This window comes from Corythoichthys intestinalis, chromosome 18, assembly GCF_030265065.1.
Source record: "Corythoichthys intestinalis isolate RoL2023-P3 chromosome 18, ASM3026506v1, whole genome shotgun sequence".
NCBI classification, from domain to species: Eukaryota; Metazoa; Chordata; class Actinopteri; order Syngnathiformes; family Syngnathidae; genus Corythoichthys; species Corythoichthys intestinalis.
Window position 1 is genome coordinate 14,405,600 of NC_080412.1, and position 144,179 is coordinate 14,549,778.

General features: G+C 39.6%; 3 protein-coding genes across 6 annotated transcripts in view; all 3 read left to right on the top strand.

Annotated features, from left to right (window-relative positions):
- Nucleotides 1–65,508: 65,508 nt before the first annotated feature.
- LOC130906959 (protocadherin beta-15-like) lies at nucleotides 65,509–83,165 on the top strand. Of its 2 annotated transcripts, none has more exons than XM_057821725.1 (4): nucleotides 65,509–68,236; nucleotides 76,041–76,102; nucleotides 76,177–76,289; nucleotides 78,210–83,165. In XM_057821725.1, the coding sequence occupies exons 1-4, from the start codon at nucleotides 65,720–65,722 to the stop codon at nucleotides 78,518–78,520; spliced, it is 3,003 nt and encodes a 1,000-aa protein (XP_057677708.1). In that variant the 5' UTR covers nucleotides 65,509–65,719; the 3' UTR covers nucleotides 78,521–83,165. The 2 variants fall into 2 exon arrangements, with proteins under 2 accessions (XP_057677708.1, XP_057677709.1); XM_057821726.1 differs by having other exon boundaries at nucleotides 76,183–76,289.
- Nucleotides 83,166–87,650: 4,485 nt separating this feature from the next.
- On the top strand, nucleotides 87,651–105,309 carry LOC130907069 (protocadherin alpha-C2-like). Of its 3 annotated transcripts, none has more exons than XM_057821926.1 (3): nucleotides 87,651–90,265; nucleotides 100,020–100,056; nucleotides 100,633–105,309. In XM_057821926.1, exons 1-2 carry the CDS (start codon nucleotides 87,845–87,847, stop codon nucleotides 100,029–100,031), a joined length of 2,433 nt encoding a protein of 810 aa, XP_057677909.1. In that variant the 5' UTR covers nucleotides 87,651–87,844; the 3' UTR covers nucleotides 100,032–100,056; nucleotides 100,633–105,309. The 3 variants fall into 3 exon arrangements, with proteins under 3 accessions (XP_057677909.1, XP_057677910.1, XP_057677908.1); XM_057821927.1 differs by having other exon boundaries at nucleotides 100,636–105,309; XM_057821925.1 differs by lacking the exon at nucleotides 100,020–100,056.
- Nucleotides 105,310–119,507: 14,198 nt separating this feature from the next.
- Nucleotides 119,508–144,179, top strand: part of LOC130906577 (protocadherin alpha-C2-like) — a 42,929-nt gene continuing 18,257 nt past the window's right edge. Inside the window, exons 1-3 of the mRNA XM_057821043.1 lie at nucleotides 119,508–122,313; nucleotides 127,486–127,544; nucleotides 139,902–139,987. Coding sequence (XP_057677026.1) covers nucleotides 119,764–122,313; nucleotides 127,486–127,544; nucleotides 139,902–139,987 — 2,695 coding nt within the window. The 5' untranslated portion in view covers nucleotides 119,508–119,763. The remainder of the gene's footprint in view (nucleotides 122,314–127,485; nucleotides 127,545–139,901; nucleotides 139,988–144,179) is intronic.

Here is a 144,179-nt window from a genome sequence, read left to right on the forward strand (position 1 = left end):
ATTTCCAGTCTGAGGGGACTGAGAGCTGCGGTATTGCGTCATTTCCTGTCTGCGGGATGGGTACTGAGAAGAGCGGCGCAGGGTACTGAGAGAGGCGGGCTGCGGCCAGACTCCTCTCCTTAATTGTAGGCACAATAATATTGGTTTTCCTGTTTGCGTTGTTATCCCAGTTGATGTGAAAACGCATAGAGCTGAAATCGTAAGAGCTACATTAACTCATTGTCTGTCATGATGGCGATAGAAGAAGGGCTGTCAGTGAATGAACATTTGTTCATTGGATGTCTGCTAGTGATAAACTCAGTTTAAATTCAGAGAAGGATGATTGGATGCCACATGATTGGACATCTGTTTTCAGACACCTTTGAATTACGTACCAACTCAACACATCCACCTTTTGATATCTCGGTGTCGCATATTTAGTCCTGCTGATCACACGTCGCAGCAGACAGCGTTCTGACATACTGAAGGAGGTGCACAAAAGCACACAGTCTTAACTTTGCTGCTGTTTTCCTCCTACGCAAAGACCCAGCCAGCAGTTACATCAAATACAAGACTCACTTGCTAAATGCAAGCCAAATATGGAAGATATTTGATCAAACTTTTAAAATGTATTGTATGTAATGAAGGGAAGCGGCCACGAATAAGATTACTACATTACAAATAAGTAAAGACAAAGGGGGGTGGGCACTTCCAAATTTGAAACAATATTTTCAAGCTGCACAGTTGAGACATTTGATTTGTTGGTGTAATGAGGGATATAAGGCAAAATGGAAGGATATAGAAGTTTTTTCACAGAAGTACCCATTACAATTTCAAATCGGACAAATCCAAAACCTAACTCAAAAAATCGAGGATGGAGCTGGCAATGTGGTAGTGTCTTTAACATTAGACGTATGGTACACCGTAGTAAAACTTTTAAAGATAAAGAAATAGGTCTACTAAAATGGATATCATACGATGATAAATTCATACCTGGAGTGGAAAGTTAGATGACGGGTTTAAGACATGGACAGATAAAGGAATTACAGCTATAAGTAAAGTGGTTAAAAGGGGAGAAATAAAAAGTTTCCAAGAACTGAAAAATGCATACAATCTTACTAACCAAGACTTTTTTAGATATCTGCAAATACACGATTACTAAAATAAGGATGTTAAGATAGGTGGGGACGAAGTATACCCTATAATACAAATATAAGTACGATCCTATGAGAATGTTATCCCTAAAACTGTATCAACTATATCTTGCATATTGAAAGACTCTGTAACTGAGTCAATACTATATGTGAAAATGAAATGGGAAAGAGAGCTGGACGAACTGATACCAGAGGAGAAATGGAACAACATGTGGCGGTAACACTTGTCAACATCACAATCACCTAAATGGAAGGAATTCAATTGGAAAAATTTAATTCGATACATCATCACACCTAAAATTAAAAGTAAACAAATAGTCAACAATCTTGCTGGAGACGATGCAACGACTTGAATCCAGACCATACACATATATTTTGGACATGCATTAATATTCAATCACTCTGGGAGAAGGTTCACTCAGCTCTCTGTGATATGTTGGGATACATGATTCCCAAATCCTGTCAGGTATTATATCTGGGACTTTTAGAGGATGTACAGTGGGGAGAACAAGTATTTGATACAATGAAAATGGGAAAACCCATTGGCAGTGTATCAAATAGTTGTTCTCCCCACTGTGCATAATACATAAAGTATACCAGTATATTGTGAAAATTCTCCTCGTGCTGCAAAAAAGGCCATAACAAAGAACTGGTTAAGAACTGAATCTCCAACATATGAACAATGGCAGCTAATAGTGGATGAAATACTCGACATGGAACAGCTAACATATAGGCTAAAGATAAAAGAATATTTGTTTTGGAAAAACTGCGTGAAGTGGCTGATTTACAGGGAAAAAGGGGTATAATATGGATCTCTGGCTCATCATGATAGAGGGGAACACAGGCCCGTTTGGTGCTCATTAGTTATATTTTTCTTTATGTTTGGTGTTGGTGTTATTCGGTGGTGGGGAATGTTGTGTTTGTGTTATTTGTGTGAAAATTATAAATACATAAAAAAAAAAAATTTTTTTTTAAATTTTTTTTTTTTCCACACCACTTCTATACCTCACACTTTTTTTTCCGAATAAAAACTAAAAGAATTTAAGTGTGTTATAGGAATCTGTGTGAGAGCAATTTACTAGAGTTTATCAGCGGCGAACCCATACCAGCCATTAATGTAAGCTGAATTTTTCGCCTTCTGTTCTTTTCTTTTTTTATTATTATTTATTTTTCTAAAAAGTGGAAAATGGAAAATATTGCATTTGTTTAAATTTATACTTTAAATTTTGCCTTTTTATACTAAAAATAGGAAACACCCAAATATTCTATTTCCATATATTTCTTTATTCATTTATCTTTGTCATCAACCAAAAAACGGGAAAATCGGTAAACATTCCCTTTCATTTTTGGATTTAATTTCAAACAGTGGAAAACACAGTAAAAATACTCTTTATTCTTAAATTTTGTTTCTAAACAGAAAAAATATTCTCAGATTTTGAGACCATACAAAATGATGTGATGGACCAGATCTGGCACCCGGACCGCAAGTTTGACATCCAGCGTTAGTTAATCTGAATGATGAGCTATTCCTCCTACATAAATGATGGACGTCTAGTCCTGTCTATGGCACCCAGACGAGTTAATTATTTAATATGGGTTGGCCAACATAATGGCCCTCTGATAGAAACCATAACTACAATGTGGCCAGTGACAAAGATGACTTTGAAACACCTGAACATAGACTTCATAATATATTGACATGACACTGGGCGCAGGGCTGATCCGTAGGGGGCCTATTTTCAAAAACTTCGAGTTCAAATATTTTCACAACCAAAGCTGCTACCGACCTAAAACCAAAATAGGCACCTACCTTAGCCATATATGAGTCTCCATGAGCGGCATCAAAAAATTCAAAGTCGTTCCCTTATAAAATCCCAAGTACCGTATTTTTCGGACTACAAGTCGCACTTGAGTATAAGTCGCACCAGCCATAAAATGCCCAACGAAGAGAAAAAAAAACATATATGAGTCGCATTTTGGGGGGATAAAATCCATCACGTAGAACAGATATGTCATCTTGAAAGGCAATTTAATATAAAAATACAATAGAGAACAACATGTTGAATAAATGTACAGTGTACAGTGCATGAACAACGAAATGCGAAAATACTGTCCTCACCAGGACGCTACGGCTCGGTCCTGGCTATACAGTGAACCCCCAAATGACGATGCTGGATGTCCGTATAATTTGCTGAATCAATTTGGTCCTCGATACCAAACAGGTTCGCATCAACGTAAATAAATAATAATTAGGTTGTTTTACAGCAATGACATAAACGGTTAGCATGCGTTCGCTAGCATAAGCACATCATTCAAACACCCACACAACTGGCTCTAAGTGGCCGATCGCGCGTGGAAAACACACAACAACAACAGAAAACATTATACACACAGACGTTGCCTCTGAAGAGATATTTTAAAAGCATAAACAATGAATGTAGGTTCGCAGCCGTCTTTCTTTCTCGCTAACTCACCCACTCACACAGAGCTACGTAGCTGTCCGTCTTCTTCTGGCGTGTGAATGTCTTCACGTAAAGAAGTGCGAGTGCGCCCCCACTCACGCCACAAACGAAAAGCATGCATTTCAATATAAAAAAAAAGTCAATAATACAATTGAACACACATTGCCGAAGGCAGAACGCGAACGTGGCCATAGCTATTGTCTATTATTAGCTCTATAGCTATTATAGCTATTGTAGTGGCCATGGCTATTAAGAGTTACTCAGATAACTATAGCATAAAGATCAAACTAACAAGTTTACCAAACCATCAGTGTCACTCCAAAACAACAAAATAACATGTGAAATGATATCATAATGTGTTAATAATTTCACACATAAGTCGCTCCTGAGTATAAGTCGCACCTCCAGCCAAAATATGAAAGAAAAAAAAAAATGCGACTTATAGTCCGAAAAATACGGTAATTATTTTTTTAAATAGGTATAACAAAACTTAAAATGGCAATGAAATTCTCAGATTTTACAAAAAATACACAAAAATCACCAAATGCAGAGATAATCACCTATATTTTCAGGATCAATAGCAATATTTAAAATATCATATAAGCTATAAGCTCAATAAGCTAATAAATCCCTCAATTTTCACACCAGAAACTTAATACTTGAGGAAAACATGCAGAATCAGTTATAAATAATTTATAAATAGATTCTTAATAAATTCTATATGCAATCCCAACTTATTATAGAATAGAATAGCCCTTTATCGTCATTATACAGTTGTATAGTTAGTTATATAGTTGTAGTGAATGAGGCTAGCGGCCACCTGACATGAAGAGAGCTTTTCTGGTGAAAATTCTTGTGAATAATTAATTAAATCCCTGAATTCTTCATAGATATGGACATAAAACAGTCTCGATTCTTGGTTAAAAAAAAAAAAAAACATGCCGTTAGCGTTTATTTTACGTAAACATGGCGAACTATAATGTCAATGCAGTAGTGGCTGATTTCTCCCATTGATTTTTTTCACAACGTTTTAAAATTGCATGCATGCTACGAAAATATAATAATTACCTTGAATTCTCGAACAAATCACCCCTGAGACAATCCTTCCTATTTGTATGCGGTACAGCTTTCTTCAAAAAAATCCAAGCTTAAATCCGGCTTGGACATGAGCGAACAGTATGCTGTCTTCGAATGACTATTACTAAATGAAGCTCAGCGCCCTATGGTAAGGCGTGACACAAAGAATGACGAAGTGTCAGATCAATAGAGTTTTGAAGCCTATGACCTGAACTATTGAATAAACTAGTTATGCTGTTGGAAATGAAATTCATAATAATAGTATGACAGTGTAGGTTACTAAGTTTATAAATAGTTTGAAACATTTATGCTCTCAAAACATCAACTCCATGGCGTCGGGTGGTGCATGTTTGCAGTCTGTACCTCGAGGGTAACGCATAAAACATTTATGGCAATTTCTCATTACAATTTTGCTTCCAGTTGCCTTTGCAATATTACATTTTACAAATTGAAAATATTCCCTATGCATAATTTTGTTAAATCACTTATCGTCATTATGATCCCTCAAGGGGGAAACCATTTAACGCGCTGCTTTTTATCCATGCTGTCACATACGTGCAAGCATGCAAAGGTGATAGATGTGCATAAAGATGATTCTAATTGAGATTGGTTCAGTGCTTTGCTCAAGGTTTCTTCAATAGTAGTAAGAATATCCCTTCCCTAATTGATAGTTACAATTTTTTCGCAAAGCCTCAAAAACATTATAGATGAGCCACTGTTGCGCATGTCATGCATTTTAAAGGTGAATTACAAAATGACTTCCTGCTGGTTGTTTTCCGTAGACTGTAGGGTGAAATCTAATTAATGCAGTCATTGCGAATCTTACTTAAGTGAAGTTGTTCAACTTATGTGGCTTCTTCTTTTTTTTTTTTTTTACATTCGCATCTCACACTGTTCTGTGACGGCGTGAGCGGTGTGATCCCCTCTGCTCGTGGCATAGATTCACTCGCAAAATGTAAACACCTGCAGTGCCACTGTGCTCGTTCTAATTAAAACTCTGTCTGTCTAATGAGAGATGTGCCTGTCGGGCCCCTCCACTACTCATTAAATCACTACTATTCAGGGCCGCTTTTACCCCAGTGCACGGTTGGATGTTTCCACCAATCTCCTGTGCAAGTATTTCTTTCAAGCATTCTCTCAGACTTCGTTGTATTAAGCTACATGTAGAGCAACATTTCAAAACTTTTTTTCTCAGTATGAGTGAATGCAATGTTTCTTTTCTTTAGTGGAAGGGGGGTGAGGTATACCATGGACTGATCAATGATCACTAATTGATGGAGTACTTTACCCAATCAGGTACAAATTAAGTTGAAGTTACACATTTTTCGATAAGAATCATAGAAGCATTGCTGATATAACGGACATTAACCCATTCACTGCCATTGACATTGGTATAGTGCATCAACTCGAATGGGTGGCATTGAGGGAATATGTTTCACTGCCGTTGACAGCACTAGCAACCAATCCATTTTGACCGAGGAGCAGGGTTTTTTTTTTTTTTTTTTGGCAGCCCTTTTAATTTTCATCTCAGTCTAAGGCTATGTCTACACTAGGTGTAGACAGATAATTTTCTCCAGGGTATTTTGCCGACTATTTTTATACCTGTCCACACTTCGTTTAAGATGCGTTCATGCCCTCCCCTGGTTCTGCAAGGTACGTACATTTGCGTATGCGTTGAAAGGAGAAGCCTCATGTGTTACGTCATCGTGCGGTTTACCTCTGAACCAGAAACTCATTACTTGCCCCTGGCAAATTTCGAAATTACTCCACCTTCTATCTAGACCAGTGCTTCTCAATTATTTTCTGTTACGCCCCCCCAAGGAAGACGTAAATGTTTCGCGCCCCCCCCCCCCCAACTCTCTGCCGCCACTGTAAATAGTATCATTCGTCTATATTACTATTATAAGTACGCCTCAGCCTAACATTGTGTCCTTTTTTTTCTATTAAAGAAAAAAAGTAACATAGATCAACTTATAATAAAGTATAACTTTTTTAACATTGTGTTGCTTGTAACAGAAAAGACTTAACGCGCATCAATTTGCCTGAAGTTAAAAAAAAAAAAAAAGTCACATCCAAACTGTAAAAATACACTCAAGGTACATTTTTGACTATTTGATACTGAAAAATAAAATGTAATAAAATCAGTAAATAATAACAAATTCAAATTGATTAGAAACATTTACTCTTCAGGACAGCATGCCAAAAAATTTGACCGAAAAAAAACAAAACTGAATAGAAGGGGGGGAAAAAAGTCTTTGGACAGAAGGAAAGTTTTTATTTTCGCTGATTCACCACAGTGCTCACTGGTTTACTGATATAACACTGACAAAGCGGGACGATTGTGACAATTGGCAATATTCGGCACATTTTCGCTGAAAAACAATCAAGCGGCTTATCAATGAGATTGAGGTCTAATGTCTTCAAGTGGCGTCTTAACTGATTTGGCTTCTCCGCTATAATCATTTTTAGACTCAGTAAACAGTGGTCTTTCCTCATTTCCCACTATATTAAAAGTCAAAGGCAAACGGCCCGAAAAAAGCGCATTCTCGGCGGCCGAGGGAGAACCGTAGGTGAGGGCGGTGGTCGTGACGATCCCAAGCCGAAAACGGCACTTCTCGGCCGGACACGTGAGAACCGAAGAAGACAGTGGGTCGCTGCGTGAGTCCAGCTCTGCATGAGTCTCTTCCGTGTGCTCTTGCTTACTTCAAAAATACTGCACGCACTTTGAAAATGAGAGCGCCACTGCCACCCACGGAGTGGATGTGCAAGTACACTTTATTCTAGTACGGCAAAAAAAAAAAAAAGCATGTTCCCCGAGGTCACTCGCGCCCCCCCGGCATCGCTCTGCGCCCCCCTGGGGGGGCGCGCCCCACCATTTGAGAAGTACTGATCTAGACTGTCATTTTTTTGTGATCACTGTTTCTTTCGTGATTGCAATTGAATGCATCACGCAGGAGCGAGAGTGAAGGGAGAGAACCCTTGGCTTTTACGAGCAGCGCTGAGTTGTGATTGAAATAAATCTTTATAAAACAGCGCAAGCCTGACATCATTACTGGGGATGTTACAATTGATGCTCAGTTGCGCTCTCACTACTTGGAAAATAACAAATAGAAGCATATGGTGTGGCGCTGCGTATATTTCCTGGAAGCCGCAACCAGGACTGCTTGTGCATAAAAGTGGCGATCCTGAAAATGGTGACAGTTTTGACAGGCAGAAAACGAAAAAAAACTGATCGCGCGCCTCTTTGACTGGGAGTACCACGCAGGTCACTTTTCGGGGTTTAATTTTCCTCTACGCATTTTTATTGCCACGTTTGTGTGCCTTCTCAGTTATTTTCCTTTCATTCCAGCACATGAATCAACTAGATGGGTGGGGCTGCACAACACACCTGCGACGCATCAGGAGCACTTATTATTTAAGGACTCCTGTCACCATACACAAGTGTCGGACTATTGCATATGCTTGTTACCAGCCTTGCTTACCGCTATGTGCTCATCGTCATCCTCGGTGCTTCCCGACATTCTTCGGTTGTGTTCTGGTTTGATTTTATTTACTTTTGTGCTCTTTTGGATTTTGTCGTTAGAATTCTGTACTCAGTTATATTCACGCCATCTTTTGTGCTCTCTTAGTTGTCCTTTGTTATACTCGCGTTTTCTAGCGTGCTCTCTCAGTTGTACTTTATTATACTCGCGTTTTCTAGCGTGCTCTCTCAGTTGTACTTTGTTATACTCGCGTTTCCTAGCGTGCTCCCTTTGTTGTACTCATTAAATACCAACATGCATTCTACTGATCTCCTGGTCTGTGTTTTGGATCCACATTAACGGCTTGCCGTTCCTAACAGAATAGTCCGACCATGGATCCCACGGACTCGGAGGGTATTCGCCATGCGCTTGCCGGTCATGGCCATATGATCAGCAAGCATGAACAATCATTAAATGAACTAGTGAACGTGATCACCGCGCTAACCACTAGAATAGAAAATATGGCCCCACCTGCACAGTCCGGTGGTGTAGGTAACGCTGCTGCGGCGCCCGATCACTCCGCCCCGTCTCCGGTTGTTCCACCGGCTTCTTTCCGGGAGCCGGTGTTGCCACACCCCCATCATTACGAGGGAGAACCCGGCGCTTGCCGACAATTTCTGCACCAGTGCTCCCTTGCTCCCTTTGACCAACAGCCGTATACGTTCGCGAGTGACAGGTCCCGTGTAGCGTATACTATGAGTCTCCTCGCCGGTAAAGCAGCGACTTGGGCAATGGCGGTAAGCAACGCTAAGCCCGCAATCCGTCAGTCATTCGAGACTTAAAACTGAGTTTGTGAGAGTTTTTGATCACCTGGTTAGAGGGAAGGAGGCAGGCAGCCGCCTGCTGGATTTTTTAAGGCGATCTCCATTCAATTTCGCATTTTGGCCGCGGAGTGCGGTTACGACGAAGCAGCGCTCTGTGGAATTTTTCGGCGGGGGCTGTCATCTGCCATCAAAGACGAGTTGGCGGACCGGGAGGATTCTTCGGGCTTGGAAGACCTGATTTCTTTGTCCGTAAAATTGGACAATCGACTGAAGGAGCGCGAGAGGGAACGAACCTTGGAGCAGCGGGGACGTCGTGGGTCGTCCTCGCGGGACGGTTTGGCAGCGATGCGTGCGGAGTTCCCTCTGTTACGCGCACTGCTTACGCTCGGCATGCCTACTTCCTGATCAAGCCCAAACGGTTGCCGAGCCTGTTAATTTGGTAAATGTTCCTGCCGAATACCATGATATCCAACAGGTTTTTAGTATAGACCAGGCTAAGACCCTGCCTCAGCACCATCCTTACGACTGCACCATTGACTTGCAGCCCAATGCCCCACTACCTAGCTCGAGATTATACCAAATCTCTAAACCTGAGCAGGAGGCTATGAGAGAATATATAACCTCTTCCTTAGCAACTGGCCTAATTCGCCCTTCGTCTTCACCATTGGGAGCAGGGTTTTTCTTCGTTGGCAAAAAAGATGGGGGTCTTTGGCCGTGCATTGACTACCAGGGCCTTAACGAGATTACTGTTAAAAACAAATATCCGCTGCCATTGTAGATTCGGCCTTCGCACCGTTAAAGTCAGCCACCATATATACTAAATTAGACTTACGCAGCGCTTACCACTTGGTTAGGATTCGGGATGGAAATGAGTGGAAAAACGCTTTCAAAACCCCGCTCGGACATTTTGAATACCTCGTCATGCCTTTTGGTCTGACTAATGCACCCGCTGTTTTCCAGAGCCTCATAAATGATGTGCTTCGTGACATGATAAAAGTCTTCTGTTTTGTTTATTTAGATGACATCTTAATATTTTCAAGAAGCTTGCAGGAACACCGCCAACATGTCCGCATGGTCCTGCAAAGACTTCTGGAAAATAGGTTGTTTGTCAAGGCCAAGAAGTGTGAGTTTCACCGCGGGTCAATGCAATTTCTTGTTTTTATCGTGGAAAAAGGGCAACTACGGCCTGACCCAGCCAAAATACAGGCAGTTGCAGAGTGGCCAACCCCCACTTCACGTAAGCAGTTACAAAGATTCCTCGGGTTTGACAATTTTTACAGGCGTTTTATCCGGAACTATAGTATGAGGGCCGAGCCCCTTACCAGGTTGACCTCTAATAAACACCCGTTTGTGTGGTCCTCAGTGGCAGAGGCCGCTTTTGTAAGTCTTAAAAGGGCATTCATTAGTTCTCCTGTCCTTGTTCACCCTGACTCAGATCTTCCTTTTGTGGTCGAGGTTGATGCGTCGAGTTCCGGAGTGGGGGCCATCCTATCCCAGAGGTCTGCAGTCGACCAGAGACTGCACCCCCGCGCCTTCTACTCCCGCCGCCTTACCCCCACGGAAGCAAATTATGATATCTGCAACAGGGAGCTGCTCGCTATAGTCCAGGCTTTGCAGGAATGGAGGCACTGGCTGGCGGGGATGGAGGCGCCGTTCCAGATACTCACCGACCACTTGGAGTACCTCTGGGCTGCCGAGCGCCTCAACACACGCCAGGCCCGTTGGGTGCTGTTCCTGACACGTTTTAACTACGTGATTACTTAACGTCCGGGATCACGCAACGGGAAACCCAATGCCTTGTCAAGGATTCATGAACCAGTGGAGGAGAAGTCTTCAGAGGAGCCTGTTGTTCCCGAGAACCTGATCATCAGCGCACTACGATGGGAGGTCAAGCGGCTTGTGGAAGACTCTCTACAAGGTGTTAGAGTGCCCGGAGGCTGCCCTGCTGGCAAGCTTTTTGTTCCAGACGCTCAGCGTGCAGGAGTGCTGAAGTGGGGGCACAATTCAAAGTTCGCCTGCCACCCGGGTGTGTCCCGCACGTTCTTCCTCATTTCCCAGAGGTTTTGGTGGCCAGGTATGCGAAAGGACATCACGGACTACATTTTTGCGTGTTCCATCTGCGCTCGGGGCAAATCAGTCCATCAAGCTCCAGCAGGACTTCTGCGTCCGTTGCCTGTTCCATCTCGTCCTTGGTCCCATGTTGCACTCGACTTTATCACTGGCCTTCCACGCTCAAGAAAATATTCCGTCATCTTGACAGTGATTGATCGGTTCTCCAAGATGGCGTACTTCGTCGCTCTCCCCAAGTTGCCTTCAGCTCTGGAGACCGCTGACCTGCTAGTAACACATGTGTTTCGAACCCATGGCATTCCGTCTGACCTCGTTTCTGACAGGGGACCCCAGTTTGTGTCTCGGGTTTGGAGAGCGTTCTGCAAAGCCTTGGGGGCCACGTCAAGTATGTCTTCCGGCTACCACCCACAGTCCAACGGGCAGACAGAACGGGTCAACCAGGAGCTGGAGGCTGCCCTCAGTTGCGTTTGCCAACTACATCCGGCTTCTTGGTCTTCACACTTGCCTTGGGTGGAATACGCCTACAACACTCTCGTTTGCTCAGCCACTAGGAGGTCACCTTTTATGACTGCATACGGGTTCCAACCACCACTGTTCCCTTCTCAGGAAGCCTACGTCGTCATGCCGTCTGTCCAAGTGCATCTGCGGAAGGCCCATAGAGTCTGGAGGGACGCAACGGCTGCACTGGTCCGCACTGCAGCCCACAACCGCCTGATTGGTGACCGCCACAGGAGGCCCGCTCCAGTCTATCGTCCGGGCCAGATGGTCTGGTTATCGATGCGGGATTTGCACCTTGCTGGGACTTGCAAGAAGTTGGGCCCTAGGTTCGTGGGCCCTTTTGCTGTGGACTCTGTGGTGAACCCCGTCGCGGTCAGGCTAAAGCTTCCCAGTTCAATGAAGACCCACCCAGTCTTCCACGTGTCTCTGCTCAAGCCGGTCTCCACCAGCTCCCTGAACCCTCCGCCAGTGCCTCCTCCTGCCTCTCGCGTGGTTGACGGTGGGCCGGTATATACGGTGCGTACTATTCTCGATTCTAGGAGGCGGGGAAGGGGGGTGCAGTACCTGGTCGACTGGGAAGGTTATGGTCCTGAGGAACGCCAATGGGTCCCCCGCTCCTGGATCCTCGACCTGTCTCTTCTGCGGGATTTCCACTCTCTCCATCCTTCGAAACCCGGTGGTCCGCCAGGGGGCGTCCGTTGAGGGGGGGGGGTTCTGCCACATTTGTGTGCCTTCTCAGTTATTTTCCTTTCATTCCAGCACATGAATCAACTAGATGGGCGGGGCTGCACAACACACCTGCGACGCATCAGCAGCACTTATTATTTAAGGACTCCTGTCACCATACACAAGTGTCGGACTATTGCATATGCTTGTTACCTGCCTTGCTTACCGCTGTGGGCTCATAGTCATCCTCGGTGCTTCCCGACATTCTTCGGTCGTGTTCTGGTTTGATCTTATTTACTTTTGTGCTCTTTTGGATTTTGTCGTTAGAATTCTGTACCCAGTTTTATTCACGCCATCTTGCGTGCTCTCTTAGTTGTACTTTGTTATACTCGCGTTTTCTAGCGTGCTCTCTCAGTTGTACTTTGTTATACTCGCGTTTCCTAGCGTGCTCCCTTTGTTGTACTCATTAAATACCAACATTCGTTCTACTGATCTCCTGGTCTGTGTTTTGGATCCACATTAACGGCTGCAGTTCCTAACATTTATATACAGTACTCATGTTCGGTCGGCATTGAGTTGGAAGGGGCACGCTGGCTGATCGGAGACAACTCGGGAGACGACCTCTGTAAAAAATGCTCATCTCCACCTCATCCGCTATGGGAGGACCCCAAATGGGCACTGAATTGAAGCATAGTATTGAGACGTGGTTTGAAGGTTCGAGAAAAATGTGTGGGAAAAAAAAGAGGAGCAGGAATGCCACGTCGTGATCATCCGCCTCCATTGTTTACGATGCTGTGATGCCGCACTAAAAACAGCGACGGCATTATGTCCCTCCCTTAGTATCCGAATGTTGTACGGAGACAGCAGTCCATATTAGGCGGAGCGTAGGCGGCGGATAACATTACCCGCCTACATTATCTGTCTAACAACTAATCCGGATAAGAGGCATACTAGTGTAGCCGTCATGCCGTATAGTCCAACTAATTACACGTCTAAGGCCATTATCCGTCCTAGTGTAGACGTAGCCTTAGTGTTTTGGATGAAAAAACTTATTAGTCTTAGTCATATTTTACTTATTTCAAAACGTGTTCGTCTTTGTCTAGTTTTAGTCAAAGAAAATTCAGACAAATTTTGTCTAATTTTAGTCGACAATTATCAAAAAATTTTCGTCTATAAACTAGAAAGGTTTTAGTCCATGAATAAATAAATACATTGATCCCTCGTTTTTCACAGTTAATGGGGACCACAACCCACCGCGATAAGTGAAAAACTGCGAAGGAGCGCAAAAAAAATAAAATTTGAGCACACACACGAACAAAAAAATTAATTTTTTTTTTTTTGGTGTGTGTGTTGGAAAGAAATACATAAAAGACATTTTTTCACTTTTTCTCCCACAAAGTATAATTAAAAAAATATATGTACACATATATTTTAATAAATGTTTTTTAAGCACTTCAAATGTAATAATTATGATAAGTTTAAACATGTTACTCTCCCACCAAATTATTTTTAAACAAGAATAAAGTAGAAAGTAGAAAAAAAAAATTATCAAATGCTTCACTGAGTGAGTCTACTCAAATCCCCTCGGAGCTGCTCACTTACACACAATGAGTTGCCACAGCAACTGTTTAACAAGTTAAACAATGACTGACGTATATATACGCTTCAGAAGTTCATGACTCTGGCAAGATCAACAACATTCATCTGTCAATCATCGTTACCTTTAATAAACAACTCCAGTGCACATGCACTGCCTGCCTGATGAACAAAGAGCATGGAGAGGGAGGGAGCAAGCGCTTGGGAGTTTTTTTTTTTTTTTTTTGAAAAGAAAAGTTGAAAGAAAAATCCATGATGGACTGAGGGCGCGAAGTTTAAAGCGCAAAGTAGCGAGGGACCACTGCAAATAAAAGGTTTCCAAAAAATTCAAATGAACATTGACAGAAGAGCACATAATTGTAAAATCTACAAGGACATCAACATCTTCATGATGATAATACACACTCAGCAGGAAAACAGCACATTATTTGCAATTAATAAAATGCACAAGGACGCCACAAATTGTATGTAAAAAGTTTTCCAAGAGTTTAAAAAGACACTCACCAAGTCACCGCGCTAAATGCTAATGCTAACCCTAACGTTTCAAGTTAGTTTAGTGTGTGATGATCACTCAGCACAGACCTGCAGCGGCAAACAAAGTCTAAATTTTAAGAATATGTAATAAAAAAATATTTATTTTTTTAAATTATAGAAACATTTTTAATCAAAAAAATATATAAATAAATAAATATATTTGAATTTTTTTTTTTCATTTGAAATTATTGCTGGATATTTTTTAAATCTTTTCATAAATTTTTATTACGGATTTTTCTATTTTTAGTTAAATTTTTAAGTTTAATTTTCTATATACTTTTTCCTATAAATAAATAATAATAAAATACATATAATTTTCTGTGTGATATAAATAAGCAACAGCAGGCATCTATAGTAAATTCCGTATTGAAGCTGCCTTGATCTGGAAAGGCACTCATTTTCGATAATAGGCATCAAGGGGTTCATATAACAACAGCAAAACAAATAATCACGCATTTCTTTTTTAATATGATATATACAAATATTATCAATTAACTTTCATATGTAATTTGTTTTTGTTTCAAATTCACATCTATTTAGCATAAAGACAGCACAACCATCTTTTTCAATATGCCTTGTAAGAACCCAACTGAGGTCAAATTTTCCAGCGCCCACAAAAGTGTTGTTTCAGAAAAATAAACATGCACTGACTGCAAACGGTGTGTGATGGGATTTCAAAGTGCAAGCGTAATACACAAGTACACAGAATACAATGACAAGCAGGGCAAGGCAACATGTGGCAAAATGGCTTGTCAAGTGTTTTTAGAATGTATTTGCGCTTTGGATTGTTTCAACTGTTTGTTTTTTTTTCTGTGTCCAACATACTTGCACAGCGTGTGTCAAGAGTGAATTTGCAGAGGTTGTCTGTCTTTAGAGCATAGTTAAAGATTGGCTATTGTGTCGGCGTGAGAGATTAAAGCCCAATTCTAAGTGCTACTTACCCTTTACCATTGCAGGGGTGTCAAAGTCATCTTTCTCGTAGGCCCATTGTTGTTATGGGCTCCATTGGAGAGCTGTTATATTGGCCACCGATATCAATATCGAACTCATTTAGCTACCATTGACTGCGCTAGACGTCCAATCCATTTTGACTAGGAAAGGGCGAGAGTATTGTTTCAGGGCATTTTCACATTAGACCAAGAGAACCAGGGTCCGGTTAGAGAGCTACCTTGCAACAACACTTGCAAATGACTTGAAAAGGTTTAATATTCACAATGCACCAACCAAACTTTTAGAGTAGCATCACATGGATAAAAGGCGCACTAATGATTGGACAAATAGAAGAGGAAATGCCTCCCTCCTGGGAAGGGAGGGAGCGTGGAGCGTCACAACATGGCTGCACACAATGTCGCATAAATTAAGTCGTCGCTCAGCGGCCGTCAGCGGCGGGGTCTGCCCCTCCCGACTCGATGCAGAGTGAACTGGAGTATATAAAAAAACGCATCGGGGTAAATTAAACCACAAAAGGGACCCACGTGGTACCCAAAGTCACACAGGCGCGTATTCGCTTTTACTTTCAGGACTTTTAGAACTGTCAAATTGTCGCCACTTATAGGAGAGCGAGACTCACGAAACGGCCGCCCCGAGATGCTCCACTTCAAGGGCGTAGGTTTGGTCTCAATGTTGGTAGGGAGAATATAACCTTAATCATAACCTGCATGTACACTTTTTCCTGGGGACGGGACATTAATAAAACTAAACAGATTGGGTGAACGGCGGTCACGGCTACATTTCTCTCCAAGAAGAACCTAATAAATTGATAGGCTTGATGATTGATGCAAAATTCATCTGTATTAACCGATACTAACTTTCACATTGCAAATTTACAGTATAACGTCTCAATCTGTTATTTTCTTGAATCTAGTTGAATAATTTTCATCTTGTTTTGAGTTTTAAAGGCTAGTTAACATATTGATGCATATAACATATTGATATTGATTCTTCCACTTTTAGTAAATATTACCATTTGTTCTTATTAAGCCTATACATATAAAAGTCGGTCATTTTTCACCTAAATAAAAAAAAAAATGCTTTCAAATGTTTTGAACAGTATCTATTCTTGAATTTAGGACATTTGTTTTTTTTTTTTTTTCTTTAACCTGTCCTGTTCAGCTGCTTGTCGAAGAAAATGAAGATCTGAGTGTCCGATTGGTCGAAACAGTTTTAATATATTACATGGGAGTATAATAATACATTTATTCAGAGCGCTTTTCAAGCCACATAAAGACACTTAAACGTATGACATACTCCCATTGTGATCATTCAACGTACCTTGTTTATTAGGAGAAAGCAGCGAACAGGAGGGGAACGGAAGAAAAGAAGGAGAGAGAGGGCGAGAGAGGGCGAGAGAGAGGGCCAGAGAGAGAGAGAGACAGAGGGAGAGAAGAATCCCAAACAACAACAACAAATACATTGAACGCCAAAACTAACTTATGAATATGTTGGCGCTATCATTAGCTAGTTTTATTATTGAATTAAGAACATTTCTGGCAAACAAAATTTTTATGACTAAATATACCAAAAAAAATTACTTAAAATAAGTCTGTTAATCTTATTTTTAGCTAGCTATTTTGTATTATTTTAGGAAATCTGAGTAAAATTCACTTAAGTACTAGCAGATATTTTCACTTAGTTCTGATAGATTTAACCTGAAAACAAGGGAATTTAATTTTTTTTCTTCAATTTTATGGAGGTGGGTTTTTGCAGTGCATATGTATTGGTTCAGGTGATACACTGTTTCATTCAAACCTTTGTTTTCAAAAACTGCTACAGAACATTTTAAAAACTTCCAGAAAAAAATGTCTGGATTTTATTAGGAAATTTAAATGGCATTATGTGAACACAAATTATGTTAACATACACAAGAAATACAAACTTGTTAATCATCTCTTAAGTATCCAAGAATGCAAAATAAATAAATAAATAAATAAATCAACATTTGTCTTAATACCACTCAAAATTGTCTAAATAAATTAAACACAACAACAACAAAAAACCTCTTAGTCAGGTAAGAACAAAAATAAATAAAAATTGAGCCTTCTTTCAGGAAAAACACTACTGCTTTTGTCCACAAGCACAGCAAAACGCAACAAAAAATGAAAGTTCGTTTGGGCTGCTTTAAGACCACTGAAGCAAAATAAAAATGAAAACTGGGGAGAAAGGGGTTAAGCCTTGGTACACTAAATTTCTTACAGCTGAGCAAAGTTTACTATATTTCTTACAGTTTCATTAACGTTACTGTAGAACATTTCGTTAAATGTTGTTTGACACTCATGAGCTGCCGTACCCTTGCTGTCATATGTACTAGTAAGTTGCCAATCACCGAAATAGCGGCAGTATTGATGAGACTAATACGGAAGTGTGAACGCGAGGCAATCGGTCGTTCAGTTTATTGTGTTATTCATAAACTAGTGGTTTGTTCATCTTAAGTGTGATCCTTGACTCACACGTAAACAATCAAGTTTCGACAGTTACCATCGTAGAATACACATACAGTAGGACACTTCTCCTAAACAGCTTCCTACTAGCAAGTCCCCACAGTTTAATGTAATGGTAATGCGAGACTGTGATGCAGGTCGGACTTTCAGTAGCAAAATTAGTGATGCATTTCACAACAATTACGTTTTACATTACTTACAGTGGGCTGCTGGCTGAAAAAAACCTCTAATATCCCTCCCATGTAACGTAATTCTGTACTGTGAGAGTTGCGTGTGTACTCCAAGACGCCACCACGCCGCCGACTCCAGGATAAGGCCCCATCCAGCACCAAATCCTCACACTCCAAGACGCCACCACTCCGCCGACTCAGTCAGGCTAAAGCCTCATCAAGGCCTAAATCCCCACAGTCCCGGAAGCCACCCCGCCGACGACTTAGTTTGGATGGAATAATGAGTCAACCTGATTGGGACTCCATGGGTCTAGATAGCAAGGTTAACCAGTCTCTTGATCTCCTCAAGTTCATGTCTTCGCTTCCACCCTGTACCTGCCACACCCGACAGGTGCCAGGGGAAGATGGCAACAAACCAACCAGCCTCCACTGGAATTCTCTCGGGGCAAAGCCAAAGCACTACAACTCTGGAACTACACGGTATTATCCTTCTATGGAGGAAGCCATGTTTGCGACACCAATATGATGTGCACCGGGTCCAGGCTGTGACAACATTACAAAGACTTTTCTGTCCCAGCAAAAGCCGGGGCCTTATGGAGTACAGTATGTATGCTCAACAATCCCAGTGGTGATAAACAACAAAAAAAGGGCTAGACTGGTGAGAAATAAAAAACGTTCAATAAATTCTGCCAACCTGTTAACCATAGTATGTCATTCCCAAAGCTCACCAGTGAATCCAGTCTGGCATCTCCAATTGGCTCTGCTAAATATTAGATCTTTAGCTGGCAAATCTTTCTTAATTAATGATTTTATCTGCAAACATAACCTTGACATGTTGTTCCTAACAGAAACTTGGTTAGATCAAGATAAGAGTTCGACAGTTCTGATCGAGGCAACCCCCGCAAACTTCAATTTCTTTAGTGCGCCAAGAACCCATAAGAAAGGAGGTGGGGTTGCCAGTCTGATCAGGGACAGTTTTCAATGCACGAATATTTCATGTGGTCAGTTTGATTCCTTTGAGTATATTGTCATTCAGCTAAAAAGCCCTTGCAGAGCTGCCTTGGTAACAATTTACAGACCACCGAAGTACAACACAATGTTTTTTGATGAGTTTACCAAAATACTGTCTTCTGTGTGCATGGACTTTGATTGTGTTGTTTTAGTGGGTGACTTTAACATTCATGTTGATAATCCTGAAGAAGGATGTGCTAGAGAGCTTTTAAATATTTTGGATACATTTGGTTTATCTCAGCATGTCACAGTTCCAACACATAACAGAGGGCACATACTGGACTTAATAATATCCAAAGGTCTTAACATCTCTGAGGTCACAGTGAATGATGTTGCTCTGTCTGATCACTACTGCATTATGTTTAAAATGACCACCCCTGTCCATCCTCTGAAAAGGGAAACAGAGTTTATTAGGAAGCGTTACATAAGTGATAACACATGTGCGTTATTCACACAGGCCTATGCCTCATTATTAACCCCTACAATAGCTCCAGTGGAAGAACTTGTAAATAGTTTCAGTTCCGGTGTGATGACTGTAATGGACACTATTGCCCCGATTAAGACAAAAACTTTGTCAAGAAAGAAGAGGTCACCCTGGAGAAATGCCATACTAGCTATAAAACAAAAGCAAGTTTGTAGACGAGCAGAACGCAGATGGCGAAAAAACAAACTCCTAGTTTTTTATGATATCTACAAAGAGAGTCTTCGCAAATACAACCAGGAACTGAAAAATGCTAGACAATCATATTTTTCAGAGATCATTAGTAGAAACACCAACAATACTCGCACACTATTTTCTGTTGTTGACAAACTGACAAACCCACAAGCATCAATACCTCAGGAATTGGCATCTGAGGTGTCCTGTAATAATTTCGCAGCATTTTTTACACACAAAGTACTAATGATTAGACAGACTGTGTGCAACTCCGGATTAACAAATGTTACACTAAATGCCTCCCAACATGTCCCCCACGTCAATCTTAGACAGTTTAGCCTCTTGGACTATGCCACTTTAACAGAAATTGTGTCGAAACTAAAGCCCACAACATGCTGCCTTGACATCCTTCCTTCAAACTTTTTCAAAACTGTTTTTCATTGCATAGCCCCAGACATACTTCAGATTATAAATACTTCCCTCCAAACAGGAGAGTTTCCTCAGACTTTAAAAACTTCAGTAATAAAACCTCTCCTAAAAAAACCTAATCTGGATGCCTCAACCATTAGTAATTACAGGCCAATATCAAATCTGACATTCCTGGGGAAAATTATCGAAAGGGTTGTGTTTGAACAGATCCAGACTTTTATGATCCAAAACAATCTTTTTGACTCATTTCAGTCTGGATTTCGGCCACAACACAGCACCGAGACCGTGCTTATCAAAGTCCTAAATGATATTCGTCAGAATACCGATGCAGGCAAATCATCTGTTCTGCTACTATTGGATCTCAGCGCCGCATTTGACACGGTTGATCACAACATACTACTCAGCAGATTGGAACAGTGGGTAGGGCTTACTGACACTATTCTTCAGTGGTTCACATCCTATTTACATGATAGGGATTTCTTTGTGTCAATCGGAAATTATCAGTCAGAACGAACCAAATTCACGTGTGGAGTCCCTCAAGGGTCAATTCTTGGACCACTCTTATTTAACATCTATATGCTTCCGTTAGCTCAGATAATGGAACAGTATGACATCTCCTATCACGCCTATGCAGATGACACACAACTGTACATTTCTGTGTCCCCACATGATTATAGTCCCTTAGTCTCCCTGAGTAAATGCATTCATCAAATCAATGAATGGATGTGCCAGAATTTTCTCCAGTTAAATGTGGAGAAAACAGAGGTGATCATTTTTGGGCCAAAAAAGGAAAGGTCAAAGATAAGCAGCCAACTTAGCACAATGTCACTTACAGCTACAAATCAAGTCAGAAACCTTGGCGTAATTATTGACTCAGACCTAAAATTTGATAGCCATCTAAAGTCCGTCACTAAATCCGCTTATTACCACCTAAAAAATATAACCAGAATTAAGGGGCTTCTGACTCAACAAGACATGGAAAAACTTATGCATGCATTCGTTTTCAGCAGATTGGACTACTGCAACGGTATATTTACAGGTCTTGATAAAAAATCAGTCAGGAAGCTGCAGCTAGTACAGAATGCTGCAGCCAGAGTCCTCACAAATACAAGGAAGCTGGACCACATTACACCGGTTTTGAAATCGCTACACTGGCTTCCAGTGAGTCAAAGGATAGACTATAAAATACTACTGCTCGTCTACAAAACACTTAATGGCCTTGGACCAAAATACATGCTTGACTTGTTAGATTCCTATGAGACATCTAGACCCCTAAGGTCGTCTGGAACGGGTCTTCTGCATGTTCCAAGAACCAGAACCAAGCAGGGTGAGGCAGCATTTAGTTATTATGCTCCTCACCTCTGGAACAAGTTACCCGAACGTCTGAAGTATGCTCAAACCGTTAGCTCCTTTAAATCAGGGCTAAAAACGCTTTTGTTTAGCACTGCATATCCATAACTGTCTATATATTTCAATCTACCTGCCTTCTATTCCTCTTGTGCATATCTCCATTGCTGATTTCAATGATTATTATTAGTAGTAGTTTTGGCTTTATTTCTATTTTTGTTTTATTTTCATTTATTTATTTTTATTCTGTGATTAAATGCGATCTTTTGTCTTGGTTTTTACGTTGTGTTGATTTAAATGTGATTTTTATGGTTTTCATGTGATGTAAAGCACTTTGAATTGCCTTGTGTTGAATTGTGCTATATAAATAAATTTGCCTTGCCTTGCCTTGCCTTGCCTTGCCTATGGGTGGAGAGGGAGCGGGGGGGGGGGGGGGGGGTAAAGTCATCAGCCAATCAAACGTGCTTTTGAGGAAAAACAACATGGAATGGCACATTCAGCAAGCGAAAAAGGGGTAAATGTAAGTCTAAAGGTAATTCACTTAATAATGGTAGGGTCAATTCTATCGTTACAACAAATGGGAAGACAATCTGAATGACCTTTATAATTGAACACATTATCTAATGCAAATAAGGTTGCTTAAAAGTTGGTGGGGACAATTTGAGCCTCCTGAAAAGTTGGTAGTGATTTGTCCCCACCGTCCCTATGCAAACCTAGGCCCTTGCTCCACGTGTCTCGTCCACTGTTATAAGCAGTGATGTCACAGGTTACTTAAAAAAGTAATTTAATTACTGAGAAGTAATTACAACTCAAAAAAGTAATCTAGTTACTTTACTAATTTCTTTATTATCAAAGTAACTAGTAACTGATAACTTACTTTTAAAGTAACTTAATTTTTCTCCTTTTGCTGCCTCAACATAAAATGACAACAGAAAAATGTCATCGCATGTAATTGAAGTTTTTCACATAAGGCTTAATCTTTGAGTTAGCGAGTGTTTAATTAGTCGATGGAGTTGATTTCAACCACTATTGATTCGCGCTAGCTTGGCCACTCCGGAGCCCTGAAACTAACAAATAACTGACAAACTGCACAGAATGTGTTCAAATTAGGGCTGTCAAACGATTAAAATTCTTCATCGAGCTAATCACTGCTTAAAAATTAATTATTCGTAATTAATAGCGATTTAAACATCCCTAAAATATGCCATATTTTTCGGTGAATTATTGTTGGAATGAAAGATAAGACACAAGACGGATATATGCATTCAACATACTGTATGTACTATAAGTACTGTATTTGTTTATTATAGCAATAAATCCACAAGATGGCATTAACATTATTAACATTCTTTCTGTTAAAGGGATCCACGGATAAAAAGACTTGTAGTTCTTAAAAGATGTGAATACAAGTTATAATTTTATTTTAAATCCCCTCTTAATGTTTTTGTTTTAATAAAATTTGTAAAAATTTCAATCAAAAATACAAACTAATAGCTGATTGAAATACACCACAAGGTAAATTTTGCCATTTGGAGTATTTGTTGAGCTAAACGAAATGTCTGAATAGAGTTTGACCAAAGTCTGAGTAAGTTTTATGTGTATTTTGCATAGCTATTTTGATTGGGAATGCCAGTTCTCTTTGCATTGAGCGCTTTTCTTTTTGTGAACATTTTTTTTCTTTTTTTGAGACATAGGAATATTATTTCTGTTGTGTTTTCACTAAATGACACTGTAGCAACTTAACTGTTCCGCCCAAATGCATGATGGGAAATTGGGCAAACATGACTGTCAGTGGTGGCTGCAAATGGTATATGTCCTGTGTTGTGTTTGTAACATGGGTTAAGATTCCCTGATTTTAGCCAGTACTTGTTTTTCCCACACTCCCTGAATGCACCACAGCACATGACAAGTCACATTACACCAATTATCCAATCACCAGTCACCTAGGCACTATATAAGCTTCCTTGACTCCTCTCCCTTCAGTCGTGTGGGAGAGAAGCCAAGGAGCAACAGCTGCAGGTCAGTCTCAAACACTTTTTGATGCATCCAACCAATTGTGTTTCAAACTTGTTAAAGGCTGTTTTATAACTTATAGAACCAGACCTTTTAGTTGTGTTGGGGATCTGTTAGTGTGAGTGCTCAACTATATCCAAGTGAACTGGTGAGTCTGAATTTTTTCTGTTTAGCGAATTAGCCACCATGCTAAATTAGGCTAGGTTATGTGATTTTCTGTGCCCGTTGGTGATTTTTTTGTATTTCTGTATGTTAGCATGCTAATGCTAAAATGCTAATGCTAACATGCTAATGCTAACAAGCTAGCATGTGAATACTTTTGCATTTTCATGGTTGTTGGTGCTTTATGATTGTATTCTGTTGTGTTAGCATTCTGGGGCTAATGCGCTAATGCTAACATATTATTGCATGTTTTTCAATTGTTTAATTGGGTTGGTTGGTCCATACAGGCCAGGTGGTCCTACCCTGCCTTGGGACCACTCCAACAAACGGATGGCGAGCTAGAACTTGAGCCAGGAGCCTGACGGTTCTCTTTTTTCCTTGTCTTCAAAACAAGTCAGGGTCTGGTAGGAGGCTTAGCAGCCTGTTTTTCCTCTCCCCACTACTCAGGTCAAGCATTTCCAATACCCATTCAACCTGTGACTAATCAAGCAGCGCTAATGGACAGTCACCTTGTATCACCATAAACTGAAGCCATTCATCTCTTGACTGTTCGTAACTTACGAACGGCGGGGTGGGGAAAGTTGGGGTTTTGTCTACCTGTTGATCAACTGTAAATTGTGTACACACTGGTATTTTGTAAATATTTATTTTTTGTGTCACTTTTTGTAAAATACATATTTCACTCAAACCAACTCTGTCTGTCTTTATTCATTGCCGCTGCCCTCTAGTAGCCGAACTAGATCTTCCTGATTTGCCCACTAATTTGTCACCTCAGTGGTGCCCTTAACACGGCTGTTAGCTGAAGCGTGTTAAGAAAAAATCATCTCCTATTATTCTTCCCCACGTCGCTCGCCACAATAGTTATGTTTGTTGTGAAAGAGTTGCCAAAGCTTATGCCAATGAATGCCACGGTCTAATGAAAGCCTGTGTGATGCCTGCGCCTGTTGAGACAATGCATGAGCGGGTCATTCCGCGCATGTGTTAAATGCGTCAAATACAGTATTTTAACGGGATTAATTAAAAAAATAATTACCGCCCATTAACGCGATAAATTTGAAAGCTCTAGTTCAAATCAACTCCAACGACTAATTAAACCCCCACTAAGTCAAAGATTAAACCTACTGTCAAAAATTCTGAACTTCCCCTTTAAAATAAAGATCTAGCCATTTAAATATTCTCTATAGAAGTTGTAAAGCAATAAAACATTCAACAAAAATGAATGAAATGAACAAGAATCCGACAAAGCATTTTATAATGGGTCAAAATCATTTTACGAACAGATCATGTGACTAGCACTTTAGAGACTGTCCTTTGCTTTGCTTAGCCAAAACTACACCAGAGGAGGCCAGATGGATATTTAAAATTTCTTTAAACCTAAGCTTTCAAACGCTATCAACAACAACAGTGCTTGAACCGAAGATTGAATACAAACAGTGTCAAGATGTATATGGCCGAAAACACTTAGGTGACATGAAGTTCCCCTCTGAGACCCCCAATTTGGCCAAATTTCAAAATTGTCCAATATACAAGTGTGATACATCATTGGAAAGCTTAAAATCTCAATTTTCTTGGGGAAGAAACATTTCGAACAGGAGGGGATTTAAAAAAAAAAAAAAAAAATTGTAATCAGCAAAACCCTAAGTGGAGGTGAGAGCACGAGAGAGCACAATTAAAGACGCCACGATATTAACGAGATATTATTGCGTGCTTACCTCTTTTCGATCCAAAAACTACATGTAACATGTATCACCGAGTGTCAAGACACAGCTGTGAATGGCCACAGCCGAATTTTATGAGTGAAACATAGTAATATAACAAGGGTCGCGACGCAGAAATCGCAGACAACAAGGACTGGTCGAGATTTTGATATACATTTACCCTTTTAAACGTTTTTTTTTTTTCTCAATTTTCTTTGTTTGGATTGATTATTTATCATCTAAAATTTTGGGAGGATGCGACAGTAATGATACAATTATACAATTAAGTAATAATACAAATAAGCAATAGTTATGAGGTACATCTCCGTGACTTTTTTACAGACGCTAATTTTTTCGCTGTGACGTAATTTTTTTTAAGTTTAACCCTTTAAGGTCTGGGCCTATTTTGTCTTATTTTGCATGCCTTTGAAGTTGCCTTTATATTTCAAAGAAAGAATTGTTTACGATGGCCTGGTTTGGTCCCTTTTTTGTGACACCTTGAACTTCATGTCCAAATTATTGTTTCCTTCACTGATCAATTATAAATCATCATTTTGGGCCCAAAAAGACCAAAAATTCCAAAATCGTTTTGTCAAAATTTTTAATATTGATGTCCAATTGACAACCAAACATGCGTAACGAACCGTTTTGAAACTTTGTAATATTTATTCAACATGTTAGGATGAACATTCAACCAAAAAAATGTAGAATAAATAGTCTTATATTTGACAATTCAACATAAACAACAGGTATAGCCATAGGCGTTTTTTGCCTTTATACATGCTCCAGTCAAAACAGGTTATATACAGCAGACCTAACAGTGAAGAACCGTGGAAAAAATATATACCATCTAACACAAAAAGTGTTCAGAGGCCATCTCTTTATGAGTTTAGGTATTGCGGCCCATCGCCTGATGAAAACTATGTACACACAATCAAGCTTCTTGAACACACATTTATATACACAAATTGAGAAGATTGATGTGGGGAAAAAATATATATATAACATTGGGGGAATAAAAGCATTTTCAAAAATATTTACAATAAACAAGTTAAATTTTTTTCAGTCATGCCACTCCGAAAAGCAGTTTCGTCCTGGAATTAGACACGGCTACATCACACAGCTCACACTTCCATGGGGTGTCGGTCCTCTTTCCACCCTTCCATTTTTATTTCACGTTACTTTCATTGTCACTATAAATGTACATGAAAATAAGTCAGTATTTATGAAAATAATAAAGTATAAAATAAAAATATATACAGCAATAAATAATAATGGAAATCTATATGTATGACAATAGAAAGAATACCATAGCTGAATATGTGCTACATCCCTAATCTTCATATAGAAAGAAGAACACAAATTATAAATTCCTGCCTGGGATACCCACAGTGCACGAACGACTTTGATCTGATATGCACATTTTATTATTATATACACAAACACACACTTATATTGCATCAAAATTAACTTTGTCTTGCAATATCAAAAGAAACTTTCAAAAGAAATGTTTTCAGCATGAAAAAAAAGAGTGAGTTGGTTTACCTCTGCTCGTCGATGGCGTCACCCACGTGTTCAAATCCGTCACTATCTTCACTCGAGGACTCTTCCGAAGAAGACGATGATGACGAATTTGGACCATCCTCTTCCTCAAGTTGATCAGAAGCACAATTGCTTGCGCTAAATTTAGTTTTCCGTTCATTGTCAAAGTCACACAAAGTCGCTGCTCGATCCAGCAGTATCCAACTGGCCGTCGCTCGCCACCTCGCTGCTTCAGAACACTCCTGCCTCTCGTTCGGTTGAACCTCGCACCGCAGTTATATTTATTAAAAAAAACAAAACGTATTTTGTGCTTCCACTGTGACTTCGAAAGGGTTCGTTTGATTTGTGTTTTTTTCATGGAGCTTCCGTTTTGAAAAAGGACTAGAAACGATGGAAATATAGACATAAACAAATGATCCATGCAGCGTTTTAATGTTTTTTTGAGAGGACAATAAAACTATAAAACTTAAATGACAATATCTCACGTTCTAGTTGGTCGATTGACTTCAAATAATAACGAGAGTAAACCGCAACTTCCGCACTTTAAAACGAGACCAACCAACGGCATGTGGGTGACGTAATTAAAACGTGAGGGCGCTTCAAAGACGACGTGCGCTGAGGACACGCCGGCGCGTCCTTCGACTCTCAAGGGTTAAAATATGCGAGTTAATAATTTTTTGTCTTAAGTCTTTTTTTTTTTAAGCTAAATATTAGACATCAATTAATGATTCTAAGCTAAAAATGACAGTCATTTCGAATAATGAATACGATTACTTACGTTCTTTTTATGGCTCGGTTGAAACAAAAGTGGTTGCGTGAAGTCTGTAAACACAAAAAAAACCTAAAAATAGTTCGGGGACTTAATGCGCCATGAATCTGCCATGGCAGCATATAGACATATTGTTCTATCAAACACAACAGTTCTTTTGGCTTAAAATACAGCAGTTTATTTTAAAGAGGGGTGCAAGAGCAGAAACTGCTTTTTCAGCCTTGTCTGTTTTCCACCATATACTGTATATATACTACAGTATAGGTCAAAGGTTTGGAGACACCTCAAGGGTGGATATTTTGAAGAATGTAGAATATAAAACTTGTTTTCAGTTATTTCACTTTTTTTGCCAAGTACGTTTCCACATGTTCGTTCATAGTGTGGATGTCTTCAGTGAGAATTTACAATAGTAGTGAAAATATATAAAACGCAAAAACGATGAGGTGTGTCGAAACTTTTGACTTTTGTTCCGCCCCCCCCCCCCAAAAAAAAAAACTCTGCCTATGGTTCCAAACTGTAACTATAAAATGTACATAAAGGCTAGTTACAAACTGTAGAAGTGCAGGCTGTCTCGTTACCTGTAGGCTTTGTTTCGAGTTTTGTCGCGTTGTGCTGTAATTCCAAGTTCTTCCTTAAATTGGATGTCAAGTTTTTAGCGGTCGACAGTCTTTTTGAGCCAGTGCAAAGTTTGCAACGCACGGAGATATTTTTGTCATCTTTACTGGACAGAAATTTAAAGTAATGGCTGTATTTCCAGTGAGCAAATGCAGCCGTTTGTGGTATCCCTCTCGCCTTTCACTGTTAGCATTCTGATAAGGTTGCCAGGCTATGTTGTTGACTGCCGCGGCAGACAGCACTCACACACAGCATATAATATAAAACCTGTACACGTAACCCGTTTTTTTTTTTGTTTTTTTTTTAATCGATGAGAAAACGTGAGATGTGATGTCACTCCCAAACTCAGGAGCAATATTTTCTATTCAAATGCTCTTCTATATGACTACTTCTACTGACCACACTGGTTATAAGCGCACCCTGCTCCGCTTACATTCACAAGTGAAGCAGGGTACGCTAAAAGCGGACCGAAATCCACAATTTGTGAGAGGAGGGGAGTTAGTTTGTTTGCTCCGAACTAGGTTTCGGATGCGCGTTCATCTTTATGTCTGAGAACTCTGCTCCCTTTAAAAAGGACCAAACAGTGCTCGTTTAAAACCTCCGTATGATAGTTTTTGGGGTAAATATTGTCCCGACAAAATGCACCACTGCATACTTCACACTGTCAATTAATGAGGAAGTGTGTAACGTGTTATTTTGTTTGACCACGTTCTGTGTCACAGAGACTTGGCTAATAAAAACTAAATGGCCTAAATAAGCTTCTGTCAAGAAAGCCGTTCACTGATTTGGAAGGAGAAAAAGATTTTCTGATAACAGCCTAATGGGACATTAACTTTCGACACGCTGTTCAAATTACAACAGAGAATTCATCATTCAGAACTCTTCTAAGATGCGAGACTTAGATTGTGTTGTTGCTTGAAGCTATAAAGCAACCTGCCACGCTCACTCACTTTCTCAGAAATGCAATGAATCACCATCATTGTCCCTCAGCTCATTCTTTGAAAGACTTAAGTGCTACAGAAAAACACCAAAGAACGGCAATCACTGGTCAGAAGCTTCACTTAAAAGGAACTACAGGGAGCAACAATTTGTGAAATTGAAGTCCTTCAGTGCCATTGAAGTCACGACAGATGTGGGTGTGGCTATTACTAGTGTTCGACTACTTTTGTACTCAATGTTGTTTGTGTGTATGACGGTGCAATTAATTGTAGTTTGTTGCAAAAATCTGTCATCATGTTGTTAATCATGATTAAAAGTTTTAATCATTGTTCAGCCCAAATTATTATTTATTAGCTTCACAGTAATTGAGATATTATCCGTTAGCTGGGCATTGTTTAGTTTTTTTTACTGAGTCTATTTCAGTCGATGGAATTGGTGTATGTCTAAATAGTTACATGGGTCTCTACAGAGTCTGCTGAAAATGCAATTGATATATCTACAGTACCATGTACAATTTTACACCCAGACTTCATGGCAGAGCCCCAACAAAATAGTGCCCCAACCAAACACTGTACGGATTCAAGCATCTCAGGGATTATTAAGGAACCTGAAAACAAGGTCAAAGACTTGAAGAAGAGCACCAAGCAAGTTAAACTTAACTTCCACTTCATCCCTGAGGCTCTGAAAAGACTTAGAAGATAGTTGAGGCAAGCTCTATTGAAAGCTCCCCCGTTGGCATGCAAAGCTTTACTTTTGATGTTAATTCCTTGAAAGCTGTTTCTTTAGCTGGGGATTAGTGCACGAAGAGCTAGGCTTACCATACTTCGGCTAATAAAGATGAAACATTGACAACACAGGTACTCATACGTGCATTCGCACGGGAACATGGTCTATAAGGTTGCCTTAATTATCGGGAACTCACCTCGCTTCACTAACTATAAGAATAGGATGACATGATGTTTGAATCTACTATAGGTAAAATAATGAGCTTGAAACACATTACCTCAGTTCATGCAGTCAAGGCTACCTGCTGTTGTTTCAAATCTTACTGTGTGGGTCTCTCAACCGTACTCTAAAAGATTGACAGTTATGAACCGTGTCCATTAGCGCTGCTGATTAGCCGTCATGTATGCTGCAGTGAGCGAGCGTAGCAGTAGCTAATGATTCTGTGGCGGTGGGCGCTGAAACTCGGCGCTGCTAAAAAAAAATTCCCAGTGATTAATAGTTTTTTTCCCCAAGAACATTCACCCCTTTGAATATTTGAAACGCTTTGCCCGATCACTGAATCCTCTGCTTTGACACTTTAAGAAGTAAATTCATCAATCCAGTCACTGCACTCATCCTGCTTCCAAGCACAATGATGTGAAAGCCTTTCCATTTTTCCTTCACTTTGGCTGTTTTCCAATAATCAACATCGGAAGGTTGCTTTCCGTTGACCTTTACTGCATATGCTAAAAGTACTGTGGAGGTATTATTGGGCATCATACACAATTCCCAGAACGTCCTAACTAAACCTTGTCATTTGTGTGCAGGAATATAATGTAGCTTGCATCACAGCGTATTGTGAATGGGAAGACATATTTTTATACCGTTGCTCTACTGGGAAATAATAATGAACACAACACTTCAATAGTGATAAACCGTTATAAGACACTATACAGTGTAAAAGCAACAGTAATATTTCACAATGGAGAGCTCATGAAGATGTTGATTTGGATATCAGACGGACACATTTGCCACCATTTACAAGTTCAGATGGAAGTCATGGGAAAAATGAGATGAGGCCCTAACCCCCCCAGGTAGCATATGCTACACGCATTCATAGTTGAACAAAGCCTTTTAGTGCCAACATATCTGATGTCATCGTGGAGTAATGGCCGTCTCCCGTTTTGACCAAGTATGAATTTTAATCTAAACCCATGATGCAATTTGTGGCAATGTGAAGAATGCATTTGGAAAGTCAAATTATCGCCTGTGGTCACAGCAGGTAAAAGCAGTAACTGGTCAATTTTCTTTCTCTTACAAACTATATTTGGTCACACTTTATTTGACAGCGGCATCATAAGATTGTCATAAGACCATCATAATTATGACATGACACTGTCTTTAGCATGAATCAATGCTTATGATAGATGTCATTAAAGTGTCTATAACAGCAAAAAGCATGTTTATTTCATATCTCACACTGTATTTTATGCTCCTGAATGATTGGATGTGTGTGGAAACGATGGTTTCATTTTTTTTTTTTTTAATCCCGCGCCATGAAAATAAGTGACTTCTGGCTCCAGCCTCGGGTTGAGGACGAATGCAAATGTGACGTCACCCAGGTCAGCATCTCACAATACAGCATTGCATTATATCATGCAGATGGACTGCGGATTCAGCTTATTTTGAGGATTAATTAGTTTATTTTTCGCATTACGCCAGCCAAATATGCTGCAGGGTTGCTGCACCAGGGAGAGGCGTGTGAGAGTTTGGGTTTCAAAAAGTTCCTGTTCACCGCGAGATTGGCCAAAATAAGTCCGACAACTGTGGGACCATTGGACTTACGAGGAAGTGATTTGTATAATGTCAAATACTGGGTCCATGGCACATGTTTTAATACGGAGGTGGCTTGCATTTTGTGGCTGACAGTGCTCCTTGTCCACCGAGAATGGCACTCGTCTGACGACCGGCGGCTTGTCGCACACCCCCCTCGGTCCTCTTCGCGTGCCCGCCGGGAGACCACTATACTCGGCTTATGCTCGTGTGGTTCTCCATATCGTCCAGACTTCTTGCCCCGTCTGCCCTCTTTGTGTACGCGCTCCTCCGACGTCGGACCGGTTTGTCTGGCGGTCGGTCATTCTCCAGCTGCTTACCCGGCAAACGAGCTGTAGTGCCCGCAGCAGGGGAACGATAAGCTGTAATTTGCTCTCCGCCGGGGGCTTGCCGATCAGTGAAGACAATCGACCACCCCGCCGCCGTGTGATATGATCCGGGCTAGTTTCGTGTGATTTTTCGCTTCGAAGGGCGAGAATAAGACGCTAGGTTCGGGTTAGCATGTCGGCTAGCTGTCACGCCTCCTGCTTTGTTTACGCCCTCCGAAGCCGGGGCAGGGAAATGACAAAAGCCGGACTAACTGCGGTGGCATAAAATATCGTTCGGGAGGTGCAAGAAGTTGACAGTTTTGACCATTATGGAGTAATTTTGCCACGTCGTACTGAATAAATGCATTTTTAATATTTCATATTCCATTTAACACAAGACTGTTACTGTTACAATACTGTAAAATTATTGGAGTAGAGCAATTGAAACAATGACATTTTGCTGCTCTCTTCGTCACATTTTCTTCGTTCTGAATAATTCCCCCTCAATGGGCTGAATTCTAAATCAGATGAAATCGTGACCCTGCCGACGTCATCCCCCAGCTGGAGATGTTAGAGCGCTATAATGACAAGAAAGGGCTAAAAGGCAGATTAAAAGACTAATTTCTTGTTATATGCGCATTGCCTAATTGTTGTATATAGTCGAACCGTCTCAAAATATGATTGTAATTCACATAATAATGCTATTTAAGATTTTTTTATGCTGTCACAGGCACTTTAAGTGTCATCTGGCAAATTATGTCACTTTTGCATGGACGTAAAAGATGCAGACTTGACATGAATGTAGTTAGTTGCCAGATGACACTTAATGACATCTGTCATAAGCATTCATTAATGCTCATGACAGTGTAATGTCATAATTATGACAGTCATATGGCGCCACTGTCAAATAAAGTGTTACCTTATATTTGACCATGCCTATATTCACTTGTAATTATAGTAAATGCTTACAAAAATGAATAAAAAGTATATAATTTTGTAATACAGTGCAATATTTGCTATTTAAGTTACATACACTGTAACATATAGCGATGCACTGATACAATTCTCTGGCTCACAAAACTGATTCCATTACTGTATTGGCCGACATTTTTCAATCGACGGTAAATTTCTGCATACTCATTATCATGGTTTGATCAGACGCTCGACTGATTGGCTGCCATTGATGGTGCTAGATGTGTTTGCTGCCACCCTCCCACTTCAAACAGATTGGTTGTCTACTTGTGATAAACTCATTTAAATTCACAGCAGAAGGTTGATTGGACGTCTCTTTTATTTTGGGTAGGGCGACCGGCGGTTGGAGGCTAGATCTCGAAGAGTAAATATTGCAGTTTCAGTTATTATATTTCTTAGAAACGCCTGATACAAATGGCCTCATTTTAGTGCCGTATCGGTACTAGTATCAGTATCGGTGCAACACTAGAAGCACGAACTGTTGAGTTCCAAATATCAAATGCCAAAACACTGATATATTTATACCTAGAGTGGCAAACACTAAGCAAAATGAAAATAAATCATGCCGTGGACAAAGCAGTATAACTTACTTAATATCTTGGACCACTGCCTTCATTCCTTCTGGCATCGCTCTGTATATTTTGATTTGCCTACTATACCTATTGATAGAGTGTCTTATTCACAAGCGGGTGACATTGGACTCTTGAGGCGTCGAAAAAGCGATAAACCATCATCATTCTAGAGAATCGTGTTGAGTGAATATATTGAACTTTTCAAAGACATTCTCAATTTAACTAAGGTATGGCACTGTGTTTCTCAGAGGTTTCAACAGTAGGCGGTAGGTTGAATTGTGAAGGTGAAAAAGTTCTGCAGTTTCATTACGTAATAAAAATAGGGAAAAATGACCTTATGGCATCTGTAGAAATGCATTTTGTGTATATCTAGAAATGATTTATTTGTTTAAGAATGTGAAAGAACTTGTTGGTCATTCAATGTTCAGTATATCCAAAGATTCATATACAGAAAATAATTTAATAATAATGATTTATTGATTGATTTTTTTTTTTTTTTTTTTTTTTACACACAATGTAAGTCTATTTGGATATGACCTAGACCAGAGAGTACTTTTTTTTTTTTTTTTTTTTTTTTTTAGTTATAATGATACACAGTATTTGTAAATATCTGACTGTGATGGATGTCCAATCACAATCAAAATTATCCTTCTACTGTGAATATGAATCGTTTTATCACTAGCTTACACATCACTAGTAGATGTCCAATTCATTTCAACTGGGAGGGTGGCAGAGAATGAACTCAAAACTGCCACTCAAATGGATTGGACGTCTATCACCGTCAATGACAGCGGATGAGTTCATAAAATCTCTTACACATAAGCTCCTTTAATGATCTGTCATAGCAGACGTGGGTATCACAGCAACCTCTTTGGTAATTCCTGATTTGAGAGTTTTTTGCTCCTATTATATTGTGTTCACCTTTCAACAAAGAAAGGTGCATATTAACCATTCCACCGCGGAGCTGACCTTTATAATAATTATATTTTGTTTGGGGGAAGTGTATGTGCATATAAAATTCAAAAGATTCTAAAGCCTACAGCTAAATTGGCAAAACATTGAACATGGTTTTAAACTTGGCAGAAATGTATTTGACTACGTTGCCTAGATTTTTGCTTCAACACTATTTTGTCTCCAGGGTCTACTTAGTATTTGTGGAACGGCATATTCACACCTGCCCTGTTTGGTCAGGACCAAACCAAAAAAGTTCATGGTGCGTACCTTTTGGGTTGGTGTGAATACAAACCAGCGAACTCTGCTGTGGGCTAAACAGCCGGTCTAAGACTTCATCAGGGAGGTGGTCTTGGTTCGCTCCCAAGTGGACCATGGTGCCGTTCGCTATAAGTGTAAAAGCGACAGCGCTGTGGTCCAGACCATGCCTGAAATTATATACAGTGGGGCAAATAAGTATTTAGTCAACCACTAAAAGTTCTCCCACTTGAAAATATTAGAGAGGCCTGTAATTGTCAACATGGGTAAACCTCAACCATGAGAGACAGAATGTGGGGGAAAAAATCAGAAAATCACATTGTCTGATTTCTTAAAGAATTTATTTGCAAATCATGGTGGAAAAATAAGTATTTGGTCGATACCAAAAGTTCATCTCAATACTTTGTTATGTACACTTTGTTGGCAATAACGGAGGCCAAACGATTTCTGTAACTCTTCACAAGCTTTTCACACACTGTTGCTGGTATTTTGGCCCATTCCTCCATGCAGATCTCCTCTAGAGCAGTGATGTTTTGGGGCTGTCGTTGGGCAACACGGACTTTCAGCTCCCTTCACAGATTTTCTATGGGGTTGACATCTGGAGACTGGCTAGGCCACTCCAGGACCTTGAAATGCTTCTTACGAAGCCACTCCTTTGTTGCACTGGCTGTGTGTTTAGGACCATTGTCATGCTGAAAGACCCAGCCACGTCTCATCTTCAATGCTCTTGCTGATGGAAAGAGATTTTCACTCAGAATCTCTTGATACATGGCCCCATTCATTCTTTCCTTCACACATAGATCAGTCGTCCTGGTTTCTTTGCAGAAAAACAGCCCCAAAGCATGATGTTTCCATCCCCCTGCTTCACAGTAGGAATGGTGTTGTTTGGATGTAATTCAGTATTCTTTCTCCTCCAAACACGAGAACCTGTGTTTCTACCAAAAAGTTCTATTTTGGTTTCATCTGACCGTAACACATTCTCACAGTCCTCTTCTGGATCATCCAAATGCTCTCTAGCAAACCGCAGACGGGCCTGGACGTGTACTTTCTTCAGCAGGGGGGACACGTCTGGCAGTGCAGGATTTGAGTCCCTGGCGGCGCATTGTGTTACTGATAGTAGCCTTTGTTACTGTGGTCCCAGCTCTCTGTAGGTCATTCACCCCCCCGTGTGGTTCTGGGATTTTTGCTCACCGTTCTTGTTATCATTTTGATGCCACGGGGTGAGATCTTGCATGGAGCACCAGATCATGGGAGACTATCAGTGGTCTTGCATATCTTCCATTTTCTAATAATTGCTCCCACAGTTAATTTCTTTACACCAAGTGTTTTACCTATTGCAGATTCAGTCTTCCCAGCCTGGTGCAGGACTACAATTTTGTCTCTGGTGTCCTTCGACAGCTCTTTGGTCTTGGCCATAGTGGAGTTTGGAGTGTGACTGACTGAGTTGTGGACAGGTGTCTTTTATACCGGTAATGAGTTAAAACAGGTGCCATTAATACAGGTAACGAGTGTAGCCTCGTTAGACCTCATTAGACCTCGTTAGAAGAAGTTCGACCTCTTTGACAGCCAGAAATCTTGCTTGTTTGTAGGTGACCAAATACTTATTTTCCCACTCTAATTTGGAAATAAATTCTTTAAAAATCAAACAATGTGATTTTCTGTTTTTTTTTTCCCCACATTCTGTCTCTCATTGTTGAGGTTTACCTATGTTGACAGTTACAGGCCTCTCTAATATTTTCAAGTAGGAGAACTTGCACAATTGGTGTTTGACCAAATACTTATTTTCCCACTCTAATTTGGAAATAACTTCTTTAAATATCAAACATAGTGATTTTCTGTTTTTTTTTTTCCCTGTTTTTTTTTTTTTTTTCCCACATTCTGTCTCTCATTGTTGAGGTTTACCTATGTTGACAGTTACAGGCCTCTCTAATATTTTCAAGTAGGAGAACTTGCACAATTGGTGTTTGACTAAATACTTATTTGCCCCACTGTACTTTTTGCACATACCAGGCTTCCATAGCAAGGAAATGTTGTTTGGTTAGCATCAAAGACTGTTGTTAGCAGTACGTCGGCTAATACGAGTCGGGGTCCAACGATGAGGAGCTGAATGTCTACTAGAGGTGTGCAAAATTTCCGATTCTTAGATTATTCGCGATTCGGCCGTGGAAGATTCGAGAACGATTCACAAACATCCAAATTCCGATTATTGAAATATGTCAAGTAAAGCAGAAGTACGACACACTCAGCGCGCCGCGCGGTCTTCCGTACGCAATTAGGGACGGAGCGAGAGTAGCTAAACATCATGCTTCTCATTACCCGGCCCCTCGGGTAACGCCAATGCTCAACTCATGCCACGAGATAAAAAAAAACAAAAAAACAACATACCTGACTGCTGCCGAAAAGCTGCTACAAGCCACATTATGTTACGGTTGATATCATTTATATAGGACTAGATGCATTATAGCTTCGGTATCGTTACCAGCACATCTACAAAAAACTAGATGCGGGCGTTAGTAACGGCCGCCATCTTAAAGCAGTACACTTCCCTGCAAGGCTGTTGTTGCGAACCTTCCAAGCGAACCTAATTAACTTTTTATCTAAAATACTCCTAAATCGGTAAAATATTGACTTGAATCTATCTTTAAAATAGTTTTAAAACTTTTACATGTTGAAAGTAGACAAAAGAGAAATTATGGAATAACAGGAGCAATTTTAACAACTTTAACGGTTGATTCACAACATTAAATTAATTGAAAGTAGTTTAAAGCTGCTGATATAGAATGGGGACTGGAGTTTTTTATTTACTGTTATTTTTGTATATTTGTTTACTGCTATATGTTAACTTGATACTGAAATAGTAGTTTGGTTTAGCCTGAGAGGATTTTTGAACAATTTTGGAACTAATGTACAAAACAAATTAAAAAAAAAAAAATTTTTTTAAAGGAGTGGGGTGCATCAATAATCGTTTTATAATCGAATCGTAGCCTCTGAATCGTAATCGTAATCGAATCGTTAGGTGCCCAAAGATTCCCAGCTCTAATGTCTACTGTCCTTGTAAAATGAACATGCCATCCAAGGACTCTAATGCTCCAAATTTCCTGCAAATGCTTGTGATTGGATAAAATAAATCATTATGAGCACATGTGCAGGACTCTGGATCTCTGTGATTGGTTACTTCTTTATTTTACCCTGTTACGCCGCGCAGACTGTTTTGTCCAATGACTGAACAATTTCTGCACATGTGAAGGTTTTTCGTGAAATCCAGTGTCGCTTGCTCAAATTGCAATGTGAAAAGGAACTGTATCAAAAAAGTCCGGACCGATATGTATTTTGGTGTGGACTCAAGAAAGCGAACTAAGGACTTTTCTGGTGTGAATACGCCCTTACTTTATGGTTGGTTTGTGCTTTGTGACCTATTATATACAGTTACCGGTATACAGAGGTGGATAGCTCAAAAAATGTTACTTCTAAGAGTAGTTTTACTGAGCCATACTTTTTACTTTTCCTTGAGTAGATTTGTGAAGAAAAAATCGCTACTCTTACTCCGTTACGTTGGGTTACACAGGAGTCATTACATTTTTCCTCTTATTCTACATATTAGTTTGTATATTATGTATGTATATATATATATATATATTTTTTTTTTTTTTTTTTTTGCTAGCGATGCTATTGCCAAGAGTAGCGCTAATAATTTCACCAATGAGAGGTCGCAGCAATAATCACATAACTTCATTACAGCAATCAGACACAAGGTTGCCGTTCTATGATCACGCAAGCCTGTTGAAACACGCTTCTTCAAAGCACCATAACAAATGAAGTATTTGACTTAGAGCGCCGCCCTCAACATGGATCGAAATCGCGGATTTAAAACTCTCTCCCAGTTTTTATTTGGCGCCGACTGACCGCGGAAAACTGGAGATATGATCCTTTTAATTTCATAATAGTAACTATGAAGGAACTACAGTATTCACTACTCAAACTATGAAACATTTTATTCCACTAGAGGGCAGGGTACTCATGCTCTTTGGACAAATAATGCTTCATTACTGTTTTTTTTTTTTTTTTTCTTTAATTTAATGATTTTTTTTCCCTTTGATGTGGTTATGTAATGGGTTATTGTACAGTATCAATATAACAACAGTTCATATAGATAAATTTGTGCTGAAAGAAAAAAAAATACCATTGCTAAAAAAAAAAAAAATCTAACAAAAATAAGCAGTTACACAAAATGTCACTCGTCATGTGAGAATTCTTTTCACTGGATACTTTTTTACTTGTACTTGAGTACATTTTTTGGATGTCTAGTTTTGGTCTTACATGAGTAATATTATTTTGAGGTAACGCTACTCGTGAGTAAAATTTTTGGCTACTCATATATATATATATATATATACACCAGGTATAGTTCTGGTTACCGCTAGGTTAAAATTTTGAGTTTTCAGGTATAACTTGCATTTGTTTATACAAGTAATATAGGTTGACTTGAAATTTCAAGTCCCGCTACCTTTTTGTCTGTGTGTAGAAAACACTAAATTAAAAGTAGTAAGTAGATATTTGACAAGGGAAATATTGTAAAAGGAATGTCCTCTTAAACCATGTGATAATGCATGTACTCCTCAAAACGACACCATCGGTATGTGTATCCCTTTAAATGTCTCTGAATGCATTTTCTTTAACAAGCGTTTTTCCTTTTTTTTCCTGAAAAGAGGCAACACAAATACTGGCGATAAAAGCGAGCTAACACCTTCTCGCTTAGTTGTTTGTGGCAACGGTGCCCAATCAGAATAAGTGCTCTATATTGATTCTGCAGTATTTTTCAGCCCTTGCTTTTGATTCCACCCATTAGCTCAACGAGGAAGTTGAACCCATTATCAGCACGCTCCATCCTGATAACCACCATTTATTTTGTCTTCAATGATTGAGCCTGCTGATACTCCTTGTATAAACTCTTCCCACAAGTCATTAGCGAATGTATGCATATGATCCACTAAGAAATGTGACACAAGACAAGATTGTCTTTACAAATTCAGTTATAACAACAACTTGTGCATTCTAAAATGCATAACATAAATACTGTATTATAGAAGGATAATTATAGAATAATTTGGTTTAGCCTTTATAGAGCAGTCAATGAGCCCACTGACTGCCTTCGACGGCGTTAGACGTCCAATCCACAGGCGAATTTTTGTTAATGCCTTATATCACCTATTAAAACGGATGGATGGATGGATGGATGGATGGATGTATAACATTAAACCCAAAGAATGATATTTAGAAAATGAGTTTTTTTTTTTTGTTTTTTTTTTTTGAAGTTCAACTTGCGGCTTAACCATCGAAAAAAGCCTGTGTGTCATGTCTTGTTATCGTGGAGCTTCTGTCAAACCCCAGCTTAGTGCAGACTCAATACTGAGTAAGTTCGACACATTTACTTTGATATTGAGAGAATTTTACACACCCCAGCGAACACTTTCATTCCTGATACGGGTTAACTCCTCTTGAGTATTTGCATATTAATACATCCACACTATCGAGCATAAGACGTAAACTGTCTCATCGGAAATAAGAATATGAGCTTCCATTTTCAAGAAAATGTCAAGTAACCAGCACAAACCTTACAGGGCTTTAAAATCTATGAAGGATAATATATTTGTCTAGGTCCTGGAGTACTAAACAGCTGTCCAACGAAGTGAAAAACGTCAAATAACCTATCATTCACCCTTTAGAGCAGGGGTCCCCAACCTTTTTTGCACCACAGACCGGTGTGATTTGGGTCTGTTTTTCACGGACTGGTGTTCTGACAAATTTTGCAATCCATCAAATATTGCTAACTATGGGATTCTGTGCATGAGGTTAACTGTAAAATGGCCACGAATGCAGCGATTCCAAGGTAAACAATACAGACTTTCTTTAAAGAAAGGAATTTTAACTTACGTTTGATCATGGACGAACATGTAGAAAAGTTCCCCATGTTAGCACAACAACTGCACACTGCTCTCTCACCGTTAACAACTTTGCCGTGTCGTTAAGCATTAATAAGAAGCCCGCTTCGCAAAGATACGATGTTGGAAATTGTAGCAAGGTTTTCAGTGCTCTCGTAGCGATGTCTGGATATTCCGGAATGACTTTAATTCAGAACCTCGGTAGAGTTGTTGTCTCAAATGTATGTTTAAAGTGCATGTGACACGAAAAAGCATGTTTATTTCATAATACACGCGGTCTTTTATGCTCCTGAATGATATGGACCGCTTGGATGTGTGTGGAAGCGATCGCTATATTTATTTAGTTGTTTGAATCCCGCGCCATGAAAATGAGTGACTTCCGACTTCGGTTTTGCATTGAGGAGGAGGGCGCTGTGACGTGTACGGATGAAGGCGTCCTCTTCATTATACAGCCGTACTTTTGTGTATGAGGAGTAAGGATTCAGCTGATTTTGCGGATTAATACGTTTATTTTTCGCATCACTCCAGCCAAACGGCTGCAGAAAAATCTTACTGTATGAGGGACAGGCGTGTGCGCCTTTTTGGATTTTCAAAAGGTTCCCATTCACCGTGGATATTGGCCAAAACAAGCCCTACTACAGTGGGACCATTGGACTTACGAGGAAGTGAGTAAACATCTTGTTTTGTATTATGTCAAATACGAATACAGCGATTACAAAGTAAACACTACAAACTTTCTTTAAATAAAGGACTACTTCCGTGTGATCACTGATAGGCATGTAAAAAGCTCTCCTCATGCACATTAGCTGCACGTTAGCAGCACAACAACTGCAGCCACCCTCCTCCGGGGAACGAGCTGTACATTGCTCTCCGCCGGGTGGTTTGCCGATCCGCGAAGACAATCGAAAACCCAGTCGTCATGTCAAATAATCTGGGCTGGTTATGTGTGATTTTCCGCTTCGAAGACTTTGAAACATCACTCGGTTCGGGTTAGCATGTCGGCTAGCTGTCACGCCTCTTGGTTTGTTTACATTCTCCATTTAGCTCAAGACTATTATTTGTCATGACCACGCCATTTATTTAGCAATTGGGGAAAATACTTGGATAAAAAGAATATCCTGTAAAAATATTGAAGAGACAGAAACAATGACATTTTGCAGCTCTCTTTGTCGCGTTTTCCTCGTTGTGAATAGTTCCCCCTTGACGGGCTGACTGGTCCTTCTCAAGCCATTTATTTAGCTATTGGGGAAAAATACTTGGATAAAAAGAATATCCTGTAAAAATATTGGAGTAGAGAGACTGAAACAATGACATTTTGTGGCTCTCTTCGTGGCGTTTTCGTCGTTCTGAATAATTCCCACTCAATGGGCTGAATAGTAAAACCGATGAGCCCAGTCTCCCGCTGACGTCATCCACCTGGTGGGGACGCTAGAGCCCTATAATGGTAGGCGTGGCTAAACGGCAGATTAAAAGACTAATTTCTCGTCATCTGCGCTTTGCTAAATTGTTGCATATAGTCGAATCGTCTCAAAATATGATTCTAATTCCCATAATAATGCTATTTAAGACTTTTTTTGGCCTGTCGTATGCTCTTTAAGGTCGCAGTCATTTGCGATCTCTACAAGCTGATCCTCCTGTTGCACAGACATGCTCGAATCACTCGGTTTATTCACAAACGGGTCACAAATCCACTCCTTCGTAGTTCGTGGGTCTTCGAAGTTGTAGGCTCATCTTCTGGCTCGTCAGGTGCCCTTTTCGCTGTAAAAAAATCTCTCCAAAGACGTCTGTTTTCCAGTCATCTACGCTCCTGTGGGGGAACAAATGCGGTGCACCTGCAGCCTAGTCATACGTTATAATCGAGGAGAAACGCACATAGATATATTATATATACAAAACAAGATGTACTGCTAGCAGTCCAATCAATGGATTTCTATGACGACATTCTAATCTATCCTGTAGTATTATATCTAAAGTAGACAGGGATATTGATGTGTTAAGCAGGGGCACAGGCCAAAGTTAGTTTGGCCAGAATGCGGTCGTGAATAAATTATTATTTCTGTGCGGCCCGGTAGCAAATGCGCCATGGACCGGTACCGGTCCGTGGCCCGGCGGATGGGGACCCTTGCTTTAAAGGGCGTGTCTATTTTGGATATGTTAAAAAAAATATATACCGTAATTTTCGGACTATAAGGCCAACCTGACTATAACCCACCACCCACCAAATTTGACATGAAAATGGCATTTGTTCATGGATAAGATGCACTGGACTATAAGCCACAGCTGCCCTCACTGTATTATCGGATATTTGCACCAGAAGATATTAAACGGTAAAACTTTATTTGACAGCGGAATCAAAAGTCCAAATGAACCATCATGAGGCTCTGAACTAATTGGCTGCAAAGCTTCATTGCTTCAAGAAGCTTCATTTGGCAATCACTGCTGCTTTGGGGGGTACAGTCAACCTCTGCCGCCACCTGCTGTCAACACTGTCATCATCCAACATGCCTCCTATAATGCATTGCAGTGCTACAGAATAGAATAGAATAGAATAGAATAGAATTTTTATTGTCATTGTCAGCAAGAGCGTTGTCAACAACTAAATTTAACGTAGCACTCCAGTATAAAATTATGTATTAAAATAAAAAGAATAGAATAAATAATAGGAAATTAGATACTCTAGGGCTATAATTAAGTGATTATAGCTGTATGAATACTGTATGTGCAACACAGGAATAGTGCACTACGGTCCTGAAGTTGGCAGCGTCATTTGTGCAAAACAAGAATAGAACTGTGAATAAAAATATGTAAATAACAATCAAAATTCATGTTCTGTGCTAATTATTTCTTCAGTTCCTGTTCCACTTGTTTCATTAATTGGTATTTGGTAACACTTAATTTGATAGTGGTGCCAAAAAACTGTCATAGGACCATTATAATTATGACATGACACTGCTACGAGCATTAATGAATGCTTATGACAGATGTCGTTTTGGGTATCTGGCAAATGATCTCACTTTTGAATGGATGCAAACGATCCGAGCTGGACGTAAATGGAGTTAGTGATAGTGTCATGTCATAATTATAATGGTCTTATGGCAGTCTTATGATGCCGGCGTCAAATAAAGTGTCAACTATTAACCCAACTAAATCAACAAATAAGTCACACTGGACTATAAACCGCAGGAAAATTATGGTAGGGTCATGTAGCCATATTGTACAATTGTGACCTACACTTTGGGTCATGTCGCCATATAGTACAATTGTGACCTACATGACCCAAAGTATGATGTCCACATACGTGAACGTTTGTTCAGTTGCCCCTCCCAGCCAAAATGGAACCAACCATGCAATGACATACGTGCCCTATAAAGGGTTAAGTAAGGAATTGCAGGACTAATTGACAATAAAGTCGAGCAAGTGTATAGTCTGTCAAATCACATAACCACAAATCAAATGTTGGTGTTTAGCATGTCAGGTTTATTGTTTTGTTTTGTTTTGTTTTTTCATTTTGGGTGGGAGAAATTCAAATAAGTATCACTTCAGTGTCAAGAACCAAGGTGTTGTTCTGAAAAATAATTACTTGTAGACACCATATTTAAAGAACAAAAAGCTAGAATAGCCTAGAGACACGCAGTCGTCACACAGTCACAAGTGCACAGATATCCTCTCTGCTTGTGCGGCGGCAGGGGGGAAAATAAAGCGTTATCTGAATGACAGAGTTATTGTTTGCCTGTAGCTCTCCAATGAACAGTTACTGAGTAAAGAGGTGGGCAGAAGGGATGCTGCCCACCCAGGCAATCAACTGTTGGAGGACTTGTGGGAGGTGGAATTAGTCCTTCTTCACTGGGTCTGCCTACTGCTTCGGCAGTTTCTATACCCAATAGTTCTCCGCCGACTGACTCAGGCAGACTGCCAAGCTGAAAAACATCTTTCAACTGACTGACTCCATTCAAACCTTTAGTCTGCCCACCAAACACAACCAAGGCGGCCAAATGTGTTCAAAAGCTCTGAACCTTTTGGAATTTCTCACATTCCTGCATAAAATCACCATCAAATATGATCTGATCTTTGTCAAAATCACACAGATGAAAAAACAGTTTCTCCTTTAACTAAAACCAACCAAACATTCATAGGTTTTAATTAGGGCTGTCAAAATTATCGCGTTAACGCGCGGTAATTAATTTTTTTAATTAATCATGTTAAAATATTTGACGCAATTAACGCACATGTCCCGCTCAGACAGTATTCTGCCTTTTGGTAAGTTTTACAGCAAGGCTTTTTGTGCTGTCTAACAGCGAACTGTTGTGGTCGCTTTGCGACATGGTCTATTGTTTTCTTGCCAGTTCAATATGCTTGCACGACGCCTCGGGCTGACGCCTACGTTGTAATGTTGTGCTTATATGATCCTTGGACAAGATTTTTCCGTAAGTAAGGTTGTTGTAAAGAATGTACATATTATGTTAGTCAGCGAAATGTTATATTTTTTGTATGAGACGCTTTTTGTTTATGTTTAGTGAACCTGTATAGCGTGCTAAGCTAACGTTGTTGCTAATGCAATGCTTGTGTACTTTTTTTTTGTAGTTTTACGATGGTCTAAAGAGGACAATGGTTTGAGGCCATTTTATTAATAAATCAGATGAAAAAGGAAGAAGTCTGATTATTAAGGCGTCGTTCACTAGCTGTCTAGCTTTGGAAAAAGTAGACGCTTCGGAGTGAGGGCAGCATAGACAGATTTAAATGACAGTAGAGTGAAATGCCCACTTCAGTCCTTATGTACTGTATGTTGAATGTATATATCCATCTAGTGTCTTATCTTTCCATTCCAACAATTTATTTTACAGAATATATTATATATATATATATAATTTACAGAAAAATATGGCATATTTTATTGATGGTTTGAATTGCGATTAATTGCGATTAATTACGATTAATTAATTTTTAAGCTGTAATTAACTTGATTAAAAATTTTAATCGTCTGACAGCCCTAGTTTTAATATTTTAATGGGGATAGCATGCAAACAATGACAGAAGGGGGAAAACAAGTAAGTAAACCCTCTGCCTAAGGAGACTTAAAGAGCAATTAAAACCAATTTTTACCAAACATTTTAAGTCAGGTGTGTTCCCAATCACTGATGAGTGGTTTAAAGCTGCCCTGCCCACTATAAAACACACACCTAAGAATTGTAAGAATTGTCTTGATGAGAAGCATTGTCTGATGTGAATCATGGCTATGTCAAAAGAGCTGTCTGAAGACCTGCAACCAAGAATTGTTGATTTGTATAAAGTTGTGAAATGATACAAAACCATCTTTAAAAGTCTGGATGTTCATCCATCGACAGTCAGAGAAGTTGTCTACAAATGGAGAGAGTTTGGCACTGTTGCTTCTCTTCCAAGGAGTGGCCGTTCAGCAAAGATGACACCAGCAGTTCAGCGCATAATTCTCGAAGAGATAAAAAAGAACCTTCGAGTGTCTGATAGAGACTTACAAAAATCACTGGCACAGTCTAATATATCTGCACACATCAATTATATGTAAACCTGGCCAAGAATGGTGTTCCTGGGAGGACTCCACGGAGGAAGCCACTGCTGTCTATAAAAACCATTGTTGCTCATTTAATGTTCGCAAAAGCACTTGGAAACTCCACAGACGTTTTGGCAAAATATTTTGTGGACTGACGAAACCAAAGTTGAATTGTTTGAGAGTAACACACAACATCATATGTGGAGATAAAATGGAACAGCTGACCAACATCAAGACCTCATCCCTACCGTGAAGCATTATTTGGAGCTTTTTGCTGCCTCAGGGCCTGGACAACTTGCAGTCATTAATGGAAGAATGAATTTAAAGCTTTATCAGGATGTTTTGCAAGAAAATTTGACACCGTCTGTTAGATAGTTGAAGCTAAAAAGATGGATGCATGCTGCAACAAGACAATGATCCAAAACACAGAAGTAAATCAACTTTAGAATGGTTTCAGAAGAACAAAATACACGTTCTGGAGTGGCCAAGTCAAAGTCCAGACTTGAACCCCATTGAGATGCTGTGGCATGACCTAAATACAGCGATTCATGCCAGACACCCAAGGAATCTGACTGAACTACAGCAGTTTTGTTTAGAAGAATGGGCCAAGATCGACATGCCATACTGATCTGCAGCTATAGGAAGCATCTGGTTGAACTTATTGCTGCCAAAAGGGGTGCCACAAAATATTAAATGTGATGGTTCACCTACTTATTTTCCCCCTTCTGTAATTGTTTGCATGCTATTCTCATTAAAATATGAAAACCTATAGATGTTTGGGTGGTTTTAGTTAAAGCAGACACTGTTTTTTCATCTGTGTGATTTTGACAAAGATCCGATCATATTGATGGTAATTTTATGCAGAAATGTGAGAAATTCCAAAAGGTTCAGATACTTTATCATTCCACTGTAGTCTGCCATTGATGGCGCTCGACATCCAATCCATTTAGACAAGGACAATGTTATTTCACTTCCCCCATACCAAATGGGTTTGGACGTCTAGCGCTGTCAATGGCAGCCAATGAGTTGACAAGAAAGTGACCCAAAAATAGCCCAAAATTAAAAGGAAGTGGTTGAAAATCTACAGGAAATCACCCAAAGCATCCCCATGTATTTTTTTTCTTGTAGTTTGGCATTTAGTCAGCTAAATATGCCCCATTTTATTGGAAATTAATTTGCAAATTAAATTAGAAAGATTTGTTTTATATGTTATAGACTTAACCTGAGGCAGTCAACAGTTATAAATGTAGTCAATAATCCATTTTGGCATGTTGCGACATTGAGGGATTCCAGCTAATTATTATTGGCAAGATAAAGCACTCTTAAAACTGCTCTGAGCGTGGGGTAGAATTTGAAAAGGAAATATGTTATCCAAAATAGCATTAATATATACAGTGTTCAACAAATGCATTACACTGCCACCCAATGTAAGATCAATGCCACAGCTGGTCTGAATGAACAGTTGCTCTGTGCCTCAAGCGTGTATGATAAACACACAACCGCTCACCCACTTATTGATGCTAAATATTTTTCATGAATATGAATATGAAGATTGACGATTACCTTTTTGTTTTTTCACTGATTTGCAATCAGTAAGACAGAGTATAATAGATCTTACAGATAGACCCAGAACGAGTCATCTATAGCAGGGGTCCCCAACAGCCGGGCCGCGGACCGGTACCGGGCCGCACAGAAATAATAACTTATTAATGACTGCATTCTGGCCAAATTAACTTTGGCCCTTAACACACCAATATCCCTGTCTACTCTAGACATACTGTATATCTATACTTCAGGATAGAATGTCGTCATAGAAATTCATTGATTGGACTGCTAGCAGTACATCTTGATTTGTATATCTATGTGCGCTTGTCCTCAATAATGATGTATGACGTAGGGTGGGCGCATCACATTTATTCCTGGAAATAATTAGCCCCCACACTAGAATGACTGAAAACCAGACATCTTTGGACAGATTTTTTACGGGGAAAGAGGTACCTGACGAGCCAGAAGATGAGCCTACAACCTCGGAGAAAATCTATGCTTCTTCCCAATCACTAAAGACCCACGAACTGCAAAATAGTGGATTCGTGACCCAAATGTGAATAAACCGTGAAATTCAAGCATGTCTGTGCATCAGGAATATCTGCTTGTAGAGATCGCAAGTCACGGCAACCTTAAACGTACATTTGAGACAACAACTCTACTGAGGTTTTGGAATAAAGTCATTTCGGAATATCCTGACATCGCTAGGAGAGCACTTAAAACTGCTACAGTTTCCAACATCTTATCTTTGTGAAGTGGGCTGCTCTCACTCTCCCATCTCCGGACCATCTTGTCTCAATGAAACAAGCTCAGGCTTCCCACTTATTCAGTGGGTGAGTTGTATTTTCCCTGCACTTAACATGACGGGGCTAAAAACAAATGTTATTTTATATTTGCTGTATTTTTCTGCCGCACATTGCCGGTTTTCTGACAAATTTGGCATGCACATAAGGTTAAAAATGACCACGAATGCAGCAATTCCAAAGTACACACTTCAAACTTTCTTTAAAGAAAGGAATATTAACTTACGTTTGCCATGTTAGCTGCACACAACAACTGCACGCAGCTCTCTCACTTAACGACTTCCCCGTGTCGTTAAGCTTTAATTTACACCATTTTCATGGTGCACATGTATGTTTATGATGTAAATAGTTTTTTAGCACTGTTGGAAAACATTGAGAGTCCAACTGAATATAAAAGAGGGCTTTTTTCACCGCCACAAAAGCTTTGGGAGCAAAAATTTATAAGGGTGCAAAATTTGACAGAACACCGGTCCGTGGTGCAAAAAAGGTTGGGGACCCCTGATCTATAGGATAAAAGTTCATCAAAGACATTGGTTTTATGAAGGTAAAGCACAGAGATCTCCCAAAATTGAAAGAATGGGGGCAAGAATCGTCATCTATTTTGATAGTCAATAAACTGTTAAATGCATTGTAGCCCCTGAAATTGTACAAAACCATTTTTTAGCCTCTTGATAGCCAGTGAGTTCAAGGACTGCCCTATAGACAAGTTTCTGAGGTATTTCTACTTTACTTCTGCATGTCTGCTGGCAACGTTTTATAATTTCTCCATCCAAAACAACAGTGGAGATGGATTAACATTACTCATCAAAATCCCTTAAAAAAGAAAATTTGAAAATACCGCAACCATCTGCCATCAACACGAAAGCGGAGGAGAACATGTTAATGAGGGCAGATGTGGAACCAAGCTCATGCCACCACAAAGACCGGTTGTTTTTGTAGCCATGTTGCCGCTGTGTTATGGAAGGTATGTTCTTCCTATCCCTGCATTTTCATGTGTACGGGGCTAAAAAAAAAAACACTAAAGCTAAAATCTTGCGCTTGAAACGACTTGATGCCTTTGATATTGTTATAACGATGATGATTGTAACTATGATGATCTTTAATAGTATTTACTACAACTACCCAGGGGCGGCCGAGAGGCTGGGACAGACGGTGGCTCTCCTCGCGGCAGACCATCAGCTCGATCCAGAGATCCAACTACGAGCTTTTTAACTGCAGCAACTTTAAGATACACTATTGGAGCTGGAATTACCGAGGACAGCGGGAGAAAGCCTGTCTGTAGGCTGCCATGGGTGTGGGTAATGTCGGGTCAAAGTTTGGCAAGGCTCTCAAGCCGCTCCAGAGCTCTGCTTGTCTGATATCACATTCTTGGATGCTATTTTTTCCTAATAATTTTATATATTGTGATTTATTGACCTGTTTTGCACATGCACCAGTCGTTTCACCTCATTTTGGTCACCCAAGTGGCCGGTGTATCAATCTATACCTCACATCAACACAGGCTGACAGGTTGTTATAATTTTGTCCACGAATGATCAACGAAGTAATAAAAACAATCATTCAATCTCATCAACGTCTCATCTACGTCGTGCTGGATCCATTTTTGGAGATTCCGTGGGTTCCTCTGGCTTGATTTTGCAGTTTTAACTTTGTCAACACACTGCTTACTTCGACCGCAATTCATGTTGTTCTTTCTAAACCAGAAGTTCGGAGCAGACATTTTCCAAGATGGCGCCGCCCATATTTAGCTCAGACACTTGTCTATAGACCCTACCCACGTGACGTCACAACTCCGCCCTCCTGACTGGTGCCGCCCAATTGTCCGTCAACACATCGTGTTTACCTGTTACGGCTACGTACATTCCTCCTATTTACGGCGTGTTTTTCTGCTCGTTAACATTAATAATCAAAATGGTGAAGGCGTGTGTGGCGGTCGGTTGCAATAACAGAGAAGATAGACGGAGAGACTTGAAGTTCTACCGGATTCCGAGAGACCCGGTGAGGAGAGCGAGATGGGCTGCTGTAATTCGACGAAAAAACTGGGCTCCAAACGATTACCACAGATTATGTAGTAGTCATTTTATATCTGGTAAGATGCATTTAATATATATTTAGAGGGTTTTGGGCTGACAACCACAATTAAGATCATTGCTAGGCTAATCGCAGACAACATACGCGTATGTATGTAGTGAGAGTGCTATTGCTAAACCATATAAACATTAAAAGCCCTAGCTCCATTGACAAATGACATGAAATACATTAGACTTGACAGTAGATGTTAGCAAGAACAAAAGATTTTGAATTGAAAATTTCGTAACTCACCTTTCCAAGCACAAGATAGATTCCTGCCGAATTTTCGTGGACGAGGACCTGTTTCACCCAACCAGCAACGAAGTATTTATAAGCCTCCAAGCTCTTAAAGTTTTTCAAACTTTCGTGAGAATAGGCTGATTTTGTGTGGACAAGATAGTTGTAAATATCAGGGTAGCTAGCAGATGTCAGGCAACGACGGCGAAGACAGCGGGTCGAAAAACATTGATTTAGGCATCAAATATGGATCTGGCGAATGGACAAACTGAAGCTTTTCCACATAACGCCTTTTAAGCAACGCATCCAGTGAGTTTACGGCATCCGAAAGCACCGGGTCTTCCATGAAATGCATTATAAATTGCTCGATCAATTGAGACCATTGATAATACAGACACAAAATGACGGACAATGGGGCGGAACAATACAGCGATCACGTGATTTTGTGACGCCGGTGGGTAGGGTCTATAAAGGGTTAAAGAAGAAGACTGGACCAGCCTAAATGTTCAGTTATTGTGTCTTATTTATATTTTTTTCAGAACCATCTCATTTTGAAGTGCTTTGTATTCACGTATAACGTGATAACATGTAATTTCTCATGGTAATACACTTTCATTATTCATATCACAACGAAAAATATGGTTTGTAAGGATGGAGTTACTACAGGCTGTCTACCCACGATCCACCTTCATCATAAAAAAGATTAGATATGTGCTGACCTCTGCAGGTGCCTTGCATTCATGACAGGCATCACTTCATCAAAAGAACACATTGCGTGCAGTTGTCGAACGAAAAATATTTCTGCATCATAAAGCATCCAGAGATATTTGACTACAGCTCACCTACACTACACCAAATAATGAGAACAATATTATCGGAATTGAGGCACAGTCAAAATGTGATGGCAAAGGTAAAGGGAAGCTGCAAGCAAAAGTGCAGAACTGAGCTATCAGCCTTTACTGACAAACAACCAGAGGCTTGACTTGAATTGGAGAAAATAGAGAAGAGGAAAGGTGCCTGGTTGGCATCAGGGCACAAAGTGGAGATGACAGTCTTTAGGACATAAGTGGCAGCAATTTAGGGGAGAGAGGGAAAGGCTATCCTGGTGCAGCATTAATGGTGATTGGCACACCAGCCACAGGCAGAGGTGTCCTACTAAAGGACCTCTTATGCAGTGCATCTAGCTGCTTGATGCTCAGTTAACCCTTTATAAGGCAAGTGATTATTTTTGGTCATGGGTGGGGGGGGGGGGGGGGGGGGTGATCATAAAGACCTGGTTCAAATGTGGATGTCGTTTTCGGATAATAAATCACAATATTATTATTTAGTACAAGTGTGGCCTACGTGACCAAAAATGTGATGTTCCCAGCATAATTTAACATTAAAAAATATAAATTGATGTAAAATAACGATGAAATCCCAAATATTATTTTAACTCATTTGCTCCCAAAAACGTATAAATGTTCTATTTTTAATTGCTTCAGTGTGCCAAAAACATAATTATACGTCTTTTGCGGTTTTTGTTTGTTTGTTTGTTTTGTTTTGTTTTTTTGGACAAGAGGCATCTATAGGTTTCGGTCTATCGAAGATGCAATGCACAAAGCTCAAAACCCATTTTAAAGCAATAAAACTGGCCACTGGAGGTCGGTACCGCATTTGGTAAGAACTCATCTCGGGCCAAGAAAGGAAGTGAAGAAAAATTGTGAGGAAACGGAAGTTGGAGGGATCTTGTGAAGACGCGTGACGATTTGAGAAAAATGTGGAGAACGATCGGGGGGGGGGGGGGGGGGCAAACGACACTGGAGGAGTGTTTTGTAAAGAAAACGAAACCATCGTCAAAGAAGGATTAAAAAAATCTATCTTGAAGAGACAGACGGTGACGTCCACAACAGCGTCAGGTTCCACACGTGTTCTGCGGAGGTCACGTTGCGTTACTCCTTAGCCCGAGGTTGAAACCAACGATGAAGATGATGAAAAAAGTGCGACCGATCTTGATCCGGACTCATCAGATTACTGGGAGCCACCTCATTCAACCGGGAGTAGCCGAGAGCCTTCCCCTTTGTTATGTGCGCAAATAGTTCAACAGTTCAATAGTTTAGTTATGTGTAAATAAATTGTTACTCTGCGATCAAAAGCTCTATCTGTCTTGTTGTTTGTTATTTTGTAGAACGAAAACATTATTCAGATGTTTGGGAAGTCACATAAGCGAAAAATATCTGTGTTAAAGTCAAAGTTATGTTTGAAATGTATGCTTTCACAAAAAGCTCAATTTCTCTGTTTTTTCATCAGAAATTGGAAAATTGCTCAAACTAAGCTATTTTCTAAGGCTGATTTCTAAAGAATGGATAAAGATATGAACTAACTTTTTTTTCTGCTGAAAGAAGAGAGTCTAATCTTTCTTTTGGTTCTTCTTTTGTTTATATAGCAATAAAACAGAATTTATTGTGGGCCTTGCAAAATCAGTCAAAATCCAGTAAAACGGCCAGGAGCGAAGGGCCTTGCTCCGGTGAAAATGGCTGCGAGTGAATGAGTTTTAATAGCCGACAGGGCTCAAAATGTGATGTTCACATAGTTTATGTGGATGCCAGTTCTTTATGTTATTATTTATCACTTGGGTGAAAAAAAAAAACCCTTACTGGCTTTTTTGATTCTAAAAATTTGCTGGAATTCTGTTGATATAGGAGGGCAAATCCTACTGCCTGTTCATTGAAGTATGAGCTGTTTTTGTTGTTGCTGGCCTGTCATAAGTAGATACAACAGCTGACAGGTCGTCTATTCAGGTGAGTTTGATACATTTATTACGAGATCCATATAACTACTTGTCTCTTTTTGCAATTACTGATAATCATATCACAGAATGACCGAAGAAAGCTACAGGGAGAAATCACTATGCTAGACATATAGGCTGACCACTCTTTCTTTCGTGAAGTGTCGAGCCGCCAATCAGCGTCATCGCCACTGTCTGCTGTGCCAAGTAAATCGTCATCAACTGACGCCTCAGGTTTAAAAATGTAAAGATTAATTGTAGATAATCTTTCCTGGGAGCCCTCATAGTCGCTAACATCATGAAAAAGCGATCCTGAACGGGTACTTTTGCTGGAAATATCACTATTGCTGGTGCTCCTATGGATAAAGTCCGCCATGTTTTCTGTTGCCTTCTGTAAATGACGTCATACTTACGGGTTTGGGAAGGCAGTATTGACAGAGTGCTAAAAAACTTGTTAAAAAAAAGTTCTCGCATTTACGCGTTACAAATGACAGTCTTTTCAACGAACTCATTCAAAGTTTAAATTTGTCGAATTACACCAAAATCCAGCAAACTCTTCATCTTTTTCTCTTCCCCAATTTTTAATATCAGCCCGCAAATACAAAATATGTTGTTATGGCAAGACAGGCAAAGCTGATGGGGACCAAAGTGCAACCAGGAAGCAGATGTAGAGTACAGGGATTTTATTAAGGAAAGGCAAGGTGTTGAGTGGCTAGCAGTTGATTGTTCAATGGCTGTGGCTTCGAGGGCTTTGCTGGGTGGGTGTCCTGATGGCAAAAGTAGAAACAAGGTAACACTTCAAAAATCAACAGTTCACAAAAGAGCAAGGCTTAGTCGACCAAAGTACCGCTGATAACAGGCGGAATCATCCGGCACCTGCTTGCTTCCAAGGCCGCTCCTTAAATGCATTGGTGATTGATGATGAGCTGCAGGTGCACTCCCAAGTCTGCCACGCCTAGCCTGACAATATTGAACTCATGCCACATTTCAAAAACTGGAAGGGTCACAACAATAAATGTCAAAGTAGAGGGGAGTTTGGGCTAGGACCATCACATATATAATAGCTCCACAAAAAGTAACAAACTTTCTTGTGGAAGCTATCGAATAACTCGTTGCTAGATTTCCTTTTTGGCAACAGACAACAACAAAACATAGCTCAAATTATTATTATTATCATTTTTAAATTAGTAATTATTAATTTAATTAAAATAATAATAATATTGTTGATATATCCCCAAAGCCTAACCTATATACTGTATATCAGTGTAACTGACTTGGCAGATTCAGTGTTTTAAGTTGGTCCCCTTCCTAGACTTGGTCCTAGACTTCATAATATATTGACGGGACACTGGGCCTTTCTCCGTCAAAGCTGACCGAGAACACAGACAAAGAGCGTTGAAAATTCTTGTGAATAAATGCTTAAGTCCCTGAATTATTTATAGATATGAACATAAAACAGTCTCGATTCCTGCTTAAAAGCAAAACAAAACGGGCAGTTAGCATTTATTTTACGTAAATATGTCGAATGTGCAGCTAGTCTTTAAGCCACTGTGGCGCCGCCTTACCACCACAAAGAGCTTTTTACATTGAAAACCCTTGCAAATATATACGTAAATCCCTGAATTCTTTATAGATATGGACGTAAAATAGTCTTGATTCTTTGTTAAAAGAGCAAAGAACCGGGCAGTTAGCATTTATTTTCGTAAATATGTCGAATGTGCCGATAGTATTCAAGCCACCTTGTCGTCGCCTTTTCACCAGAAAGAGCTTCTTACGTTGAATATTTCGTGAATAATTGCCTAAATCCCTAAATTCTTTATAGATATGAACGTAAAACTGTCCTGATTCTTGGTTAAAAGCAAAAAAACGGGCAGTTAGCATTTATTTTATGTAAATATTGCAAATTATAACGCCAGTTGCCGTAGCGGGTAATTTGTCCCATTGATTTTTTTCACGTTTTAAAATGCATGCAAGGTACAAAAAATATAATAATTACATTGAATCCTCAAACAAATCACTCCTGAGACAATCCTTCCTGTTTGTATGCGGTACAACTTTCATAGTTTTTCAACCTAAATCCGGCGTCGGATCGCTGCATGTGTTTGAGACTGACTGAAGTGCAGTGTAGGACGGCCTCCTACTTGAAGGTGGACGTTGTCCCATCAATATCATTATGAAATCTTTGACTGGATTATAATACTTGCTCAATCAGTTTAAACCAGGGGTGTCAAACCGATTCCACAAAGAGCCACAGTGGGTCTTGGTCTTTGTTTCCAACAGATCCAGCAGAGACAGTTCAACCAATGAGGTTTCTGCTAAAACAAGCAGCACTTTACTGCTCTCAACTGATTACACTTGTAAAACAGCAGATTGGTAAAAAGGTATTCATTGAGTTTGGTTGGAATGAAATCCAGCACACACTGTGGCCCTTTGAGGACCGGTTTGACACTCCTGGTCTATAGAGTAGTTAGTTAGGTATTATCATTATTATTATTATTATTATTATTATTATTATTATTATTACAGCTCGTACTATTATTCATGGGTGGCTGCCTGTAAAATCCCAATCGTGGTTGACATGTAGCGACAGTACAAATCCTTTAAACTGCATTCTAACTGATTGCCAGCAGGGAGAGACACTTTCACACAACATTATGTAAATTAATTCCATTACTTTATTACTATGCTAACAAGCATGCAATATTGAGCTGCGTGTTATTGACACACTACAATAGCAAGGAGCGCTACAGAGCTCCAAATAAATCTCCTTTCCTTGTGCAAATAGCAGTGTCCTCATTCAATCTACAATAAGAATAACTATTATAATAAATATGTGCAACAATAATGTGGCTCCATAATACACTGACAATAATTTTCTATCGTCTTAACCAATCCTGCATATATTTTATGTACAACCCCTAGCAAAAAGTATGGAATCACCAGTCTCAGACGAGCACTCACTCAGACATTTTACCATGGAGAACAAACTCGGATAAAAAGCTTGAAAAAATAAGGAAATAGTTCAAAAGTGCAACTCTTTAGCATTCAGAAAGTCTAAAAGAAATGAATAAAAACATTGTGGTAGTCAGTAAATATTACTTTTATAGAGCAAGTAAAGGAAAATATATATGAAGACCTGTCAACCCTTACAAATTGGTGACTAATCTTATAACGTTGTATATAGCGTGTAATATGAAACAAAAATAAAACTCAATTTTTAAAATAATATGAATTTATTGGTAGTATTGTAATATAAAACCTGGTGAAATCAAAGAACAATCAATATCTTCAGCTACATCATAATTACTAAAATTGAACAGTGACCTTTGTTATAATTGTATGTAGCCCTTTTGGCAATTTCTATCATGTCTTGATGGCTGCACTTCATAGCACTTCACCTCCCAATTCAGTTTTGACTTGAAGGTAGTTCGTTAGTGTGTCCAATTATAAATTAAAAAGGTCCGTTGATAAAATTAACTTACCGATGCAATCTTTGAGTCAGGGAACATTTCTTTTGCTAATTGTGAGAAGTGATCAGCAATAGTTGCAGGCAAATTGTGTTCGGCAACAAACTGGCAGAATAAAATCTCTGCTTTCGTCACTTTCGTTCTGCAGACTTCATCTTTATGACCAGTGTTGGTAATCTTACTTTTAAAAAGTAATTCATTACAGTTACAAATTACTTCTCCCGAAAAGTAATTCGAGTTACCTGAATGTAAGAGTAATTAGTTACTTGGCAAAGTAACTGGTGTTACCTTTCATGTTTTTTTTTTTCTCATTTAAAAAAAATAGTAACCTTTGCTATGTTTGGAAGTTATTTAATGTTGTGAATCAACTGTTGAAGTAGTTAAAATTGCTCCCGTTTTTGCATTAGTTCCCTTCTGTCTACTTTCGACATGTGAAAGTTCTAAAACTGTTTCATCATTTAAAGATAGATTCAAGTCAAGATTTTGCCGATTTAGGAGTATTTTAGATAAAAAGTTACTTAGGTTCGCTAGGAAGGATCATTGCAACAGAGCCTTTCTGAGAAGTCTACAGCTTTATGACGGCGGCTGTTTACTAACGCCTCCAAGTCTGTCATTTCGCATGTAGTTAGTTCTATATGCATGTGATATCTAGGCGTAGATTGTAGGCTGTAGACTACATTCAGGAAATAATGGAGCCATCTAGCCTAGCATCACGTTTGCTACAGCATCACAACAAACACTCTTCTCTCTCCGTGTCTCTGACTTTTCTCGCGTCATTCAACCAACGTAGTAACGCATAGTAACGCACATTTTCTCATTGCCGAAACGGTGACACAATCCGAACGGAGAAAAAAAAAACGTAATGCACAAAAAAACGTACAGATTTTGAACGTACGGCATACACATTTAAAAATCAGTGCTCACTTGTATAAATTACGTAGTAACGCATAGTAACGCACATTTTCACATTGCCGAAACGGTGACACAATCCGAACGGAGAAAAAAAAAACGTAATGCACAAAAAAACGTACAGATTTTGAACGTACGGCATACACATTTAAAAATCAGTGCTCACTTGTATAAATTACACAAAAACCATACAACTTGACAGGTATGTATATGGAATTACTCCATTCTGAGGAAACAAATAAGGAATCATGAGAAACAAACAAAGAAATAACAATGAAAACACATCTCCAGTATTTAGTAGCAACACCTCTGGCTTTTATGACAGCTTGCAGTCTCTGAGGCATGGACTTGAAAACCTGTGGTGGAAATTGAAAAAAATGGTCAGCAGCGACCTGCAAGGATGATCTGGCAACTGGAGTCAAAGAGAGTTGGCACCAAATTGATGAAGAATACTCATCGAGTCCATGCCTCAGAAACTGCAGGCTGTCATAAGAGCCAGAGGTGGGGCTACTAAATGCTAGAGATGTGTTTTGATTGTTATTTCTTTGTTTGTTTCTCATGATTCCATATTTTTTTCCACAGAATTGAGTGATTCCATATATATTTCCCTGCACTTGCTCTCTAAAAGTAACATTTACTGACCACCGCATTGTTTTTTTATTCATTTCTTTTAGTGTTTCTGAATGCTAAAGAGTTGCACTTTTGAACTGATTCATTATTTTTTTCAAGCTTTTTATCTGAGTTTGTTCTACATGATAACATGTCTGAGTGAGTGCTTGTCCGAGACTGGTGATTCCATACTTTTTGCTAGGGATTGTAGTATAGTATATGTTTTATAGGGCTCACATCAAACTCACTGGCTGCCATTGACGGTGCGAGACATTTAATTCATTTTGACTGGGAGGGACGAATGAACCAACGTTCATTAAAAAACATGATAAACAATCAGCACAAACAATGTTTGCCTTAAGGATCAGAGCAAGACTGAAAAACTTGACAGGCTACAGTGGCGTCTTTCAACAAAAGATGATCGCCTTAAAGAGCTTTTCTCACTGATACATTTGGCTGATGTGTCGACATCTGCTTGTTGGCAAGTTAATTGTTTAGCCCTCGCATATCTGCCGGTGACCTCAATTGTGCTTTAATCTTCACTCAAAGAGCAGCTACGCTTTCCTCGTCTGGAAGTGTGTTTGCAATTGATCAAATGCCTCATAATGGCAAAGTCTGTCATTAGCGGTCGATTTACTTTCAAGAGGATTCACTTTAATTCAAAGCGGCAAAATGTGAGAAAACATAAATGAATTAGAAAACAAATTTCAGGCCACTTGCCTTCAGTTTTCTCCGCTTTACATAATTCACACAAAAACATTCACAAAAAGAAGGAGCACAAAAGTTATCTACCAGTTATTGGCAAAATCGGACAATCCCGCCAAAATTTGACAAAACATGTTTATTGCCTTCATGGTACATGCAAACACCTGCAAAATGTCATTATTTTTCCTCAAATTGTCCCAAAATCAACCGGGAGTGACCTCGAAATACTCAAAATCAACAGGAGGTAACCGGGGAATGCATGCCCCAAAATCAACAAAAAGTGACCTAAAATCAACAACAAAAAATACCCATAAATGCCCTATAATTAACAGAAGGGAACCACAGTTTACCAACCAGATCAACAAAGCATCCCCACAATTTCTGGAGAAATTGCATTTTCTAGTTTAAAGTGCTTTCCAGCGGTGAAAAATCTCAATGTCATAATTCACTGACATTGCCTCAAGTGGATGTGAATTTGCAAATGACAACAAAAAAAAAATCACTAAATACTACATTGCTTCTCGCTCTCGACCTCGAGTTAAAAAAGAAACTACGATGTAAAGTAAACTCAGTTTAGTGATCTTGGAGAAGCATTCCATTTCAAAGGCTCTGGCGGATATAATAAATATTTGTCTGAAGGTCCCCGTGTGCCAACTCCAATAACAGATAGGCCCGTATTTTTTTTTAACCTGTCCTGTTCAGCTGCTTGACATGGCGAATGGAAATCTGAGTGTCCTATTGGTCTGAAAATATGAGTATTATATACTCCCATTGTGATGATTATTCATTGTGTTTCGTTTATTAAGGGTTATAGGGGGACAGAAAGGGAAATAGAAAAGGAGAGATAGGCAGAAGACAAAACAACATCAAGAAATACATTCAACGCCTACACTATGAATATAGTGCTATAGCGCTATCGTTTGCTATTGTATTTCCAGTTGACACCATGTGGGGGGCCTGATGGCTGAGAAGAATAAGGAGAGGGGGGAGTCAGAAAGATAAGTGATTAGGTGGGGTGGAGCACACACAAATCCACAATGTGTAGAACCCAGTATTATGTGAATTACTTATTAGTGTGGATATGTTCACATCCTATTCAATGCTGCCTGATCGTTAATTCTGGCACCAATAGGTTTTGTACTTGAGTTTTTCTAATTGCACCCAGTCATGCATGAATTTCATCAGACGTGTGATAGTCCTGCAGGCAAGCGGAAATGCTGCGCGGAGGCTGCCCCAGTGCCACGGCCCCTCCCCAATCGGGATGGTGAGCCAGTGCAGCCCGTCCCCCCTCCTGCAACTCCAGCAAGGGGGCTGCTGTCATCCCCCGGACCATCCGCGCCCCCATTAACCGGCCTTCAGAGAAGGGATGAAGGGATGCGCCACCGCTGCCCACGCCCGCCCCCGCCACCAACCAACCACCCAGCCCACCAACCACCGCTGCAACCCCCCAACCGACACTGCACACCGCAGGACCCCCACGACCCACTAGGCCCGGGGCAGGACCGGGTCCACACACGGAATGGATGACCGCGCTGACCCACCGACCCGCGCCGGAGCCCAAGGAGGATACCCAGGCAGAAAAGAGAGGGGAAGGCGGAAGCAGGAGAGTGCCGAGTAGCCGCCACAACCAGCAGCCAGGTGAAGTGGGGGCCACACCCCGGGAGCCATGTCAATGATGTCATAGAGAAAAAGTGTGAGACCCACCTAACACCCTTTTACTCTGGCTGCCAGGTCCCGACTGGTAGCCATTACCCAGCACTGTGATGGGATTGAGTGGGGAGGGTAGTGCAGTGGATGCATTAAATTAGGAGAGCCTGGCTGAGGACAGTGCGACCACCGCATGGAAGTTCTTTCCAGCTGCGCAGCGCACCGCCCCTCGCCGAAGCCACCCCGTGGAGTAAAACATACGTGGTGTGTTGAAAGAGGTGCGGAAATGACGGGGACCCTTCGGCGGGAGGCAACTGTCTCGTCAGCCCCCGCCCCCATGGGAACCAGCTCAGGACTGTACGGCCCCGTTCCGACTCTCCCAGAAAATATGAATGAGTGTGTAGGTACTAGAGGTCAAAGATATTTACAGTGCTTTGTGAAAATTACGTGAGTTGAGAGGCAGGCTCCCACAGGCGGGGCCCCGCCAGCCAGAACCACCAGCCGCAGGGCGAGAGGAGAGCAAGGGCCCCAACCACCCCCGTCCCCGCCCTTTGGGCATCTACCATGTATCCCTGAATGGGCGCCACACTATGCGCAGAAGACCAGGGGACAACCACACACACCCCCAGCAGAGGACAACAAGCCCAACCCCAGCTCCCAAAAGCCCCAGGGGCCCACCAATGACCCCGTTGATAGAAGGACAGCGGCAGCCACCGCAGGCCGGGGAGGTGGGCGGAGCCGGAGACAGGCCAAAGGGACAGAGGCGCACCCACGCAGCACCTATGAAGCTGTTATAAATAGAGGTTCATTGAGAACCCTTAGATATGTGCCGGGTATCATTGAAGGGCATTATTCAAACATAATTCTTTATTTGTTGTTATTCTGGTTACTTACATATATATATAAATGTAAGTATACATTTTTGTTATTGTTGTTATTGCATTCCTTTGCAGGAAAGCGAGAATCATTTTTTAGGTTCGGCATTCTAACAAATGTTTCCCATGGTTGTTCATAGTTGTCCAATTTATTTGTCTGTTTTGCAGATGTTTTCTCTAATGCTATATGTTCTATGATTAAATTTAGCCATTGGTTCATGGTAATATTTTGTTTATTTTTCCAATTTAGCAATATTGTTGTTTTAGCTATCGTTAAAAATTGCTAGTAGCAGACGAGCTTGATTATTCGAGGTATTCACTGCATTCAGATCGCCAAGCAGACAAAGGATTTCAAGACAATGGAATCACGCAGTTCAAAAGGTATGAGAGTTTCTTCGTTACCTGCTACCAGAACTTATGCATAGGTTTACATCGCCAAATAGCATGCAAATACATATCTGAGGTACCAGTTGTTGTTGTTTTTTAATTTTTTTTTTTATCTATTTTCATTTCAGCCATCAACACTTTACTTTGCTTCATACCACAGGTGATAACCTTTTGCAAATCCAAGAAGCAGGTTCAAAGAATAACTGAATAACAAATTAATGCATGGCAGCATGACCTTTGACAAATCTTTTCATTTTACCTCCAAGATCAGTACGGCTCAAAACAACATCTACTGACGATTTCATTCTTGTCTGTGTAGGGCAATCAGAAAAAGAATCTTTGACTGCATGTTCGCAGAGTTTGATCACAAAATCCTTAGTACAAGAAATAAATGTTGATGATGATTTACAAACCTATTGAATGGCTAAGTCCATTAAGTAACCCTTTAAAGGGCATTCATTGTCTGCCATTGACTGCGTGAGACCTCCAATCCATTTTGACTGCAAGGGGCGAATGAACATTCCAGTCGAAATGGACTGGACGTCTAGCTCTGTCAGACACAGTCAATAAGTAAATATTCAATATTGTCTTATTTATTTATTTGATTAAGATTTTTTTTTTTAATCAAAAAGAAACAGTTATACTGGCTCGTTCATCTTTTGTTAAAATTTTTTAAAAAGGAAAGAAAACAGTCCATTTTGTTGCATTCATTTTTTTTTAAAAATTTGTAATAGGTCTATTAATTTTTTTTGGAATGAAAAGAAACAACCATAAATATTTTATTGAGTTATTTTATTTTATTTTTTAAGTAAAAAAAACTATCATAACTATCATACTATCATATCTAAACTATCTACTACTTATCTACTATCATATCTTTTTTTTTTTCACACAATCGAATAGTTGCTGCAAACATTATTAGTCAAAACGTATTGGATGTCTGTCATCGTCAACACCAGCCAATGAGTTTATAGTCACTAGTGTCTCAATCATATATTTTAAACATTTTATAAAGGTTTGTTTTTATTTTTTTTTTTTATTAAAAACAAAAAATGTTGCCTACATACATGACCCAAAATGTGATGGGTATGTGGACGCCAGTTCTTCATTAGGGTTAAATTTATTTTGTATTACCATAATTGGTCACTTGCCCTGTAAAGGGTCAAATGTATATTGTGCTGCTGTAAATAACAGTTGGTATTCATGTTCTCCTGGACACAAATATGCTATTTTGTGATCCAGCAACAGTGTATTTAACCATAAATCGACGTGCCTTGTGTGGCACTCAAGTAAAATGCATGGCAGATAAACCATACACAAGTGGGAGGGGTCAGTTGAGTTAATTGTTATTACACCCATAACCAGAACAGTCAATCAAGTGAGAAGCACCATTTTGCTTATGGCATATGCAGAACAGGTAGTGCAGAAAATCTGGCATGTTTTCACCTGGCTGTGAGGTTAAATCATCAAATTCAAAATAATTAAGTGACCTCAAAAACAGGAGCAGTATTTTAAGCAGAATGCCCATTACTTTTTATTTGATACTAAAACCGATTAAGAAATTGCAGAGCATATCGCCAAACCTTTTCTAATCCCAAGGTTTTAAAACTCAAAAGCAGTTAAAGACAAAAGGATCGGTCTGCTACTACTTTTGCCCTTGAGTGGGTAAAAGCGGGAAAGCATTGATAGCCACATAATCTCTTTTGTATTTTTGATCCCTAAATATGGTGGTTGTGTCCCCTTATCCTAGCTACTTAGTTGTTCAGTGGGTAAGTGATGCCGTGCACTTAGGCTGTGAAAAGCAGGTCAATATGACCACTGAGAGTAAACCACATGTGCATTACATGGATAGCCTTGGGATTATTTCTCACAAAATGTCTTAATTCCTCTGTTCACTAATGATCCAGGGAAAATGCCCTCTAATCTCCATTCCATTAATTAAAAAGAGCATGAGCCCGTGGAAAACCTCGCCATCTGCTGCCGTTTCACTGCTGAAGACAGATTGTGTTTTCAGCTTTCAGCCAGGGTAACTGGGGTTTTTGGAGCAAATGGGTCCAGTATATGGAATGGTAAACATATAATACTGCTAGCTTTGTGTCAGGGGTGGCAAAGTCATTTTAGTAGTTATGGTTTTCTTCAGAGGGCCATTATGTTGGCCAACAAATATTTCAGTCATTTGGCTGCCATTGACTGGGAAGGGTTTATCTGCCCTTCACAGTCAAAATGGATTGAACATCTAGCAATGTCAGTGGCACTGAAAGATGGGCAATTAATGTCCCACTGCTTCCAATGTAAATGAATGAGACCTCCATCGTTGTCAATGGCAAGCAATTAGTTGAATACCAAGAATTGGGCAAATTAATGTTACCTCAGAGCTAACGCACAAACAAATGAGCACTGTTAATTATTTTAACTGCGCATTAAATCACTGGCTGCCATGAAGGTAAGGTAATGTAAGGTCATGTAATTGGATTGGACATCCATCACAGTGGCCCCTCTGCCCCTCTTTAGGGGCAGAGGGGGCACAGCAGGTTGATGACCTCAAAACGCAGTCTCAGCAATAAAATTAGCTTACAAGAATATTTACAATAATAAACTGACAAACAGTGTTTTTTTGTTTCCCATCATTCTTGAGGGGAATTATAAATCAGGCTGCTTGTGTACTGTCTTCAGAAGAGGTTTCCTCCTGGGGTGACAGCCATGCACACCAATTTGATGTGGAGTGCGGTGTATGGTCTGAGCACTACCAGACTGATCCCCCACCTCTTCAGTCTCTGCAGCAATGCTGACAGCACTCCTGTACCGAGTCACATGGCATTTTGGAGGGAAATGACAAGCAGTACTCAATGTGGACATTTAGGGATGTACATTTTTTCATAGGGGTGTACTCACTTTTGTTGCTGTGGGTTTAGATATTAATGGCTATATTTTGAGTTATTTTGAGGGGAAAATAAAATGAGCTCTATTATATAAGCTGCACACAGACTACCTTTCATTGTGTCAAAGTGTCATTTGTCAGTGTTGTCCCATGAAAAGATATACCTCATTATCTGCAGTAATCCGAGGAGTGTACTCACTTTTGTGATACACTGTATATGTAGACGTCAGATTATAGGTTGTTATTTAAATTGCCAAAAACAGTCCCTTGCCCTATAAAGGTTTTTTTTTTTTTTTTTTTTTTTTTTTTTTTTTTTTTTTTTTTTTTTTTTTTTTTTTTCCTAAACCTTGGGGCTGTGACATGAATTGGATACTAGGCAGTAGATTATCCAAGCAGATGTCGTGTTGCCTCCAATTGAAACAGTAGGGCCAATAATACGAGGCACATGCACAGTCCACTCCCCCCAACCCATCTATTTCTCCCTCACGTTCTTTTCTCTCAGACGTGAAGACAGCGAGCTGCAACAGTCCAACCAATGCCAAGTTTTTGTTTTGTTTTTATATATTGTTTGCCCTGTACACCACGTTGTGCGCAATCTGGCCAGTGTCAACAGTGTCAAGTTTTGATGGGACTTGAGAGACAGCTCTCCAAATGGACACACAAAGGCTCAAGGAAAGGAAGGTGTGCGTCAAATACTACCTAGTTTGTGGTATTGTCTGTTTCTTGGACTCGGCATGGGGACAGATCCGCTACTCCATCCCAGAAGAGCTGGAACACGGCGCCTTCGTGGGAAACATAGCCGAGGACTTGGGTTTGGATTTGGAGAAACTCTCTGCGCGAAGATTCCGCATTGTTTCCGGCACCAGGAGACAGTATGTGGAGGTCAATTTGGAAAATGGAGTTTTATTTGTAAACGAAAAGCTAGATCGCGAAGAACTGTGCGAGCAGAGTTTGGCGTGTTCTTTCCATTTGCAAGTAGTGATCGAAAACCCCCTTGAGCTGTACAGAGTCGAAGTGGAAATTCTGGACGTAAATGACAACTCTCCCAGCTTCCCCTGGACCGAATTTAATTTGGACATTTCGGAATCCGCAGCGCCGGGGTCCCGCTTCCCACTTGAGAGCGCACAAGATTTGGACGTGGCTTCCAATTCGTTGCGCACTTATTTGCTGAGCGTCAACGAGCATTTCACTTTGGACATCCAGACGAGAAGTGACGGCAGTAAATTCGCCGAACTCGTCCTTCAGAAGCCTTTGGATCGGGAACAGCAAAGCGCGCACCAGATGGTGCTGACGGCGGTGGACGGGGGTTCTCCGGAGAGGTCCGGAACGGCGCAAATCGACATCACTGTGTTGGACGCCAACGACAACGCGCCGGTGTTCGACCAGTCTTTCTATCGAGTACGACTGGCGGAAAACGCACCCAAAGGTTCCGTTGTCATCAAACTAAACGCCTCCGATTTAGACGAGGGCACCAACGCTGACATCATCTATTCTTTCAGCGGACACGCGCCCATCAAAGTGCGCCAGCTTTTCCTCGTGGACGCGCGCACGGGGGAAATCAAAGTGAAGGGGCTGATCGATTATGAAAAAGCAAGGATGCATGAAATTTACATCCAGGCGAAGGACAAAGGTCCTTCCGCTGTCGCGGTCCACTGCAAGGTGCTGGTAAACGTCTTGGATCAGAATGACAACCTCCCAGAGGTCATTCTAACGTCCGTGTCCACACCTGTGCACGAGGACGCGCCCCCGGGCACTGTCATAGCTGTCATCAGCGTCACGGACAAGGACTCGGGGGAAAACGGCAAGGTAGACTGTGAGATCCCAAATCTCATCCCCTTCCAGCTCCACTCTTCTTTTCAAAACTACTACACTTTAGTGACAAGTGATTTTTTGGACAGGGAAGCAATGGCAGAGTACAACATCACACTCACTGCAAGAGATATGGGTTCTCCACCTTTATTTACAAGGAAAACAATTGTGGTCCAAGTATCCGATGTCAATGATAATGCGCCTCTATTCAAACAACCTTCTTATACTGTGTATTTGACAGAGAATAATGCACCAGGGGCCTCCATCTGCTCCGTGACAGCACAAGACCCAGATTATGGCCAAAATGCGTACCTGTCTTATTCTATTATAGAAGATGACATACAGAAGATGCCAGCCTCTACGTATGTTTCCATCAATTCCGATAATGGCAATATTTACGCCCTCAGATCGTTTGACCACGAGCAGTTGAAGAACTTTCAAATCACAGTGCAAGCTCAAGATGCCGGCTTCCCGCCATTGAGTGGCAACGTTACTGTGACCGTATTTATTTTGGATCAAAATGACAACGCGCCCGTCATTTTGTCACCTCTTCCTAAAAATGGGACGCCTCCGATGGAAGCTGTGCCGAGATCCGTGGACGCAGGTTACCTGATCACCAAAATACGAGCGGCGGATGCAGACGCTGGCCAGAACTCGCGCCTTTTCTACCAAATGCTCCAAGCGACTGACCCGAGCTTGTTCAGCGTGGCCTTATACACGGGGGAAATTAGGACAATACGACAGTTAGTGGAGAAAGACCCCACGAGGCACAGATTGGTCATTCTGGTGAAGGACAATGGCCAACTCCCCCTCTCGGCCACAGTTTCCATCATTCTGTCAGTGGTTGACAGCCTGCCAGAATCTCAGCCCGATTGGGGCGACCTGTCACTGAGCCCCCGTCACAGCTCCAACTTTAGCCTCTACTTAATCGTGTCTCTAGGCGCTGTATCCTTAACGTTTCTAGTGGCTATCATTGTCATTGTTAGTGTGAGGAAGCTGAAGGACAGAGTGTCCAACAGAGAGTCCAACTTCCCCTCCGCAAACATGTGCTGCTGCTGCTGTCGTTCGGTTTCGAGCGACTCTGACCTCTTCAAAAAGACCAATTTGAATATCAGAATGTCAGCAGACGCAGTCGGATGCACAGAGGTGAGCAGTAATAGCGCACTCCCGCAAGCTTACTGCTACAAGATGTGTCTGACGCAAGAATCCTCCAAAAGTGACTTTATGTTCTTAAAGCCCTGCAGTCCAGTATTATCTGTTCGGCAAAATAATACCAAAAGCTCAGACTACATGACATCTGGTTGGAGCGCACTGGAGCGTAACCATCTTGCCAACAATAGAACCTCAACTCCAAAAGAGGTAACAGCACACAAAATATAACCAACTCTTCTAATGCAGGGTTGTCAAACTGGCGGCCCAGGGGCCAGATCCGGCCCACAGCATCGTTTTGCGAGGCCTTCAAATGTAAATCGCATGCATCGACTATGGTCTTCACTCAAATGAAATTTGTATAACATTACAGTATTCCGGAAATCAGATGATATTAACTTGTCTTTTTTTCCAGCTCATTCACTGCCATTGACAGATGCCAAATGGTAAATGAGTTCACAGTTGTATAGCGCTTTACTACCTACGAGGAATTAAAAGCACTTTGACACTATTTCCTTTTTTACCTACTGATGACGCAACATCGAGAGCAGTGTGGACTTCAGTATCTTGCTCAAGTATAGTTAGACAAGGCCACCAGGGCAGGGAATCTAACCCACAACCTCTGGGTTGGGGAACAACTACTCTACCAATAAGCGTTGCGGTGATGGCAGACCTATGCCGTTAATGCAGACCCGATGTACGACCCTACGCCATAGCCTGATGTGTACCACCAAAAAATCGTGATTACATTAGCGCATCGTGACTTAAATGTCCAGTGGCGCCTCCAGAAATTTTTCATAGGGGTGGCCAGATGGGGCCACTTAAAATCTTGGGGTGGCCAAAACTAAGCCATAATTTCAGGTTTTCATTACATTATTGCAGTAAAAAGGTCAGGGGAAAACTATCAGAAAGACTTAAAGACACGGCTACTGATATACTTTGGTGTATTGTGTAATATTTGATGTTACTAATGATTTAATGTGCATAGTCCATAACTGTCCAGTCAACATTTTGAGTTCCACAAAATTTCTGTTTTATTGTGTTATGTATATATTAGGCATAAGTCGTACATTTAACTAGGGCTGTCAAACGATTACAATTTTTAATTGAGTTAATCACAGCTTAAAAATTAATTTATCGTAATTAATCGCAATTCAAACCATCTCTAAAATATGTCATATTTTTCTGTAAATTATTGTTGGAATGGAAAGATGAGACAAGACGGATATATACATTCAACACACTGTACATAAGTACTATATTTGTTTATCAAAACAATAAATCCACAAGATGCCATTAACATTATTAACATTCTTTCTGTGAAAGCGATCCATGGATAGAAAGACTTGTAATTCTTAAAGGATAAATGTGAGTTTGTATATTTTAACTAAATATTGCCATTTAGTGTATTTGTTGAGCTTTCAGTAAATGATACTGTAGCGACTTAACTGTTCTGCCCAAATGCATGATGGAAAGTGGTGCTACAATGACTGTGTGTGGTGGCTGCAAATGCTATATCTTCTCTGCGTTGTGTAAACTACAGGGTGTTGAGAAAAAGATCAACTCCTGTCATTCTTCCCCACGTCGCTTTCCACAATATTTATAGTTGCTGTGGGAGAGATGACAATGCTTTTGCCAATTAAAAGCACGGCCCCAATGAATGCTTGTATCTACTCCACTCGCTTGACACTGCCTCTTATCTTTGTATATAAGTAAAACGGCGCCATTGTAGGCTGTTTGCGGCAATGCGTGAATGAGTTGTACCGCGACTGCGTTAATTGCGATAAATATTTTCACGTGATTAATTTTTTTAAAAATTAATTACCGCCAGTTAACGTGATAAATTTGACAGTCCAACATTTAGCAAAACAAAATAAATACATTCATTTGGGATGAAATGCATAACTGATCCTACAACAATCTAACGATGTATTGGCAAGCAGGATGGCCAGTGGGGTGGCCAACCAATTTATAGGGGTGGCCACGGCCACCCCTGGCCACCCCCTGGTGGCGCCACTGTGAATGTTAAAGGACTGTGATTGGTCTGCTCAGAACGTTGTTTCCGGTTCAGCTCAACAACACTACCGTTTTCAAACATTCGCAAATGTCCTCTGTGTCGCCTATGCTTCAACAATTGCATTAACAACATTTGCTGTTCAATATTGATTAACTGCACCTACAAATTTACATGTTCCACCTCCGTTACCACTGCTGTCAACAACCGGAAGAAAACTAAAGGAATTCGACAAGAGACCCCAAAACCATACAAAGACAAAGGCACACCCTTCTAGTGGCTTGGCGGCGAATTACAGAGCAACATGTTCCATTGATGCAGAACTTTGAATGCTCAATGATGATGTAGGGTCTATGCCGTCACTCCATTGTCACCGCAACGCAGAAGTATAATTCAGCCCCGAGTCATTTTTCACTGCAATTGACATTGATTGACGTCCAATCCAGCTTCAGTGACTCCCAATCAAAATGAATTTATATAAATAAATAATTGAATAAAAGAGAACAATTTTCAGACTGTTTGGCGCCACTTACTTCTCCCGTGATTTATAGTCGAGTGTGACTAATTTATGGATTTTTAGATGACTGAGCTGAATATCTTCTAGTGTAAATATCCCATGATACAATTCAGTATAAGAGTCCAGTGTGGCTTACATATGAACAGTGTTGTTAATAACGGCGTTATAGTATAACAGCGTTACTAACGGCTTTATGTTTTTCAGTTGTGAGTAATCTAATTAATTACTTTTCTCATCTTTGCAACGCCATTACTATTACTAAGGATGTAAAGGAGTGCGTTACTATGCATTACTACGTTGTTTAAATGACTCAAGAAAAGTCTGAGAGACACAGAGAGAGAAGAGCGGGAGTGGGAAGGAGTGAAAGGCGTTGTGACGCCGTTGCAAATGCGATGCTAGGCTAGGTGACTCCAATAATACCTGACTGTACCCAAAAGCCTACAGACTACGTCCAAATGATGCTACGCTAGATATCACTTGTATATAGAACTAGATGCAAAATGAAGGACTCGGCGGCGTTAGCAAATATATAAAGAAGTAGTTGCGAAATGATACACTCACTGGCGTTGTAAAAAAAGCCACCATCTTAAAGGGCGTACGACAGGATAAAAAAAAGTCTTAAATAGCATTATTATGTGAATTAGAGTCATATTTTGAGACGATTTGATTACATACAACGATTTGGCAAAGCGCAGATGACGAGAAATTAGTCTTTGAATCCGCCGTTCAGCCACGTCTACCATAATAGGGCTCTAGCGTCCCCAATAGGAGGATGACGTCGGCAGGCTAATGGTTTCATCTGTTTTACAATTCAACCCATTGAGGGGGAATTATTCAAAAGAAAAATGCGACAAAGAGAGCCGTATTTTACCCCAATTGCTAAATAAATGGTATGGTCATGACAAATACTGTAATAGTCTTGTGCTAAATGGAATATGAAAAATAAAAATGCATTTAGTACGACATGGCAAAATTACTCCATAATGGTCCAAACTGTCGACTTCTTGCACATCTCGAACGATATTTTATGCCACCGGAATTAGTCCGGATTTTCATTTTCCTGCCCCGGCTTCGGAGAGCGTAAACAAACCAGGAGACGTGACCGCTAGCCGATATGCTAACCTGAACCGAATGGCGTTTCCAAGTCTTATTTTCGCTTTTTAAAGCAAAAAAAAATCACACAAAACTAGCCCGAATCATCTTACACGGTGGCGGAGTTGTCGATTGTCTTCGCCAATCAGCAGCCCGCCCGGTGGTGAGCAAGTGACAGGACAGCTCGCCGGGGAAGCAGCTGGAGAGTACCGCTGGACAAACTGGCTGACGTCGGAGAAGTGCGTAGCTGCCACATGGTCAACACGAATATGGCGTAAAATAATGCTTTACTACACGGTGAAGACGTAAACAGAGAGCGGCGTGCAGTTGTTGTGCAGCTAACATGACAGAATGTGTCTGTGGAGAACTTTTCTACATGTTCATCCATGATCAAACGTAGGTAAATAGTCCAATATTTAAAAAAAGTTTGTAGTGCTTACTTTGTAATCGCTGTATTCGCGGCCATTTTTAATACAAAGTTGACATTTCTGATGGGGTTGAAAATTTGACAGAACACGGGGCAGACGAAGAGGGCAATAAGCCGAGTATATAGGGGGTGTGTGCAAACAAGCCACCTGTCAGCGGCGGAGTGGACAATCAGCCACAAAATGCAAGTCACCTCCATATTAAAACGTGTGCCATGATCCCAGTATTTGACATAATACAAAATAAGATGTTTACTCACTTCCTCGTAAGTCCAATGGTCCCACAGTAGTAGGGCTTGTTTTGGCCAATATCCGAACGGGAACGGGAACCTTTTGAAACCCAAAAAGGCTCTCACTCCTCTCCCAGGTGCGGCAAATTTTATTCAGCTGTTTGGCTGGCGTGATGCGAAAAATAAACGAATTAATCCGCATAATCAGCTGAATCCGCAGTCCATCTGCATGCTATAAAGCAATACTGTATTGTGAGATGCTGACCCGGATGACGTCACATTCGCATTCGACCTAAACCCAAAACTAAAGCCGGAAGTCACTCATTTTCATGGCGCGGAATTCAAAAATTAAATATATAGTATAGAATGATCGCTTCCACACACACCCAAGCGGTCCATTTCATTCAAGAGCATAAAACACCGCATGAAATTTGAAATAAACATGCTTTTTGGTTTCATACGCACTTTAAAGCAGTATCTCAGGAAGGCTCTGTTGTAGAGAACTTCCTAGCGAACCTAACTAACTTTATATCTAAAATACTCCTAAATCGGCAAAATTTTGACTTGAATCTATCTTTAAATGATGAAACAGTTTTAAAACTTTCACATGTAGAAAGTAGACAGAAGGGAACTATTGCAATAACAGGAGCAATTTTAACTTCAACAGTTGATTCACAACATAAAATGACTTCCAAACATAGCAAAGGTTACTATCTAGTTATCGCAATATCCACAATATCCCGGTGTCTAGTTAAGTTTGGGGTAAGAATTGGGCTAGAACTAATTGTCCTAACATAGTGTGACCTACAGTGCCTTGCAAAAGTATTTGGCCCCCTTGAATCTTGCAACCTTTCGCCACATTTCAGGCTTCAAACATAAAGATATGAAATTTAATTTTTTTGTCAAGAATCAACAACAAGTGGGACACAATCGTGAAGTGGAACAACATTTATTGGATAATTTAAACTTTTTTAACAAATAAAAAACTGAAAAGTGGGGCGTGCAATATTATTCAGCCCCTTTACTTTCAGTGCAGCAAACTCACTCCAGAAGTTCAGTGAGGATCTCTGAATGATCCAATGTTGTCCTAAATGACCGATGATGATAAATAGAATCCACCTGTGTGTAATCAAGTCTCCGTATAAATGCACCTGCTCTGTGATAGTCTCAGGGTTCTGTTTAAAGTGCAGAGAGCATTATGAAAACCAAGGAACACACCAGACAGGTCCGAGATACTGTTGTGGAGAAGTTTAAAGCCGGATTTGGGTACAAAAAGATTTCCCAAGCTTTAAACATCTCAAGGAGCACTGTGCAAGCCATCATATTGAAATGGAAGGAGCATCAGACCACTGCAAATCTACCAAGACCCGGCTGTCCTTCCAAACTTTCTTCTCAAACAAGGAGAAAACTGATCAGAGATGCAGCCAAGAGGCCCATGATCACTCTGGATGAACTGCAGAGATCTACAGATGAGGTGGGAGAGTCTGTCCATAGGACAACAACACTGCACAAATCTGGCCTTTATGGAAGAGTGGCAAGAAGAAAGCCATTTCTCAAAGATATCCATAAAAAGTCTCGTTTAAAGTTTGCCACAAGCCACCTGGGAGACACCAAACATGTGGAAGAAGGTGCTCTGGTCAGATGAAACCGAAATTGAACTTTTTGGCCACAATGCAAAACGATATGTTTGGCGTAAAAGCAACACAGCTCATCACCCTGAACACACCATCCCCACTGTCAAACATGGTAGTGGCAGCATCATGGTTTGGGCCTGCTTTTCTTCAGCAGGGACAGGGAAGATGGTTAAAATTGACGGGAAGATGGATGCAGCCAAATACAGGAACGTTCTGGAAGAAAACCTGTTGGTATCTGCACAAGACCTGAGACTGGGACGGAGATTTATCTTCCAACAGGACAATGATCCAAAACATAAAGCCAAATCTACAATGGAATGGTTCAAAAATAAACGTATCCAGGTGTTAGAATGACCAAGACAAAGTCCAGACCTGAATCCAATCGAGAATCTGTGGAAAGAGCTGAAGACTGCTGTTCACAAACTCTCCATCCAACCTCACTGAGCTCGAGCTGTTTTGCAACGAAGAATGGGCAAGAATGTCAGTCTCTCGATGTGCAAAACTGATAGAAACATACCCCAAGCGACTTGCAGCTGTAATTGGAGCAAAAGGTGGCGCTACAAAGTATTAACGCAAGGGGGCCGAATAATATTGCACGCCCCACTTTTCAGTTTTTTATTTGTTAAAAAAGTTTAAATTATCCAATAAATGTTGTTCCACTTCACGATTGTGTCCCACTTGTTGTTGATTCTTGACAAAAAATTAAAATTTTATATCTTTATGTTTGAAGCCTGAAATGTGGCGAAAGGTTGCAAGGTTCAAGGGGGCTGAATACTTTTGCAAGGCACTGTATGTGTTTTTTTGTTTGTTTGTTTGTTTGTTTGTTTGTTTGTTTGTTTTTTTTTTTAATGGGAAAAAAACATGAAAAGTAACTGGTAAGAAAAGGTAACTGGGTAACTAACTCAATTACTTTTTGGGAGAAGTAACTTGTAACTGTAATTAATTACTTTTTAAAAGTATGATTAACAACACTGCATATGAACAAATTCCGTTTCCCTTTAAAATGGTAAAACATGAAATCTTACTTTACATCACTTTGGTTAAACTTTCACGGGCCACACAAAATGATGCATCAGCCCAGATCTACCCCCTGGCCGCCAGTTTGATAACCCTGCTTTACATGGTTCTTAGGTTATATTTTTGTTACACTTTCATTTGTGTACATTTCAAATGTAGGCTGGATCAAAAATGTTGAATGTTCCTGATTAACTGTGAACTGCTAAATTTGCAACCACATTCATTATTCATTCCATTAGTCATTCCTTGCACCCCAAGTAGTGTGATGCTTCACTGCAAATCAATTTGTCTCTCATTACTTCATGATCTCATTAAGGTTTGCTTTTTCTGACTCCTCAGGCGTATACAGTATGGCAAATTACAAACCTGTGATCCCATCCCCCTTTAACTCTGTTCTAGAAAATATCGTAATCCAATCTCAATTTACATATTTGAAGTAGGGCACACAGCTACAAAATTAGTTACACACGAAATTTAAAAAAAAAAAAAAATTGCACAGATGTGCTACAGCACACTACAGGCTGTGTTCAGTGCTCGCATGCCCTCTACTGGTTGACCCGCTACTTTTAGACAAAAAAGGTACCAATGAGTTGGCAAATAATTAACACATTGGCTGCCTTTGACAGAGATAGACGTTGAATCCATTTGAACTGTGATGGCCGGCGTTGAATGAACATGTTTCAGTGCCATTGACGGTGATAGAAGTAAAATCCATTTGGACGGGGAGGACTGACAGCAAGAAAGTTCTTTAGCCTATAAGAATGATAATACGCCATCGTTAGAATTTTCCAATAACTGAATAAATTTTGATCATTTTTAAATTCATACATATAGCTTCACATTCCAATTTGGAAGTGTAACCAATGTTGAGACCTGTGAGTTCTCAGAAAAATGTTTAGAAGCAACATAACACCCAATGTCGGTGTAGTTGTTTAACTTGTCTTTTTCACTAAGATAAGGACCCGTAAAGTTATTGAATATCAATACAAACAGAGGAGAAAAGGGCACCTCAGTCAAGCAGAAAACACATTTGCTGCACTTGAGCAACTTATTGATTTGCATTTGCCAATGTTTCAACTGTGCAGCTTAAGAATTCCAGCAAGGATTGGACCTGGACCAAGAATCAACGGAATTCAGCATACAAAAGGTATAGGCTACAAAGCACATGCCACACATACACTGTAAATATGTAAAATTGCAATAAAATTCGATTTTTTTCAGATACAGTTCTGGAAATATGGAAAGCACGTTATCACGTCCACAGCAGTTTGACGCTGATGAGTATTTCTGCTCTGTGGCGCCACAGTATTGGACTTGGGGAACCCATATGAGCGGTAAGTGTCCTTTCTTAACCCTTTATAGGGCAAGTTTTTTTTTCGATGGTTTTTTTTCACCATCACATTTAGTGTCATTTAGGCCACAATATTAATATTTGCTTTACAAAACATGAAATGTCTTGTCCACTTATGTGGATGCTAGGTTTCAATTAGAATGATAAGTTTTTGTTATCAGTGATCATTTTTTATATTTTTTTATGAATAAATACAATTTTAAATTCATACAGTAGTATGAAAAAGTATCTGAACCTTTTGGAATTTCTCACATTTCTACAAAAAAATCACCATCAAATGTGATATGATCTTTGTCAAAATCACATAGATTTAAAACTGTCTGTTTCAACTAAAACCACCCAAACCTTTATAGGTTTTCATATTTTAATGAGGCTAGCATGCAAACAATGACAGAAGGGGCAAAAATAAGTAAGCAAACCCTCTGCCTAAGGAGACTTAAACAGCAACTGAAACCCATTTTTACCAAACAATTTACCGTAAGTTAGGTGTGTGCCCAATCACTGATGAGTGGTTTAAAGCTGCCCTGCCCACTATAAAACACACACCTGGTAAGAATTGTCTTGATGAGAAGTATTGTCTAATGTGCATCATGGCTCGATCAAAAGAGCATTGAGAAGACCTGTGATCAAAGATTGTTGATTTTTATAAAGCTAGGAAAGGATACAAAACCATCTGTAAAAGTCTAGATGTTCATCAATCGACAGTCAGAGAAGTTGTCTACAAATGGAGAGAATTTGGCACTGTTGCTTCTCTCTCAAGGAGTAGCCATCCACCAAAGATGTCGCCAAGAGTTCAGCGCAGAATACTCAGAGAGGTTTTTTTTTTTTTTTTTTTTTAAACACTAGAGTGTCTGCTAAAGACTTACAGAGATCACTGGCACAGTGCATTATCTCTGTGCACACATCAACAATATGTAAAACTATTGCCAAGAACAGTATTCATGGGAGGACTCCACGGAGGGAGCCACTGCTGTCTAAAAAAAACATTGTGCTCGTTTAATATTTGCAAAAGCATTTGGACACTCCATAGACGTTTTAGTAGAGATTTTGTTGATGAAATTGAACTTGAATTGTTTGGGAGTGACACACAACGTCATTTGTGGAGGAAAAATTGAGCAGCTCACCAACTTCAACACCTCATCCCCACTGTGAAGCATGGTGGAGAGAGCATCATGATTTGGGGCTGTTTTGCTAACTCAGGGCCTGGACAACTTGCAATCATTAACGAGAAGAATGAATACTACAGGATATTTTGCAGGAAAACCTGAGGTCGTCTGTTAGAGCAGTTGAATCTAAAAAGAGGATGTATGCTGCAACAAGACAATGATCCAAAACACAGAAGTAAATCAACTTCAGAATGGTGTCAGAAGAACAAAATACATGTTCTGGAGTGGCCAAGTCAAAGTCCAGACTTGAACCCCATTGAGATGCTGTGGCATGATCTAAAGACAGCGATTCATGCCAGACATCCCAGGAATCTGACTGAACTACAGCAGTCTTGTAGAGAAGAATGAGCCAAGATTAGTCCTGATCAATGTGCCTGACTGATCTGCAGCTACAGGAAGCGTCTGGTTGAAGTTATTGCTTCCAAAGTGGGGGCCACAAAATGTTAAATTTGATGCTTCACTTATTTTGCTGCGTGATTTTGACAAAGATCAGATCACATTTGATGATGATTTTATGCAGAAATGTGATAAATTCCAAAAGGTTCAGATTATTTTTCATACCACTGTATAATACTACGAACAACAAAATAAATCACATGTAAATGAAACAGAAATGATTTTAATCATTTTCATTTAATGGTATTTAATGCACTATTAAAGTTCAAGCTTAAAGTACAGATTTTGGTTTCATTAGGATGCAAAGATGTAATTGTCAAACCAAATGCCCGTTTGTACAGACTGCAAGACGTCTCTTCAGGACGAAAACAATCAAAACTTCCCCTGGACTCCGAAGCGCAATCAGCCTCAGACTGATGTAGTCGACGATCAACACCGTGTGTATATTCCCTCTGAAGCACCTGACTACCAGCACAATGTGTATATTCCTGGCACCACATCAGGCTACAGCACACTCAAACTTGCGCCCCGGGGTGACCTAGATGTATACAATACCTTTTCTACTTTTGGGAAGAAAAAGAAATTAATCTCTAAATATGAACAGCCTTATGAGAAAGACGATGGGTTCATAAGCAGTGGTATCTTTAAATAAGACATCAACCATGCTCTTCAAAATGTGTATTAGGCCTAGACAATAAATATCAATTTTCATGAATTAATTACGTTTTTTTGTTTGTTTGTTTATTTGCTTTGTTTTTGCATATGCAACCCCTAGCAAAAAGTATGGAATCATCATGTTTATTTGCTTTGATTTTGCATGTACAACCCCTAGCAAAAAGTATGGAATCACCAGTCTCAGACGAGCACTCATTCAGACATTTTATTATGTAGAACAAACTCAGACAAAAAGCTTATAATGAATTAGTACAAAAGTGCAAGTCTATAGCATTCAGAAACACTAAAAGAAATGAATAAAAAAACATTGGGGTGGTCAGTAAATGTTGTTTTTATAGCGCAAGTGCAGGGAAATATATATGGGATCACTCCATTCTGATGAAAAAATATGGAATCATGACAAACAAACACAGAAATAACTATCAAAACACATCTCTAGTATTTAGTAGCACCACCTCTGGCTTTTATGACAGCTTTCAGTCATCAGCTCTGAGGCATGGACTTGATAAGTATTCTTCATCAATTTGGTGCCAACTCTCTTTGATTGCAGTCTCCTGATCATCCTTGCAGGTCAGAACCTTGCTGTGGATCTTTTTTTTTTTTTTTTTTTTTTCAATTTCCACCACAGGTTTTCAATAGGGTTGAGATCTGGGCTATTTGCAGGCCATGACATTGACTGGATGAGTCTTTCTCCAAGGAATGCTTTAACAGTTTTAGCTCTGTGGCATGATGCATTGTCATCTTGGAAAATGACAAACATATGTTCGATTGAAGGGATAAGAAAGCTGTCTAAAATTTCAATGTAAACGTATGCATTTATTGAAGATTTAATCACAGCCATCTCCCCAATGCAGAAATGCAGCTCCATATCATCAAGGGCTGAGGGAATTTTGATGTTTTCTTCAGGCAGTCATCTTTGTAAATCTCACTGGAACAGCACCAAACAAAAGTTCCAGCATCATCACCTTGTCAAGAGTCAAGAATCTGCATTGGACAAGGTGTGAAGAGTCTAGAATCTGCATTTGGACAAGGTGATGATGCTGGAACTTTTGTTTGGTGCTGTCCAATGAGATTTACAAAGATGACTGCCCATATTTTTCTCCTCAGAATGGAGTGATTCCATATATATTTCCCTGCACTTGCTCTATAAAAGTAACATTTACTGACCACCGCAATGTTTTTTAATTATTTCTTTTAGTGTTTCTGAATGCTAAAGAGTTGCACTTTTCAACTAATTCATTATTTTTTTCAAGCTTTTTATCTGAGTTTCTTCTACATGATAAAATGTCTGAGTGAGTTCTCGTCCGAGACTGGTGATTCCATACTTTTTGCTTGCTCCGTTCACCAGTCTCTATAGATTAAAGCAGGGGTGGGAGAAATATTCCACAAAGTGGGTGAGGGTTTTGTTGCAACCCATAAAGAGGATACTTTTTTACCAATCTGGTGTCTTACAAGTGCAATCAGTTGATTGCAGTCTGGTGCTTCTTGTTTCCATGGGCCCTAATTGGTTAAACTGCCTGTGCTAGATCAGTTGTAAGAAAGACTAGGACCCATTGCGGCCCTCAAGGACCAGTTTGCCCACCCCTGCGTTAAGGGGACAACAAAAAAAGCTTTTTTATTTCTGATTTATCATTATTATTGTGAATATTCCGATTTGTATTTATAATTTATTTGTTTTGCTCTGTGTAATTACTATTAGTAATTGTACCTGCAATATTTGTTAAGGATTTAGCATAGGTTTTAGGGCTGTGGAACAAATTAATCGAATTATAACGTCCATTTTGACTTACAAACCAGGTCCTGGAACGAATTGAATTTGTATGTACTGGTCCCACTATATATTATATACCGAAAATTGCGGACTATAAGGCGCACCTGACTATAGACTCTACCCACCGGCGTCACAAAATCACGTGATCGCTGTATTGTTCCGCCCCATTGTCCGTCATTTTGTGTCTGTATTATCAATGGTCTCAATTGATCGAGCAATTTATAATGCATTTCATGGAAGACCCGGTGTTTTCGGATGCCGTAAACTCATTGGATGCGTTGCATAAAAGGCGTTATGTGGAAAAGCTTCAGTTTATCCATTCGCCAGATCCATATTTGATGCCTAAATCGATGTTTTTTGACCCGCTGTCTTTGCCGTCTTTGCCTGACATCTGCTAGCTACCCTGATATTTACAACTATCTTGTCCACACAAAATCAGCCTATTCTCACGAAAGTTTGAAAAACTTTAAGAGCTTGGAGGCTTATAAATACTTTGTTGCTGGTTGGGTGAAACAGGTCCTCGTCCACGAAAATTCGGCAGGAATCTATCTTGTGCTTGGAAAGGTGAGTTACGAAATTTTCAATTCAAAATCTTTTGTTCTTGCTAACATCTACTGTCAAGTCTAATGTATTTCATGTCATTTGTCAATGGAGCTAGGGCTTTTAATGTTTATATGGTTTAGCGATAGCACTCTCACTACATACATACGTGTATGTTGTCGGCGATTAGCCTAGCAATGATCTTAATTGTGGTTGTCAGCCCAAAACCCTCTAAATATATATTAAATGCATCTTACCAGATATAAAATGACTACTACATAATCTGTGGTAATCGTCTGGAGCCCAGTTTTCTCGTCGAATTGCAGCAGCCCATCTCGCTCTCCTCACCGGGTCTCTCGGAATCCGGTAGAACTTCAAGTCTCTCCGTCTATCTTCTCTGTTATTGCAACCGACCGCCACACACGCCTTCACCATTTTGATTATTAATGTTAACGAGCAGAAAAACACGCCGTAAATAGGAGGAATGTACGTAGCCGTAACAGGTAAACACGATGTGTTGACGGACAATTGGGCGGCACCAGTCAGGAGGGCGGAGTTGTGATGTCGCGTGGTTAGGGTCTATAAGCCGCCACCCACCAAATTTGACACGACAAGGACATTTGTTCAGAGATAAGTCACACTGGACTATAAGCCGCAGCTGTCCTCATTGCATTATGGGATATTTACACCAAAAGATATTAACCGGTGACACTTTATTTGACAGCAGCATTATACGACTGTCATGAGACCAAATGAACCACCATGAAGCTTTAAACTGATTGGCTGCAAAGCTTCATTGCTTCAAGAAGCTTCATTTGGACATCACTGATCCCTTGGGGGAGACAGTCAACCTCTGCTGCCACCTGGTGTCCACACTGTTGTTGTCCAACATGCCTCCTAGCATGCATTGCAGCGCTACAGATGTAAATAACAATCAAAATTTATGTTCTGTGCTAATTATTTCTTCGGTTCCTGTTCCAGTCATTTCATTAATTGCTAGTTATGGTATTTGGTAACACTTTATTTGACAGTCATTAGACCATCATAATTATGATATGACACTGTTATGAGCATTAATGAATGCTTATAACACATGTCTAGTAGTTTTATCCGGAAAATTATCTCACTTTTGGAAGGATGTAAAAGATCCGAGCCGAACATAGATGGAGTTAGTAACATAATTTGCCGGATGACACTTAATGACATCTGTTATAAGCATTCAGTAATGCCCATTATAGTGTCCTGTCATAATTATGATGGTTTTATGACAGTCTTATGACGCCGCTATCAAATAAAGTGTTACCAATGAACCCAAATAACTCAACAAATAAACCGCACTGGATTATAAGACGCAGGATTCCAAAAGAAGGGAAAAAAGTAGTAGCTTTTGGCCAAAAATTACGGTATGTATGAATAAATAAAATTATAAATTCAAAAAAATGTTAATCAGATAAATACAAACAGAACTCTGGATAAGACCACCCCCAATAACATTCTGGTTGTTTTTGTTTCTTTCTTTTCATAGTAGTTTACTGATTGCCTACCACAGACACAATAGAAATGGAAGGACTGGGTGTGAATGCTCATGTTTCATTTGCCCCTCTAAGTCGAAATGTATAAGACATCTATCAAGGTAATGGCAGCCAATGAATTGAATGAGTGCCCTATAAAGGTTTAAACTTTTTCTGTCTTTTGTTCTTATTGTCTCCTTAAAATAGTAGGCGGAAGAAAAAAATCGATCATAAATCAAATGTTTGGTGAATTAAAAATCTAAGATTTTATTTTCAGGCCATATCGCCAGCGTCTACTGTATAGGATCAGGCCATATCGCCAGCTACTGTATAGGATATATTTGTAAATAGTTAGTTTTGTTCCTATAAAAGGTTTGTATAAGACTTTTAAAAAATCAGAAGAGTTCATAAGAGGTTACTTAAAATTGTGCAGTTTTCCCAGTAAGTGTTCAATACCTATCGCCTGAAATACATTGTTATCATGTTAAAATAAAGCGCTTCCACGTTGTTATATTTTCCTACTCAGCTGTCATAAGTACACATTGTTTTAACCAACTGGTTGATTTATCCCCAAAAATATATGGTGGAAAGGTTGTTTCAGAATTTTTCCAGATAGTTTTGACAGTTCTTTTTCATATCACAAAAAACTAATGACAAAGTAACAGTTATGAGTTACACTGAAATTTAAATTGTCATGTAATCTGTAAACATCCATGATTCACCTCACATACATACATGATTGAAATACTTGTTTTGTACAAAGTGTATACAGTAAATGTATTATATCAATAAAATTCGTTTTAAATCTCATTCATGTTATTTGTAATTTTTTTCTTATTTTTTACCCAATTGGTACATCAATATGAGTAGTGCAGTGTGAATGTGGTAATATTTAGAGAACATTCAATAACATTTGTCAGTGGATTGCTCAATTTCAAGATGCTTGAAATTGTTGTAATTTAATGCACAATTTGATCCCGGATGGGGTGGATCAAACATGCACAGCAAAATGTATGACTGCAGTTTCATACACCATCGATCTTAAATGGGCTGAAATCACTGGCATTTAAAAGACTCTGAAAGAACATGCAAAAGCTGAGAGGCTTGAAAACATTTATCTGATGAATAATACCAATGGCGTACCGCACGCAACACGTCACTTTTGCTCATTAATATTCATGACGAACGAGATGTGTACTGAGCTAAACCTACCAATTCAGTCCGAAAATGATGTCCCTGGTGCCAAATTCACTGGTAAAGATGTGGAAGAACATACAAATGTTTAATTCAAGAGATAGCTTGAGTGTCGAGGGTTGAAAAAGATGGGAAAAAGAGCCGACCTGATCCAGAGGTAACTTTTTTTATCGACACCTTTTTCTTGTGTGAATTGCCTTACGCTACTGACAATGACATTCTCCAGTTTCAACAATCTATCCTTTACCACCATATGCCCTGTCTTTCTTATATATTATATCCTTTGGTTGTCTTACGTTTCTGACCGTTCTTGGGGGTGTAATTACATTGCTATTTTTGTGTAGCGCATGCTACTCAGTGACAGCCAACGAACACTTAATTTGTTCATTAATACAAGTCTTAGTTCTATAATTAATTTACACTTTCTCATTGCTAAAGCTGTTTTTTTTTTACAACAGAAAAGGTAACAAAAGTGGCAGTCAGATACCATTTTAATTTTTTTCTGATCATTCATTCATTGTCAAACAGAAGCAGCATGGCAAAACGCCACGCTAAAAAATAAGTGAAGATATCAACATGGCTTACCTCTTCATCCTCTGTAGGACCATGGCCCCCAACAAAATGTTTACTGCATATGAAGATGAATGGCTTCACCTTGCTGTCGTTAAACTGGTCTTTTGGACATACGCACAAGTTGATCCATTGTTCACATTTTTTCCCTCTTTTTTGGCTTCGGGAAACAAATGAAGAAAACATCCTTCATATGTCGTAATGTCTAGAGTCGTTTCTAAAAGTTCCAGAGGAGCAGTGTTTACTCTGCATGTTCTTTTATGAAATATTACCGACAGAAAACAAGTAGTAATAGCATGAGTTGTATGCGAGGGCGTGTCTAAGTTGACCCACTTCGGGGTTACGATGGCAACCTCTTTCGACGTCACGGTCTAAAAATAGCATTCGTGCGGTACGCTATTCTTAACTCTTTCAGGGTCATTCACGATGATAGACATCCAGTCATTTGGCATTCAGACATCCTTCTGCCTTGAACTGAAATGAGTTTGTAGTACACATCCAATCCATTTGAAGTTGTGTGGTGGGGTGGGGGGGCGGCAAAGGCAGTGAATGAACATTCAGGACTAGCTGTGAATGCTCATGCTTCATTGCCATTGACGCCGCAAGACATCCAATCCATTTTGACTGAGAGGGGCAAAAGAACAGTCAAAATGGACTGGACTTCTAGTGCTGTTAATGGCAGCCAGTGTGTTCAATGTGTGCGCTATAAAAGGTTAATAACGTTACACTAAGGAGACATCTGTATACGGGCAAGCATAGAGTTCATTACCTATTGACCTGACACTGTCATTCTTTGCGTCACGCCTTATGATAGAAGGCCGAGCTTCATTCAGTAATAGTCGAAGACGGCACACACTCATGTCGGATTTAAACTTGGATTTTTGAAGAGCTACGAAAGCTGTACCGCATACAAACAGGAAGGATTGTCTCATTAGTGATTTGTTTGAGGATTCAAGGTAAATGTTATATTTTTCATACCATGCATGCATTTTGAAACGTGAAAAAAAATCAATGGGTGAATGGGAACCGCTAAGGCTTGGGGTCATTCTTTGACATATATACGTAAAATAGATGCGTAACTGCCCGGTTTGTTGCTCTTTTAACAAAGTATCGAGACAGTTTTACATCCATATCTATGAAGAATTCAGTGATTTAAGCATTTATTCACAAAAATTTTGAACGGAAAAAGCAATTGTGGCAGCCCCCTTATCATAAAATAGAGCTAACAAACTAGCATCATTCTTCGACAGATTTAAGTAAAGTAAATTCAATCTGGACTTCCTTTTTTTGCTTTTAACCAAGAATCAAGTCTGTTTTACGTCCATGTCTAGAAAGAATTCAGGGATTTAAGCATTTATTCACAAGAATTTCAACAGAAAAAGCTCTTTGCTGTGGACTTGCGGTAAGGCGGTGCCACAGTAAACTTAAAGACGAGCCGCATATTCACCATATTTACGTAAAATAAATACTATCTGCACGGTTTCTTTTGCTTTTAACCAAGAATCGAGACTGTTTAACGTCCGTATCTATGAAGATCATACGCATTTTATATTTGTTTATTTAGATTTTGTATTTGCAAGTCACTTTTGAGATTTTGACTTATCATGCACTGCAAAGGGAAATGCTCCAAGGCATAGTCCAATGCAATAGTCTATGTGCAATACTTACTCACCTGCAGTATTCAAAGCCTTAACTGTCAAACTGCTGCTGCTTCACGCCGATTATTTGCACTGCCTGAACATACGGCTATCTCATACACATTTTGTACTTGTAGGTGGCGTGGCTCAGTGGTAGAGTAATTGTCCCCCATCCCAGAGGTTGTGGATTCGATTCTCCGCCCTGATGAACACGTCTAAGTGTCCTTGAGCAAGACATTGAACCCCACATTGCTCCTGGTACTGCGTCACCAGTAGGTGGATGGTGAGATAGTGTAAAGCGCTTTGAGCGCCTAGAAAGGTGGAAAAGCGCTATATAAGTGTAACACCATTTACCATATTTAGATTTTATACTTGCAAGCCACTTTTGAGATTTTAACTTACAGTATCATACACTGCAAAGGGAAATGCTCCACAATTTCATTGTACAACTGTATAATGAAAATAAAGGGCTATTCTATTCTATAAAAAGCTGTGATTGTACGTATATAGAATTTATTAGTAGTCTATTTATATATTATAATAGATTCTGCATGCTTTCCTCAAGTATTAAGTTTCTGATGTAAAAATTGAGTGATTTATTAGCTGTTGAAAACATGCAGAAAATAAAAGAAAAATAAGTTGGTATTTTGGGTATAATCTTTTATGATATGTTAAATATTATAATATATATATAATATATAGTATAATATCATAATATATCTAGTGTAAAATCTGAGAATTTTATAGCCATTTTAAGTTTTATTATACTTATATAAAAAATAATTAATCTGGATTTTATGAGGGAACGACTTTGAAATCTTTTTTTTTTTTTTTTTTTTTTTTTTTTTTATGCCACTGCCCATGGAGAGTCATATATGGGTAAGGTAGGTGCCTGTTTTGGTTTTAGGTCCGTAGCAGCTTTGGTTTTGAAATTAATTTTAATTTGAAGTTTTTGAAAATAGGCCCCCTACGAATTGGCCCCGTTTCCCTTGACATGTCAATAGGTTATAGAAAATAGAAAAATTTGCATTTATAGTAATTATAATTTAAGAAAAACATAATTAATGCAATCAAAATGAATTTAAAAAAAAAAAAAAAAACTGAAATACACTCAGGTTATGGCCCACTAGAAGTCCCAGGGAATTCTGGATCATGAGGATGTCCCATTGGAAAAGGCCAAATTGGCCTCTGCTGGGCATTCTAGTGTTAAAAGACTCTAAATTAGGTTGTTTGTCATAGTATTTAATATATTGTCTCCGATTGACAATGTGGATCTGTATGGAAAGTGTGCGTGGGTATACTTTCCCCATAACCAGGGGTCTAACATATTCGCATATTTGCATATTTAAACACTTTGAGTAACTGTCTTATATGTAAATGTCATTTATACTAGTCATCTCAGGACGTTCCTGTAACTTTTAAATTTCTCACTAGATGGCGCTAAAACACAGTCAATTAGAGGCACACGTATCAGAACCTCTCAAAAGCCATCCATGCTCATGCAACATTCACAGTGACGAACAAATGATTGCTTTTCTTACCACGAAAACTTAAATTTACTAACTGGAAGTTGTGTGTGCGTGTGTTTGTGTGTATGTCGGGGCATTTGATGGTGTTGTTTTTTTTTTTTTTTTTTTTTTTATTTTGAAAATATGCAAAAGTTGCAGCTCTTAATAAAATGGAAAACCAAAGGTGGTAAATCTCATTTTTTACTTATTACTGGTTTTGAGGGTTGGAGAGATTGGTACAAGTTTACATTTTTTAAATCAAATTTTCCAATGTTCGGCCTATTTCCGATTCATTTGCTGGTATAAAATGGTTATCTGATGGCCCCGACAACCCCCTCCTTACCGCAGCGCAGTGCCTTTCTGTGAGCTGAGCCACTCGAGGCCAGCCTCCACAAACGCTGCACACGCCCCTGTCGAAATCCGCCGTGTTGCGTGTACGCGGACCGCTCGCTGCAGCTGAGAAGCTCCCACGCGTGAAGCCAAGAATGACACCGGTGCTTCTTCACGGCAAAACCGCTTGAACATTAAAGGAGGCGTTTACTCGACTGCTCCATTGAAAAAGACGGCGTGATGGCGCATCTACGGACAGGACTGCTGATCGCCGCTTTTACGGTCAGTGCATTGTGGGGTCCTGCTCTTTCAATCACTCGCTACTCTATTCCAGAGGAGATGGAAGAGGGTTCCTTTGTTGCAAACCTCGCCACCGATTTGGGTCTAGATGTTCGAAGCATGGTGGAACGGAAAGCAAAGCTGGATGTCATTCACAGCAAAAATTACCTTGACATTAACAAAGAAACGGGAGAGCTCATCATCCGAGAGAAGATTGACAGGGAAAGCATCTGCATGACTAAAACAGGTTCGTGCTTTCTAAAAATGGATGTCATATTAGAAAATCCCATTCGTATTTTTAACATTGAGCTGGAAATCATGGACATTAATGACAACGCGCCCGTGTTCCGGAGGAAGACCATTTATTTGGACGTTTCCGAGGCAACCCCTCCGGGTGAGAGGTTCTCATTAACAAACGCTGTAGATGCAGATGTCGGCGCCAATACGATCAAGACGTACTACCTAAGCGAGAGTAAATATTTTAGCATTGACATTCAAACTGGCAGCGATGGCTCAAAATACGTGGACTTGGTTCTTAACGGCAATTTGGACCGGGAGACAGATGCGATCCATAATCTGATTTTAACTGCTGTGGACGGCGGGGTACCTCCTAGATCCGGCACCGCCAGCATTATCATCAATGTCCTCGACATCAATGACAACGCCCCCCTGTTCAGTCAACCCGTCTTTGAAGTCACCGTTCCAGAGAATTCAGGTGCAGGGACTGTTGTCATGACCTTAAATGCAACAGATTTGGATGAAGGCACAAATGCACAGTTATTATATTCTTATACGCTTTACACTTCCGAGAAGACGCAGGAGCTCTTCACGCTCGACAGAAATTCAGGCGAGATCAAAGTTAAGGGGGCTATTGATTTTGAGGAGAATCAAAATTTCGAGATGCACATCCAGGCTCAGGACGAAGGCACGACGCCATTGTTAGGACACTGCAAAGTAATGGTGTCTGTCACGGATTTGAATGACAACTACCCTGAGCTGACCATCAAATCTCTGAAAAGTGCAGTTGCCGAAAATACCGCCGTGGGGACGCTGATTGCTGTGGTCAGCGTTGGTGACAGGGACTCTGGAGTCAACGGGGAAGTGGAGCTGAATTTAAGTCAGCAGGAAAACCTACCCTTCATCCTCAATCAATCCTCAGAGGGTTACTTGAAGCTTTTGGTTTCAAAGCCGCTGGACAGAGAGGTGAAGAGCAAATATGAAATAACACTGAATGTGGCAGACAAAGGGACGCCGCCGTTGACTGAAAGCGAGACCTTCACTTTAGAGATTCATGATATCAATGACAATGCTCCCACTTTCCCTCAGTCCTTTTACACCATTCATGTTATGGAGAATAATCTGCCGGGAGCGTTACTGACATCTCTTAGTGCGTTTGACCCAGATTTGAATGAGAACCAATACTTAGTCTATTTCATCATGGAGAAAGATATCGCAAACACGTCCATGTCGATGCTTTTTTCCATCAATCCGGAAAATGGTGACCTATACGCCTTGAAGACCTTTGATTTTGAGCGAGAGAGGGAGTACCTTTTCCATATTGAGGCAAGGGATTCCGGTGTCCCCCCGCTGAGTAGCAACGTTACGGTTCATATTATCATTATGGACCAAAATGACAACACCCCTGTCATAGTATCACCGTGGCGGGCCCAAGGTTCCGTCATAGAGCAGGTGATCCCACGGTCTACAGATAAAGGCCATTTAGTGGCCAAAGTGATTGCCATCGATGCGGACTCTGAGCAGAACGGCAGGGTCACATATCAACTCCTGCAAATCAGCGACACCAGCCTCTTCAGCCTCGATCAATACAACGGCGAGATCCGGACGACCAGAATGTTCAGCTACAGGGACCCTCGCCATCAACGTCTCGTCATAGTCGCAAAAGACAACGGTAACCCGGCTCTCTCCACCACCGTCACCATTAAGATATCCACCGTGGAGCACTCCATGGCATTTTCCGAAACCACAGAGTTGCCGCTAGAGTACGATGTCTTCACAGACCTGAACTTGTATTTAGTCATTGGTTTAGGGGCTGTTTCCTTCCTGCTGCTTATTACCATTTTGGTAATCATTGTGCTAAAGTGTCAAAAACCCAAGCCGAAGGCCATAAAGATTCCCCCGCCCAATCGGAACAGCGTGATCAGCAGGAATAGCGTGATCAGCCAGAGGAGTTCCACTATCGCAGACTCCACCTTGATCTCCAGCGATGCCTACTGGTACAGTCTGTTTCTCGCAGAGACCAGGAAAGGCAAAGTGGTTGTGAGACAGCCCATAATACCCAAAGGAGCCGGCTACTTTGTCTCCAGTATACCCAGGAGCATAGGGCCGAGTGAGACCACTGAGTCCAGAGCATCCACACTAGAGGTATGTAGAAAGACAGAATTTTACAGTCAAATGTCACATAATCATCTACAACAGTGGTGTCAAACTGGGGGCTGGGGGCTGGGGGCTGGGGGCCAGGTGCCGCCTGACGCATTGTTTTGTGTGGCCCGCACAAGTAAATCATGTGTATTGACTTTGGGTTTCACTCCAATACAATTTATGTTAAATGGACATATTTCAGAAATAGGAAAAAATTTACTGTTTTATCAGTTTTTAAATGAAATTATATATACAGTATATGTATATATATATATATATATATACTGTATATACTGTATATATATTAGTGCTGAAACGATTATTCGATTAACTCGAGTATTCGATTAGAAAAAAATATTCGAATTAAATTTTGCTGATTCGAGTATTCGTTTAATTAAAGTGGCGTAATGGTTTGTTTTGAAAGTGTTTGCATTTAGTTTTATTGATAAGTGTGGATACACTGCCCTCTAGTCTGCCTCATTTCACATGGCTGAATCCAGCTGCTCCCTGTTAAGACCCAACATAAGCTAAGTTTTTGTTTGAGCTAATGTTTTTTTAAATGCATTTGTAATTTAGTTTAATGGTATATTTAGCCTTTTTTATGGGAATATGTGTTTTAACTATTTGTTAAGAGCACTGTAAAAATAAAAATAAAAAATGTTAGCATTTTATAGCATTTAAGCTCGCGGACATTTGCTTTGTAAGTTAGCCAATTGTTCTTTTGTTGTACATATATCCTCATTTATTCATTTTTTTTAATACCTTTTGAGGCTGAGGTCAGGTATTTTTTTCCTTATCCGATTACTCGATTATTCAAACTAATTAGTTCATCGATTAATTGACTACTAAAATGACCGATAGCTGCAGCCCTAATGTATATATATTTATATATATACATATAAAGAGGGGTTGCACGGCAGTCAACAATGTCTCTAAACGGTTTATTGATGATCAAAATAGATTAAGATTCATTTGCTAATCGATTAGTCAAGTAATCATGATTTTGACTAGGCCAGGTGAAGGGTTAGTATTTAATTGAGGTGGCAATACATTGAAAACACATTTGTGTTAATTACTACTTTTCAATGCATTACTATACACAATGCAATTGATCGCAATAAATCTCATGCGAATAAAATGGTAATCAGTGCCCAGCCCTAAAGAATATACAGGATATAATTATAATAGAGAGCTGGGGTCCACATACAGTATGTGGACATCACTTCTATAGCAAACGTTAATATTGTGTCCTACATGGCCCAAAATGGGATGTCCACGCATGTGCACGCCAGACCACTTGCTGGTCCTGGTGATGCTTTTCATCATTAGAGTAGCGAAAGAGCCAACAAGCAATCACATTGAATAATTAGGTCAAACAAATACAGCACTCCCGCAGTTCGCACACACGCGCACACACAAAACCATGCAAAATATTCCACTGTTCAATGTCTAATGTAGTATGTAGGTCATCTATCCCAGATGCATATCACATTCGTGGGTGGTGGTAGAGCGGAAATACATCAAAGGGAGCAGACAGAAAGCCCTACTCTTCAAGGACAAGTTGTATCACACAGGGAGTCTCGCCAATTAGAAGCACTTCATTCATACGTACAGTGGAACTTCTAAGGTCAAACGTCACAACTTTCTGAAAACGAAAGCGCCATAGACGATAATATACGTCCAATCATGTGGCGTCTAATCATCCTTCTGCTGTGAATTGAAATTAGTTGATTACTAGTTTATCATTAGTAGACGTCCAATCCATTTGAAGTGGGAGGATGGCAGGCAGCGAATTAACTAATGCCAGTCATCCCACTTCAAATGGATTGAATTAGGGCTGAACGGTATTAGAAAAAATGGACATTGCGACTTTTTGATGGTTTGCTACGGTGGCCGAGAGGTGTCAGGCGAAATGTAAAGTCCAAACACTTTTGCAAACAGAAAAAATCACGAACCCCAATTGCTTTGCAAAAGAAAAAGGCAAGAACGCAGCTGCCACAACACGTTCCCCAATTCCTAAAGCATGATTGCAAATTGGCAAAAGCACGAACCCCAATTGCCACAACACGACAGCAAATAGCTCGCAGCACGAATACAAAAGGCTCGTAGCACAACAGCAAAATCACGCAACACAACAGCAAAATCACGCAGCACGACGGCAAGAGGATGACCCGGAAGTTAAAAGACACTTTGTATATTGCTATATGTGCTTTGTGACGATCTCTACGGACTTCCGTGATCACCCCACCACCCACCATTTCAATCGTTTTTACTGTATAAGTCTTGTTTGTGCTGCTTTCGTTTTAAAGATATTTTCAATTCTTTTATAGGTAAATTTGAGGTCAGCTAGGTTTTGTAGATACAGTATTGTGCTTCTATTGAGATATTAATTTCATGTGGGAACGTCACTCGTTTAGCTCCCGCGACTAATGGAGCGTACCAACTCTCTCGATAACAAAGTCGTATCCTAACAACTAGCACGAACGTAGCACAAACGAATGGCAACACTTCGGGACTATTTTGGATTAAATGAGGGGCTTAGAGTGACGTCATCACTCGAAATTAATATCTCAAGCCCCCCAATTTACTTCACAATGGACTCGAATTTGTTTGAGTTTTGATCAAGTTAGTTGTTAGTTTTGCTGCATATGGTCACAAAGCACATATAGCAATACTCAAAGTGACGTCCTTTTTTTTTTTTTTTTTTTTTTTTTACTTTTGGTCCATCCTCTTGCCGTTGTGCTCTGGGATTTTGCTGTTGTGTTGCGTTATTCTGTTGTTGTGCTGCGAGCCTTTTGCTGTCGTGTTGTAGCAATTGGGGTTCGTGCTTTTGCCAATTTGCAATCGGGCTTTAGGAATTGGAGATCGTGATGTGGCACTTTGCATTCGTGCTTTTTTTTTCTTTTGCAAAGCGTTTGCAAATGGGGTTCGTGCTTTTTTTCTATTTGCAAAGTGTTTGGACTTTGCATTTCGCCTGACCCTTCTCGGCCACCTTAGTTTGCGATATATATTGTGATATTAAATCTAGAATAATTTGGACAGATACTTTGGTTGACTCACAATGACCACATTGAATTCATATAATACCACTTATTCCAGGCTAAGGGGGTTAATTTGTGAATGATGAAGATTGCTGTATATAAAAGGGAGAAGTGGTTAATAAAGCGTTACATTTACTCAGTTACATTTACTTGACTAACTTTTATAGAAAAATGTACTTTTGACTTTTACTTGAGTAGATTCATGAACAAGAAACGCTACTCTTACTCGGTTACTTTGAGCTACACTACAGTCATTACATCTTTCCTCTTTATTTTACATATTGACTTTATTTTGGTCAGAGATGCCAACAGTATCTCCACCAGTTTCACAATGAGATGTCGTAACAATAATCACATGACTCCATGATACCAATCAGACTCAAGCTTGCCGATCTTCTGTCACGCCAGCTTGTTCAATCACGTTGGTTTTAAAACACCGTAAAAATTTAAGTTGTTTGGTGTATGTGCTGAGAAAAAAAATAACATTAAAAAAGGAATAAATAAATAAATAAAACTCTGTAAGCAGGTACTCACAGTGTTACTCTTGACTTGAATATTCTTTTCACCAAATACATTTTTTATTTCTACTTGAGTACATTTTTTGGATGATGACTTTTACTGGAGTAATATTATTTTGAAGTAACGCTACTCTTACTTGAGTGCAACTTTTTGGCTCTACTCAACTCCGATAAAAGGCATCCAGGAGGCCATGTCTCTGCACTTTCTGCTTTTATGAAGAAGAAAAAAAAAAAAAAACATAAAAATTGCACGTCCTGTGATGGGACTGTTGCCCATGCTCAAACGATATATTGTGCAGGCCTAGATTGATTGCCCATGCTCAAACGATATATTGTGCAGGCCTAGATTGAATGTCTTGCGACCTTAATCGCAGCAAATTTTCAAAACGATATCAATGCTAAAAATGAAAAAATCAATACGGTTTTCAATACTGCATGAATAAATTAAAAAATAAACAAGCAAATAAATGTCATATTTTTAATTAACAAAGAAAGTGGAAAAATATCCTTGATTACCAATACTGTCAAGAATTGTGCAAATTTTAAATTCACCTAAAATGAACAAATTTAGGCTTGTGGTAATGAAAAACAAATAAATAAATGACTAAAACAAATGTCACCAATTAGAACAGTGTATAGGGGTAATGTTGGGTAGTGCTGCAACAATTAATGGATTACAGTGCCTTGCAAAAGTATTCGGCCCCCTTGAACATTGCAACCTTTCGCCACATTTCAGGCTTCAAACATGAAGATATAAAATTTTAATTTTTGGTCAAGAATCAACAACAAGTGGGACACAATCATGAAGTGGAACAAAATTTATTGGATAAGTTAAACTTTTTTAACAAATAAAAAACTGAAAAGTGGGGCGTGCAATATTATTCGGCCCCCTTGCGTTAATACTTTGTAGCGCCACCTTTTGCTCCAATTACAGCTGCAAGTCGCTTGGGGTATGTTTCTATCAGTTTTGCACATCGAGAGACTGACATTCTTGCCCATTCTTCCTTGCAAAACAGCTCGAGCTCAGTGAGGTTGAATGGAGAGTGTTTGTGAACAGCAGTCGTCAGCTCTTTCCACAGATTCTCGATTGGATTCAGGTCTGGACTTTGACTTGGCCATTCTAACACCTGGATACGTTTATTTTTGAACCATTCCATTGTAGATTTGGCTTTATGTTTTGGATCATTGTCCTGTTGGAAGATAAATCTCCGTCCCAGTCTCAGGTCTTGTGCAGATACCAACAGGTTTTCTTCCAGAATGTTCCTGTATTTGGCTGCATCCATCTTCCCGTCAATTTTAACCATCTTCCCTGTCCCTGCTGAAGAAAAGCAGGCCCAAACCATGATGCTGCCACCACCATGTTTGACAGTGGGGATGGTGTGTTCAGGGTGATGAGCTGTGTTGCTTTTACGCCAAACATATCGTTTTGCATTGTGGCCAAAAAGTTCAATTTTGGTTTCATCTGACCAGAGCACCTTCTTCCACATGTTTGGTGTGTCTACCAGGTGGCTTGTGGCAAACTTTAAATGAGACTTTTTATGGATATCTTTGAGAAATGGCTTTCTTCTTGCCACTCTTCCATAAAGGCCAGATTTGTGGAGTGTACGACTGATTGTTTTCCTATGGACAGACTCTCCCACCTCAGCTGTAGATCTCTGCAGTTCATCCAGAGTGATCATGGGCCTCTTGGCTGCATCTCTGATCAGTTTTCTCCTTGTTTGAGAAGAACGTTTGGAAGGACGGCCGGGTCTTGGTAGATTTGCAGTGGTCTGATGCTCCTTCCACTTCAATATGATGGCTTGCACAGTGCTCCTTGAGATGTTTAAAGCTTGGGAAATCTTTTTGTATCCAAATCCGGCTTTAAACTTCTCCACAACAGTATCTCGGACCTGCCTGGTGTGTTCCTTGGTTTTCATAATGCTCTCTGCACTTTAAACAGAACCCTGAGACTATCACAGAGCAGGTGCATTTATACGGAGACTTGATTACACACAGGTGCACATCAGGGAGTCCCACAGCGACATTCCAAAGGGCGCCATATGGGCCATGGGGAGAGATGGCCGCTTGAGGACCGCCCGGCCCGTCTCCAGGTCTCCCTTGGCCTCTGTAACATCTCCAGGATGTCGGCCCTGTGTGTCCCTATGTTCCTCCTTGCCCGTACGGCCGTTTGGGGGTTGACGACCGCCATGATGAGCCCGACGCGCTGCTTCTCGATCGAAGCGCGAGCCAGCACCTTCTGGGTCAACTTGTAGCCGGCCTTGACAGACTTGTAGTTTTCCCACCTAGCCAGCACCTTCCGGCTCGAGAATCGGGCTGTCCTCATCCTCTCAGGCTCCTAAAAAACATTGTTTGTTTTAGAAAGATAGGTGGTTTGATTTATCTTTTTAATAAAGTGAATAATGCTGGCCACTTACTTCAGCCCCAGGACACCTGGGCCGCACCATACAGTCGTTGTTGTGGAAGCTGCTGCAGATGTTCTTCCAAAGGTGCACGGGGTCAAAGTAGACGAAGATCTGCTTATTGCTGTCGGCCTAGGAGTTGGTGTAGGACCATGGTGTTTCACTGAAAGTTGTTATGTTGCAATATTACATAAAATATAACAAATAAAAGCAGATTGTTTTCTAATATGGACGCAGAAATGTCTAAAATAAAATCTAGAGATACAAAATCCAACATGGCCACTGTAGCAAAACAATGAGGTTTTTACGTTGAACTTTTTATGAATAAATGCTTAAATCCCTAAATATTTTATAGATATGGACGTAAAACAGTCTCGACTCTTGGTTAAAAGCGAAAGAAAGCGTGCAGGTAGCATGTATTTTACGTAAATATGGTGAATGTGTCTTTAGGTTCACTGTGGCGCCGCCTTACAACAAGTCCACAGCAAAGAGCTTTTTACGTTGAAATTCTTGTGAATAAATGCTTAAATCCCTGAATTCTTTCTAGATATGGACGTAAAACAGTCTCGATTCTTGGTTAAAAGCAAAAAAAACGTGTAGGTCGCATGTATTTTACGTAAATATGGCGAAAGTGCGGCTCCTCTAAGTTCACTGTGGCATCGCCTTACAACAAGTCCACAGCAAAGAACGTTTTCTCAAATCACTGAATTCTTTATAGATATGGACGTAAAACTGTCTCAATTTGTTGTTAAAAGAGCTAAAAACCAGGTAGTTACGCATCTATTTTACGTATATATGTCGAAGAATGACGCCAATCAAAAATCCAAGCTTAAACCCAGCTTTGACATGACCGTGTGCCGTCTTCAGTTGACTATTACTAAATGAAGCTTCAAGCTCGGCCCCTATGGTAAGGCGTAACGCAAAGAATGACGAAGTGTCAGGTCAATAGGTAATGAAGTCAATGTTATTATGTTGGTTGAATGACGTGAGAAATGTCTGAGAGACATGGGGAGAGCAGAGGGGAAGGGGGTTGTGACGCCGTTGCAAACGCAATGCTAGGTGGCTCGGTGCGTTAACATAACATTCGCGCTCTCGCTAGCATTAGCAGCGTCATGTTAAACGCTCAGGAAAGTTTTTACATACAGTTCGTGGCATTCAGGTGGGTACAATTAATTGAAAATAATGTACTATTTTCCTGTTCAGATGCAGTATCATCACCGAGTGGGTGTTGTCCTTGTAGATGCTACAATATAATAATAATTAGGGCCCGAGCACTAAGCGTGCGAAGGCCCTATTGTAATTTGTTGTTGTTTTTTTAATACCAAAAATAGTCACTTGCCCTAAACTTTTCTTGAATCAAAACAACTAGAGCAAAGATAGTAGAGGGAAAAGATTCAAGCCTCACCTGCGTATTAAAAAATATATTTATATATATTAGGGGTGTGACGGTTCACACAAGTCACAGTTCAGTACAACAAAGGCTTTTTTCTCCCAGCATTTGAAAATTAAAGTTTGTATACCTTTACACTCTTATATAGGTGAATTATTTAAAAATGTGACCTATTTTTTTTTTGGAATAAAAAAGACAGTTGAATTCAATCACTTACCGTATTCGCCCCGAATATAAGACGGCCCTGATTATAAGATGATCTCTTTTTCAAGACTCAAGTTTGAATTTAGACTTTTTGAACGCCAAATTGATTTTTATACAGAAAATAATTACAGTACATCTGAAGCAAATGATTGTAACAATATATTTGAGAGAAAAAACAGGTTATTTTTCCTCATTCAAATCTTAATATCTGAACATTCAAATATGTAATCTAAAGTGCGATCACATTCGTAAATGAATGGCTTCTGGTTTTTGAAATGTAAATAAACCAATCTATTGTGATAAAACAACAAAATTGCAATAACTGCATTTACCATTAAAGTGAGGTCTAACTGTAACTGTAGTCTTGAAAAAAATCTGAATAAGGAAAAATATTGCAATAAAATAATGTAAACTGGTTAAACTTGAGAGTAGATGAGATTGTCATGACAGAACATTACTCCTCAAGTTCAGCATTCGCTTCAATGATATCTGGCGCCATCTAGCGTCGTGAATGGGTATAATGTCTAGACCCCGAATATAAGACGACTTCCCCTTTTTCAGTCATTTTTCAATGCAAAAAACGGGCTTTCAAAATTATCGCATTAACGGGCGTTAATTAATTTTTTAAATCAATCACGTTAAAATATTTGACGCATTTAACGAACATGGCCCAACAGATTAAAATGACAGCAAAGTGTCATTTCCACTTGTTACTTGTGTTTTTTTGGTGTTTTGCGACCCTTTGCTGGCGCTTGGGTGCGACTGATTTTATGGGTTTCAGCACCATAATTATTATTGACATCAACAATGGCGAACTACTAGTTTATTTTTTGATTGAAAATTTTACAAACTTTATTAAAACGAAAACATTAAGAGGGGTTTTAATATAAAATTTCTAGAACTTGTACTAACATTTATCTTTTAAGAACTACAAGTCTTTCTATCCATGGATCACTTTAACAGAATGTTAATAATGTTAATGCCATCTTGTTGATTTATTGTTATAATAAACAAATACAGTACTCAAGTACAGTATGTTGAATGTATATATATATATCTGTCTTGTGTCTTTCCATTCCAACAATTATTTACAGAAAAATATGGCATATTTTATAGATGGTTTGAATTGCGATTAATTCTGATTAATTATTTTTTAAGCTGTGATTAACTCGATTAAAATTTTTAATCGTTTGACAGCCCTACAAAAAACACCGTCTTATGTTCGGGCCAATACAGTACTATAAACATATTTGATGTGAATGACGATATAGAATGGATCATGTAATAACGTGTAGACCATGAAAAGTAACGTCAGTTACTTTGTCGAGTAACTAATTACTCTTACGTTGAGGTAACTGAGTTACTAACGCAATTACTTTTTGGGAGAAGTAATTTGTAACTGTAATTATTTACTTTTTTAAAGTAAGATTAACAACACTGCTAATTGATAGATTAATCGACTACTTAAATAATCGATAGCTGCAGCCGTAAAACTGCACTTAAATATTAGCTGGATAAAATAAAGTCATAAAATTAACCAAACTGTTTAGATTGGCTGAGCAGCGATACTTTTGCAATCAAATATGTTATCCGGACACATTTCAGTATTGATACTTCGATACTTTTTGATACTTTTCACCATTCTATTCTAGAGTGATGAAAAGGGTGAATTATACTCAATCAGTCATAGAGTGGAATTTTAAAGCGCAAGACAACACCTAGTATGGAAAGCATTCATATAAAAGATAGTTGCTCAGTATTTACGTATGCAAATGTCAAGTTTTTCAGATGTCTATTCATGGAGAAAATAATGTTTAACCATAGAAAATGATACAGCTTATGGGCGCAGTCATTTTGTGATGTCAGCGTACCTGTAATAATGGGTATTAATGATAGCACGGGGAAGGGTGAATAAAGTGGGACACTCCGCTATTGAACATCATAAAAATAAAATTCAGTGTGTGTGGGGGGGGGTCTACCTATTAAACAAGATTCTCTCCGCTGAGATGGACATGATAAAGGTGTTGTCTTTCCATTTAAGATTTCACTTTGACAAACTACTGACTAAAGTACAGCAATAGACAGCTCAAACATGAAGTCAAGCAAATAACTGTAGTCAATGGATGATGACAGTATTCATACTTGTGCATTGTGTTCGACATTCATACTCATTGTGCAATTTGTCTCTCTCTCTCTGTTCTTAAGTACTCAAAATGAAACGAAGTCCATTCTACATGTGGAGGTATGCTGGTTGCTGTCTACATGCCTTAGAATAATTATTTGTTTCAACATTTTTACAACATGTTTCTTTTTGGCATGAACATATTAAATTAAAATTTTCACTTCATTTTGTGTATTTGTTCGAAAATTGTGTGGTAAACATTTCCCATGATTGTCCACATGGGTCCAACACAGTGCTTTCACCATTTTAAATGTTGCATTCAAATTGGCCCAGCTTTCAAGCAAGGAAAGCTATCGGTTTAGCACAGATTAGAATGAAATTGGCTGCTGGTCAGAGTCCTGTTGTGCACATCTGGTCATCCTAAATTCTGGCCAACCAACGTAATTGCCAAAATTCACATGATGATGCCTGCTTATGCATGCTTTGTCCACAATTTTGAGCCCTGCTTGATGATTTTGTGTCCATTTTTAATTCAAATGATACAAGTTGTTGCTCTGTTAGCACTGTTAGTTTTGCCACCGTTACATTTGAATGATGGTGGCAGTAACCAGTCACGATCCACTATTGCATGAGTGAGGACTTTCTGTAATCTTCAGCATGTTCGTGTCAGAACTAATTCTGCGTTCTGTCTCTCAGCAGGCAACCAGAGGAGAACTGCCGTGATCTAATCATCTCTTCTTGGCAGTCATTGACTCATAAGCAGATGTAAAACTTTCCTTCAGTCCCTGCAAGATGACTCTTCTATCCTTCAGTCCTCCAAATAGTGTCATTAACTAGATAGGTAGATAGATACTGTAAACTTTATTAATCTATTTAGGAAAGTAAAGAAACAACCGATTCATTCAGATTCATTCAGACCTTCTATTTTCAGCATGAATCTGCATGGTTCTAAAATTTGTCCAATTTGAACAGTTGAAAAATTTTATTCCTCTAAACATAAATCTAGTCGTTTTCCTTTCAGTGCAACTCAAAATGTTCTATTGCTCTTCTCTCTCTAGTGTCAGAAAGAATACAGTAGTGGCGTGTACAAAACACGCTTAACCCTTTATAGGGCACTCGTTTAACTCATTGGCTGCCATTGACGGCGCTAGACGTCCAATCCGTTTTGACTGGGAAGGGCAAATGAGGGTTGATTCGCCCCTCCTGGTCAAAATGGAGTGCGCTGTCAATGGCAGCCAATAAGTTCACCAATTTTATATTATTTATTGTTGTTGATTTGACTCAAGAAAATGTGTTAAAAGCTTGGTTCTAAAGTTGTTGTTTTTTTAATCCTATTAATCTATTGCTAGGATATTGCGATTAATTATGAGTACCGTAAATTGCGGACTATAAGGCACAACTCACGATAACCCGTCACCCACCAAATTTGACTCGAAAACGACATTTGTGCATAGATAAGTCGCACTGGACTATAAGCCGCAGTTGTCCTCATTGTATTATGGGATATTTACACCAAAAGATATTAGCAGTAACACATTATATGACAGCGGCATCATACGACTGTCATGAGACCAAATGAACCACCATGAAGCTTTGAACCAATTGGCTGCAAAGCTACATTGCTTCAAAAAGCTTAATTTGGACATCACTTGCCACGTTTACATGGAGCCAAATATTCCAATTACAATCGGAATATTTGTTCAAACCGAATAAATGTGTTCCATATAAACACCTCATTCGGCACGAACAGGCCCAAACCAAATGGAATTTCATTCTGATTCACAGGGGTGGAATATTCCTTTTCCCAAACCGATTAGAAGTAAAATTATATCATGTAAACAGGGAAGCGGAATGGTGTCTGGTTGCGTTCTTTCTGCGCATGCTCCGTACTGACGTGGTGACGTCACTTGGTGACGTAAGTAACGTCACTTGCAACATGGCTTCCAAGCACACGCACAGCGCACCCACACAACTTTTTAAATGAACGGCGTATCATTCTGAAGTTTTGTTTCCACTCGAAAAGTTAAAACAGCAGCTGATCTATCGATCGATCTCCATGTTTTGCAACGTGACGCTTTGTTTTGATTAATCTGCGCATGTCAGATGGCAGTTGTCAAACGTCCTTTCGGAATAAAGGCAGTTACATGTAAACGCTGGATCGGAATAGATGAAGTGACATGTAAACAGCTGATGTGAAATTTCGATTCGGAATGATTTGAATCGGTATGAATAAAAGTCAGCATGTAAACGTGGCTACTGATCCCTTGGGAGAGACAGTAAACCTCTGCTGCCACCTGGTTTCAACACTGTTGTTGTCCAACATGCCTCCTAGCATGCATTGCAGCGCTAAAGATGTAACTAACAATCAAAATTCATGTTCTGTGCTAATTATTTCTTCAGTTACTGTTCCAGTCGTTTCATTAATTGCTAGTTATGGTATTTGATAACACTTTATTTGACAGTCATTAGACAATCATAATTATGAAATGACACTGTTATGAGCATTAATGAATGCTTATAACACATGTCTATTAGTGTTATCCGGAATATTATCTCACTTTTGGAAAGATGTAAAAGATCCGAGTCGAACATAAATGGAGTTAGTGACATAATTTGCCGGATGACACTTATTGTCATCTGTTATAAGCATTCAGTAATGCCCATGATAGTGTCATGTCATGACAGTCTTATGACGCCGCTGTCAAATAAAGTGTTACCAATTAACCCAAATAAATTAACAAATAAACCGCACTGGATTATAAAACGCAGGATTAAAAATGAGGGGAAAAAGTAGCGGTTTATAGTCCGAAATTTACGGTAATTGCATAAGCAGTCAATGCGTTAATCCTTTTAGTCTAATTTTTTGTGTTGATTTGCCTCATTTCAATCTCTTACAATATTTGGTTTCAGGTTAAAAAGATAAATAGACAAATAAAAATAAAAAACATAAAATCATAGTAATGTATTGCTAAATCTATTGTGGTTTATTAATTAATTGCAAAGTTAGCAATTAAAGGGTCTGTCAAGTTAAATACAACCAAATGAGTTTAAAGAAAAATAACTTCTTTATTGGAGGCCAAAACAGAATGTATTTCAGTTTGTATTCTGTTTATTTATTTATTCATTTATTTATTACCAGAAAATAGTTACTTGTCCTATAAATGGTTCATCAATAAGAGTCAAGGTGAATATGATTCTTCCAGTGGACTGATAATACAGAATCGAATCGGGTATCTCATTCATTCACCTAAATGCTATGTGGTTTCCTTTTTAAAATGACATGTTGACTGTTTTATATGTGGAGCTTTTGCCGAATAAGGATCATTCTCATTAATTGACGTTCTTTCATGTTCTACTTAAAAAGAAAAGAAAAAAAGAAAGACTACAGGATGGAAAAGGTATTACAGTATTGGGGTTTTTGTGAAAGCTTTGAGTGTTAGATGGAAATTTGTTTTATTTATGTTTTAGTATTATTCTGTATTTTGGCGACAGATTACATGCCATAATATTCATTTGTTTTAGAAATACTTTGAATGTGAGGGGGGATAGAAAATAAGAAGCCCTCAAACGTAACATTACATTTCAGGAAATATGACATGAGAAAAATGAGGTGAAAACTGGATTGTATATTCAACCATATTGAACCATAGCACTGCTTAAAAATGGCTGTTCATTTTTTTTCTGCCAATAATATAAACTGACAAAACTGGCAATAAAAATACAATCTAAAAACATACTAACTCATTCACTGCCATTTCAACTTGGATGGCTGACATTCAATGGTCATGTGTCAGCGCCATTGACGTTGACAGACGTCCGTTCTGCCCGGGAGGCAAGAATCATTCACCCCTACCAAGTCAGAGTGGACTGAACGTCTATCACCGTCAATGGCATCCACTGAGTTAAAATCCATCAGAAAAAATATATTGATATATAAAATTTCAAAAATGAATCTATCAATTCATGTAAAGTACTGAAATTTATTCATTTCGTAATTGGACTTAAATCCATGCAAGGTTTATTCTTTTTTGTTTCATTGATCATTCGTGTCTTAACTTTTAATGCTGCTTCTGTGGGGGTTTTCAAGGGCATTTTGTGTTGCATATATGTGTAGCTTAGTGGATTTGATGTTTTGGTATTCTGTAGTTTTAAAGATGCTGTCCTTTTGAGTCCGACTTAGCGCCTTTGCACTCCGGCAAGGCACATGACTTTAATTTCTCACTAACAAGGGGCTTGTAAAGCAACTTACTGTATTTTGGTGCTTGTTGATAAATATCCACCATAAGAGGAAGAGAATGTGGTTCAAACTGCAGTGCTCAAGTGCACTGCTGAACAAAACAGTATTGCAAGGTTTTAAAATATGCACATTACATGAAGCAAATTAAATCAAAAAATTGAATGAAGAAGATTATATTTCCAGAACTCAGCAAAGCCTGATGTTTGTTATTTTTGCATATGTTACATTAGACAACTAGAGATCTATTGCAGTGATACAGTACGTGCAATCAAAATTTTAAAGCAGTCATTTCTGAAAGTGTCTACAGTAATTGCACTTCTGATTAAGTGTGCCTTTAGTATTCTTGTGTAAAAAAAAAAAAGGTACTGTGTATAACTATTGATGACTTCAAGAATTATGAGCAGTATCAGCAAGATCTCACAAGATTTTGGAAAAATATCTTGCAAAAAGTTTGAAAATGCCTCTTTAAGCTAGTGTCACTGTGCATCATAAGCACATGAAAAAATGCTGTGATTTAAACACAAAAAAACAAAATATAATTTGCCAAAGAAAAGTTTTAGAATATTTATCTTTTGATCCAACTAAATCCATTGCAAAATTACGGTTCCGATAAATAAACACACACAATATGTTGCTTACACAGTGTAGACATTTACAAGTCAGTCTTTTGTTTTTTCAGAACCACTAGATGCATTAACTGTAAATTGAAACACTTTATACACGTGTGTTTTTTCTTAAATAAAGTAGTCTTTTTGATATCTTCTGAAAGTTCATGGTATTGTCATGACTTCTCATTTGTGAATTTTGGATTTCATCACCAGTCCAAATGTACAGTATACTTGAGAGTTCCATCAAATGTGCTAAATTTCCATCCGGACCACGCGGAAGAGTGTGGTCTTGCTTTCTTTTCAAGTCCAATTAACTCTTTCAATGCCATTGACAATGATAGACGTCCAATTATATGTCCCCTAAAAAGTAAATTAGAAATTTGTACGAATTTATCATTAGTAGACGTCTAGTGGACGTCTAGTGTTGTCAATGCCAGCCAATGAGTTAATTTTCAGGGTTTGATGTTGCTTATTTGGCTTTAATGTTCTGCTTGATCATGATCATTTGAATAAAGTTTTTTAAATCCGTCTCTTTGTTGTGCTTCTGGGGGTTAAGATCTCAAGTTATCAAAACGGCTTGTCGGATGTCAAAGACGTGCGTTCTCTCCATGAACTCACACGCACACATTCTGACCCAGTTTCTGTTAAATTGTGTTCATTCTTAGAAAGCAAAAAAAAGAGAAAGATTCCACAACAACTCGCAGAATTACAAATAAATGTTTTTTCAGACTGTATTATTGTCTAGAATGCTCTTTAACGTTTGTACGACAGAAGGAAAAAAGTCTTAAATAGCATTATTATGTGAATTACAATCATATTTTGAGATGATTTGACTATATACAACAATTTGTCAAAGCGCAGATGACGAGAAATTAGTCTTTTAATTTGCCGGTTAGCCTAACCCTATCCAAGTACTTTTCCCCAAAAGCTAAATAAATGGTATGGTTATGACAAATAGCAGTCTTGTGCTAAATGGAATATGAAATAATAAAAATGCATTTATTCAGTACGATATGGCAAAATTACTCCAGAATGGTCAAAACTGTCGACTTCACCTTTACTATCGCACCTCCTGAATGATATTTTATGCCACCGTAGTTAGTCGAGCTTTTGTCATTTCCCTGCACCGGCTTCGGAGAATGTAAACAAATCAAGAGGCGTGACAGCTAGCCGACATGCTAAACTGAACCGAGTGATGTTTCAAAGTCTTCGAAGCGAAAAATCACACATAACTAACCCGGATCATTTCACAAGGCTGCGGGGGTGCCAGTCTCCAGATCTCAAACCCTTAGAAAATCTGTGGAGGGAGTTGAAAGTCCGTGTTGCCCAACGACAGCCCCAAAACATCACTGCTCTAAAGGAGATCTGCATTGGGGAATGGGCCAAAATACCAGCAACAGTGTGTGAAAAACTTGTGAAGAGTTACAGAAAATGTTTGGCCTCCGTTATTGCCAACAAAGGGTACATAACAAAGTACTGAGATGAACTTTTGGTATTGACCAAATACCTATTTTCCACCATGATTTGCAAATATATTCTTTAAAAATCAAACAATGTGATTTTCTGGGTTTTTTTTTTCACATTCTGTCTCTCATGCTTGAGGTTTACCCATGTTGGCAATTACAGGCCTCGCTAATATTTTCAAGTGGGAGAACTTGCACAATTAGTAGTTGACTAAATACGTATTTGCCCCACTGTATATACTGGACTGTCTCAGAAAATTAGAATACACAATATTCTAATTTTTTGAGACAGTCCTGTATGTTTTCCAAGCCTCAGCAGTACTTTCTACCCATATTGTCCTCATTTTCTAAACTAGAGCTGGACTGACTTTGTAACCCAGCTGCGAGGAGCCAGGACACCGACTTTGTTTGGCATGCCAACCTTGTAGTCCTCAAATGACTCTGCATGAGACTACATACTGTATGTGCTGATCGAACTGCTAATCCAACTGGAATTTTCATAGTACTGTATAATATGATGTTGTACTTTACTTTTGTTTGACGGGGCAGTCATGAAATGGGCCAGCAAGAAAAGCTGCTATTATTTCTATTTCCAGTTTTTTAATTGTATTTTCAACCGTGACTTACTGATTTATTTTATGTATCATTTTATTTCAGTTTTTGTATTTTAATGTGATGTGAAGCACTTTGGATTACCTTTTGTTGAATTTTTCAATACAATTACATATGCCTCGTCTTGCCTTTGTTCTCCCCGTATTGAAAAATTGCGTGTATGCTGTATGATGTATATATGATGAAACATTTATCAAATTTGCATTAATGCAAACAGTTACTAGCAGTTTTTTAAATAAATATTTACTCAGTAGGTTGTTAAAAGGCTATCACAAAAGCACTACTAACAATGTTACGCATTGAAACTTGCCATCGACTTGGCTTTAGTATCGCTTTCACCATGTTTTTTTTTTCCTCCTTCTGTGGATTAGGTTATTATAAAATGTGGATTTTCAGATTTGGAAACAAGCGGTTTAAAGGATTTTGAGTAGATTGTGTTGATTTGCCAAGTTTTTTTTCCTTCCCATACTGTAACTATTAACTCCTTGGCTGCCACTGACGGCGATACGTGTCCAATCCATTTGAACTGGGAGGGCTGCAGTGAATGAACGAATATTCAGCCACTGTCAGACCTCCCAGTTCAAATAGATTGGATGCTTACTAGTGACAATTTCATTGAAATTCATAGCAGAAGGATGAGAGGAGCCACATAATTGGACATCTATTATCTTTCAATGGCACTGAAAGAGTTAAAAGACAGCATGGATATGATTAGGATAGAATTGCACCTATTAACGTGACATAATATAAAAATACAATAACATTTATAACTGTCTACGGTTTCTACAGACAAACGTCTTGCCTAGGGATGCTGATGGCAACTGCATTTGAGTCTTTGGGTTTCTTTGGGAAACTTGCTCTCTGGCGCCATCTGTCTGTACTTAATAAACACCTAGCGTGTCAAGGATCAGGGTGTTTGTGATTCACCCCGCTGTGTCAGCAAGAGTCTGGCGCTTTTATATTTAATGGAGACACCTGCTATTAATATACATGTTATATAACAGATGAATACTAGGTAAAGACAAGGTAATATTATTAAAGATTCTTGCAGCAGTTTGAAAACGTTTTCTCACAGCAAAACAGACTGTACTCTTTTTAGAATACTTGGATGTTTTTTTGTTTTGTTTTGTTTTTTCCCCAAAAAAGCTCTGTCTGACAAGTTTTGTGTGCATTGATTGATCTTTTTTATATAAGAATAAAAAAGGTTGTTAGGGGCAAAATCCAAAAGAGAACCTTGCATGGTATGCATTTTTTTTAACGTTTCCAAGTGAATCAGTTCCCCACAATAAAGTGAAAAGCAGCATTGGTACATTTGACCCAATTGTAGAGGGTCATCAGAACAGCAGGGAAGATAGATGAAAGTCATGTACAATGGGGTCATGAGTCTTATTACCTAGAGCCTCGGTTTCCACCATCACAGAGACAGCAAAGAGCAATTCAGTTAACTTCAGCCCTCTGATGTGGACCTTGGCCTAAAGGAGAATGTAGGTTTTTTTTTTTTGTCCCTATTCTTCTTTTGAGGGCGGCCTCTATCAAGAGATAAGTCAGTCACTGCTATGCTGCAGCAACCGATATGAACAGATTGTCACTCCGATTTGGAAACGCGCACAGAGCGAGACAGGAATACAAATGTGTTAGCGCATCTGCAAAAAGAAATGTCATATGAAATGCTGGAGCTCCAAAGACAACATCTGCCATGTTGTTGTGTCAGGTTTTTGGGTCGCTACCTTTTTAACTCAATGGCTGCCATTGATTGTGCTAGATGTCCAATTCATTTTGACCGGGAGGGTCAAATGAACACATCTGCAATTGATTAATATAATTAGCCAGCCCTGAAACAAACAAAAAAAAATAGAAAAAGAGCTCAGATGATCGATGTGTGTACATCAAAAGAACATACCTACAAAATTCCATTCGGATCCGTCCTTTAATAACAGAGGAGTACTGTAATTTCCCGAATATAAGGCGCACCCGTGTATAATGCGCACCCCAAATTTACTTGCAAAATTTAGGAAAAATTATTGTACCCGTTTATAACGCGCACCGTAATTTTAGCACCAATAAATAGAAGAATACAAGAAAACAGAGCTCGTGTAGAGATACAGAAAAGTCATTTTACTAACTGGTGAAACACAGCACAAGCATAGCATATTGGTAGTTCGAAACATTACTATAAATTAACAATATTTACGATAATAATATGATTTGACAACTTCTCAAACTTACCAGAATCTAGGAGAAAACAAAACAGATGTGACTTTTCTTTTAAAGGCTGCTGTATAACTTGCTCGCTTCATCGTGATGAATAAATGTTTCTTCCATGGATTGATACGGTAAAATGAAAGTGAGAACTTAAGTCGGAAAGCCGAGAGAGCTCATCGCTGTCGACACGACTGTAACAATAGGAACTAATATTATGTGGGTTTGAGTTTCCCGAGAGACAGATATAGTTGACACAGATATAGTTTACACACAAGAAGTCTGTGTTGTTACGTTTGTTATGGTCCGGGTTGCGGAGCTGCAATAAAAGCTGACTCAAATGAGTTCAAGAAAATAAATTCTGTGCTTTATGAAGAGTGAAAAAAGCAGAATTTAACACAGACGAAATCATTCGGCCGATCAGAGTGAATCACCGAAACATAATGGTGACGTCACGTACCGTAATGGTCGGCAACGGATCGCCGCATACATTTCTTCAACACAACGTGGCCGTGTCAATAACAAAAAAAAGCGGTTTATATATATATATATATATATATATATATATGTATATATTTCTGTCTCCATCCATGTACCCGTTTATAATGCGCACCATGATTTTACAAGTTGATTTTGAGGGGAAAAAAAGTGCGCGTTATATTCCGGAAATTACGGTACCAATTTTAGTTAGTATTCTCAAGAAGAAAAATAACAAAGTGAGTGAGAACATGAGATCTCCCTCATGGTATCTAAAAAAAAATAATAATGTAATTATAATTAAGACTTGGCATTCACATATGTAGACATCACACTTTGGGTCATGTATGTAATATTGTGGCTTACATGACGCCAAGCTCGCTGGGCCTTTGTGGAATATTTTTTTAGAATGACCAAAACCGTCACTTGCCCTGTAAAATTGGTCATAATCAGCCAGTAATTTCAGTAAAATGACATTTAGAGCCTCATCAAATACACGTCACTTAAAGTAGGACAGTGTTCCTCTAAAAATGGCAATCTCCACCAGTTGTTAAAATAGCTCTCAGTATAGTCTTCTCTGTTCAAAGGTGTTTTGTTAAGCTTTCTCTGCTGCTTATAGAAATCATTTTGGGATTCGTTGCATAAGATCAGAACATTGTGTTTCCATGACAACAGCAGTTTGGTGCGTGTTGCAGTGCCAGTTGTGATCACTGCCCTAAATTTGATGTACATTCCTCACAAAGAAATGTCAACATGTTATCTTCACAAACCCTGCATTGCAAGCAGTAGTAATGCAACAATGTTGTGCACGTTCTAAATCCGCACTGACTTGAATAACATTTACTGTACATATTTTTGACACATTCTGCCTTCATGCAAAAAATAAAAAAACATTATGGTCAAGGTTATAGTTTGAATCTGTGCCCTAGTGTGTCTTGTCCATGTGATTACCCATTGATTTCACTTGTTGTGCCTGCTTCTTGTATATCCACCAATCTGCCCCCTCTCGCATCACCCACCTGTGCCTCATTGTCCTGTTACCCCTTGTCCATATATATGTACAGTATAAGCTCCCTATTTTAGTTCAGCCCTTGTTGCGACATTGTCCATGTCAGCATTTGAGTCTCTCATGTTCCTGTGCCCTCATCCTGCTGTGTTTGAGTTCCATATCAAGTTGTTTGAGCTCAGTTTTGTTTGCCTTAGAGTTTTTGAATCCCGTTGTCGTTTTGTTTTTACTTTGCTTTTGTTGGCTTCAATTAAAACATTTTCGCACCACGCCTTGCGCCTCACCTCCATGCATTTCCCTATGTTTGGGTCCACACCGCCTGCATGCCCGAGAAAAGTTACACATTATACAACATTTCAATAAAATAACATTCATTTAACTCATTGGCTGCCATTGACTTGGCTGAACAGGCAATCTATTTGAAGTGGGAGGTCTGGCCGAGCCACTCCCCCACCTCAAAAGGATTGGAAATCTACCAGTGCTAAACTCATTTGAAGAGTTTTAATTTACCTTTTAAGAGCCACGTGATTCAACTTCTTATCACCATAAAAGGCAGTGAAATACCGTAATTTTTGGATTATAAGGTGCACCTGACTATAAGCCACCACCCACCAAATTTGACACGAAAACAACATTTGTTCATAGATAAGATGCACTGGAGTATAAGCCGCAGCTGTCCTCAGTGTATTATATTTATAAAAAAAGATATTAGCCAGTAACACTTTGACAGCGGCATCATAAGACTGTCGTAAGACAAAATGAACCAACATGAAGCTTTGAACCAATTGGCTGGAAAGCTTAATTGGTTCAAAAAGCTTCATTTGACCATCACTGCTCCCTTGGGGGAGACAGTCAACCTCTGATGCCACCTGCTGTTGTCGTCCAACATACCTCCTAGCATGCAATGCTGCGCTACAGATTCATATTCTGTGCTAATTATTTCTTCAGTTACTGTTCCAGTTGTTTCATTAATTGCTAGTTATGGTATTTGGTAACACTTTATTTGACAGTAGTGCCATAAGACTGTAATAAGACCACCATACTTATGACATGACACTGCCATGAGCATTAATGAAAGCTTCTTACAGATGTCATTTTGTGTCATCCAGCAATTTATCTCACTTTTGAACAGATGTAAAAGATCCGAGCTGGGCATAAATGGCGTTAGTGACATAATTTGCCAATGACATTAAATGACATCTGTCCTAAGCATTCATTAATGCCCATGATAGTGTCATGTCATGATTATGACGGTCGTATGGCAGCCTTATGACGCCACTGTCAAAGTGTTACTGATTAACCCAACTAAATCAACAAATAAGCCGCACTGGACTATAAATCGCAGTATTCAAAATGAGGGAAAAAAGTAGCGGTTTATAGTCAGAAAATTACGGTAGTTAATTTTCAGTGCATCTTTTAGCTCCTAAAAGGTCAAATTGGAGCCAATCAGCAGTATGTGTCCAGGTAGTGACATGTTCCCTCGAATTTAGTTTTCGTGTGGCTATTTGAAGGGGGAAAAAAATAGCATCATGGCCAACATCATAATGCAGCACTGACCCCTTGGCAAGGGCAGACATACATATAAATAATCTGCCACAGGCATCACTCAAGATGGAGTCCAGGCAGCATTGCACTTAGTTCTATCATAGTGCTCCATCTGACCATCCGCGAGATCAACATTCGCCACTTCAGTCATTTGTTCCTAAGGGAATATGAGGCGAGGCCTCTTCCTTGTTGATGTATGGATTTTGAAAAAAAATCCAATAATTGTGGGGATGCCTTGCAAAGCAAAAGACCTAGTCATTTCCAATGGCAAAACCATTTCAAATGTCAAATTTTAAAAAACTGTACTAATTGTTCTACAGTTTTTGCCAAATTTACACTGTATATTTCACAAAATTAAGGCGCGTAAATGTTATTAGTTTTTGCAAAAACGTACAATTCTGCAAAAATCTGACAAAACTTTCCCATACCTTTTCAGTGGCCCCATTCATTTCTAGTGGAACGTTCAAATCCCCCCAAAATGTTTCCGTTCACTCCTATTGATTTTCAACTTAGACTTGAAAAAAAATAAAATAAAATCATTGGTCGTTATTTTGGACACGCAAAAAAAAACTTGCAAACAAACAAATTGCCCCAAATTATACAGGAAGTGACCCCAAATGTACCAGATGTTCATTCATTCGCCCCATTTCCAGTAAGGTCTAAGCACCGTCAATAGCAGCCAATGAGTTCAATGAGTGCCCTAGAAAGTGTAAACATTGTGCAGATAGCCTCCAAAACAACTTGCCTTGTTGATAGATACATGCAACTGTCACAGATAGATTAAAACCAATTAACGTGATAACTTAATTTCTCTTGTGTGACTGTGTAATTCATTTTAATTCTTCTAATTGGTCTGACATGAACAGGCACTGTGTGTTCTCTCGCATGGCTCTAAGAGGTGCTGTCCTTGGTGCTGAAGAGACTTTTGCCTCCGATTACTTGAAAGTGGGCGAGCAGCAGATTCTGCACATGCTGGCATTAAATAGGCATCACTTGCACAAACTACTGAAATCGAGTATGTGAAACAATGTGTATATTGCTGTGATTTGCATTGAATTCATAGCTAAATGATAAATTCAAGCTAAATGATAAAGGTATTGTGCAAATGGAAGCATGCAAACACAGCAGTCAAAATAATTTAGATGAAAATATGTATTTCCAGTTTTATGTCTTGTACCTTAAGTGATTGTGCATATGGACCCACTTTTGCTGTTCAGTCTTTAAATTCTAATTAGAGTATCCAAATGGATAACATTTGTGGGGGATAATAGTTGTTTGTGATATACCATGTTCACTAGAATTATTGATGATATTTTTGGGTCTCCCCTATAGTGTGTCAATATGAGCTCCATCAATTAGTGAATATTTAACCATTTGTAGAGCATTCATTGAACTCAGTGGCTGCCCTTGTACTTGACGTCCGATCTATTTTGACTCGGAAGGGAGAATGAATGTATGTTCATTCAAACAAAATAGAGTGGAATTCTAGCGCTTTCAATTTTACTGAAACTTAAACATTCTTAGCCAGTCCTCACGGTTTAAATGAATTGGACGTCTATCCTGGTCAACGGCAGGCATTGAATTAAATACCATGAAATTTATGAAATTTTGAGTTTAGTTCTGTTTTTATTAATTTTTTTTTGTTTGATTAATATTAGTATATTACTATTATTTTACATTTTAGTATTTTCATATGTCAATGTATTTGTTAACATATGAATAATATACTTTTTAAACTACGTATAATACTGATTATTAATTTAAAAATTGAAACAGGGCAGCAGCTACTGATTATTTTAGTAGTCGATTAATCATTGAACCAGTGTGTTCGAGTAATCGGATAAGGAAAATAAAAAAATGAAAGTACCTGAGCTGAGCCTCAAATGGTATAAAAGAAATTACCGTATCGGCCCAAATATCAGACGGCCCTGATTATAAGACGACCCCCTCTTTTTCAGACTCAAGTTTGAAAAAAGACTTTTTCAACACCAATTAATTTTTATACAGAAAATAATTACAGTACATCTGAAACAAATGATTATAACAAGATTATAACAATACATTTTAGAGAAGAAGCATTTTACTTTGCCTCATTCAAATCTTAATATCTGAACATTTAAATATGTAAACTAAAGTGCAGTCACATTCGTAAATGAATGGCTTCTGGTTTTTGAAATGTAAATAAACCAATCTATTGTGATAAAACAACAAAATTGCAATGAATGCATTAATAAAGAGCATATGACATGAGAAAAAAAGTCTTAAATGGCATTATTATGTGAATTAGAATCATATTTTGGGACGATTCGACTATATACAACAATTTAGCAAAGCACAGATGATGAGAAATTAGTCTTTTAATCTGCCATTAGCCACGCCTACCATTATAGGGCTTTAGCGTCCCCATCAGGTGGATGACATCAGCAGTAGACTGGGCTCATCGGTTTTACTATTCAGCCCATTGAGGGGGAATTATTCAGAACGAGGAAAACGCGACGAAGAGAGCCGCAAAATGTCATTGTTTCAGTCTCTCTACTCCAATATTTTTACAGGATATTCTTTTTATCCAAGTATTTTTCCCCAATAGCTATATAAATGGCTTGAGAAGGACCAGTCAGCCCGTCGAGGGGGAACTATTCACAACGAGGAAAACACGACGAAGAGTGCAGCAAAATGTCATTGTTTCTGTCTCTTTACTTCAATATTTTTACAGGATATTTTTTATCCAAGTATTTTCCCCAATAGCTATATAAATCGCTTGAGAAGGACCAGTCAGCCCGTCGAGGGGGAACTATTCACAACGAGGAAAACGCGACGAAGAGAGCGGCAAAATGTTATTGTTTCTGTCTCTTTACTTCAATATTTTTACAGGATATTCGTTTTATCCAAGTATTTTCCCCAATAGCTATATAAATGGCTTGAGAAGGACCAGTCAGCCCGTCGAGGGGGAACTATTCACAACGAGGAAAACGCGACGAAGAGAGCGGCAAAATGTCATTGTTTCTGTCTCTTTACTTCGATATTTTTACAGGATATTCTTTATATCCAAGTATTTTCCCCAATTGCTAAATAAATGGCATGGTCATGACAAATAACAGTCTTGTGCTGAATGGAATATGAAATAATAAAAATGCATTTATTCAGGACGACATGGCAAAATTACTCCATAATGGTCAAAACTGTCGACTTCACCTTTACTGTCGCACCTCCCGAACGATATTTTATGACACCTAAATCGGACATAAGTCATTTCCCTTCCCCGGCTTCGGAGAATGAAAACAAACCAGAAGGCGTGACAGCTAGCCGACATGCTAACCAGAACCGAGTGATGTTTCAAAGTCTTCGAAGCGGAAAATCACACATAACTATCCTGGATTATTTGACATGACGACCCGGTTGTCGATTGCCTTCGCGGATCGGCAAACCGCCCGGCGGTGAGCAATTTACAGTTCGTTCCCTGTAGGAGGGTGGCTGGAGTTGTTGTGCAGCTAACGTGCTGCTGCTAATGAGCATTAGGAGAGCTTTTTACATGCCTATCAATGATCAAACGTAAGTAGTCCTTCATTTAAAGAAAGTTTGTAGTGTTTACTTTGTAATCGCTGTATTCGTATTTGACATAATACAAAACAAGATGTTTACTCACTTCCTCCTAAGTCCAATGGTCCCACAGTAAATATCCACGGTGAATGGGAACCTTCTGAAACTCCAAAAAGGCGCATACACCTCTCCCTCATACAGAATGATTTTTCTGCAGCCGTTTGGCTGGCGTGATGCGAAAAATAAACGTATTAATCCGCAAAATCAGCTGAATCCTTCGTCCTCATACACAACAGTACACTGCAGTGTGAAGAGGACGTCTTCTACCTACACGTCACAGCGCCCTCCTCCTCAATGCAAGACCGAAGCCGGAAGTCACTCATTTTCATGGCGCGGGATTCAAAAAACTAAATAAAAATAGCGATCGCTTCCACACACATCCAAGCGGCCCATATCATTCAGGGGCATAAAATACCGCGTGTATTATGAAATAAACATGCTTTTTCGTGTCACAGGCACTTTAACCATCAAAGTGAAATCTAACTGTAACTGTAGTCTTGAAACAAATCTGAATAAGGAAAAACATTGCAATAAGATAATGCAAACTGGTTAAACTTTAGAGTAGCTGAGATCTGTCATGAGTCATGACAGAACATCACTTCAATGATATCTGGCGCCATATAGCGTCGTGAATAGGTATAATGTCTAGACCGCGAATATAAGACGACCCCCACTTTTTCAGTCTTATTTCAATGCAAAAAACACCGTCTTATATTCAGGCTAATACGGTAATAAATGAGGAACCAAGTACAACAAAAGAACAATTGGCTAACTTACATAGCAAAAGTCCGCTAGTTTAAATGCTATAAGATGCTAACGTTTTTTTCTTTTACAATGCTTTTAACAAATGGTTGAAACACATATTCCCACAAAAAAACGGCAAAATACACCTATAAACTAAATTAAAAATGCATTAAAAAACATTAGCTCAAACAAAAACTGAGCTTATGTTGGTCTTCACAGGGAGCAGCTGGATTCAGCCATGTGAAATAAGTTATGTCATATTCACTGCTGCCACTAGATGCAAACACCTTCAAAACAAACCATTAAAACCCCACTTTAATTAAACAAATACTCGAAGCAGCAAAATTTAATTTGAATCTTTTTTCTAATTCGAATTACTCGAGTTAATTAATCGTTGAAGCACTAAATTGTAATATTATTATAATTGTGACCTTACATGACTCAAAATGTGATGTTAACATATGGGGTCTTAGTTAATTTATTATGATTTTTAGGGTATTAGATAAATAGTCATTTGCCCTATATTAACTCATTGCCTGCCACAAACGCTAGACCAGTAGTTCTTAACCTGGGTTCGCTCAAACTCCAGGCGTTCGGTTAGTAAGTCTTAGGGGTTCGGCGAAGGTAATGAAACGAAGAGCCTGACGCTTATTAAATCTAGGCAAAGTGGCTTTTTAGACATGGTTTTGGACTGGTTTGCTCTCAATTTACAGGCTTAATAATTATTATAATAATACATTTTATTTGAAGGCGCCTTCTGGCACTCAAGGTTGCCGTGCAATCACTGAAAAAAAACATTTAAACAAATTCAAGATTGAAAACAGTAAAAATAATAACGCATAGAACATTTAGGGCAAATTTTAAATACTACAGAGATGTATTAACAATAAAAAAAAATACTAATAGATAAAAAATAAGTGGTGGTGGTGGTGGTGGTATACTTGTATAGCGCTTTTCCACATTTAAAGGCACTCAAAGCGCTTTACACTATCTAGCAGAAAACTAAGACACAAAGAAATTAGTAATAATTATAATAATTATAAGTAATTAATAAGTAATAATTACTATTGACAGGTGAGTCTGAACAGGTGATTTTTGAGTTAGGATTGAAAAAAGTGGAAACCATCAATCCATTTCTTTTAACTGCTAGTCCTCGATCTGATGGGAGGAGGAACTGGTTTGCTTAGTGGAAGGTTGACTCGCACTTGATATGAGGGGAATACAACAGCATGGTCTCAAATTTTAACCTGTTTTTAATTTTGAAGAATTTTGAACAGGGATTTGCAAAATTATTAGCTTGCTAGCTTAGATATATCAGTTTTTAATTTGGGGGGGGGGGGGGGGGGGGACAAAAACTTTATTATCTAATTCCGAAGGGTTCGGTTCATCCACATGTGAAACTTGTGGGTACGGTACCTTTAGCAAGGTTAAGAACCACTGCGCTAGACACTGAAAGACGAGCATTGGCAGCCAAGCTCCCATTTTAAACCAATTGGACATCTATTGTTGTCAATGGCAAGCAATGAGTTTATACAGCTCATTCATTAGTGGTGTAACGCCTTTGCTGCTTAATTAGGTTGCTCAAGAAATGAACATCCGGCCTGTCTCGGTATATGTTAAAGCATATATCGTTTTTCACCCTGAGGCAACGTGATACTTCTGCTTTCTGGGGTCCACCACGGGCGTCTCCAATGCGATGATGTGACCTGACAGTCTGGGGTCTACCACTGACAGTGATCCATGCGGAGGGAAGGTTGTGATTGTCAGTGCAATGTTTTCTCCCTGCTGCGCCTTGCCCAAATGATCGTCGACTCATGCGCCACAGAATCGCTACCGGCAAATGAAACATCCTCCAATGCAGACAATGGGAGGCAAACAAACATAAGCCGGTGTCTGCACCACTTTCGATTCATGACGCTAATTATGCATTCGGACAACATCCCATATTGGCAAGCGATGGCGTTAAACCTTGCGCGACGCCCAAACTGTAAAATATTGTACAGTATTTCATTGCAGCTTTCGTAGGCAAGCATTACACAGAATCGACATAACATTGGCTCTTGAGGAGGAGAGAGATAAAGGAGGGGGGGCGAAAACCTGAGTCTGGGTGCGCGCAAGGGTGGGATAGAGCACTGCTGAGGTTAAGTCATCCCTATTTATTACCTTGTATTCTGGTTTTGCCTTTCAAAGTAAAACTTGACGTGGCGATTTTGTTGTCCTGCTTGAAAATCCGACTGTGGAGCAATACTCAGTGCAGCAAGTTTGATTAAGCAACATATAAACTCGTTTCATTGTTTGTTTGTTTACTTAATGATCATTTAAAAAAGGAACAGAAAACAAAACATTCATAATTATCAATGACTCAATGGCAGCGATTGACAGCAATAGACGTCCACTCCATTTTAACTGGGATATTAGGCAGCGATCATGGATCAGGTTATCGATACACTCTCATCAAGAATCGATCAATTTTTTAAAAGGTTTCACTTTTAACAAAGGAAAAAACAGGTTTCTACCGACATTTTCCACTACAAAAGTGATTATGTGAAGAAAGACAGTGATTTTTTTTTACATGAATGTGGCAATTATCTGAAACCCTGCATACTCATTTGAGGACTTTAGATTTCAAATGGCAAAAAGAAATGAAAAATGAATTGTAAAAAAAAAAAAAAATCTCCAGTCTCAGGAGAATAAATATTGTTGCTGTGAATAAGACTGTTGCAAATGTGCAAAAAATAAATGTGTATTTTTCCATTCTGAAACACTTCTAATAATTGTATTATACAATATCATAGATTCCAGATTTGCTGACAATTTTATCAATGTATCAATAATTGCTGTATCACCTTGTTGTTGAACCCATTCTCATTATAAGCAATGCTTAAGAAAAGTTCAAGTTTTTGACTCATAGAATTCTTTTTTTTTTTTTTTTTTTGTTCTCGAATTTTAAACCTGTTTTTGGACAGAGCAAAAATTCTCTCAATTCCAATTATGGAGTCCACAAACACGTCCCTCAACGGATGTTATTTTATTTTGAAGAGGCGCTAGGGGATATTACGGCCAGTTTGACAGATATCGCGGCTTCAGTGGCGAGGAAACACACCCGTCAGCAGCGCGCATTGGAGACGAAAAAAAAACGCATCACGGACAAAGGAAAGGAAATATGGGCGAGCTGGAGAGAATTTGCCATCACCGAGTCCAACAATGGATGAGCGACGTGCGTTTCATTCAGCCGGGGTCCATTTAGGCCACCTTAATGAGGTGCTGGGACGCATGGTACTGCAAGCTAAAAAGGCGGAAGGCTGCGTTTAATCCGTCTGCGGATCCTCGGAGTTTGCGATGGCTGTTGCTGGGATACGCAACCGGCTCGGAAGCAATGTGCCTTTCTATTATTTTGTGATATTCTCCTTATTTTGTGGCCTTTCATTTGGACAGTTGAGCTACTCTGTATCGGAAGAACTGGAAAATGGGGCAGTGGTCGGTGATCTGGCGCATGACTTGGGGCTGGATATTCGAAAGCTGGCCAGCCGAAAAATCAAGGTAACCTCCAGCAGCAGCAGTAAACGCTACGTGATTGTCAACCCTAAAAATGGCAAATTGCTAGTTAATGAAAGAATCGACAGGGAGGCGCTGTGTGATTTATCCAGCAGCTGCCTCATCAATCTCGAGGTCCTCCTCGAAAATCCGACTGAGGTGCATCACGTCGAGGTGCTGATAGTGGATGTCAATGATAATGCACCACAGTTCCCCAGGGACGAGTACCAAGTTGAGATAACAGAATCTGCGTTACCAGGGTCTCGGTATCCAATCGAAAACGCCCAGGATCCGGACATTGGCTCTAATACAGTTCGCTTGTATCAGTTGAGCACAAATGACCATTTTGCGCTGGTGTCCAACAAACCCTCCTTAAACACAAAGCACATTGAGCTGGTGCTCAAAAAGCCCCTTGATCGGGAGCAAACGCCTTACCACCAGTTAATTTTAAGTGCTGTCGATGGCGGGACACCTGAGAAAACGGGCACGGCGATCATTAACGTACGTGTCCTGGACTCAAATGACAACGTTCCCATGTTCGACAACTCGGTGTACAAGGTGAAACTGTTAGAGAATTCGCCCAAAAACACCCTGGTGATTAAATTGAATGCTACCGATCTGGACGAGGGCACAAATGGGGAAGTCTACTACTCTTTTAGCAGCTACACCCCTGAAAGAGTGAGGCAGATGTTTAGCATGGACACAAATACAGGAGAAATAAGAGTAAGCAGTAACGTCGATTACGAAGAGACCAATTCCTATGAGATGTACATCCAAGCGATGGACAAAGGCCCCGGAGCGGTGGCAGCACACTGTAAGGTGGTGGTAGAGGTAGTGGATGTGAATGACAACGTCCCTCAGATTGTGTTGTCATCCCTGTCAAGCCCAGTGAGGGAGGACGCCCGCGCTGACACGGTCGTGGCCCTCATTAGCGTCACCGATCGGGACTCCGGCGCCAACAAGCAGGTGACTTTAGAGATCCCGGCTGGCCTTCCTTTCAAGATTAAATCCTTCCGAAACTACTACACCCTGGTTACCTCAGCGTTCCTTGACCGCGAGACCACCGATGCCTACAATGTCACTCTGAGTGCCACGGACGGAGGAAACCCACCCCTCTCCTCTCAGAAGACCATCCAGGTGGACGTGGCCGACGTCAATGACAACCCGCCGCGATTTGAGCAGACGTCCTATACTGTTTATGTGACTGAGAACAACGCCCCTGGGGCCTCTTTGTGTACGGTGAAAGCTCAAGACGCAGACATCAAAGAGAACGCGCGCATCACCTATACTGTGCTCAACGACAATAACCACGGCATCCCTGTCACTTCCTACGTGTCCGTGAAGGCCGATACCGGGGAGGCGTACGCCCTGCGAGCCTTCGACTATGAGTCACTTCGAGAGTTTCACTTCCAGGTCAAAGCCCAAGACGGAGGAATTCCTCCGCTTAGTCGCGTCGCCACTGTCTACATTTACATCATGGATCAGAATGACCACGCGCCGCTCATTGTCAACCCTCCGGGTAATGGCACACGCTCCTTGGAGACGGTTCAAAAGAACGCTGACCCCGGCGCCTTGGTGACCAAAGTGGTGGCGTACGATGCCGACGCTGGTCCGAACGCCTGGCTGGTGTATGTGCTTGAGACCTCCACGGACATGGACTTGTTCAAGGTGCACGAACACACTGGCGAGATCCGAACCACCCGGAGGATCCTGGAGGACAACTCCACCTCCTTCGCTCTGACTGTCTTGGTGAAGGACCACGGACAGCCTGCCCTCTCCTCCACCGCCACCATCAATGTGGCTGTCATGGAGGTGCCCCCCAAGGTTGTGCCGGATCCCAAGAGAATCATCAGACCCCACAGCACCTTGCTTTTCTCTAACGTGACCCTGTACTTGATTGTCGCTTTGAGCGCCACCACCTTTGTTTTCCTGGTCACCGTGGTGGTTCTGGCCATTGTGCGCTGTCATGCCTATTGCACGCAACCTGGATCCTGCTCCCCGTGCTGCGGGTCGCAGAAACCCCCTCCAGATGGCGGGAATAGCAGCGTGAGCGCCGGCGGTGGCGGGGCTGGTGGCGGACTTGCAGGGCAACCTAACAACAACGTGGTACTCCGGAGGGACCTTAAAGTTGAGCCTCACTACATTGAAGTGCGAGGGAACGGCTCGCTAACAAAGACTTACTGCTACAAGACCTGCTTGACTGCCACCTCTGGCAGTGACACCTTCATGTTCTACAACACGGGAAGGCCCATCAGCGGCACCTGGGGCAGCGGCGCTGATCGATTCTTCACGAGTGGAAGCGGATTTGTACGAAGGTTGAGCATGCCGGATGCCTCACTTCAAATATGTCCAGAGGTATGTCTTAAACATATATTTAGATGTAAATACATACTGTAGCTGTATCCGTTTCATTCCCTTAAAGTTTAACCCTTTATAGGGCACTCATTCTAACTCATTGGCTGCCATTTACGGCACTAGACAATGACAATGAAACATGAGCCAGGCCTCCCACTTTGAATAAAATTGATGTCTATCCTTGTCAATGGTAGGCAATTAGTTAATAGTAAATATTCCCATTTTTTATATTACCCCCCCCCCCAAAAAAAAAAAAAAAATTTTAATAGCTTAAATATGTTTGAATAAAAGAATAATTAAAAATTTGATTTGGTGTTAATGATAAGTATTCTCTTATTTACAGTATTTGCATTTTTGAACATTTTCCTAAATTAAAAAAAAAAAAAAAAGGAAAATAATATTTTCTTATTTATGTATTTCATGTAAAAAAAAAAAAAAAAAAAAAAAACGGCTAAAATAAATTCTATGTATATACTGCAATGAAAAAGTTTCTTCATTTTTTACTTTTTTTTCCTAAATGGTATTGTATTTAGTATACATCAACTTTAGAGTATTATTGGGGGCCATAATTCAAGTGTAATACTGTTTTTATTCATTTTAATTTTCTTTTTATTAACATTTCATTAATTTATAATGTATTCATTTGAACATTTATGAAAAATAATGACTACAACTACTACTACCAACATTAGCATTTGCTATACAAGTGTAACCTACATGACCCAAAATGTTTTTTTTTTTGTTTTTTTTTTTAATTTTTTTTATTACCCAAATCAGTTACATTGCCTATAAAGTTTTTAAAGTTTTTTTTTTTTTTTTAAATACCAAAAATAGTCATTTGCCCTATAAAGTGTTAAACATTTTTTTCTGGTCTATTTTGAGTTATTTTAGATGGTTACTATCACTTTCTCCATTTGAAACACATTTATGTTGCTCCCCTTCCGGCATGGAATGCAACAACAGAATCAGTGCTGGGCTTCATTCTCTCTGGTTGAGTTTGCCCCTTATAACGTGCAGTCTCTCAGCCTAGCCCTGCTCAGCACTCACATTGCATTAATGTCAGTCCTGATGCTTTTTTTTCATCCCCGTGTGATTTCTGATGATTCAGAGATTTGTGTCTCCATTCGACGTTGTCATCACATCCACTCTCGGAGTGGGTCATGTTGTCTTTACCTCTTTGCTCTTAATATCTGACCAAGTGGGCGAAGTGTGCATGTGTGTGAGGGAATGAGACAAAGACTTTACAGTTGGGTTGGTGCAATTGATTGACTGGGCAAAAGTTACTATAAGACTAGTTGTCGAGCAAAATTAAGATCAGACCTTCTGGCTTGGCTAATTTGCATTTAAAATGATGTAACAGGGATTTTTTTTTTAGATTACATTTTCATTTCACATGATAGGTACGATTTTTAACATTTTCTGTCACTGAAAGTAAACCGTTAGATATATTTAAATTAAATTTTAGCGATTAATCTAGCAATAGATTAATATGATTATAACTCATTTGCTGCGTCTGCAATTTATCTCAATTAATTGTGATTAAAGATAGGGTGAGAAGCTCGGTCATCTGGGAGGGACTCAGGGTCGAGCCGCTACTCCTCCGTGTTGGAAGGAGCCAGCTGAGATGGCTTGGGCATCTGGTTCGGATGCCTCCTGGATGCCTCCCTGGAGAGGTGTTCCAGGCACCCCGGGGACAACCCAGGACACGCTGGAGAGACTTTGTCTCTCGGCTGGCCTGAGAACGTATTGGAATCCTGCCGGAGGAGTGGTTGAAGTGGCTGGGGAGAGGGAAGTCTGGGCTTCCCTGCTAAAGCTGCTACCCCCGTGACACTTCCCCAGATTAAGTGGTAAATAATGGATGGATTAATTGTGATTAATCTAGCAATGGATGAATAGAATATTTTTTATAAAACTTTTAAACAAAGCTTGTAACAGATTTACTTGAGTCAAAAAAATGGACACAAACCATTAACTCATTCACTGCCTTTGATGGTGATGAATGTTCATTCGCCCTCTCCTAGTGAAAATGGATTGGACGCCTAGCACCGTCAATGGCAGCCAATGAGTTTAAAAGAGCAAACTGTGGGGTAATTTAAAGCAACACTAGGTAACTTTTCAACCTTATCCTTTCACCGGCGCAAATTAACTTTGAGGAGGGTGGCAGGAACCCTGCCAGACAAAAAAACTACAAACGTGCTGACTGCTTTACAGCATACGTCACTTCTCCCTTTCCCCATTCATTATAAAGACGGAAGTTGATGTGAATGGTTTTGCGTGGATTTTGCAAAGGTGGCAGAGCAAGAAAAGAGATGTCCGTGGAGAAAAAAAATGGGAGGCTACCAGGATACCCAATAATAAATATTGGCTCGGCTTTCACTCGCTGGCGTGACACCCCCCCTCAACAGAACTTAGTCAAACTAAGCCACACAGTTGCTAACCGTCATATGCTATTGTTTACTAGAGGTGGGAATCTTTGGGTACCTAACGATTCGATTACTATTACGATTCAGAGGCTCCGATTCGATTATAAATCGATTATTGATGTCACCCCCATTTTAACGTTTTGTACATTAGTTCCAAAATAGTTTAAAAATCCTCATAGGCTAAACCAAACTAATATTTAAGTATCAAGTTAACAGTTAAAAACATTAAATAAAATACTCAAGTCCCCATTCTGTATCAGCAGCTTTAAGCTGCATTCAATTAATTTAATGATGTGACCCAACCGTTAAAGTTGATAAAATTGCTCCCGCTATTCCATAATTTCCCTTCTGTCTACTTACATTATGTTGTGGTGACCCTTTAGTATGACATAATTCACCCACAGAACTTGTGTGGGAGATGCTGTACATTTGGCCGAGCGCGTTACCGGCTACGTCACAGTCATGTGACAGAGACACTTAAGAGCCGTGCGCGTTCCGGCTGAGTTCAGAGTTCACAAAGAGTTAGCAGTTGCATGACCGGCCGGACACAGCAACACATTTACTCGACAACAGGCCATCGAGACTCATAGCATCCATCCGCTACAATGCCAAAGTTTTAAAACTGTTTCATTGTTTAAAGATGGATTCAAGTCAAGATTTTGCTGATTTAGGAGTATTTCAGATAAAAAGTTTATTAGGTTCGCTACAACAGAGCCTTCTAGAGAAGTCTGCTGCTTTAAGATGGCGGCTGTTTACAACGCGGCAACTACTAAACGGCAAGCCTGTAGTTCGCATCTAGTTCTTTTTATATGTTCTAACACCGCAGTCGTCTGTCATTTAGCATCTAGTCCTGCATATATGTGATATCTACTATAGCCGTATGTGGCCTTATGTTTGTAGCAACTAGAAACTGGGCGTTGTTCGAACCAGCTGTCGGCCGCAGTCAGGTATTTTTGTTCTTTTATCTAGCGGCATGAGTTGAACATGATATTTGCTCTCGGTCCGTTCCTCATTGCGTCCTGAAGACCGTGCTGACTGTGTTTTAGTTCTGCTTTACCTGCTATAAATCAATAATCGGAATTTGGATGTTTGTGAATCATTCTCGAATCTTCCATGGCCGAATCGCGAATAATCTAAGAATCGGAAATTTCGCACGCCTCTATTGTTTACCCACAACTGGATTCATTACCTTATTACTATTCATCCTTCACACAGCCACTGGAAACGGAAATGTCATTTAATCCATCTGCAGGCGACAGGGGGATTATGATTTTAGGACACTGTGCAGGTGTGCGCTGGTCCTCATGGGAAAAGCAGTCTTCCTAATGGCAAAACACTACCGCTTTTATCCATTTAGGTATTCAAGCTTGAGAATTTCCAGTTCCAATGAAGCAGTGTTACAGTTCCATCTCTTCACCATTTGTGACACATTGAGGAAATGTTTACTGAGTCAAGCGCAGCAAAGGAAATTTGATTAACCTTCAGCCTCTCTTGCTCAGCCCTGCAAATTAGATTTAGTAAAAGAGGCAGTGTCCATGAGCACAAAAATACTCCCCTATGTATTGTACCGATGGAACATTATGCACCATCTTTATCTGGGACACTTGCTACTGCCTGAGCAGGGTTGGATAGTGTTGGTCTTTTTCAAGTCCAATGTTGCAACACCCTTGTCTCGTAGTAGTGTTCAGTCATGCATGTGTAAAGTAGTAGTTACTCACATTGAAAATTATTATGAAAGGGCCAAATAAGATTAATGAGCATGAATAATGAAGCTCATTAAAATATTCTTCATGGAACTTAAAGGCATATCCGTCTAAAAAAATGTACATGGTTGCTTAAATGACGGATAAATTAGATTTTTTTCCCCCCTCAAAATATTAAGCCCAAAATATGAACTGTTATTTAAATTTGAATTGAAGCATATCAAATGAAACATTATTATTATTGAAATCTGTGGACATATGTGGACATCACATTTTGGGACATGTAGAGCATACCAAATGTTTATATTGTGGCCTACATGACTCAAAATGTAATGTCCACGTATGTACACGCCAAGTCCTAATGAAGTTGTTTATTTATTGACCAAAAACAGTCACAAGCCTTTTTTTCATCTACAATCATAAAAGTTACAGGGAAAATGTTGTTATTTATGTCAGCATATGTACATGACTACGTACTTTACTTACATTTGTCAGATCTCCGTGTATGACATAATAGTTTGCTGAAGCCATCTATTGAAATCAGAAGCAAAGGGTGTGGTTGCAGAGGCAACGAAGGCACTTGTGTATTAGTTTTATGGCCAATAATTTACCACAAGTCTGCTGGGAAGCATTACTGTATTCACCAACCTGAAAAACTAGAGCATGTCTGTCTTTCATTTGCAGCGCTTTAGAGGGAAAGACTAAAGCCCCAAAAGTCAATCATGAACCTAATTTAGCACATGCATGTGCATTATGTGCCTTCAGATATCAATATGTATGCTAGTGTGTGCGTGCGTGCTTGTCTTGTGTAAGCTCTGATCACATTCAGAGCAGGGATGTGTATCATTATTAATTGATGAGGCTGTAGCTTGGTCCGGCTCTGCACTTGAATGTGATTGAACTAAACTCTTTGCTGTTATCTCTCTCTCTCTCTCTCTCTCTCTCTCTCTCTCTCTCTCTCTCTCTCTCTCTCTCTCTCTCTCTCTCTCTCTCTCTCTCTCTCTCCCCCTCCCATCTGCTTTCCCACTCACCTTTTGCACGCTCAGCCAAAAGCCCCAAACGCTGACTGGCGATATTCTGCATCTTTGAGGGCTGGGGTGCAGAGGTAAGTAACTATTTTGCAACTTACAGTCACATTATATGATGTTTTATTATACATTACATTCTTTGAATAAGTACAATAGAACGTTTCAAAGTTACTACAAATTCAGCCTTGCAGAGCCTGAAATATAGTACAATTCTGCAAACCGGAATTTGCCACTGCAAGGATGAAATAGATGACATGGATATGTGGACATCTTATTATAACCAGATGAAAAACTATCTGAACATTTTGGAATTTCTCACATTTCTACATAAAATCACCATCAAATGTGATCTGATCTTTGTCAAAATCAGACATGAAAAAAAGCGTTTCCTGCTTAAACTAACCCCCCCCAAACATTTATAGGTTTTCATATTTTAAGGAGGATAGTATGTAAACAATGACAGGAGGGGGGAAAATAAGTAAGTGAACCATCACATTTAATGTTTTGTGCCCCCCACCCCACCCCCGTGGTAGCAATAACTTCAACCAGACGCTTCCTGTAGCTGCAGATCAGTCTGGCACATCGATCAGGACTAATCTTGGCCCATTCTTCTCTACAAGATTGCTGTAGTTCAGTCAGATTCCTGGGATGTCTGGCATGAATCGCTGTCTTTAGGTCATGCCTCAGCATCTCAATGGGGTTGAAGTCTGGACTTTAACTTGGCCACTCCAGAACGTGTATTTTGTTCTTCAGAAATCATTCTGAAGTTGATTTACTTCTGTGTTTTGGATCATTGTCTTGTTGCAGCATCCATCTTCTTTTAAGCTTCAACTATATGACAGACGGCCTCAGGTTTTCTACAAAACATCCTGATAAACCTTTGAATTCATTCTTCCATTAATGATTGCAAGTTGTCCAGGTCCTGAGGCATCAAAACAGCCCCAAATCATGCTTTACGGTGGGGATGAGGTGTTGATGTTGGTGAGCTGGTCCATTTTTCCTCCACACATGATGTTGTGTGTTACTCTCAAACAATCCAACTTTGGATTCATTAGTCCACAAAGTATTTTGACAAAACGTGTCTGGAATGTCAAAGTGCTTTTGCGAACATTAAATGAGCAATTAAATGAACAATGTTTTTTTTTAGACAGCAGTGGCTTCCTCTGTGGAGTCCTCCCATGAACACCATTCTCTTAACTAATACTAGTTACTTCTGTGTGTTGGATCATTGTCATGTTGAAGCATCTATCCTCTTTTCAGCTTCAACTGTCTGACAGACAACCTCAGGTTTTCCAGCAAAACATCCTGTTAAACTTTTGAATTCATTATTCCATTAATGATTGCAAGTTGTCCAGGCTCTGAGGCATCAAAACAGCCTCAAATCATGATGCTCCCTCTACCATGCTTCACGGTGGGGATGAGGTGTTGATGTTGGTGAGTTGTTCCATTTTTCCTCCACACATGACGTTGTGTCTTAAAACAATTCAACTTTGATTTAATCAGTCCAGAAAATATTTTCCCAAAACTTCTGGGAAGTGTCCAAGTGCCTTTTTGCGAACATTAAACGAGCAAGTATCCCTTCCCAGCTTTATACAAATCAACAATCCTTGATCGCAGGTCTTCAGACAGCACTTTTGACCGAGCCATGATGTACATCAGACAATGCTTCTCATCAAGACAGTTCTTACCAGGTGTGTGTTTTATAGTGGGCAGGGCAGCCTTAAGCCACCCATCGGTGAGTGGGAACACACCTGACTTAAATTGTTTGTTAAAAACTGGTTTCAATTGCTGTTTAAGTCTTCTTAGGCAGAGGATTCACTTACTTATTTTTCCCCCGTCTGTCATTGTTTGCATGCTATCCTCATTAAAATATGAAAACCTATCAATGTTTGGGTGGTTTTAGTTAAATCAGACACTGTTTTTACATCTGTGTGATTTTGACAAAGATCCGATCACATTTGATGGTGATTTTATTCAGAAATGTGAGAAATTCCAAAAGGTTCCGATACTTTTTCATACCACTGTATGTTAATATGGCGTCCACAAACTGTCTTGATGCCAGTCTAATTTTGAATGATATATATTAGGGCTAATGATTACACATTTTAATCACGATTAATTATATTGTCAAATTAAAATACATGTCTATAAATGTGTGCTAAATACTGCTTCTGAATTCATCATTGGGTCGCCTGTATGACAATATATTTAATTGCCGTTAATCTCATGTTGTTAATTGCGATTAAAATGAATAATCATTATCTATTTTTGATCAATCAAACCAGAAATACGCTTTGGTTATGTCCCCAAATAACAGTCTAAAGTCCCCCCCCTCCCCTCTATAGTATTAAGCTCATTCTCTGCCAATGACCATGATGGACATCCAATAATTTAAACTGGGAGGAGTGACTGTGAATGCTTAATTTTCAATTGCCCCTTTCGGGGCGATCGTCACTTCCGCTTTCTTTGCAGTGAGACGAAAAGCGATAAACAAAAATCACAATTATCAACATAGCAAGCTAGAAATAGCTAAATTAAACTGAAAACATAACAAAATTAATTGCTACTGGATCGTAGAGCCGAGGAAGAGAGTCTATTGTCCATCTTTGGAAATGTGTATCTTGTTGCTTATGTTAGGGTCTGCAAATGCGGAAACAAGGTTGTACCTCAAAGCAAAAAACAACGGAGGGATCCGTACAAGGGTTTATTAAATACAAACAAAAATACACGCGGAAAAGGGGGAATAACACAATGGGTCCATGACAGTAGGTCATCGGGCATCAATATTACTAACCTAAGCAGTAGGCAGAGAGCCGATAAGACAACAAAACAATGAACAAGCTAGCAAATGCACGAAATTCGAGAGTGCAAGATGACGCCCAGCAAGTTAATATCTCGGCACCCTTTGCTTAGATCGCCTGGGCTTAAATACAGTCTTGATGCACTTGAATTGGCTTCAGTTGAGATGATGGGAACACTCCCACAGCCGGCCCTGTAACAAAAAATGATTTGACCAACATTGTGACAGCTGATGCCGATCAAAAATGACATAATCTGCTGGTTATAAAATCGCACCAGCAGCCCTCCCCGCACAGAGAGCGCCAGTGTGCAACACGGGACAAGCCTGTTTAACCCGCGTCATTCCCTGGATATCTCTACATGCGTGAAAGCAATGGCGAAAGCACAGTGGGGCAACTAAGTATTTAGTCAACCACTAATTGTGCAAGTTCTCCCACTTGAAAAGATTAGAGAGGCCTGTAATTGTCAACATGGGTAAACCTCAACCATGAGGGAGAGAATGTGAAAAAAAAAATAGAAAATCACATTTTTTATTTTTAAAGAATTTATTTCCAAATTAGTGTGGAAAATAAGTATTTGGTCACCAACAAACAAGCAAGATTTCTGGCTGTCAAAGAGGTCTAACTTCTTCTAAAGAGGTCTAACGAGGCTCCACTCTATACCTGTATTAATGGCACCTGTTTTAACTCATTATCGGTATAAAAGACACCTGTCCACAAACTCAGTCAGTCACACTCCAAACTCCACTATGGCCAAGACCAAAGAGCTGTCAAAGGACACCAGAGACAAAATTGTAGACCTGCACCAGGCTGGGAAGACTGAATCTGCAATAGGTAAAACGCTTGGTGTAAAGAAATCAACTGTGGGAGCAATTATTAGAAAATGGAAGACATACAAGACCACTGATAATCTCCCTCGATCTGGGGCTCCATGCAAGATCTCACCCCGTGGCGTAAAAATGATAACAAGAACGGTGAGCAAAAATCCCAGAACCACACGGGGGGACCTAGTGAATGACCTACAGAGAGCTGGGACCACAGTAACAAAGGCTACCATCAGTAAAACAATGCGCCGCGAGGAACTCAAATCATGCACTGCCAGGCGTGTCCCCGTGCTGAAGACAGTACACGTCCAGGCCCGTCTGCGGTTCGTTAGAGAGCATTTAGGTGATCCAGAAGAGGACTGGGAGAATGTGTTATGGTCAGATGAAACCAAAATAGAACTTTTTGGTAGAAACACAGGTTGTCGTGTTTGGAGGAGAAAGAATACTGAACTGCATGGGAAGAATACCATACCCACTGTGAAGCATGAGGGTGGAAACATGCTTTGGGGCTGTTTTTCTGCAAAGGGACCAGGACGACTGATCTGTGTAAAGGAAAGAATGAATGGTGCCATGTATGGGGAGATTTTGAGTGAAAATCTCCTTCCATCAGCAAGGGCATTGAAGATGAGACGTGGCTGGGTCTTTCAGCATGACAAGGATCCCAAATACACAGATAGGGCAACAAAGGAATGGCTTCGTAAGAAGCATTTCAAGGTCCTGGCGTGGCCTAGCCAGTCTCCAGATCTCAACTCCATAGAAAATCTGTGGAGGGAGTTGAAAGTCCGTCTTGCCCAACGACAGCCCCAAAACATCACTGCTCTAGAGGAGATTTGCATGAAGAAATGGGCCAAAATAACAGCAACAGTGTGTGAAAAGCTTGTGAAGAGTTACAGAAAATGTTTGGCCTCCGTTATTGCCAACAAAGGGTACACAAAAAGTATTGAGATGAACTTTTGTTATTGACCAAATACTTATTTTCCACAATGATTTGCAAATAAATTCTTTAAAAATCAAACAATGTGATTTTCTGGCTTTTTTTCCCACATTCTGTCTCTCATGGTTGAGGTTAACCCATGTTGACAATTACAGGCCTCTCTAACATTTTCAAGTGAGAGTACTTGCACAATTAGTGGTTGACTAAATACTTACTTGCCCCACTGTAAATCCCGCGTCACCTTACACGGGAATTTACCGGGATATGTTTGTGAAAGGGGCTGATGCCATGACGGCGCTAGACGTCTAATCCATTTTGACTGGAATAAATATTCGAATAATTCGCCCCTCCCAGTCAAAATGCCGTCAATGACAACCAATGACTTCAATGAGTGCCCTGTAAAGGGTTAACCCCAGCGAATCTGGTCTTGCCCATTTTGTCTGCAGTGTAACACTATATAGGCCATTTACATTCTGAGCGTCACCTCCCCCAGTTTCACTCTTTTAGCAGGAAGCATGAAGGACAAATGAGTTATGACCTTTAGCAGATTAGCTGACGTACGCACACATCATTGTCTGCTGTACGTACAAGTACCCTGCACGCACTGTGTTTATTTATACACATTTTTTCTGGAGGTGTGAAGTTGTTAACACAGACACTAGTGGACATTTTGGACTCCAGTTCTACTTGCTATAGGATAGGGCTGGGCAATATGGCCTAAAATAAGATCTGTGATTCTCATTCACCAAAAACTGGATTTAGGATTTTTACCATTTTTTTACCACACGCATACTTTTTAAGCAGATAATAAGAACAAAAGGCAGAGATAGTGCAATGCAAAACATGTTTAATCCTTAATAGAGCACCCATTGACTGCAATTGATGGCAATAGATGTCCAATCCATTTGGACTGGGAGGGGCAAATGACCTTAAGAAACAAATACTTTATGTTGGGGATGGAGATAACCTGACAAGCCAGATTGATTGTTCCATTTATCCGTTGCAAATATATTAAACAAATCAACAGATCCAATCAAGACCTGTTTCATGGGAGGAATTAAGAAAATAAATAAATAAATGAATACTGCCAATGATTTGACGATAGTTCTTCTTGTCACACTCACGAAAAACTCGTCTCCTGTCATAAAAACGCTTAGTGGCATTCTTTTCTCCTCTTTTAATGAGGAATTTAAGTGTATGTCAGACAAAACCTGGGAAATTGACCTATCTACTAGGCCTGAATGATATTGGAAAACACTATCACTGCGATATTTTGGTGGGTTTGCGATATTTTGCGATATTGTATTTAGGGGTGTGCCATTTTAGGCACCCCACGATTCGATTCGATTCGATTCGATTACGATTCAGGGTGCTACGATTCGATTATTGAACGGTGATCACGGTATTGACGATGATCATGATTATCACGATTATCAATGCATCATACATTACTAATTAATAAAGTAGCGCAACAAATTTATACCCATTATTTATTTAAAATATCCAAATGATTCAACAGGAACGATGGAAACATGCCCATACAACATAGAGCTGCCCTTAAGCTGCATTTTTTTTTTTAACAAGAAAGTGTAAAAACATTAACCACTTTAAAGGCAGTACTTATTTCTCAACATGCCTATACAACACACAGCTGACCTTGAGATGCTCTTTTTCACAAGAAGGTGCAAAAACATTAGCTGTTTCAAAGGCAGTACTTATTTCTCTGAACTATACAGTAAAATTTACAAATTTACGCACAAACGGACATGGAAATATACATTAGCGAATTCGCTAATTAGCTTAGCGCTCGGAGCTAACTGTTAACGTCTCAAAAACAGCAACAATAAAGGCTAAACAGTACAAGAGGGTTCGTGTACTCACCTCTTATAGATGCACACGGGACTTAGCAACACACTCAGGAAATTGTTCAACTGACATGACTTGAAACTACTGTTGGACAACTGAAAGACAAGGAGCAACAAACTATCTCTCTTCCCCTCTCGCTCTAAAAAATAACTTAGGACCCAAAGTGCGACCGCCGGGTTCCTCCCTGTCTCATACACAAAATTATTTTCGAGACTTTAGAACAGGAGTAAATCTCTCGATCAGTAACTTCAGCTGCATCCATCATAACGTTGTGCGTGTGCCCGTTAAAGGTGTCCGGGCGGCAGACGTGTCTTGAATTTCGTTCCGCTACCAGCGGCGGTCATACAGTTATTAGGGAAAATCACATTTATAAATCCTAATCGAATTGTCATGCGTCGAATCTCGATGCATCTAATAATCGATTTTTTGGCACACCGCTAATTGTATTGCATTATCAAAACTAGAAGAATTTCCACCAGATAACTTGAATAGCTCTGTCTGGGATAGGCCTGAACGATATTGGAAAAAATTAACATTGCAATATACATTGCCAATGCTCCACACTTACTTTTTGCATTGGTTGCACTGGTGCGCCTAACTTTTGTCTTATGGTGCACCAGCACAAAATGTAGGTGCACACACATTTTTCAGAAGGCAGGGTACACCCTGAACTGGTTGCCAGCCAGTCGCAGGGCACATATAGAGACTCGGGCTGTCAAACGATTAAAATTTTTAATCTAGTTAATCACAGTTTAAAAAATAATCAATCATAATTAACCGCAATTCAAACCATCTATAAAGTATGCCGTATTTTTCTCTAAATTATTGTTGGAATGTAAAGATAAGACACAAGATGGATATATACATTCAACATACTGTACATAAGTACTGTATTTGTTTATTATAACAATAAATCAACAAGATTGCATTAACATTAACATTCTGTTAAAGCGATCAATGGATAGAAAGACTTGTAGTTCTTAAAAGATAAACATTTGTACAAGTTATAGAAATTTTATAATAAAACCCCTCTTAATGTTTTTGTTTTAATAAAATTTGTAAAATTTTCAATCAAAAAATAAACTAGTAGGTCGCCATTGTTGATGTCAATAATTACACAATTCTCATGGTCATAAAATCAGTTGCACCCAAGCGCCAGCAGAGGGCGGCAAAACTCCAAAAAACACAAGTAACAAGTGCACATGACCCTGTGCTTTCATTTTAATCTGTTTGAGCGGGGCATGAGCGTTAATTGCGTCAAATATTTTAACGTGTTTCATTTAAAAAATTAATTACCGCTCGTTAACGCGATAATTTTGACAGCCCTAACAGAGGCACAACAATTTACGCACACGCTCACACCTACAGACATTTTGGAGTGTTTTTGGGGATGTAGCAAGAACCTGGAGAAAACCCACGCAGGCACAGGAAGAACATTCAAACTCCATACAGGAAAGCCGGACCCAGGATTAAAGCCACAATCCCAGAGGTGGACATGTTAACCACTGTTCCACTGTGTCGCCTTCATAATGTGAATATTTTTTATACAAGAATAACATGAAAATGCGAGTCCACTCAAATTCACTCACGCTTTGACGCTCACGCTGCCGAGAACAGCCTCTCACATACACAATCAGCAACAATATGACGTATTGGTTCAATGAAGGGGAAACACATCTTTTCCAGTCAAAAAAAAATGTGTTCCTGACATTCTTTGTGTATTTCCGACAAAACTTCGATCTCACTCTGACATTGTATACAACCAGATAGTTGCTTCCTGGTCACGTCTGCATGTCCCACTTCGTTCTCCTGTTCAGCTCAGTCATCAGACGGCTGCGAAGTGGTTAGACACTTGAGGTTTGCAAGACCAAGGGCGTAGGTTTGGTCTCAATAGGCCTATTGATAGGGACGATATAACAGCATAACCTGCACGTACACTTTTTGCTGGGATGAAACAGATTGGATGAACGACAGTCAGGGCTACATTTCTCACCAATAAGAACCTCATTAATTGATAGGCTAAATGATTAATGCAAAATAAATCTGTATTGCTTATACAAACTTTCACACTGCAAATTCACAGTAATGTCTCAAAATCTAGTCGAATAGTTTTCTCCATTTTGTTTTAAGTGTTAAAGGCTAGTAAACAGATTAATGTGTCCGATTCTTCCACTTAATTTTAGTAAATATTACCATTTGTGCTTATTAAGTCCATACGTCTAAAGTCGGTAATTTTTCACCTAACTCAAGAAAAAAATGCTTTCAAATAATGTTTTGAACAATATCTATTCTTAAATTAAGAACATTTCTGACAAGTTTTTAAAGACTAAATATACAAACATTTGTCTTACTCCCACTCAAAGTCTGTTTAAATAAATTAAATATAACAAAAAAACTTTTTAGTCAGGGAATAACAAAAAATAATAATTACAAATGGAGCCTTCCTTCAGGTAAAACAAACTGCTTTTGTTCACAAGCACAGCCAAGCTCAACAAAAAATGAAGGCTCCTTTGGGCTGCTTTAAGATGACATAAATAAAATAAAAATGAAAACTGGGGAGAAGGGTTTAAACATTGGTTAACTACACATCTTACAGTTTAATTAACGTTAACATTAGAAAACATCCAGGTGGATAGTTCTCCCAAAATTACCTTCCTCCTCGAGTTCGAGAAATTTGCACTGATGAATGTTATGCTAACTCTGATGCAGGACGGACTTTCAGTGGCAAGAATAGTCGTGTGTTTCCCACCTGCACAACATTTACGTTTTTACATTACTTACAGCAGCTGCTGCTGGTGGAAAAAAAACTCTAATATCCTTCGTTGTATTTCTGTTGGGGGTGGGGGGGGGGGCATTAATGCGTGTGTGTGTGCGCAGGGGGTCAAGTCATCAGCCAATCAAACGTGCGTTTGAGGGGAAAAAAAATTACTGGCGCATTCAGAAGTGAAAAGGGGTCAATGTAACGTGTAACACAAAAGTGAGTACCCCCCTCGCATTTCTGCAGATATTTAAGTCTATGTTTTCATGGGACAACACTGACAAAAAACACTTTGACACAATAAAAAGTAGTCTGTGTGCAGCTTATATAATAAAGTTGATTTATTTTCCCCTCAAAATACCTCAAAATATACCCATTAATATCTAAACCCCTGGCAACAAAAATTAGTACACCCCATAGAGACTACGTACATCCCTAAATGTCCAAATTGAGTACTGCTTGTCATTTTCCCTCCAAAATGTCATGTGACTAGATACAGGAGTGCTGTCAGCATTGCTGCAGAGATTGAAGAGGTGGGGGGCATAAGCGGAGTTTGAGGGGGGGCCAGGGGGGCCAGGCCCTCCTGGTGGCCGAAAAGTGTCATTGCATGTAAATGACTTTCCTATATATATATGTAAATGTTGTAAAACAAGAAAGCAAACAACAAAATGAATGAAATGGAACAAAAAAAAAAAAGATATTTTTATAATGGGTCAAAATAATTTTTCGAACAGATCAGGTGACTAGCACCTTAGACGGTCATTTGCTTTGCATATTATCCCCCCCCAAAAAAAAAAAAAATTAATAAATAAAAATAGGGGAGATCAATTTTTTTTTTTCAAATTATTTTTTTCTTTGATTGAAAATATACAGTATATATATATATATATTGTGGTGACCCTTTGTTGGACATAATTCACCCACCGTACTTGTCTGTTTGGCCGAGCGCGTTACCGGCTGCGTCACAGTCACGTGACAGACATTATAAAGAGCTGCGCGCGTTCCGGCTCAAGAGAGAGAGAGTGTACGAGAGTTGGCGAGAGTTACATGCTGGACACAGCAAAAGAGCAATAAAGGCACTTTAACAAGCATCCCGCTTCAATATATATATATATATATTTTTTTTTTTTTTTTTTTGTGTGTGAAAGAACTTTTTGGGGGATTGAATTACTGACATAAATGCCCTACCCATAATATGGCCCAAACACAAAAGGGATTGCTAAAATCAAAGAAAATTTTTTAGCTATCCCCCCAGGAGGAAGCCTCTTCAGAAGACGGTACACAAGAAAGCCCGCCCGTCTCATCAGACCATAGGACATGGTTCCAGTAATCCATGTGCTTTGTTGACATGTCTTCCGCAAACTGTTTGCGGGCTTTCTTGTGTACCGTCTTCAGAAGAGGCTTCGTATTTTCTATGGGGTGTACTCACTTTTGTTGCCAGTGGTTTAGATATTAAAGGCTATATTTTGAGGTTATTTTGAGGGGAAAATAAATTAACTCCATTATATAAGCTGCACACAGACTACTTTTCATTATGTCAAAGTGTCATTTTGTCAGTGTTGTCCCATGAAAAGATATACTTACAGTAAATATCTGCAGAAATGCGAGGGGTTTACTCACTTTTGTGATACACTGTAGGTCTGAACATAATGAAAATAGTGTAATTCACTTATTAATGTTACGGTCAATTCTATCCTTACAACATATGGGAAGACAATCTAAATTACCTTAAAAAGCTGAAGTCATTATATAATGCAAATAAGATTGCTTAAAAGATGGTGGGGACAATTTCAGGATCCTGAAAAGTTGGTAGTGTTATGTCTCTACCGTCCCTATGCAAACCTACCCCCTTGGGCAAGACGGTACTATATGATGAATGAATGAATCAGACTGGACTGTCTTGCTTGCAAGGATAGGATGGAGGTAGCATGAATACAAATATTCACTCTAAGGAGTGCGGATGTTATGCTTACTTACTAAAATGCTGCTAATGTGTCAACAAAACTGGTGTCTCATCCCCCTACTGATTATTCCAGACATGTGGGTCAGTGATTTCGGTGTTATGTTCAAAATGTGGAAGGAGTGGATTACAGTATGCCCGTGTTGAGGTTAAGTGTTAATGAGAGCATCTCCACTGTCCACAAACATCACAGGCAAGGACACTTTCGAGACGGCGGTGGCAAATTGCAGTGATGGTTCTGGTTAATCCACATCATGTTACAGTCACTGATGACATGATGCACATTAGGATGCTACCACACCATAGAAATGAACACTAATTTCCAATTAAAGTAAACTCGGATGGAGCAGAAGAGCGAGCAAAAGAGCAGTCAGCATTGTTAGCATGAAATTATGAAAATTCCATACAAAAGGGAGGCGCGTGGTGGGACAAGAAACTCATTAGCCTGAACTTCAAGCTGTCCTCGTATGACATTAGCATAGCTTTTGATTACATCCTGATTATTACCAAATGTAACGGCCAAATGAGGATGAAAACAGCTTAGATTGTATTCAAAAAGCTCATTGCTAATGAGATTCATACTTCCGTGAAAGTTCCTTCATTACTCAGACAAAGATGGTAGATGTTCTGTTCTAAATTCAGACCTGATATGAACTCATAACTGCAATCTCAGAAGCATTTTTGGGATTGTTGAAAGTACATTTTGATGTTTATGACACACATTTAACTCCGGCTGCCATTGACAGATGAGTATTCGCAGTCATTTGTCTCAGTTTAAATCAATCGGACATCTGTTGTTGTAAATGGTAGGCAATGAGTTAACCCCCAAATCAACAGGAAGTGACCCAATATGAACTAGAAGTGACCCCAAAATGCCTATAAATCAACAGTAATTGACACGATTTCAATCGGAAATGACTGCAAAATACCTCAAAATCAACAGGAAGTGACTCCAAAATCCCCCAATACAGGAAGTGAGGCGCAGATGTTTACCGATCAGCACAGCAAAGCTCTAAAAATTTCCCAGAAGTTGTCTTTTCTAGTTTTATATAGTATTGAACTCATTGACAGTGATACACACCCATTTCTTTTAAAATGAGAGGAATGGCTGTCATTGCTCAGGAGGAGCGAATGAAGAATGTTTTTTTTTCTGCCTTCCCAGTAAATATGGATTGGACGTCTAACGCCGTCAGTAGCAGCTCATGAGTAAAATAAGTCCTCTGAAATGTGTTAACCATGTTGTGTTGGTAACGTTTATTTGCGTGCCTTTCATTTCACATGTATATGTTTTCAGTTCGGTCCACATGGAGGAGGCTTCTGTGATGCAGGGAGCCCAGGGCATGCTGGTCCAGAACTGGCCCACTGTCTCCAGCGCTGCAGGTGAGATTCATTCAAACTGTAAAAAGTGTTTGTTGCTGTTGTAATGGCGGTAATGAAAAGCTCCATATTGGTGTAAACCAGGGGCGCTCACAATTTTTTGCTCTACTCCCGCAATCTACCTTGACAGCATGGGGGGGGGTCTAACTTCGACATTGGAGAGGGAGCAATCTAACTCCGACAGCAGGGGGGGGGCCTATTGCGAGCTACTAATGAAATTACCGAGTCAAAATGATCTGGATTCTCACAATTTATGTTGATGTACGTCACATACAGTGGTATGAAAAAGTATCTGAACCTTTTGGAATTTCTCAGATTTCTGCATAAAATAAACATCAAATGTGATCTAATCTTTGATAAAATGACACAGATGAAAAAACAGTTTTTGCTTTAACTAAAACCACCCAAATATTTTTAGGTTTTTATATTTTGATGAGGATAGTATGCAAACAAAGGGGAAAAAAATAAGTAAGTGAACGATCACATTTAATATTTTGTGCCCCCCTTTGGCAGCAATAACTTCAACCAGACGCTTCCTGTAGCTGTAGATCAGTCTGGCACATCGATCAGGACTAATATTGGCCCATTCTTCTCTACAACACTGCCGTAGTTCAGTCAGATTCCAGGGATGTCTGGCATTAATCGCTGCCTTTAGGTCATGCCACGGCATCTCAATGGGGTTCAAGTCTGGACTTTGACCTGGGCACTCCATAACATGTATTTTTTTATTCTAAAATCATTCTGAAGTTGATTTGCTTCTGTGTTTTGGATCATTGTCTTGTTGCAGCAGCCATCCTCTTTTAGCTTCAACTGTCTGACAGACGACCTCAGGTTTTCGTGCAAGACATCCTGATAAACTTTTGAATTCATTCTTCCGTTAATGTTTGCAAGTTGTCCAGGCCCTGAGTTAGCAAAACAGCCCCAAATCATGATGCTCCCTCCACCATGCTTCACGGTGGGGATGAGGCGTTGATGTTGGTGAGCTGTTGTATTTTTCCTCCACACCTGATGTTGTGTGTCACTCCCAAACAATTCAACTTTAGTTTGAGCCACAAAATATTTTTCCAAAACTTCTGTGGAGTGTCCAAGTGATATGATGGTTCACTTACTTATTTTTCCCCCTCCTGTCCTGTTTATGCTATCCTCATTAAATTATGAAAACCTATAAATGTTTGGGTGGTTTTAGTTAAAGCAGACACTGTATTTTCATCTGTGTGATTTTGACAAAGAACAGATCACATTTGATGGTGATTTAATGTAGAAATTTGAGAAATTACAAAAGGTTCAGATACTTTTTCACACCACTGTATGTCACATAACCACTTATGTTGCACACACAACATAATTAACTATGTACATTTTTTGCTTTTAAAGGAAACCTCAGACTCGACAACTTGTAGGCTCTAATAAGCCACAATTGTTCTCTTTTACTAAATTATGTAATTAGAAAAACATAAAATATTTCCATTGATTGAAAAATCTATAATATTTATTACATTTTTTTTAGCTCCAGAGGGCGCCTTGTTTTATGCGCGCAATGGACGCTCGCGGTAATGACGTAGTTTGTGTCACTAGACGAACACTACCGGTGTTCTGCAATTCCCTGTACGCGTTGAGACGTCCGACACATGTGCACATCGGTCAAAAGTGGCGAGTACTTTCTATTTGAGTTTTATTACCTTTTCATAGCCTCAAAATATTATAGGCATGTGTTTCCCTCTCATGCTTTTAAGCATAATATTTTCTTGTGGTAGCTTTAAAGCAGATTGTTGATCTGTTGACCACCTTAGTCACATAGCGTATATAAACCACCCTTATTTGATATTACTACATTTATGTTTTTTCGTAGGGCATATTTTGCATGTTCTGTCTGTATGCATCTAAACAAAACAAGCTGAAAGCGCACAGTAGTACTTTGTGTGTCAGATTCGCCTCTTGTAGGACATTTCGCCGGTGTAGCACATTTTGGCAAAACACCAGTTTTGTCCTACTCTTGTCTCGTCTCATCCCGTCTTTCCTGTCCATTTTGATTTTGCTGCTCATTTTGTAAAGTATCGACAGTGCTGTCATGCTCATTAGTGTTCCTCTTGGGTTCAAATTGAAAGGGCTGAACAGATGACATGTTTACTGTATATCGCTAGAGTCATCGCCCTGCGACGTCAACAACAATGGCGAACTATAGGTTAAAGTAATTTTACAGATTGTATAAAAACGAAAACATTAAGAGGGGTTTTAATATCAAATTATTTTACCTCATAATCGTGTTTATCTTGTAAGAACTACAAGTCTTTCTATCCATGGATCCCTTTAAAAAATATATACATACCATACTGGCCCGAATATAAGACGGCCCTGATTATAAGACGACCCCCTCTTATTCAAGACTCCAGTTTAAAAAAAGACTTTTTGAACACCAAATTAGTTTTTATACAGAAAATGATTACAGTACATCCGAAACAAATGATTATAACAATATATTTGAGAGAAAAAGCATGTTATTTTGCCTCATTCAAATCTTAATATCATTTACATTTAAATATGTAAACTAAAGTGCAATCAAATTCGTAAATTAATGGCTTCTGGTTTTTGAAATGTAAATATACCAAGCTATTGTGATAAAACAACAAAATTGCAATAACTGCATTAACCATCAAAGTGAAGTATAACTGTAACTGTAGTCTTGAAACAAATCTGAATAAGGAAAAATATTGCAATAATGCAAACTGGTTAAACTTGAGAGTAGCTGAGATCTGTCATGACAGAACATTGTTTAAATGATATCTGGCGCCATCTAGCGTCGTGAATGGGGAGATTAGCTGAGATCTGTCATGACAGAACATCGCTTCAATGATATCTGGCGCAATCTAGCGTCGTGAATGGGTATAATGTCTAGACCGAGAATATAAGACGACCCCCTCTTTTTCAGTCTTATTTCAATGCAAAAAACACCGTCTTATATTCGTGCCAATACGGTATTCTGCGTTCTTCGTACACTCGCGTTGTAATTGACAGGTAGATCGCAATTGATGTAATGAGCACCCGTGGTGTAAACAGTTAAATCATTTGATGGATTGAAACAGGATGCAGTTTAGTGTAACCTTTTAATACAATTGCTATGAGTATTACCTTTTCCTGCAACTCACAGTTAACTTGGGTCTATGGCATTTGTAAATTGATGTCTTTATAATGGTTTAATCTCTGCATCCTCCATTTGCATATAAAATGTTAACTTGATAAAAATGTTACTGCACCCTGCATGATAATGGATTTCTCCTCTGTGCATTCTGGTTACAGAAGTGTTGTAGTTGCCTATTAGGGTAGTAACATCATTAGTGAATGCTCCTACATATTTTAAAACTACTTACTAAAAATACCACATGTCCTGAAAACTAAATTGGAGCTTCTTGTAGTAAAATGATATGGATCTTTATTTGCATCTTCGCTCTAAATTGTTGTCGGTGCTTAGCTGAGCATTCAAAGACTTGAGAGTCTTGTTCTGACAAACAAATCAACAACTGCTATATACTTGAACAGATGCTTTTGTTAAAAAAAAAAAAAAAAAAAATCAAATAGGAAATGGTTTGCAGTGTGGGTGGTAAAGTTGAACATCTGTGGCAACACAAGCAATGTAAATAGTGCTGACCTTAAACATGACCCGTGCTTCATTATTTACACACACTGGCTCAGCGCTAATGACTGAGAAACAGCTTTTGTTGGCTCAAATGAGGATTTTTCAGGCTGTTTTGGTTCATCGTGATGTGTTTCGCTCTTTCCTTCGGCCTATTAGGCATTGATTTTCTGTCACAGTCACTCAGTTAGAGGTAAAATATGCCTTGCTGTGCTTGCCTCCACCAGTAGGTGAAAGCTATGGAAGGTGGACGTTATGTATTAGATTCTGTATGTCTATCTGTATCAGGAGTGTCGAACTGGCGGCCTTGGGGCCAGATCCAGTTCGCTGCATCATTTTTTGTGGCCCGCCAAAGTAAAACACTTACATCAACTTTGTGTTTTTCACTAAATAAAATGTAAAATTTTCATAGTCCAAAAATTGGAGCATATTTATTGTACTTTTATTCTTTTAAAATAAATAAATAAATAACTCGAGGGGGAAAAAGATGATACAGTTGCATGGCAACCTCAATTATCGCTGTTAATGGCACAAGAGCCAACCGCGTAAAGTGAAAAACCGCAAATT

Bases quoted from the DNA above. Each gene is read 5' to 3' on its own strand.
- LOC130906959 (XM_057821725.1), top strand. From the start codon at position 65,720: ATGGACACACAAAGGCTCAAGGAAAGGAAGGTGTGCGTCAAATACTAC. The intron at 68,237-76,040 runs GTAACAGCACAC...TCAACTGTGCAG, and splicing joins GAACCTCAACTCCAAAAGAG to CTTAAGAATTCCAGCAAGGA. The intron at 76,290-78,209 runs GTAAGTGTCCTT...CCGTTTGTACAG, and splicing joins TTGGGGAACCCATATGAGCG to ACTGCAAGACGTCTCTTCAG.
- LOC130907069 (XM_057821925.1), top strand. From the start codon at position 87,845: ATGGCGCATCTACGGACAGGACTGCTGATCGCCGCTTTTACGGTCAGT. The intron at 90,266-100,632 runs GTATGTAGAAAG...TCTGTCTCTCAG, and splicing joins CCAGAGCATCCACACTAGAG to CAGGCAACCAGAGGAGAACT.